Source organism: Chiloscyllium plagiosum, unplaced genomic scaffold (assembly GCF_037043375.1).
Source record: "Chiloscyllium plagiosum isolate Xiang-an unplaced genomic scaffold, Cpla_swu_hap1 HiC_scaffold_40, whole genome shotgun sequence".
Taxonomy (NCBI): Eukaryota; Metazoa; Chordata; class Chondrichthyes; order Orectolobiformes; family Hemiscylliidae; genus Chiloscyllium; species Chiloscyllium plagiosum.
This window is the reverse complement of record NW_028270178.1, coordinates 10,318,972-10,463,150: the sequence shown is the minus strand read 5'-3', so window position 1 is coordinate 10,463,150 and position 144,179 is coordinate 10,318,972. Positions and strand designations below refer to the sequence as shown.

General features: G+C 45.3%; 1 protein-coding gene across 2 annotated transcripts; it reads right to left on the bottom strand.

Moving 5' to 3' along the window:
• Nucleotides 1-28,767: 28,767 nt before the first annotated feature.
• LOC148138307 (uncharacterized) lies at nt 28,768-121,125 on the bottom strand. 2 transcript variants are annotated; one of them, XM_087981597.1, is made up of 3 exons: nt 120,911-121,125; nt 91,044-91,144; nt 28,768-29,894 (listed from the first exon to the last, which is right to left on the bottom strand). In XM_087981597.1, the coding sequence occupies exon 3, from the start codon at nt 29,878-29,880 to the stop codon at nt 28,813-28,815; it is 1,068 nt and encodes a 355-aa protein (XP_087837723.1). In that variant the 5' UTR covers nt 29,881-29,894; nt 91,044-91,144; nt 120,911-121,125; the 3' UTR covers nt 28,768-28,812. The 2 variants fall into 2 exon arrangements, with proteins under 2 accessions (XP_087837723.1, XP_087837722.1); XM_087981596.1 differs by lacking the exon at nt 91,044-91,144 and having other exon boundaries at nt 28,769-29,894.
• Between the last annotated feature and the right edge of the window lie 23,054 nt (nt 121,126-144,179).

Genomic DNA, 144,179 nt, shown 5'->3' with positions numbered 1-144,179 from the left:
CTATCCAATTTCCTCTCTCTCTCTCCCACTCTCCCATTTTCTCTCTCTCTCTCTCTTTCCCACGATCCCATTTCCTCTCTCTCTCTCTTTCTCTTTCCCACAATCGCATTTCCTCTCTATCTCTCTCTCTTTCCCATTCTCCCATTTCCTCTCTATCTCTCTCTCTTTCCCACTCTCCCATTTTCTCTCTATGTCTCTCTCTCTCTATCACACTCTCCAAATTCCTCTCTATCTCTCTCTCTTTCCCACTCTCCCATTTCCTCTCTATCTCTCTCTTTCCCACTTTTCCATTTCCTCTCTCTCTCTCTTTCCCACTCTCCCATTTCCGCTCTATCTCTATCTCTCCCTCTTTCCCACTCAAACATTTCCTCTCTCTTTATATCTCTCTCTGTTTCCCTCTCTCTCTATTTCCCACTCTCCCATTTCCTCTCTATCTCGCTCTTTCCCACTCTCCCATTTCATCTCTCTCTCGCTCTCTTTCCGACTTTCCCATTTCCTCTCTATCTCTCTCTCCCTTTCCCACTCACCCATTTCCTTTCTCTCTTTCTCTCTTTCTCACTCTCCCATTTCATCTCTCTATCTCTCTCTCTTTCCCACTCTCCCACTTCCACTCTCTCTATCTCTCTCTCTTTTGCACTCTCCCATTTTCTCTCTATCTCTCTCTCTCTTTCCACTCTTCCATTTCCTCATTCTCTCTTTCCCACTCTCCCATTTCCTCTCTATCTCTCTCTCTTTCCCACTCTCCCATTTCCTCTCTATCTCTATCTCTCTCCCTCTTTCACTCTCCCATTTCCTCTCTCTCTCTTTCCCACTCTCCCATTTCCTCTCTCTCCCTCTCCCCCACTCTCACATTTCCTCTCTCTCTCTCTCACTCTCTCTCTTTCCCACTCTCCCATTTCCTCTCTCTCTCTTTCCCACGCTCACATTTCCTCTCTCTCTCTCTCCCACTTTCCCATTTCCTCACTCTCTCTCTCTCTCCCACTCTCCCGTTCCCTCCCTATCTCTATCTCTCCCTCTTTCTTTCCCACTCAACCATTTCCTCTCTCTCTCTCTTTCCGACTTTCCCATTTCCTCTCTATCTCTCTCTCTCTTTCCCACTCTCCCATTTCCACACTCTCCCTCTCTCACTCTCTTTCCCACTCTCCCATTTCCTCTCTATCTCTCTGTCTCTCTCTTTCCCACTCTCCCATTTCTTCTCTATCTCTCTCTCTCTTTCCCACTCTTCCATTTCCTCTCTCTATCTCTCTCTCTCTCTCTTTCCCACTCTCCCATTTCCTCTCTATTCTCTATCTCTCTTTCACACTCTCCCATTTCCTCTCTCTATCTCTCTCTCTTTCCCACTCTCCCATTTCCTCTCTATTTCTCTATCTCTCTTTCGCACTCACCCATTTCCTCTCTCTCACTCTTTCCTGCTCTCCCATTTCCTCTCTATCTCTCTTTCCCACTTTCCCATTTCCTCTCTCTCTCTTTCCCACTTTCCCATTTCTGCTCTATCTCTCTATCTTGCTCTTTCCCACTCTCCCATTGCCTCTCTCTCTCTCTCTCTCTTTCCCACTTTCCCATTTCCTCTCTATCTCTCTCTTTCCCACTCTCCCATTTCCTCTCTCTCTGTTTCCCACTCTCCAATTTCCTCTCTCTCTCTCCCACTCTCCCATTTTCTCTCTCTCTCTCTCTTTCCCACGATCCCATTTCCTCTCTCTCTCTCTTTCTCTTTCCCACAATCGCATTTCCTCTCTATCTCTCTCTCTTTCCCATTCTCCCATTTCCTCTCTATCTCTCTCTCTTTCCCACTCTCCCATTTTCTCTCTATGTCTCTCTCTCTCTATCACACTCTCCAAATTCCTCTCTATCTCTCTCTCTTTCCCACTCTCCCATTTCCTCTCTATCTCTCTCTTTCCCACTTTTCCATTTCCTCTCTCTCTCTCTTTCCCACTCTCCCATTTCCGCTCTATCTCTATCTCTCCCTCTTTCCCACTCAAACATTTCCTCTCTCTTTATATCTCTCTCTGTTTCCCTCTCTCTCTATTTCCCACTCTCCCATTTCCTCTCTATCTCGCTCTTTCCCACTCTCCCATTTCATCTCTCTCTCGCTCTCTTTCCGACTTTCCCATTTCCTCTCTATCTCTCTCTCCCTTTCCCACTCACCCATTTCCTTTCTCTCTTTCTCTCTTTCTCACTCTCCCATTTCATCTCTCTATCTCTCTCTCTTTCCCACTCTCCCACTTCCACTCTCTCTATCTCTCTCTCTTTTGCACTCTCCCATTTTCTCTCTATCTCTCTCTCTCTTTCCACTCTTCCATTTCCTCATTCTCTCTTTCCCACTCTCCCATTTCCTCTCTATCTCTCTCTCTTTCCCACTCTCCCATTTCCTCTCTATCTCTATCTCTCTCCCTCTTTCACTCTCCCATTTCCTCTCTCTCTCTTTCCCACTCTCCCATTTCCTCTCTCTCCCTCTCCCCCACTCTCACATTTCCTCTCTCTCTCTCTCTCTCTTTCTCTTTCCCACTCTCCCATTTCCTCTCTCTATCTCTCTCTCTCTTTCCCACTCTCCCATTTCCTCTCTCCCTCTCTCTCCCAATCTCCCATTTTCTCTCTATCTCTCCCTCTCTTTCCCACTCTCCCATTTCCTCTCTCTCTCTTTCCCACTTTCCCATTCCCTCTCTATCTCCCACTCTCTCATTTTGTCTCTATTTCTCTCTCTCTTTCTCACTCTCCAATTTCCTCACTATCTCTCATTCCCAATCCCCATTTCCACTCTCACTTTCCCACTCTCCAATTTCCTCTCTTTCTCTCTCTCACTCACTTTCCCACTCTCCCATTTCCTCTCTACCTCTCTCTCTCTTTTTCCCAATCTCCCATTTCCTCTCTCTCATTTTCGCACTCTCCCAATTCCTCTCTATCTCTCTCTCTTTCACACTCTCCCATTTCCTCTCTATCTCTCTCTCTCTCTTTCCCACTCCCCCGTTTCCTTTCTATCTCTATCTCTCTCTCTTTCCCACTCAACCATTTCCTCTCTCTCTCTATCTCTCTCTTTCCCTCTCTCTCTATTTCCCACTTTCCCATTCCCTCTCTATCTCTCTATCTTGCTCTTTCCCACTCTCCCATTTCATCTCTCTCTCTCTCTTTCCAACTTTCCCATTTCCTCTCTATCTCTCTCTCTTTCCCACTCTCCCATTTCCTCTCTATCCCTCTCTCTTTCCCACTCTCCCATTTCCTCTCTCTATCTCTCTCTCTCTTTCCCATTCTCCCATTTCCTCTCTATTCTCTTTCTCTCTTTCACACTCTCCCATTTCCTCTCTCTATCTCTCTCTTTCCCACTCTCCCATTTCCTCTCTCTATTGCTCCTTCTCTCTTTCCCACTCTCCCATGTCCTCTCTATCTCTCTATCTCTCTTTCGCACTCACCCATTTCCTCTCTCTCTCACTCTTTCCTGCTCTCCCATTTCCTCTCTATCTCTCTTTCCCACTTTCCCATTTCTTCTCTCTCTCTTTACCACTTTCCCATTTCTGCTCTATCTCTCTATCTTGCTCTTTCCCACTCTCCCATTTCCTCTCTCTTTCTCTTATTCTCTCTCTTTCCCACTCTCCCATTTTCTCTCTATCTCTCTTTCTCTCTTACCCACTCGACCATTTCCTCTTTATCTCTCTGTCTCTCTCTTTCCCACTCTCCCATATCCTCACTCTATCTCTCTCTCTCTTTCCCACTCTCACATTTCCTCTCCGCTCTCTCGTTCCCACTCTCCCATTTCCTCTCCGTCTCTCTCTCTTTCCCACTTGCCCATTTCCTCTCTATCTCTCTCTCTTTCCCAATCTTCCATTTCCTCTCTCTAGTTCTCTCTTTCTTTCCCACTCTCCCATATCCTCTCCATCTCTCACTCTCTCTCTTTCCCACTCTCCCATTTCCTCTCTCTCTCTTTCCCACGCTCACATTTCCTCTCTCTCTCTCTCTCCCACTTTCCCATTTCCTCACTCTCTCTCTCTCTCCCACTCTCCCGTTCCCTCCCTATCTCTATCTCTCCCTCTTTCTTTCCCACTCAACCATTTCCTCTCTCTCTCTCTTTCCGACTTTCCCATTTCCTCTCTATCTCTCTCTCTCTTTCCCACTCTCCCATTTCCACACTCTCCCTCTCTCTCTCTTTCCCACTCTCCCATTTCCTCTCTATCTCTCTGTCTCTCTCTTTCCCACTCACCCATTTCTTCTCTATCTCTCTCTCTCTTTCCCACTCTTCCATTTCCTCTCTCTATCTCTCTCTCTCTTTCCCACTCTCCCATTTCCTCTCTATTCTCTATCTCTCTTTCACACTCTCCCATTTCCTCTCTCTATCTCTCTCTCTTTCCCACTCTCCCATTTCCTCTCTATTTCTCTTTCTCTCTTTCGCACTCACCCATTTCCTCTCTCTCACTCTTTCCTGCTCTCCCATTTCCTCTCTATCTCTCTTTCCCACTTTCCCATTTCCTATCTCTCTCTTTCCCACTCTCCCATATCCTCACTCTATCTCTCTCTCTCTTTCCCACTCTCACATTTCCTCTCCGCTCTCTCGTTCCCACTCTCCCATTTCCTCTCCGTCTCTCTCTCTTTCCCACTTGCCCATTTCCTCTCTATCTCTCTCTCTTTCCCAATCTTCCATTTCCTCTCTCTAGTTCTCTCTTTCTTTCCCACTCTCCCATATCCTCTCCATCTCTCACTCTCTCTCTTTCCCACTCTCCCATTTCCTCTCTCTCTCTTTCCCACGCTCACATTTCCTCTCTCTCTCTCTCTCCCACTTTCCCATTTCCTCACTCTCTCTCTCTCTCCCACTCTCCCGTTCCCTCCCTATCTCTATCTCTCCCTCTTTCTTTCCCACTCAACCATTTCCTCTCTCTCTCTCTTTCCGACTTTCCCATTTCCTCTCTATCTCTCTCTCTCTTTCCCACTCTCCCATTTCCACACTCTCCCTCTCTCTCTCTTTCCCACTCTCCCATTTCCTCTCTATCTCTCTCTCTTTCCCACTCTCCCATTTCCTCTCTATCTCTATCTCTCTCCCTCTTTCACTCTCCCATTTCCTCTCTCTCTCTTTCCCACTCTCCCATTTCCTCTCTCTCCCTCTCCCCCACTCTCACATTTCCTCTCTCTCTCTCTCTCTCTTTCTCTTTCCCACTCTCCCATTTCCTCTCTCTATCTCTCTCTCTCTTTCCCACTCTCCCATTTCCTCTCTCCCTCTCTCTCCCAATCTCCCATTTTCTCTCTATCTCTCCCTCTCTTTCCCACTCTCCCATTTCCTCTCTCTCTCTTTCCCACTTTCCCATTCCCTCTCTATCTCCCACTCTCTCATTTTGTCTCTATTTCTCTCTCTCTTTCTCACTCTCCAATTTCCTCACTATCTCTCATTCCCAATCCCCATTTCCACTCTCACTTTCCCACTCTCCAATTTCCTCTCTTTCTCTCTCTCACTCACTTTCCCACTCTCCCATTTCCTCTCTACCTCTCTCTCTCTTTTTCCCAATCTCCCATTTCCTCTCTCTCATTTTCGCACTCTCCCAATTCCTCTCTATCTCTCTCTCTTTCACACTCTCCCATTTCCTCTCTATCTCTCTCTCTCTCTTTCCCACTCCCCCGTTTCCTTTCTATCTCTATCTCTCTCTCTTTCCCACTCAACCATTTTCTCTCTCTCTCTATCTCTCTCTTTCCCTCTCTCTCTATTTCCCACTTTCCCATTCCCTCTCTATCTCTCTATCTTGCTCTTTCCCACTCTCCCATTTCATCTCTCTCTCTCTCTTTCCAACTTTCCCATTTCCTCTCTATCTCTCTCTCTTTCCCACTCTCCCATTTCCTCTCTATCCCTCTCTCTTTCCCACTCTCCCATTTCCTCTCTCTATCTCTCTCTCTCTTTCCCATTCTCCCATTTCCTCTCTATTCTCTTTCTCTCTTTCACACTCTCCCATTTCCTCTCTCTATCTCTCTCTTTCCCACTCTCCCATTTCCTCTCTCTATTGCTCCTTCTCTCTTTCCCACTCTCCCATGTCCTCTCTATCTCTCTATCTCTCTTTCGCACTCACCCATTTCCTCTCTCTCTCACTCTTTCCTGCTCTCCCATTTCCTCTCTATCTCTCTTTCCCACTTTCCCATTTCTTCTCTCTCTCTTTACCACTTTCCCATTTCTGCTCTATCTCTCTATCTTGCTCTTTCCCACTCTCCCATTTCCTCTCTCTTTCTCTTATTCTCTCTCTTTCCCACTCTCCCATTTTCTCTCTATCTCTCTTTCTCTCTTACCCACTCGACCATTTCCTCTTTATCTCTCTGTCTCTCTCTTTCCCACTCTCCCATATCCTCACTCTATCTCTCTCTCTCTTTCCCACTCTCACATTTCCTCTCCGCTCTCTCGTTCCCACTCTCCCATTTCCTCTCCGTCTCTCTCTCTTTCCCACTTGCCCATTTCCTCTCTATCTCTCTCTCTTTCCCAATCTTCCATTTCCTCTCTCTAGTTCTCTCTTTCTTTCCCACTCTCCCATATCCTCTCCATCTCTCACTCTCTCTCTTTCCCACTCTCCCATTTCCTCTCTCTCTCTTTCCCACGCTCACATTTCCTCTCTCTCTCTCTCTCCCACTTTCCCATTTCCTCACTCTCTCTCTCTCTCCCACTCTCCCGTTCCCTCCCTATCTCTATCTCTCCCTCTTTCTTTCCCACTCAACCATTTCCTCTCTCTCTCTCTTTCCGACTTTCCCATTTCCTCTCTATCTCTCTCTCTCTTTCCCACTCTCCCATTTCCACACTCTCCCTCTCTCTCTCTTTCCCACTCTCCCATTTCCTCTCTATCTCTCTGTCTCTCTCTTTCCCACTCACCCATTTCTTCTCTATCTCTCTCTCTCTTTCCCACTCTTCCATTTCCTCTCTCTATCTCTCTCTCTCTTTCCCACTCTCCCATTTCCTCTCTATTCTCTATCTCTCTTTCACACTCTCCCATTTCCTCTCTCTATCTCTCTCTCTTTCCCACTCTCCCATTTCCTCTCTATTTCTCTTTCTCTCTTTCGCACTCACCCATTTCCTCTCTCTCACTCTTTCCTGCTCTCCCATTTCCTCTCTATCTCTCTTTCCCACTTTCCCATTTCCTATCTCTCTCTTTCCCACTCTCCCATATCCTCACTCTATCTCTCTCTCTCTTTCCCACTCTCACATTTCCTCTCCGCTCTCTCGTTCCCACTCTCCCATTTCCTCTCCGTCTCTCTCTCTTTCCCACTTGCCCATTTCCTCTCTATCTCTCTCTCTTTCCCAATCTTCCATTTCCTCTCTCTAGTTCTCTCTTTCTTTCCCACTCTCCCATATCCTCTCCATCTCTCACTCTCTCTCTTTCCCACTCTCCCATTTCCTCTCTCTCTCTTTCCCACGCTCACATTTCCTCTCTCTCTCTCTCTCCCACTTTCCCATTTCCTCACTCTCTCTCTCTCTCCCACTCTCCCGTTCCCTCCCTATCTCTATCTCTCCCTCTTTCTTTCCCACTCAACCATTTCCTCTCTCTCTCTCTTTCCGACTTTCCCATTTCCTCTCTATCTCTCTCTCTCTTTCCCACTCTCCCATTTCCACACTCTCCCTCTCTCTCTCTTTCCCACTCTCCCATTTCCTCTCTATCTCTCTGTCTCTCTCTTTCCCACTCTCCCATTTCTTCTCTATCTCTCTCTCTCTTTCCCACTCTTCCATTTCCTCTCTCTATCTCTCTCTCTCTCTCTTTCCCACTCTCCCATTTCCTCTCTATTCTCTATCTCTCTTTCACACTCTCCCATTTCCTCTCTCTATCTCTCTCTCTTTCCCACTCTCCCATTTCCTCTCTATTTCTCTTTCTCTCTTTCGCACTCACCCATTTCCTCTCTCTCACTCTTTCCTGCTCTCCCATTTCCTCTCTATCTCTCTTTCCCACTTTCCCATTTCCTCTCTCTCTCTTTCCCACTTTCCCATTTCTGCTCTATCTCTCTATCTTGCTCTTTCCCACTCTCCCATTGCCTCTCTCTCTCTCTCTTTCCCACTCTCCCATTTTCTCTCTATCTCTCTCTTTCTCTCTTACCCACTCGACCATTTCCTCTTTATCTCTCTGTCTCTCTCTTTCCCACTCTCCCATTTCCTCTCTATCTCTCTCTCTCTTTCCTACTCTCCCATTTCTTCTCCTCTCTCTCATTCCCACTCTCACATTTCCTCTCCGTCTCTCTCTCTCTTTCCCACTTGCCCATTTCCTCTCTATCTCTCTCTCTTTCCCAATCTCCCATTTCCTCTCTCTAGCTCTCTCTTTCTTTCCCACTGTCCCATTTCCTCTCTCCATCTCTCTCTTTCCCACTCTCCCATTTCCTCTCCATCTCTCACTCTCTCTCTTTCCCACTCTCCCATTTCCTCTCTCTCTCTCTTTCCCACTCTCCCATTTCATCTCTCTCTCTCTCTTTCCCACTTTCCCATTTCCTCTCTATCTCTCTCTTTCCCACTCTCCCATTTCCTCTCTATCTCTCCCACTCTCCCATTTCCTCTCTTTCTCTCTCTTTCCCACAATCCCATTTCCTCTCTCTCTCTCTTTCTCTTTCCCACTATCGCATTTCCTCTCTATCTCTCTCTCTTTCCCACTCTCCCATTTACTCTCTATCTCTCACTCTCTTTTCCACCCTGCCATTTCCTCTCTATCTCTATCTCTCTCTCTCTTTCCCACTCTCCCATTTTCTCTCTATGTCTCTCTCTCTATCCCACTCTCCAAATTCCTCTCTATCTCTCTCTCTCTTTCCCACTCTCCCATTTCCTCTCTATCTCTCTCTTTCCCACTTTTCCATTTCCTCTCTCTCTCTCTCTTTCCCACTCTCCCATTTCCGCTCTATCTCTCTCTCTCTCTCTTTCCCACTCAAACATTTCCTCTCTCTCTCTATCTCTCCCTGTTTCCCTCTCTCTCTGTTTCCCACTCTCCCATTTCCTCTCTATCTCTCTATCTCGCTCTTTCCCACTCTCCCATTTCATCTCTTTCTCGCTCTCTTTCCGACTTTCTCATTTCCTCTCTATCTCTCTCTCTCTCTTTCCCACTCAGCCATTTCCTTTCTCTCTTTCTCTCTTTCTCACTCTCCCATTTCATCTCTCTATCTCTCTCTCTTTCCCACTCTCCCACTTCCTCTCTCTCTACCTCTCTCTCTTTTGCACTCTCCCATTTTCTCTCTATCTCTCTCTCTCTCTCTCTTTCCACTCTTCCATTTCCTCATTCTCTCTTTCCCACTCTCCCATTTCCTCTCTATCTCTGTCTCTTTCCCACTCTCCCATTTCCTCTCTATCTCTATCTCTCTCCCTCTTTCACTCTCCCATTTCCTCTCTCTCTCTTTCCCACTCTCACTTTTCCTCTCTCTCTCTCTCTCTTTCTCTTTCCCACTCTCCCATTTCCTCTCTATCTCTGTCTCTTTCCCACTCTCCCATTTCCTCTCTCTATCTCTCTCTCTCTCTTTCCCACTCTCCCATTTCCTCTCTCCCTCTCTTTCCCAATCTCCCATTTTCTCTCAACCTCTCTTTCCCACTCTCCCATTTCCGCTCTATCTCTCTCTCTTTCCCACTCTCCCATTTCCTCTCTATCTCTCTGTCTCTCTTTTTCCCACTCTCCCATTTCCTCTCTCCATCTCTCTCTCTCTTTCCCAATTTCCCATTTCATCTCTCTCTCTCTCTTTTTCCCACTCTCCCATTTCCTCTCTATCTCTCTCACTCTCTTTCCCACCCTTCCATTTCTTCTCTCTCTCTCTCTCTCTCTCTTTCCCACTCTCCCATTTTCTCTCTATCTCTCTCTCTCTTTCCCACTCTTCTATTTCCTCTCGACCCCTCTCTCTTTCCCACTCTCCCATTTCCACTCTCTCTCTATCTCTCTCTTTCGCACTCTCCCATTTTCTCTCTAATTCCCTCTCTCTTTCCCACTCTCCCATTTCCTCTCTATCTCTCTATCGCTCTTTCGCACTCTCCCATTTCCTCTCTCTCTCTCTCTTTCCTGCTCTCCCATTTGCTCTCTATCTCTCTATCTCTCTCTTTCCCACTTTCCCATTTCCTCTCTCTGTCTTTCCCACTCGACCATTTCCTCTTTATCTCTCTGTCTCTCTCTTTCCCACTCTCCCATTTCCTCTCTATCTCTCTATCTCTCTCTTTCCCACTTTCCCATTTCCTCTCTCTGTCTTTCCCACTCGACCATTTCCTCTTTATCTCTCTATCTCTCTCTTTCCCACTCTCCCATTTCCTCTCTATCTCTCTTTTTGCCATTCTCCCATTTCCCCTCTATCTCTCTGTCTCTCTTTCCACTCTTCCATTTCCTCACTCTCTCTTTCCCACTCTCCCATTCCCTCTCAATCTCTCTATCTCTCTTTCACACTCTCCCATTTCCTCTCTCTCTCTTTCCCACTCTCCCATTTCCTCTCTATCTCTCTATCTCTCTTTCCCACTCTCCCATTTCCTCTCTCTATCTCTCTCTCTTTCCCACTCTCCCATTTCCTCTCTATCTCTCTCTCTTTCCCACTCTCCCATTTCCTCTCTATCCCTCTCTCTTTCCCATTCTCCCATTACCTCTCTATCTCTCTCTCTCTTTCCCACACTCCCATTTCCTCTCTCTCTCTTTCCCTCTCTCCAATTTCCTCTCTCTCTCTTTCCCACTTTCCCATTTCGTCTCTATCTATCTCTATTTCCCATGATCACATTTCCTCTCTCTCTCTCTTTCCCACTCTCCCATTTCCTCTCTCTATCTCTCTCTCTTTCTCTTTCCCACTATCGCATTTCCTCTCTATCTCTCTATCTCTCTTTCCCACTCTCCCATTTTCTCTCTATGTCTCTCTCTCTATCCCACTCTCCAAATTCCTCTCTATCTCTCTCTCTTTCCCACTCTCCCATTTCCTCTCTATCTCTCTCTTTCCCACTTCCCATTTCCTCTCTCTCTCTCTTTCCCACTCACCCATTTCCGCTCTATCTCTATCTCTCTCTCGCTTTCCTACTCTCCCGTTTCCTCTCTATCTCTATCTCTCTCTCTTTCCCACTCAACCATTTCCTCTCTCTCTCTCTATCTCTCTCTGTTTCCCTCTCCATCTCGATTTCCCACTTTCCCATTTCCTCTCTATCTCTCTATCTCGCTCTTTCCCACTCTCCCATTTCATCTCTCACTCTCATTCCGACTTTCCCATTTTCTCTCTATCTCTCTCTCTCTTTCCCACTCACACATTTCCTTTCTCTCTCTCTCTTTCCCACTCTCCCATTTCCTCTCTATCTCTCTATCTCTCTTTCCCACTCTCCCATTTCATCTCTCTATCTCTCTGTGTCTTACCCCTCTCCCATTTCCTTTCTGTATCTCTATCTCTTTCCCACTCTTCCATTTCCTCTCTCTCTCTATTTCCCACTCTCCCATTTCCTCTCTACCTCTCTCACTCTCTTTCCTACCCTCCCATTTCCTCTATCTCTCTCTCTTTCCTACTTTCCCATTTCCTCTCTATCTCTCTCTTTCCCACTCTCCCGTTTCCTCTCTAACTCTCAATCTCTCTCTTTCTCACTCTCCCATTTCCCCTCTCTCTCTCTTTCCCACTCTCCCATTTCCTCTCTCTCTCCCACTCACCCATTTCATCTCTCTCTCTCTTTCCCACTTTCCCATTTCCTCTCTATCTATCTCTATTTCCCACTATCCCATTTCCTCTTTCTCTCTCTTTTCCACTTACCATTTCCTCTCTCTATCTCTCTCTCTCTTTCTCTTTCCCACTCTCCCATTTCCTCTCTATCTCTCTTTTTGCCACTCTCCCATTTCCTCTCTATCTCTCTCTTTCCACTCTTCCATTTCCTCATTCTCTCTTTCCCACTCTCCCATTTCCTCTCTATCTATCTCTCTTTCCCACTCTCCCATATCCTATCTCTCTCTCTTTCCCACTGTCCCATTTTCTCTCTATCTCTCTCTCCCTCTTTTCCACCCTCCCATTTTCTCTCTATCTCTCTCGCTCTTTCCCACTCTCCTACTTTTCTCTCTATCTCTCTCTCTCTTTCCCACTCTCCCATTTCCACTCTATCTCTCTGTCTCTCTCTTTCCCACTCTCCCATTTCCACTCTCTCTCTCTCTTTCCCACTCTCCCATTTTCTCTCTCTCTATCTCTCTCTTTCCACTCTCCAATTTCTTCTCTCTCTATCTCTCTCTCTTTTGCACTCTCCCATTTTTTCTCTATCTCTCTCTCTTTTTGCCACTCTCCCATTTCCTCTCTATCTCTCTGTCTCTCTCTTTCCACTCTTCCATTTCCTCATTCTCTCTTTCCCACTCTCCCATTTCCTCTCTATCTATCTCTCTTTCCCACTCTCCTATTTCCTCTCGGTCTCTCTCTCTTTCCCACTCTCCCATTTCCTCTCTATCTCTATCTCTCTCCCTCTTTCACTCTCGCATTTCTTCTCTCTCTCTTTCCCATTCTCCCATTTCCTCTGTCTCTCTCCCTCTCTCTTTCCCATTCTCCCATTTCCTCTCTTTTTCTCTCTCTCTTTCCCACTCTCCCATTTCCAATTTATCTCTCTCTCTTTCCCACTCCCCCATTTCCTCTTTATCTCTCTCTCTTTCCCACTTTCCCATTTCCTCTCTCGCTCTCTTTCCTATTTTCCCATTTCCTCTCTATCTCTATCTCCCTCCCATTCTTCCATTACCTCTCCATCTCTCTCTCTTTCCCACTCTCCCATTTCCTCTCTCTCTCTTTCCCACTCTCCAATTTCCTCTCTCTCTCTCTCTCCCACACTCCCATTTCTTCTCTCTCTCTCTTTCCCACTCACCCATTTCCTCTCTATCTCTCTTTCACACTCTCCCATTTCCTCTCTCTCTCTCTCTTTCCCACTCTCCCATTTCATCTCTCTATCTCTCTGTGTCTTACCCCTCTCCCATTTCCTTTCTGTATCTCTCTCGCTTTCCCACTCTTCCATTTCCTCTCTCTCTCTCTTTCCCACTCACACATTTCCTTTCTCTCTCTCTCTCTTTCCCACTCTCCCATTTCCTCTCTATCTCTCTCTCTCTCTTTCCCATTCTCCCATTTCCTCTCTCTCTCTCTCTTTCCCACTCTCCCATTTCATCTCTCTATCTCTCTGTGTCTTACCCCTCTCCCATTTCCTTTCTGTATCTCTATCTCTTTCCCACTCTTCCATTTCCTCTCTCTCTCTTTTTCCCACTCTCCCATTTCCTCTCTATCTCTGTCACTCTCTTTCCCACCCTCCCATTTCCTCTATCTCTCTCTCTTTCCCACTCTCCCGTTTCCTCTCTAACTCTCTATCTCTCTCTTTCTCACTCTCCCATTTCCTCTCTCTCTCTCTTTCCCACTCTCCCATTACGTCTCTATATCTCTCTCTTTCCCACTCTCCCATTTCCTCTCTCTCTCTCTCACTCACCCATTTCATCTCTCTCTCTCTTTCCCACTTTCCCATTTCCTCTCTATCTATCTCTATTTCCCACTATCCCGTTTCCTCTTTCTCTCTCTTTTCCACTTACCATTTCCTCTCTCTATCTCTCTCTCTCTTTCTCTTTCCCACTCTCCCATTTCCTCTCTATCTCTCTTTTTGCCACTCTCCCATTTCCTCTCTATCTCTCTGTCTCTCTCTTTCCACTCTTCCATTTCCTCATTCTCTCTTTCCCACTCTCCCATTTCCTCTCTATCTATCTCTCTTTCCCACTCTCCCATATCCTATCTCTCTCTCTTTCCCACTGTCCCATTTTCTCTCTATCTCTCTCTCCCTCTTTTCCACCCTCCCATTTTCTCTCTATCTCTCTCGCTCTTTCCCACTCTCCTACTTTTCTCTCTATCTCTCTCTCTCCCACTCTCCCATTTCCACTCTATCTCTCTGTCTCTCTCTTTCCCACTCTCCCATTTCCACTCTCTCTCTCTCTTTCCCACTCTCCCATTTTCACTCTCTCTATCTCTCTCTTTCCCACTCTCCAATTTCTTCTCTCTCTATCTCTCTCTCTTTTGCACTCTCCCATTTTTTCTCTATCTCTCTCTCTTTTTGCCACTCTCCCATTTCCTCTCTATCTCTCTGTCTCTCTCTTTCCACTCTTCCATTTCCTCATTCTCTCTTTCCCACTCTCCCATTTCCTCTCTATCTATCTCTCTTTCCCACTCTCCTATTTCCTCTCGGTCTCTCTCTCTCTCCCACTCTCCCATTTCCTCTCTATCTCTATCTCTCTCCCTCTTTCACTCTCGCATTTCTTCTCTCTCTCTTTCCCATTCTCCCATTTCCTCTGTCTCTCTCCCTCTCTCTTTCCCATTCTCCCATTTCCTCTCTTTTTCTCTCTCTCTTTCCCACTCTCCCATTTCCAATTTATCTCTCTCTCTTTCCCACTTTCCCATTTCCTCTCTCGCTCTCTTTCCTATTTTCCCATCTCCTCTCTATCTCTATCTCTCTCCCATTCTTCCATTAGCTCTCCATCTCTCTCTCTTTCCCACTCTCCCATTTCCTCTCTCTCTCTTTCCCACTCTCCAATTTCCTCTCTCTCTCTCCCACACTCCCATTTCTTCTCTCTCTCTCTTTCCCACTCACCCATTTCCTCTCTATCTCTCTATCTCTCTTTCACACTCTCCCATTTCCTCTCTCTCTGTCTCTTTCCCACTCTCCCATTTCCTCTCTCTATCTCTGTCTCTCTTTCCCACTTTCCCATTTCCGCTCTATCTCTATCTCTCTCTCGCTTTCCCACTCTCCCGTTTCCTCTCTCTCTCTATCTCTCTCTGTTTCCCTCTCCCTCTCTATTTCCCACTTTCCCATTTCCTCTCTATCTCTATCTCTCTCCCACTCTTCCATTACCTCTCTATCTCTCTCTCTTTCCCACTCTCCCATTTCCTCTCTCTCTCTTTCCCACTCTCCAATTTCCTCTCTCTCTCTCTCCCACACTCCCATTTCTTCTCTCTCTCTCTTTCCCACTTTCCCATTTCCTCTCTATCTCTCTCTCTCTTTCCCACTCTCCCATTTCCGATCACTCTCTTTCCCTCTCTACCATTTCCTCTCTCTATCTCTCTCCCACTCTCACATTTCCTCTCTATCTCTCTCTCTCTTTCTCTTTCCCACTCTCCTATTTCCTCTCTATCTCTCTCTCTATCCCACTCTCCCATTTCCTCTCTCTATCTCTCTGTATCTTTCCCTCTCTCCCATTTCCTCTCTATCTCTCTATCTCTCTTTCACACTCTCCCATTTCCTCTCTCTCTCTTGTTCCCACTCTCCCATTTCCTCTCTATCTCTCTCACTCTCTTTCCCACTCTCCCATTTCCTCTCTCTCTGTCTTTCCCACTTTCCCATTTCCTCTCTATCTCTCTCTTTCCCACTCTCCCATTTCCTCTCTAACTCTCTATCTCTCTCTTTCCCACTCTCCCATTTCTACCTCTCTCTCTCTTTCCTACTCTCCAATTTCCTCTCTCTCTCTCCCACTCTCCCATTTCCTCTCTATCTCTCTCTTTCCCACTTTCCCATTTCCTCTCTATCTATCTCTCTTTCCCACTCTCCCATTTCCTCTCTCTATCTCTCTCTCTTTCTCTTTCCCACTCTCCCATTTGCTCTCTATATCTCTCTTTCCCACTCTCCCATTTTCTCTCTTTCTCTCTCTCTTTCCCACTCTCCCATTTCCTCTCTATCTCTCTCTCTCGTTCCCAGTATCCCATTTCCTCTCTATCTCTCTCTCTTTCCCACTCTCCCATTTCCTCTCTATCTCTATCTCTCTCTCTCTTTCCCACTCTCCCTTTGCCTCTCTCTCTCTCTCTCTCTTTCCCACTCTCCCATTTCCTCTCTATCTCTCTCTCTTTCCCACTCTCCAATTTCCTCTCTGTCTCTCTCTTTCTGTTGTGGTTCTGTTCGCCGAGCTGGAAGGTTTTGTTGCAGACGTTTCATCCCCTGTCTAGGTGACATCCTCAGTGCTTGGGAGCCTCCTGCGAAGCGCTTCTGTGGTGTTTCCTCCGGTGTTTATAGTGGCCTGTCCCTGCCGCTTCCGGTTGTCAGTTTCAGCTGTCCGCTGTAGTGGCCGGTATATTGGGTCCAGGTCGATGTGCTTATTGATTGAATCTGTGGATGAGTGCCATGCCTCTAGGAATTCCCTGGCTGTTCTCTGTTTGGCTTGCCCTATAATGGTAGTGTTGTCCCAGTCGAATTCATGTTGCTTGTCGTCTGTGTGTGTGGCTACTAAGGGTAGCTGGTCGTGTTGTTTCGTGGCTAGTTGGTGTTCATGGATGCGGATCATTAGCTGTCTTCCTGTTTGTCCTATATAGTGTTTTATGCAGTCCTTGCATGGGATTTTGTACACTACATTAGTTTTGCTCATGTTGGGTATCGGGTCCTTCGTTCTGGTGAGTTGTTGTCTTAGTGTGGCTGTTGGTTTGTGTGCTGTTATAAGTCCTAGTGGTCGCAGTAGTCTGGCTGTCAGTTCTGAGATGCTCCTGATGTATGGTAGTGTGGCTAGTCCTTTGGGTTGTGGCATGTCCTCGTTCCGTGGTCTTTCTCTTAGGCACCCGAGCTACAAATCTTCACCCAAACTTTGAACACCTACGGGCAAGAGACGCCACGACAAGCCAGGAAATGGGAATCCTGCGCTAACCGACTAAGCGCCACATACGAACAACTCCGGTTCCTGCATGAATGCCGAAAGAATCGAATCCTTCCACCATGTGTCAGATACAGATCACCAGTCAACAACCCACAAGCCAGGGACACAGCCAGACAGAACAGATTCAGGATGATCCTGGTAATGATTACAAACGCTCACAATAGATTTCACAAATACAGACAAGAAATTGCGCGCCAAAAATCGTTAATTTCAAAAGCCACTAATCAGGAATGGACCCGGACCATAGAACAGGCCGTCACCATTGGTCAGAACAGGACCACACACCGCTAAAAAACGGCACTAAAAGAAAAAATGGCCAAACTAACACACAACAAAGAGGACACCACAACACACACCTGGTTAAAAACCTCTCCCACAGATAGCTCACAGACACGGAAAGAACAATACTGGCCAAGGGACTCAACTACAACCACAGGGACGCCAAGACAGCAGACTTCCTAGCAGCACTAGAATGCACACTCAGGAACAATGGACTGACAGAAGAGACACAACAAACAGTGAGACAAAGTATCGTACCCCTGATAACAAGGAAAAGACAAACACATAAGCTCAACACCAAGGAGAGGGAAGCACTGAAATCACTAAGAAACGATAAGAACATAATCATACTACCAGCAGACAAAGGCAGAATGACGGTCATCCTGGACAAAGCAGAGTACATCCAAAAAGCACAACAACTACTTGCAGATACCAACACCTACCAAAAGAGGGAGGTTGACCCCACCCCACAGCTCACCAATAGGATAAACAACACACTGAGGAACCTACAAAAAAACGGACAGATAACCAGGTCTGACCGACAGAGAATGAAACCTGAAAGCAACAACACCCCCAGATTCTATGGACTACCTAAAGTGCACAAACCAGACATCCCACTCAGACCCATAGTATCACTACCAGGGACACCATCACACAAACTGGCTAAAGAACTACAACAGAAACTGAAACATCTGATCAGCGGATCCAGACACTCTATACAATCAACACAGGAATTCTTGGACATCATCAGAAATATACACATAGACAAAGAAGAAACTATGGTCTCATTCGATGTAACGGCACTGTTCACCTCTATCGACAAAACCCTAGCCAGAGAAACAATAGCCAACCTGCTGGACATACAGAACAGACAACATGACGGTGAACCTATCAACAAAGACGGCATACTCAAACTACTGGACCTGTGCCTCACAACACACTTCACATTCAACAACCAGATATACGAACAAATCAACGGAACACCCATGGGCTCACCCATCTCGGGACTCATAGCAGAAGCGGTAATGCAAAGGTTAGAACAAACAGTCCTACCGCAAATTCAACCCAAACTCTGGGTCAGATATGTTGATGACACCTTTGTAATCATTAAAAACACAGAAATAGAGAACACACACCGGATCATCAACGCCACACTCACAGGAATCCGATTCACTAGAGAGGAAGAAAAGGACAACCATCTCCCATTCCTAGACGTGATGGTACAGAGAACACCAAACGGAGAATTCACTACAAGGGTATACAGGAAAGCCACAAACACAGACCAAGTCCGAAACTGCGAAAAGCAACCACCCCAATACACACAAACGAAGTTGCATCAAGACACTATTCAAAAGGGCCACAACACACTGCAGCACACCAGAACTGCAAAAAGAGGAAGAGGAACATCTATACAAGGTATTCGCCAAAAACGGATACCCGCGCAATTTCCCATTTCCTCTCTCTCTCTCTTTCCCACTCTCCCATTTTGTCTCTATCTCTCTCTCTTTCCCACTCTCCCATTTCCTCTCCATCTCTATCTCTCTCTCTCTTTCCCACTCTCCCATTTCCTCTCTCTCTCTCTTTCCCACTCTCCCATTTCCTCTCTCTCTCTCTCTTTCCCACTCTCCCATTTCCTCTCTATCTCTCTCTCTTTCCCACTCTCCCATTTCCTCTCTATCTCTCTCTCTTTTCCACTCTCCCATTTCCTCTCTTTCTCTCTCTCTCTTTCCCACTTTCCCATTTCCTCTCTCTCTCTTTCCCACTCTCCCATTTCCTTTCTATCACTCTCTCTTTCCCACTTTCCCATTTCCTCTCTCTCTCTCTCTTTCCCACTCTCCCATTTCCTTTCTATCACTCTCTCTTTCTCACTCTCCCATTTCCTCTTTCTCCCTCTTTCCTACTCTCCCATTTCCTCTCTCTCTCTCTCTGCCACTCTTACATTTCCTCTCTATCTCTCTCTCTTCCTTTTTCCCACTCTCCCATTTCCTCTCTATCTCTCTCTCATTCCCACTCTCCCATTTCCTCTCTCTTTCTCTCTTTACCACTCTCCCATTTCCTCTCTCTCTCTTTACCACTCTCCCATTTCCTCTCTATCTCTCTCTTTCTCTCTTTACCACTTTCCCATTTCCTCTCTCTCTCTCTCTTTCCCACTCTCCCATTTCCTCTCTATCTCTCTCTCTCTTTCTCTTTCCCACTCTCCTATTTCCTCTCTATCTCTCTCTCTCTTTCTCTTTCCCACTCTCCTATTTCCTCTTTATCTCTCTCTCTTTCCCACTCTCCCATTTCCTCTCTCTATCTCTCTGTATCTTTCCCTCTCTCCCATTTCCTTTCTCTATCTCTGTCTCTTTCCCACTCTTCCATTTCCTCTCTCTCTCTTGTTCCCACTCTCCCATTTCCTCTCTATCTCTCTCACTCTCTTTCCCACCCTCACATTTCCTCTCTCTCTCTTTCCCACTTTCCCATTTCCTCTCTATCTCTCTCTTTCCCACTCTCCCATTTCCTCTCTAACTCTCTATCTCTCTCTTTCCCACTCTCCCATTTCTACCTCTCTCTCTCTTTCCCACTCTCCCATTTCCTCTCTCTATCTCTCTCTCTTTCTCTTTCCCACTCTCCCATTTGCTCTCTATATCTCTCTTTCCCACTCTCCCATTTTCTCTCTTTCACTCTCTCTTTCCCACTCTCCCATTTCCTCTCTATCTCTCTCTCTCGTTCCCAGTATCCCATTTCCTCTCTATCTCTCTGTCTCTCTTTCCCACTCTCCCATTTCCTCTGTCTCGATCTCTTACCCACTTTCCCATTTTCTCTCTATCTCTCTGTCTCTCTTTCCACTCTTCCATTTCCGCATTCTCTCTTTCCCACTCTCCCATTTCCTCTCTATCTCTCTCTCTTTCCCACTCTCCCATTTCCTCTCTCTCTCTTTTCCACTCTCCCATTTTCTTTCAATATCTCACTCTTTCCCACTCTCCCATTTACTCTCTCTCTCTCTCTGTTTCCCACTCTCCCATTTCCTCTCTATCTCTCTGTCTCTCTTTCCAACTCTCCCATTTCCTCTCTCCATCTCTCTCTCTCTTTCCCACTCTCCCATTTCCTCTCTCTATCTCTCTCTCTCTTTTCCACTCTCCCATTTCCTCTCTCTCTCTCTCTCTCTCTTTCCACTCTCCCATTTCCTCTCTCTCTCTCTCTTTCCCACTCTCCCATTTCCTCTCTCCATCTCTCTCTCTCTTTCCCACTCTCTCATTTCCTCTCTTTCTCTCTGTCTCTCTCTTTCCCACACTCCCATTTCCTCTCTATCTCTGTCTCTCTTTCCCACTCTCCCATTTCCTCTTTCTATCTCTCTCTCTTTCCCACTCTCCCATTTCCTCTCTATCTCTCTGTCTCTCTCTTTCCCACTCTCCCATTTCCTCTCTCTCTCTCTCTTTCCCACTCTCCCATTTCCTCTCTATCTCTCTGTCTCTCGTTCCCACTCTCCCATTTCCTCTCTAGGTCTGTCTCTCTCTTTCCCACGCTCCCAATTCCTCTCTCCATCTCTCTCTCTCTATTTCCCACTCTCTCATTTTCTCTCTCTCTCTCACTTTCCCATTCTCCCATTTCCCCTCTCTCCCTCTCTTTCCCACTCTCCCATTTCCTCTCTATCTCTCTCTCTTTCCCACTCTCCCATTTCTTCTCTATCTCTCTGTTTCTCTCTTTCCCACTCTCCCATTTCCTCTCTCCATCTCTCTCTCTCTATTTCCCACTCTCCCATTTCCTCTCTATCTCTCTGTCTCTCGTTCCCACTCTCCCATTTCCTCTCTATATCTCTCTCTTTCCCACTCTCCCATTTCTTCTCTATCTCTCTGTTTCTCTCTTTCCCACTCTCCCATTTCCTCTCTCCATCTCTCTCTCTCTTTCCCATGCTCCCATTTCCTCTCTCCATCTCTCTCTCTTTCCCACTCTCCCATTTCCTCTCTCTCTCTTTCCCACTCTCCCATTTCCTCTCTATCTCTCTGTCTCTAGTTCCCACTTTCCCATTTCCTCTCTCTCTCTCTCTTTCCCACACTCCCATTTCCTCTCTATCTCTCTCCCTCTTTCCCACTTTCCCATTTCCTCTCTATCTCTCTATCTCGCTCTTTCCCACTCTCTCATTTTCTCTCTCTCTCTCACTTTCCCATTCTTCCATTTCCCCTCTCTCTCTCTCTTTCCCACTCTCCCATTTCCTCTCTATCTCTCTCTCTCTCTTTCCTGCTCTCCCATTTCCTCTCTATCTCTCTGTCTCTCGTTCCCACTCTCCCATTTCCTCTCTATATCTCTCTCTTTCCCACTCTCCCATTTCTTCTCTATCTCTCTGTTTCTCTCTTTCCCACTCTCCCATTTCCTCTCTCCATCTCTCTCTCTCTTTCCCATGCTCCCATTTCCTCTCTCCATCTCTCTCTCTTTCCCACTCTCCCATTTCCTCTCTCTCTCTTTCCCACTCTCCCATTTCCTCTCTATCTCTCTGTCTCTAGTTCCCACTTTCCCATTTCCTCTCTCTCTCTCTCTTTCCCACACTCCCATTTCCTCTCTATCTCTCTCCCTCTTTCCCACTTTCCCATTTCCTCTCTATCTCTCTATCTCGCTCTTTCCCACTCTCTCATTTTCTCTCTCTCTCTCACTTTCCCATTCTTCCATTTCCCCTCTCTCTCTCTCTTTCCCACTCTCCCATTTCCTCTCTATCTCTCTCTCTCTCTTTCCTGCTCTCCCATTTCCTCTCTATCTCTCTCTCTTTCCCACTCTCCCACTTCCTCTCTCTCTTTCTCTCTTTCCCACTCTCCCATTTCCTCTCTATCTCTCTCTCTCCCACGCTCCCATTTCCTCTCTCTCTCTCCTTCCCACTCTCCATTTTCCTCTCTATCTCTCTCTCTTTCCCACTCTCCCATTTATTCTCTCCATCTCTCTGTGTCTTTCACCCCTTCCATTTCCTTTCTCTATCTCTCTCTCTCTTTCCCACTCTCCCATTTCCTCTCTCTATCTCTCTGTGTCTTTCACCCCTTCCATTTCCTTTCTCTATCTCTCTCTCTCTTTCCCACTCTTCCATTTCCTCTCTCTCTCTTTTTCTAACTTTCCCATTTCTTCTATCTCTCTTTCCCACTCTCCCATTTCCTCTCTCTCTCTCTCTTTCCAACTTTCCCATTTCCTCTCTCTCTCTTTCCCAATCTCCCATTTCCTCTCTATCTCTCTCTCTCTTTTCCACTCTCCCATTTCCTCTCTATCTCTCTCTCTCTTTTCCACTGTCCCATTTCCTCTCTCTATCTCTCTCTCTTTCCCACTGTCCCATATGCTCTCTATCTTTCTCTCTTTCCCACTCTCCCATATCCTCTTTCTCTCTCTCTTTCCCACTCTCCCATTTCCTCTCTATCTCTCTGTATTTCCCACACTCCCATTTCCTCTCTCTCTCTTTCCCACACACCCATTTCCTCTCTGTCTCTCTCTCTTTTTCTCTTTCCCACTCTTCCATTTCCTCTCTATCTCTCTCTCTTTCCCACTCTCCCATTTCCTCTCTATCTCTCTCTCTCTTTCCCACTCTCCCTTTGCCTCTCTCTCTCTCTCTCTCTTTCGCACTCTCCCATTTCCTCTCTATCTCTCTGTATTTCCCACACTCCCATTTCCTCTCTCTCTCTTTCCCACACACCCATTTCCTCTCTATCTCTCTGTCTCTCTCTTTCCCACTCTCCCATTTCCTCTCTATCTCTCTTTCTTTCCCACTATCCCATTTCCTCTCTATCTCTCTCTTTCTGTTGTGGTTCTGTTCGCCGAGCTGGAAGTTTTTGTTGCAAACGTTTCATCCCCTGGCTAGGCGACATCATCAGTGCTTGGGAGCCTCCTGCGAAGCGCTTCTGTGGTGTTTCCTCCGGCATTTATAGTGGCCTGTCCCTGCCGCTTCCGGTTGTCAGTTTCAGCTGTCCGCTGTAGTGGCCGGTATATTGGGTCCAGGTTGATGTGTTTGTTGATGGAGTTTGTGGATGAGTGCCATGCCTCTAGGAATTCCCTGGCTGTTCTCTGTTTCGCTTGCCCTATAATAGTAGTGTTGTCCCAGTCAAATTCATGTTGCTTGTTGTCTGCGTGTGTGGCTACTAGGGATAGCTGGTCGTGTCGTTTCGTGGCTAGTTGGTGTTCATGTATGCGGATCGTTAGCTGTCTTCCTGTTTGTCCTATGTAGTGTTTTGTGCAGTCCTTGCATGGGATTTTGTACACTACGTTAGTTTTGCTCATGCTGGGTATCAGGTCCTTCGTTCTGGTGAGCTGTTGTCTGAGAGTTGCTGTTGGTTTGTGTGCTGTTATAAGTCCTAGTGGTCGCAGTAGTCTGGCTGTCAGTTCCGAGATGCTCCTGATGTATGGTAGTGTGGCTAGTCCTTTGGGTTGTGGCATGTCCTCGTTCCGTGGTCTTTCTCTTAGGCATCTGTTGATGAAGTTGCGCGGGTATCCGTTTTTGGCGAATACCTTGTACAGGTGTTCCTCTTCCTCTTTTTGCAGTTCTGGTGTGCTGCAGTGTGTTGTGGCCCTTTTCAACAGATGCCCAAGAGAAAGACACACTACCGTACATCAAGAGCATTTCTGAACTGACAGCCAGACTACTGCGACCACTAGGACTCATAACAGCACACAAACCAACAGCCACTCTCAGACAACAACTCACCAGAACGCAGGACCCGATACCCAGCATGAGCAAAACTAACGTAGTGTACAAAATCCCATGCAAGGACTGTCCAAAACACTACATAGGACAAACAGGAAGACAGCTAACGATCCGCATCCATGAACACCAACTAGCCACGAAACGACACGGCCAGCTATCCCTAGTAGCCACACACGCAGACAACAAGCAACATGAATTTGACTGGGACAACACTACTATTATAGGGCAAGCGAAACAGAGAACAGCCAGGGAATTCCTAGAGGCATGGCACTCATCCACAAACTCCATCAACAAACACATCAACCTGGACCCAATATACCGGCCACTACAGCGGACAGCTGGAACTAACAACCGGAAGCAGCAGGGACAGGCCACTATAAATGCCGGAGGAAACATCACAGAAGCGCTTCACAGGAGGCTCCCAAGCACTGAGGATGTCACCTAGACAGAGGATGAAACGTCTGCAACACAAATTCCCAGCTCGGCGAACAGAACCACAACAACGAGCACCCGAGCTACAAATCTTCACCCAAACTTTGAACACCTACGGGCAAGAGACGCCACGACAAGCCAGGAAATGGGAATCCTGCGCTAACCGACTAAGCGCCACATACGAACAACTCCGGTTCCTGCATGAATGCCGAAAGAATCGAATCCTTCCACCATGTGTCAGATACAGATCACCAGTCAACAACCCACAAGCCAGGGACACAGCCAGACAGAACAGATTCAGGATGATCCTGGTAATGATTACAAACGCTCACAATAGACTTCACAAATACAGACAAGAAATTGCGCGCCAAAAATCGTTAATTTCAAAAACCACTAATCGTGAATGGACCCGGACCATAGAACAGGCCGTCACCATTGGTCAGAACAGGACCACACACCGCAAAAAAACGGCACTAAAAGAAAAAATGGCCAAACTAACACACAACAGAGAGGACACCACAACACACACCTGGGTTAGAAACCACTCCCACAGACAGCTCACAGACACGGAAAGAACAATACTGGCCAAGGGACTCAACTACAACCACAGGGACGCCAAGACAGCAGACTTCCTAGCAGCACTAGAATGCACACTCAGGAACAATGGACTGACAGAAGAGACACAACAAACAGTGAGACAAAGTATCGTACCCCTGATAACAAGGAAAAGACAAACACATAACCTCAACCCCAAGGAGAGGGAAGCACTGAAATCACTAAGAAATGATAAGAACATAATCATACTACCAGCAGACAAAGGCAGAATGACGGTCATCCTGGACAAAGCAGAGTACATCCAAAAAGCACAACAACTACTTGCAGATACCAACACCTACCAAAAGAGGGAGTTTGACCCCACCCCACAGCTCACCAATAGGATAAACAACACACTGAGGAACCTACAAAAAAACGGACAGATCACCAGGTTTGACCTACAAAGAATGAAACCTGAAAGCAACAACACCCCCAGATTCTATGGATTACCTAAAGTACACAAACCAGACATCCCACTCAGACCCATAGTATCACTACCAGGGACACCATCACACAAACTGGCTAAAGAACTACAGCAGAAACTGAAACACCTGATCAGCGGATCCAGACACTCTATACAGTCAACACAGGAATACTTGGACATCATCAGAAATATACACATAGACAAGGAAGAAACCATGGTCTCATTCGATGTAACGGCACTGTTCACCTCTATCGACAAAACCCTAGCCAGAGAAACAATAGCTAACCTGCTGGACATACAGAACAGACAACATGACGGTGAACCTATCAACAAAGACGGCATACTCAAACTACCGGACCTGTACCTCACAACACACTTCACATTCAACAACCAGATTTACGAACAAATCAACGGAACACCCATGGGCTCACCAATCTCGGGACTCATAGCAGAAGCGGTAATGCAAAGGTTAGAACAAACAGTCCTACCGCAAATTCAACCCAAACTCTGGGTCAGATATGTTGATGACACCTTTGTAATCATTAAAAACACAGAAATAGAGAACACACACCGGATCATCAACGCCACACTCACAGGAATCCGATTCACTAGAGAGGAAGAAAAGGACAACCATCTCCCATTCCTAGACGTGATGGTACAGAGAACACCAAACGGAGAATTCACTACAAGGGTATACAGGAAAGCCACACACACAGACCAAGTCCGAAACTGCGAAAAGCAACCACCTCAACACACACAAACGAAGTTGCATCAAGACACTATTCAAAAGGGCCACAACACACTGCAGTACACCAGAACTGCAAAAAGAGGAAGAGGAACACCTGTACAAGGTATTCGCCAAAAACGGATACCCGCGCAATTTCCCATTTCCTCTCTCTCTCTCTTTCCCACTCTCCCATTTTGTCTCTATCTCTCTCTCTTTCCCACTCTCCCATTTCCTCTCCATCTCTATCTCTCTCTCTCTTTCCCACTCTCCCATTTCCTCTCTCTCTCTCTTTCCCACTCTCCCATTTCCTCTCTCTCTCTCTCTTTCCCACTCTCCCATTTCCTCTCTATCTCTCTCTCTTTCCCACTCTCCCATTTCCTCTCTATCTCTCTCTCTTTTCCACTCTCCCATTTCCTCTCTTTCTCTCTCTCTCTTTCCCACTTTCCCATTTCCTCTCTCTCTCTTTCCCACTCTCCCATTTCCTTTCTATCACTCTCTCTTTCCCACTTTCCCATTTCCTCTCTCTCTCTCTTTCCCACTCTCCCATTTCCTTTCTATCACTCTCTCTTTCTCACTCTCCCATTTCCTCTTTCTCCCTCTTTCCTACTCTCCCATTTCCTCTCTCTCTCTCTCTGCCACTCTTACATTTCCTCTCTATCTCTCTCTCTTCCTTTTTCCCACTCTCCCATTTCCTCTCTATCTCTCTCTCATTCCCACTCTCCCATTTCCTCTCTCTTTCTCTCTTTACCACTCTCCCATTTCCTCTCTCTCTCTCTTTACCACTCTCCCATTTCCTCTCTATCTCTCTCTTTCTCTCTTTACCACTTTCCCATTTCCTCTCTCTCTCTCTCTCTTTCCCACTCTCCCATTTCCTCTCTATCTCTCTCTCTCTTTCCCACTCTCGCATTTCCTCTCTCTCTCTTTCCTACTCTCCCATTTCCTCTCTCTCTCTCTCTCCCACTCTCCCATTTCCTCTCTCTCTCTCTCTTTACCACTCTCCCATTTCCTCTCTCTCTCTCTCTTTCCCACTCTCTCATTTCCACTCTCTCTCGCTCTTTGTATCTCTCTTTCCCACTCTCCCATTTCCTCTCTATCTCTCTCTCTCTCTTTCCCACTCTCCCATTTCCTCTCTCTCTCTCTTTCTCTCTTTCCCACTCTCCCATTTCCTCTCTATCTCTCTCTCTCTTTCCCACTCTCCCATTTCCTCTCTCTCTCTCTCTTTCTCTCTTTCCCACTCTCCCATTTCCTCTCTATCTCTCTCTTTCTCTCTTTCCCACTCTCCCATTTCCTCTCTATCTCTCTCTTTCTCTCTTTCCCACTCTCCCATTTCCTCTCTATCTCTCTCTTTCTCTCTTTCTCACTCTTCCATTTCCACTCTCTCTCGCTCTTTGTCTCTCTCTTTCCCACTCTCCCATTTCCTCTCTATCTCTCTCTCTCTCTTTCCCACTCTCCCATTTCCTCTCTCTCTCTCTTTCTCTCTTTCCCACTCTCCCATTTCCTCTCTATCTCTCTCTCTCTTTCCCACTCTCCCATTTCCTCTCTCTCTCTCTCTTTCTCTCTTTCCCACTCTCCCATTTCCTCTCTATCTCTCTCTTTCTCTCTTTCCCACTCTCCCATTTCCTCTCTATCTCTCTCTTTCTCTCTTTCCCACTCTCCCATTTCCTCTCTATCTCTCTCTTTCTCTCTTTCTCACTCTTCCATTTCCACTCTCTCTCGCTCTTTGTCTCTCTCTTTCCCACTCTCCCATTTCCTCTCTATCTCTCTCTTTCTCTCTTTCCCACTCTCCCATTTCCTCTCTATCTCTCTCTTTCTCTCTTTCTCACTCTTCCATTTCCACTCTCTCTCGCTCTTTGTCTCTCTCTTTCCCACCCTCCTATTTCCTCTCTATCTCTCTCTCTCTCTCTCTCTGTTTCCCACTCTCTCTCCCCCGTTTCACATTTCTGATTCTGAGCTGCCCAGCTGTGATCTGAAGGGGGGGTGCTGTTATCTATTCTGCCCATCTCTTCTCCCCGCCCTCCACCCCTTCCCCACCCAGTGGGTGGTGTTGGTGGGATGGAGTTAAAGTGTGATGGTGAGTGTGTAATCGATGGCTGATTGTGGTCTCACACACACTGAGGTCGTTCTGATAGAAAGAATCCTTTATTAACACGGGTTTTGTTACAAAGCAACAGACCACTTCCTCAGACATCACTCCCACCCACCTCTCACTGAGGTCCTGAGATCTTCAGAGATGGAGACAGGCTCCCCATCTACACACGGCCGGGACAATGGGCTTTCTGTCCTGATCCAGAGCAGCGGGAAGAGGGATTTCACCCTCCCAGCTCTGATTCAGAGGCCCTTTGGCCCATTGTATCTGTTGCTGGTTCTCGAACCTCCATCAATTCTAACCTGACTTTCCCAGTGCTAGGCCCACAGCGTTGACTCAATGTGACGAGGGCTTTGTGAGTCTCCCACCCCATCCTGAGCAGTGAGTTCCAGACTCCGTCCACACCCCCCCCTCCCCCCCACTGCCCACCTCCACCCTCAGGGGGTGGGAATTCCTCATGTCCTCCTCCCCTATTCCCCCACCCCGTGTCCACGACTCCTCTTAAACCATTAGAAATTATAATGAAAACCATGTAAAAAAATAATCTTTTTTTATCCCCACTTGATCCGTCCAGTCCTCCGCCCACCATCCCACCCCCACCCCCATCCCCCCCACACCCCCCTCCCCAGCCCTGAACAGCCATAAGGATAGGAGCTGGAGGAGACCATCCAGCCCATTGAGTCTGCTCTGCCCTTCTATCATGGCCAACTTGTTTCTCGACTCCACTCTCCAGCCTTCCCTCCCCATTACCCTCATTCCCCCTGACTCATAGAACATGGAACATCTCAGCGCAGTACAGGCCCTTCGGCCCCTCGATGTTGCGCCGACCTGTGGATCCAATCTGAAGCCCATTCTTGTCCTCATGACTATCCAATGACCAATTAAATGCCCTTAAAGTTGGTGAGTCGTGTGGTGCGTTCCAACCCCTCCATTTGAAGCTGTGTCCCCTCTTTGGGAGATTGGTCACACCCCCACCCCCAGATTCCTCCCCCTTCCCAAAATGAGACCCCAAGTCACGGTGCCCATGCCCACCCCCACCCCTTCACCCCCCCCCCCATGCCCCTGTACCCAGGAAGCTCTGCCCCCTCACAGGGCAGTGATATCGTGGTTGGTGTCTGCCCACTGGGCTGTGCCAGAGAAAGAGTGGATGTCACTGAGGAGCTCATCCCCACTGGGGGAGTGATGGCCAGATCGGTCACCCTCGCTCGGCTGTCTGCCTGACCCCTCCTCCTGCCCCTTTTCCTCGCTCTCCTCCTCCCGGACTGCCCTCTCCCTCAGGTCTAGCCCCCCGAGGCTGGAGTAGTCATCGCTATCGGAGTGATCAGTGTTCTCCTGGTCGCTGTCTCCCTCTGGCTGTACCTCACTGCTGCCTCTTCCCTGGACCACTTCACCTTCCACTCCCTCCTCCCCCCCTCCCCCATCCTCCCATTCCGCCACCTCATCATCCTCATCATTGCCCAGTAATGGGGAGGACCTCCAGGGGAGTATTCGGCAGACAGCACTGAGGAGGACCCGCCTCATTGCTCTGGGCTGTCCATCCTCTGTCCCCTCTCCCTCCTCAGCATTGACGTACCGCTCCCTGTCCAGGTGACAGGGATAGTAGGAGCCTTGACCCCCAAATTCCTGCAGCTTCCTGCAGGCACTGACCAGGAGGATGAGGAGAGTGATGAAAATCAGACACAGGATTAAGACTATCCACATCCGACTGGGAGGGTCAATCACTTTGACTGAGATCTGTCGTTCATTTTTCATCACCGGAGTCTTGCTGGAGATCACCTTCAGGGTCGTCCTGGAGATCACCTTTCGGGTCATCCTCTGGGATGTTGTGGTAGTCGTGTTTGTAGATCTCTGCCTGGTGGACAATACTGGGGTCATGACCCCCAATGTCTCTCCCTCCGCAGTCGTGACCTCTGGAGTCCCTCCCTTTTGGGTCATGACCCCTGTTGCTGTTGCCCTGGTGGCCAGGGGCTCAGTGTTATTGGCCATTTCCACCGTGCCAGAGGTTGTGACCTCTGGACGCTGTCCAGGGGTCTGTTTGATGATGGAGGCGTGGGCTGAGACGTGCATTGGGGTTACAGGGGGTCCTGAGGCCAAGAGGTGGGGAGTCAGGGTCAGCAGCAGGAGGAGGGTAGGGGGAAAACACATGGTGACCATTTACCCACCAGGACCTGAGCAGGGAGAGGGTGGAGACACAGAGAGAGAGAGAGAGAGAGAGAGAGAAAGGGTTAGGCTCCAAAATCCATCCCGCAAAACACCACTCAATTATCCCCATTCCACAAATCACACTCAATCACCCCATTACACAAAAACCCTCAATTAACCCATTCCCCAAATCAAACTCAATTACCCCATTCCCCAAATCACACTCAATCACCCCATCCCCAAATCACACTCAATTACCCCATTCCACAAATCACACTCAATCACCCCATTCCCCAAATCACACTCAATTACCCCATTCCACAAATCACACTCAATCACCCCATTCCCCAAATCAAACTCAATTACCCCATTCCCCAAATCACACTCAATCACCCCATTCCCCAAATCAAACTCAATTACCCCATTCCCCAAATCACCCTCAATTACCCCATTCCCCAAATCACCCTCAATTACCACCATTCCCCAAAACAACCTCAATTACCCCCATTCCCCAAGACACCCTCAATTACCCTATTCCCCAAATCACACTCAATTACCCCATTCCCCAAATCACACTCAATTACCCCATTCCCCAAAACACCGTCAATTAGCCTATTTCCCAAATCACACTCAATTACCCCATTCCCCAAATCACACTCAATTACTCCATTCCCCAAATCACCCTCAATTACCACCATTCCCCAAAACAACCTCAATTACCCCCATTCCCCAAGACACCCTCAATTACCCCATTCCCCAAATCACACTCAATTACTCCATTCCCCAAATCACACTCAATTACCCCATTCCCCAAATCACACTCAATTAACCCATTCCCCAAATCACACTCAATTACTCCATTCCCCAAATCACCCTCAATTACCCCATTCCTCAAATCACCCTCAATTATCCCCATTCCCCAAATCACCCTCAATTACCACCATTCCCCAAAACAACCTCAATTACCCCCATTCCCCAAGACACCCTCAATTACCCTATTCCCCAAATCACACTCAATTACCCAATTCCCCAAATCACACTCAATTACCCCATTCCCCAAAGCAACCTCAATTACCCCATTCCTCAAATCACCCTCAATTATCCCCATTCCCCAACTCACACTCAATTACCCCTATTCCCCAAATCACACTCAATTACCCCCATTCCACAAATCACCCTCAATTATTTCCATTCCCCAAATCACACTCAATTACCCCTATTCCCCAAATCACACTCAATTACCCCCATTCCACAAATCACCCTCAATTATTTCCATTCCCCAAATCACACTCAATTACCCCCATTCCCCAAATCACACTCAATTACCCCAATCCCCAATTCACCCTCAATTACCCCATTCCCCTAATCACCCTCGATTACCACCATTCCCCAAATCACACTCAATTTCCCCATTCCCCAAATCACCCTCAATTACCCCATTCCCCAGATCACACTCAATTACCCCCATTCCCCAAATCACCCTCAATTACCCCATTCCCCAAAGCACACTCAATTACCCCATTCCCCAAATCACCCTCAATTACCACATTCCCCAAATCACACTCAATTACCCCATTCCACAAATCACCCTCAATTATTTCCATTCCCCAAATCACACTCAATTACCCCCATTCCCCAAATCACACTCAATTACCCCAATCCCCAATTCACCCTCAATTACCCCATTCCCCTAATCACCCTCGATTACCACCATTCCCCAAATCACCCTCAATTATCCCATTCCCCAAATCATCCTAAATTACCCCATTCCACAAATCACACTCAATTGCCCCATTCCCCAAATCACCCTCAATTATCCCCATTCCCCAAATCATCCTAAATTACCCCCATTCCACAAATCACACTCAATTACCCCATTCCCCAAATCACACTCAATTACCCCCATTCCCCAAATCACCCTCAATTATCCCCATTCCCCAAATCATCCTAAATTACCCCCATTCCACAAATCACACTCAATTACCCCATTCCCCAAATCACCCTCAATTACCCCATTCCCCAAATCACCCTCAATTATCCTCATTCCCCAAATCACCCTCAATTACCCCATTGCCCAAATCACATTCAATTACCCCATTCCCCAAATCACCCTCAATTACCCCATTCCACAAATCACACTCAATTTCCCCCATTCCCCAAAACACCCTCAATTACCTGATTCCCCAAATCACCCTCAATTACCCGATTCCCCAATACACACTCAATTACCCTATTCCACAAATCACCATCAATTACCACCATTCCGCAAAATACCCTCAATTACCACCATTCCCCAAATCACCCTCAATTACCCCATTCCCCAAATCACACTCAATTACCCCCATTCCCAAAATCACACTCAATTATCCCCATTCCCCAAATCACACTCAATTACCCCCATTCCCCAAATCACCCTCAATTACCCCATTTCCCAAATCACCCTCAATTACCCCATTTCACAAATCACCCTCAATTACCCCATTCCCCAAATCACCCTCGATTACCCCATTCCCCAAATCACCCTCAATTACCCCATTCCCCAAATCACACTCAATTTCCCCATTCCACAAATCACCCTCAATTACCCCATTCCCCAAATCATCCTAATTTACCCCCATTCCGCAGATCACACTCAATTACCCCATTCCACAAATCACACTTAATTACCCCATTCCACAAATCACACTCAATTACCCCCATTCCACAATTCACCCTCAATTACCCCCATTCCCAAAATCACCCTCAATTACCCCATTCCCCAAATCAAACTCAATTACCCCATTCCCCAAATCACACTCAATTACCCCATTCCCCAAATCACACTCAATTAGCCCATTCCCTAAATCACACTCAATTACCCACATTCCTCAAATCACCCTCAATTATCCCATTTCCCCAAATCACACTCAATTTCCCCATTCCACAAATCACCCTCAATTACCCCATTCCACAAATCATCCTAAATTACCCCCAGTCCCCAAATCACACTCAATTACCCCATTCCCCAAATCACACTCAATTACCCCCATTCCCCAAAACACCCTCAATTACCCCATTTCCCAAATCACCCTCAATTACCCCATTCCCCAGATCACACTCAATTACCCCATTCCCCAAATCACACTCAATTGCCCCATTCCCCAAATCACACTCAATTACCCCCTTTCAACAAATCATCCTCAATTACCCCATTCCCCAAATCACCCTCAATTACCGCATTCCCCAAATAACCCTCAATTACCCCTTCTCCAAATCACACTCAATAACCCATTCCCCAAAACACTCTCAATTACCCCATTCCCCAAATCACACTCAATTACCCCATTCCCCAAATCACCCTCAATTACCCCATTCCCCAAATCACACTCAATTACCCACATTCCACAAATCACACTCAATTACCCACATTCCACAAATCACACTCAATTACCCAGTCCCCAAATCACCGTCAATTACCCCCATTCCCCAAATCACACTCAATTACCCACATTCCACAAATCACACTCAATTACCCAGTCCCCAAATCACCATCAATTACCCCCATTCTCCAAAGCACACTCAATTACCCTTTTTCCCCAAATGACCCTCAATTACCCCATTCCCTAAATCACCCTCAATTACCCCATTCCCCAAATCACACTCAATTACCCCCATTCCCCAAATCACACTCAATTACCCAGTCCCCAAATCACCGTCAATTACCCCCATTCCCCAAAGCACACTCAATTACCCCATTCCCCAAATCGCCCTCAATTACCACATTCCCCAAATCACACTCAATTACCCCATTCCCCAATTCACCCTCGATTACCCTCAGTCCCCAAAACACCCTCAATTATTCCCTTGCCCCAAATCACACACAATTAACCCATTCCCCAAATGACCCTCAATTACCCCATTCCCCAAATCACCCTGAATTATCCCCATTCCCCAAAACAACCTCAATTACCCCATTCCCCAAATCACACTCAATTACCCGATTCCCCAAATCACACTCAATTACCCCCCTGCAACAAATCATCCTCAATTACCGCTTTCCACAAATAAAACTTTATTACCCCATTCCCCAAATCACCCTCAATTACCCCCATTCCTCAAATCACCGTCAATTACCCCCATTCCCCAAAGCACACTCAATTACCCCCTTCCAAAAAAATCACCCTCAATTACCCCATTCCCCAAACACCCCCAATTACCCCATTCCCCAAATCACCCTCAATTAGCCCCATTCCTCAAATCGCCGTCAATTACCCCCATTCCCCAAAGCACACTCAATTACCCTCTTTCCCCAAATGACCCTCAATTACCCCCAGTCCCCAAATTATCCTCAATTTACCCCATTCCCCAAATCACCCTCAATTACCCCATTCCCTAAATCACACTCAATTACCCCCTTCCAAAAAAATCACCCTCAATTACCCCATTCCCCAAACACCCCCAATTACCCCATTCCCCAAATCACCCTCAATTACCCCATTCCTCAAATCGCCGTCAATTACCCCCATTCCCCAAAGCACACTTCATTACCCTCTTTCCCCAAATGACCCTCAATTACCCCCAGACCCCAAATTATTCTCAATTACCCCCATTCCCCAAATCACCCTCAATTACCCCATTCCCCAAATCACACTCAATTACCCCATTCCCCAAATCACCCTCGATTACCCTCGGTCCCCAAAACACCCTCAATTATCCCCATGCCCCAAATCACACACAATTAACCCATTCCCCAAATCTCACTCAATTACCACATTCCCCAAATCACACTCAATTGCCCCATTCCCCAAATCACACTCAATTACCCCCTTTCAACAAATCATCCTCAATTACCCCATTCCCCAAATCACCCTTGATTACCCCATTCCCCAAATCACCCTCAATTACCCCCATTCCTCAAATCACACTCAATTACCCCCATTCCCCAAATCACACTCAATTGCCCAGTCCCCAAATCACCATCAATTATCCCATTCCCCAATACACACTAAATTACCCCATTCCCCAAACCACACTCAATTACCCCATTCCCCAAATCACACTCAATTACCTCCATTCCCCAAATCACCCTTAATTACCCCATTCCCCAAATCACACTCAATTACCCCCATTCCCCAAATCACACTCAATTGCCCAGTCCCCAAATCACCCTCAATTACCACATTCCCCAAATCACACTCAATTACCCCATTCCCCAAATCACCCTCGATTACCCTCAGTCCCCAAAACACCCTTGATTACCCCATTCCCCAAATCACCCTCAATTACCCCCATTCCTCAAATCACACTCAATTACCCCCATTCCCCAAATCACACTCAATTGCCCAGTCCCCAAATCAACCATCAATTATCCCATTCCCCAATACACACTAAATTACCCCATTCCCCAAACCACACTCAATTACCCCATTCCCCAAATCACACTCAATTACCTCCATTCCCCAAATCACCCTTAATTACCCCATTCGCCAAAGCACACTCAATTACCCCATTCCCCAAATCACCCTCAATTACCACATTCCCCAAATCACACTCAATTACCCCATTCCCCAAATCACCCTCGATTACCCTCAGTCCCCAAAACACCCTCAATTATCCCCATGCCCCAAATCACACACAATTAACCCATTCCCCAAATCTCACTCAATTACCGCATTCCCCAAATCACACTCAATTACCCCCTTTCAACAAATCATCCTCAATTACCCCATTCCACAAAACACCCTCAATTACCCCATTCCCCAAATCACCCTCAATTACCCCATTCCTCAAATCACACTCAATTATTCCATTCCCCAAATCACCCTCAATTACCCCATTCCACAAAACACCCTCAATTACCCCATTCCCCAAATCACACTCAATTAACCCATTCCCCAAATCACACTCAATTACACCATTCCCCAAATCACACTCAATTACCCGCATTCCCCAAATCACACTCAATTACCCAGTCCCCAAATCATCATCAATTACCCCATTCCCCGAATCACACTCAATTGCCCAGTCCCCAAATCACCCTCAATTACCACATTCCCCAAATCACACTCAATTACCCCATTCCCCAAATCACCCTCGATTACCCTCAGTCCCCAAAACACCCTTGATTACCCCATTCCCCAAATCACCCTCAATTACCCCCATTCCTCAAATCACACTCAATTACCCCCATTCCCCAAATCACACTCAATTGCCCAGTCCCCAAATCAACCATCAATTATCCCATTCCCCAATACACACTAAATTATCCCATTCCCCAAACCACACTCAATTACCCCATTCCCCAAATCACACTCAATTACCTCCATTCCCCAAATCACCCTTAATTACCCCATTCGCCAAAGCACACTCAATTACCCCATTCCCCAAATCACCCTCAATTACCACATTCCCCAAATCACACTCAATTACCCCATTCCCCAAATCACCCTCGATTACCCTCAGTCCCCAAAACACCTTCAATTATCCCCATGCCCCAAATCACACACAATTAACCCATTCCCCAAATCTCACTCAATTACCGCATTCCCCAAATCACACTCAATTACCCCCTTTCAACAAATCATCCTCAATTACCCCATTCCACAAAACACCCTCAATTACCCCATTCCCCAAATCACCCTCAATTACCCCATTCCTCAAATCACACTCAATTATTCCATTCCCCAAATCACCCTCAATTACCCCATTCCACAAAACACCCTCAATTACCCCATTCCCCAAATCACACTCAATTAACCCATTCCCCAAATCACACTCAATTACACCATTCCCCAAATCACACTCAATTACCCGCATTCCCCAAATCACACTCAATTACCCAGTCCCCAAATCATCATCAATTACCCCATTCCCCGAATCACACTCAATTAGCCCATTCCCCAAATCACCCTCAATTACCACATTCCCCAAATCACACTCAATTACCCCATTCCCCAAATCACCCTCGATTACCCTGAGTCCCCAAAACACCCTCAATTATCCCCATGCCCCACATCACACACAATTAACCCATTCCCCAAATCTCACTCAATTACCGCTTTCACCAAATCACCCTTGATTACCCCATTCCCCAAATCACCCTCAATTACCCCCATTCCACAAAACAACCTCAATTACCCCATTCCCCAAAACACACTCAATTACCCCATTCCCCAAATCACCCTCAATTACACCATTCCCCAAATCACCCTTGATTACCCCATTCCCCAAATCACACTCAATTATCCCATACCCCAAAACACACTCAATTACCCCAATCACCAAATCATCCTCAATTACCCCATTCCCGAAATCACACTCAATTACCCCATTCCCCAAATCACACTCAATAACCCCATTCCAGAAAACACCCTCAATTGCCCCATTCCTCAAAACACCCTCAATTACCCTATTCCCCAAATCACAATTACCCCATTCCCCAAATCACCCTCAATTACCCCATTCCCCAAATCACCCTCAATTAACCCATTCCCCAAATCACCCTCAATTAACCCATTCCCCAAATCACACTCAATTACCCGATTCCCCAAATCACCCTTGATTACCCCATTCCCCAAATCACCCTCAATTACCCCATTCCTCAAATCACACTCAATTATCCCATTCCCCAATACACACTCAATTACCCCAATCACCAAATTACCCTTGATTACCCCATTCCCCAAATCACACTCAATTACCACCATTCCCCAAATCACACTCAATCACCCCATTCCTGAAATCACCCTCAATTGCCCCATTCCCCAAAACACCCTCAATTACCACATTCCCCAAATCACACTCAATTACCCCATTCCCCAAATCACCCTCGATTACCCTGAGTCCCCAAAACACCCTCAATTATCCCCATGCCCCACATCACACACAATTAACCCATTCCCCAAATCTCACTCAATTACCGCTTTCACCAAATCACCCTTGATTACCCCATTCCCCAAATCACCCTCAATTACCCCCATTCCACAAAACAACCTCAATTACCCCATTCCCCAAAACACACTCAATTACCCCATTCCCCAAATCACCCTCAATTACACCATTCCCCAAATCACCCTTGATTACCCCATTCCCCAAATCACACTCAATTATCCCATACCCCAAAACACACTCAATTACCCCAATCACCAAATCATCCTCAATTACACCATTCCCGAAATCACACTCAATTACCCCATTCCCCAAATCACACTCAATAACCCCATTCCAGAAAACACCCTCAATTGCCCCATTCCTCAAAACACCCTCAATTACCCTATTCCCCAAATCACAATTACCCCATTCCCCAAATCACCCTCAATTACCCCATTCCCCAAATCACCCTCAATTAACCCATTCCCCAAATCACCCTCAATTAACCCATTCCCCAAATCACACTCAATTACCCGATTCCCCAAATCACCCTTGATTACCCCATTCCCCAAATCACCCTCAATTACCCCATTCCTCAAATCACACTCAATTATCCCATTCCCCAATACACACTCAATTACCCCAATCACCAAATTACCCTTGATTACCCCATTCCCCAAATCACACTCAATTACCACCATTCCCCAAATCACACTCAATCACCCCATTCCTGAAATCACCCTCAATTGCCCCATTCCCCAAAACACCCTCAATTACCCTATTCCCCAAATCACATTCAATTACCCCATTCCCCAAATCACCCTCAATTACCCCATTCCCCAAACCACACTCAATTATCCCCATTCCCCAAATCACCCTCAATTACCCCATTCCCCAAATAACACTCAATTACCCGATTCCCCAAATCACCCTTGATTACCCCATTCACCAAATCACCCTCAATTTCCCCCATTCCTCAAATCACACTCAATTATCCCATTCCCCAATACACACTCAATTACCCCAATCACCAAATCACCCTGAATTACCCCATTCCCCAATACACACTCAATTACCCCATTCCACAAATCACACTCAATTATCCTCTTTCCCCAAATGACCCACAATTACCCCCATTCCCCAAATTATCCTCAATTACCATATTCCCCAAATAACTCTCAATTACCCCATTCCCCCAATGATCCTCAATTACCCCATTCCCCAAATCACCCTCAATTATCCCATTCGCCAAATCACATTCAATTACCCACTTTCAACAAATCATCCTCAATTACCCCATTCCCCAAATCAGCCTCAATTACCCCATTCCCCAAATCACCCTCGATTACCCTCAGTCCCCAAAGCATCCTCGATTATCCCCATGCCCCAAATCACACACAATTAACCCATTCCCCAAATCTCACTCAATTACGCATTCCCCAAATCACACTCAATTGCCCCATTCCCCAAATCACACTCAATTACTCCATTCCCCAAACCACCCTTGATTACCCCATTCCCCAAATCACCCTCAATTTCCCCCATTCCTCAAATCACACTCAATTATCCCATTCCCCAATACACACTCAATTACCCCAAAAACCAAATCACCCTTGATTACCCCATTCCCCAAATCACCCTCAATTATCCCATTCCCCAAATCACCCTCAATTATCCCCATTCCCCAAATCACACTCAATTACGCCATTCACCAAATCACCCTCAATTACCCCATTTTTAAAATCACACTCAAATATCCACATTCACCAAATTACCCTGAATTACCCCATTCCCCAAATCACCCTCAATTACCCCATTCCCCAAATCACACTCAATTATCCCCATTCCCCAAATCACCCTCAATTAACCCATTCCCCAAATCACACTCAATTACCCGATTCGCCAAATCATCCTTGATTACCCCATTCCCCAAATCACCATCAATTACCCCATTCCTCAAATCACACTCAATTATCCCATTCCCCAATACACACTCAATTACCCCAATCACCAAATCACCCTTGATTACCCCATTCCCCAAATCACACTCAATCACCCCCATTCCAGAAATCACCCTCAATTGCCCCAATTCCCCAAAACACCCTCAATTACCCTATTCCCCATATCACATTCAATTACCCCATTCCCCAAATCACCCCCAATTACCCCATTCCCCAAATCACACTCAATCACCCCATTCCAGAAATCAACCTCAATTGCCCCATTCCCCAAAACACCCTCAATTACCCTATTCCCCAAATCACATTCAATTACCCCATTCCCCAAATCACCCTCAATTACCCCATTACCCAAACCACATTCAATTATCCCTATTCCCCAAATCACCCTCAATTACCCCATTCCCCAATAACACACAATTACCCGATTCCCCAAATCACCCTTGATTACACCATTCACCAAATCACCCTCAATTTCCCCCATTCCTCAAATCACACTCAATTATCCCATTTCCCAATACACACTCAATTACCCCATTCACCAAATTACCCTGAATTACCCCATTCCCCAATACACACTCAATTACCCCATTCCACAAATCACACACAATTATCCTCTTTCACCAAATGAGCCACAATTACCCCCATTCCCCAAATTATCCTCAATTACCATATTCCCCAAATAACTCTCAATTATGCCATTCCCCCAATGATCCTCAATTACCCCATTCCCCAAATCACCCTCAATTATCCCATTCGCCAAATCACATTCAATTACCTCCTTTCAACAAATCATCCTCAAATACCCCATTCCCCAAATCAGCCTCAATTATCTCATTCCCCAAATCACCCTCGATTACCCTCAGTCCCCAAAGCATCCTCAATTATCCCCATGCCCCAAATCACACACAATTAACCCATTCCCCAAATCTCACTCAATTACGCATTCCCCAAATCACACTCAATTGCCCCATTCCCCAAATCACACTCAATTACCCCATTCCCCAAATCACACTCAATTACCCCATTCCCCAAACCACCCTTGATTACCCCATTCCCCAAATCACCCTCAATTTCCCCCATTCCTCAAATCACACTCAATTATCCCATTCCCCAATACACACTCAATTACCCCAATAACCAAATCACCCTTGATTACCCCATTCCCCAAATCACCCTCAATTAACCCATTCGCCAAATCACCCTCAATTATCCCCATTCCCCAAATCACACTCAATTACGCCATTCACCAAATCACCCTCAATTACCCCATTTTTAAAATCACACTCAATTATCCCCATTCACCAATACACACTCAATTACCCCAATCACCAAATCACCCTGAATTACCCCATTCCCCAATGCACACTTAATTACCCCATTCCCCAAATCACACTCAATTATCCTCTTTCCCCAAATGACCCACAATTACCCCCATTCCCCAAATTATCCTCAATTACCATATTCCCCAAATAACTCTCAATTACCCCATTCCCCCAATGATCCTCAATTACCCCATTCCCCAAATCACCATCAATTATCCCATTCGCCAAATCAAACTCAATTACCCCCTTTCAACAAATCATCCTCAATTACCCCATTCCCCAAATCAGCCTCAATTACCCCATTCCCCAAATCACCCTCGATTACCCTCAGTCCCCAAAGCATCCTCAATTATCTCCATGTCCCAAATCACACACAATTAACCCATTCCCCAAATCTCACTCAATTACGCATTCCCCAAATCACACTCAATTACCCCATTCCCCAAATCACACTCAATTACCCCATTCCCCAAACCACCCTTGATTACCCCATTCCCCAAATCACCCTCAATTTCCCCCATTCCTCAAATCACACTCAATTATCCCATTCCCCAATACACACTCAATTACCACAATAACCAAATCACCCTTGATTACCCCATTCCCCAAATCACCCTCAATTATCCCATTCCCCAAATCACCCTCAATTATCCCCATTCCCCAAATCACACTCAATTACGCCATTCACCAAATCACCCTCAATTACCCCATTTTTAAAATCACACTCAAATATCCCCATTCACCAAATCACCCTGAATTACCCCATTCCCCGAATCACCCTCAATTACCCCATTCCCCAAATCACACTCAATTATCCCCATTCCCCAAATCACCCTCAATTACCCCATTCCCCAATACACACTCAATTACCCCAATAACCAAATCACCCTCAATTATCCCATTCCCCAAATCACCCTCAATTATCCCCATTCCCCAAATCACACTCAATTACGCCATTCACCAAATCACCCTCAATTACCCCATTTTTAAAATCACACTCAAATATCCCCATTCACCAAATCACCCTGAATTACCCCATTCCCCAAATCACCCTCAATTACCCCATTCCCCAAATCACACTCAATTACCCGATTCGCCAAATCACCCTCATTTACCCCATTCCTCAAATCAAACTCCATTATCCCATTCCCCAATACACACTCAATTACCCCAATCACCAAATCACCCTTGATTACCCCATTCCCCAAATCACACTCAATCACCCCCATTCCAGAAATCACCCTCAATTGCCCCATTCCCCAAAACACCCTCAATTACCCTATTCCCCATATCACATTCAATTACCCATTCCCCAAATCACCCCCAATTACCCCATTCCCCAAATCACACTCAATTATCCCCATTCCCCAAATCACCCTCAATTACCCCATTCCCAAATAACACTCAATTACCCGATTCCCCAAATCACCCTTGATTACCCCATTCCCCAAATCACCCTCAATTTCCCCATTCCTCAAATCACACTCAATTATCCCATTCCCCAATAAACACTCAATTACCCCAATAACCAAATCACCCTTGATTACCCCATTTCCCAAATCACCCTCAATTATCCCATTCCCCAAATCACACTCAATTATCCCCATTCACCAAATCACCCTCAATTAACCCATTCCCCAAATCACACTCAATTACCCGATTCCCCAAATCACCCTTGATTACCCCATTCCCCAAATCACCCTTGATTACCCCATTCCTCAAATCACACTCAATTATCCCATTCCCCAATACACACTCAATTACCCCAATCACCAAATTACCCTTGATTACCCCATTCCCCAAATCACACACAATTACCACCATTCCCCAAATCACACTCAATCACCCCATTCCTGAAATCACCCTCAATTGCCCCATTCCCCAAAACACCCTCAATTACCCTATTCCCCAAATCACATTCAATTACCCCATTCCCCAAATCACCCTCAATTACCCCATTACCCAAACCACACTCAATTATTCCCATTGCCCAAATCACCCTCAATTACCCCATTCCCTAAATAACACTCAATTACCCGATTCCCCAAATCACCCTTGATTACCCCATTCCCCAAATCACCCTCAATTTCCCCCATTCCTCAAATCACATTCAATTATCCCATTCCCCAATACACACTCAATTACCCCAATCACCAAATCACCCTGAATTACCCCATTCCCCAATACACACTCAATTACCCCATTCCACAAATCAGACTCAATTATCCACTTTCCCCAAATGAACCACAATTACCCCCATTCCCCAAATTATCCTCAATTACCATATTCCCCAAATAACTCTCAATTACCCCATTCCCCCAATGATCCTCAATTACCCCATTCCCCAAATCAGCCTCAATTATCCCATTCGCCAAATCACATTCAATTACCTCCTTTCAACAAATCATCCTCAATTACCCCATTCCCCAAATCAGCCTCAATTACCTCATTCCCCAAATCACCCTCGATTACCCTCAGTCCCCAAAGGATCCTCAATTATCCCCATGCCCCAAATCACACACAATTAACCCATTCCCCAAATCTCACTCAATTACGCATTCCCCAAATCACACTCAATTGCCCCATTCCCCAAATCACACTCAATTACCCCATTCCCCAAATCACACTCAATTACCCCATTCCCCAAACCACCCTTGATTAGCCAATTCCCCAAATCACCCTCAATTTCCCCCATTCCTCAAATCACACTCAATTATCCCATTCCCCAATACACACTCAATTACCCCAATAACCAAATCACCCTTGATTACCCCATTCCCCAATACACACTCAATTACCCCATTCCACAAATCACACTCAATTATCCCATTCCCCAATACACACTCAATTACCCCAATAACCAAATCGCCCTTGATTACCCCATTCCCCAAATCACCCTCAATTATCCCATTCCCCAAATCATCCTCAATTATCCCCATTCCCCAAATCACACTCAATTACGCCATTCACCAAATCACCCTCAATTACCCCATTTTTAAAATCACACTCAAATATCCCCATTCACCAAATCACCCTGAATTACCCCATTCCCCAAGTCACCCTCAATTACCCCATTCCCCAAATCACACTCAATTATCCCCATTCCCCAAATCACCCTCAATTAACCCATTCCCCAAATCACACTCAATTACCCAATTCGCCAAATCACCCTTGATTACCCCATTCCCCAAATCACCCTCAATTACCCCATTCCTCAAATCACACTCAATTATCCCATTCCCCAATACACACTCAATTACCCCAATCACCTAATCACCCTTGATTACCCCATTCCCCAAATCACAATCAATCACCCCATTCCTGAAATCACCCTCAATTGCCCCATTCCCCAAAACACCCTCAATTACCCTATTCCCCATATCACATTCAATTACCCCATTCCCCAAATCACCCCAATTACCCCATTCCCCAAATCACACTCAATTATCCCCATTCCCCAAATCACCCTCAATTACCCCATTCCCCAAATAACACTCAATTACCCGATTCCCCAAATCACCCTTGATTACCCCATTCCCCAAATCACCCTCAATTTCCCCATTCCTCAAATCACACTCAATTATCCCATTCCCCAATACACACTCAATTACCCCAATAACCAAATCACCCTTGACTACCCCATTCCCCAAATCACCCTCAATTATCCCATTCCCCAAATCACACTCAATTATCCCCATTCACCAAATCACCCTCAATTACCCCATTTTTAAAATCACACTCAATTATCCCCATTCACCAATACACACTCAGTTACCCCAATCACCAAATCACCCTGAATTACCCCATTCCCCAATACACACTCAATTACCCCATTCCACAAATCACACTCAATTATCCTCTTTCCCCAAATGACCCACAATTACCCCCATTCCCCAAATTATCCTCAATTACCACATTCCCCAAATAACTCTCAATTACCCATTCTCCATTAATGATCCTCAATTACCCCATTCCCCAAATCACACTCAATTATCTCATTCGCCAAATCACACTCAATTACCCCCTTTCAACAAATCATCCTCAATTACCCCATTCCCCAAATCACCCTCAATTACCCCATTCCCCAAATAACACTCAATTACCCGATTCCCCAAATCACCCTTGATTACCCCATTCCCCAAATCACCCTCAATTTCCCCATTCCTCAAATCACACTCAATTATCCCATTCCCCAATACACACTCAATTACCCCAATAACCAAATCACCCTTGATTACCCCATTCCACAAATCACCCTCAATTATCCCATTCCCCAAATCACACTCAATTACGCCATTCACCAAATCACCCTCAATTACCCCATTTTTAAAATCACACTCAAATATCCCCATTCACCAAATCACCCTGAATTACCCCATTCCCCAAATCTCCGTCAATTACCCCATTCCCCAAATCACACTCAATTATGCCATTCCCCAAATTATCCGTAATTACCCCATTCCCCAAATCACACTCAATTATCCCCATTCCCCAAATCACCCTCAATTACCCCATTCCCCAAATTATCCGTAATTACCCCATTCCCCAAATCACACTCAATTATCCCCATTCCCCAAATCACCCTCAATTTCCCCATTCCTCAAATCACACTCAATTATCCCATTCCCCAATACACACTCAATTACCCCAATAACCAAATCACCCTTGATTACCCCATTCCCCAAATCACCCTCAATTTCCCCATTCCTCAAATCACACTCAATTATCCCATTCCTCAATACACACTCAATTACCCCAATAACCAAATCACCCTTGACTACCCCATTCCCCAAATCACCCTCAATTATCCCATTCCCCAAATCACACTCAATTATCCCCATTCACCAAATCACCCTCAATTACCCCATTTTTAAAATCACACTCAATTATCCCCATTCACCAATACACACTCAATTACCCCAATCACCAAATCACCCTGAATTACCCCATTCCCCAATACACACTCAATTACCCCATTCCACAAATCACACTCAATTATCCTCTTTCCCCAAATGACCCACAATTACCCCCATTCCCCAAATTATCCTCAATTACCATATTCCCCAAATAACTCTCAATTACCCCATTCCCCATTAATGATCCTCAATTACCCCATTCCCCAAATCACACTCAATTATCTCATTCGCCAAATCACACTCAATTACCCCCTTTCAACAAATCATCCTCAATTACCCCATTCCCCAAATCACCCTCAATTACCCCATTCCCCAAATCACCCTCGATTACCCTCAGTCCCCAAAGCATCCTCAATTATCCCCATGCCCCAAATCACACACAATTAACCCATTCCCCAAATCTCACTCAATTACGCATTCCCCAAATCACACTCAATCGCCCCATTCCCCAAATCACACTCAATTACCCCATTCCCCAAATCACACTCAATTACCCCATTCCCCAAACCACCCTTGATTACCCTATTCCCCAAATCACCCTCAATTTCCCCCATTCCTCAAATCACACTCAATTATCCCATTCCCCAATACACACTCAATTACCCCAATAACCAAATCACCCTTGATTACCCCATTCCCCAAATCACCCCCAATTATCCCATTCCCCAAATCACCCTCAATTATCCCCATTCCCCAAATCACACTCAATTACGCCATTCACCAAATCACACTCAATTACCCCATTTTTAAAATCACACTCAAATATCCCCATTCACCAAATCACCCTGAATTACCCCATTCCCCGAATCACCCTCAATTACCCCATTCCCCAAATCACACTCAATTATCCCCATTCCCCAAATCACCCTCAATTACCCCATTCCCCAAATCACACTCAATTACCCGATTCGCCAAATCACCCTTGATAACCCCATTCCCCAAATCACCCTCAATTACCCATTCCTCAAATCACACTCAATTACCCCATTCCCCAAATCACCCTGAATTATCCCATTCCCCACATCACACTCAATTATCCCCATTCACCAAATCACACTCAATGACCCCCATTCCTGAAATCACCCTCAATTGCCCCATTCCCCAAAACACCCTCAATTACCCCATTCCCCAAATCACACTCAATTATCCCCATTCCCCAAATCACCCTCAATTACCCCATTCCCCAAATAACACTCAATTACCCGATTCCCCAAATCACCCTTGATTACCCGATTCCCCAAATCACCCTCAATTTCCCCATTCCTCAAATCACACTCAATTATCCCATTCCCCAATACATACTCAATTATCCCCATTCCCCAAATCACCCTTGATTACCCCATTCCCCAAATCACCCTCAATTATCCCATTCCCCAAATCACACTCAATTATCCCCATTCACCAAATCACCCTCAATTACCCCATTTTTAAAATCACACTCAATTATCCCCATTCACCAATACACACTCAATTACCCCAATCACCAAATCACCCTGAATTACCCCATTCCCCAATACACACTCAATTACCCCATTCCACAAATCACACTCAATTATCCTCTTTCCCCAAATGACCCACAATTACCCCCATTCCACAAATTATCCTCAATTACCATATTCCCCAAATAACTCTCAATTACCCCATTCCCCATTAATGATCCTCAATTACCCCATTCCCCAAATCACCCTCAATTATCCCATTCCCCAAATCACCCTCAAATACCACCTTTCAACAAATCATCCTCAATTACCCCATTCCCCAAATCACCCTCAATTACCCCTTCCCCAAATCACCCTCGATTACCCTCAGTCCCCAAAGCATCCTCAATTATCCCCATGCCCCAAATCACACACAATTAACCCATTCCCCAAATCTCACTCAATTACGCATTCCCCAAATCACACTCAATTGCCCCATTCCCCAAATCACACTCAATTACCCCATTCCCGAAATCACACTAAATTACCCCATTCCCCAAACCACCCTTGATTACCCCATTCCCCAAATCACCCTCAATTTCCCCCATTCCTCAAATCACACTCAATTATCCCATTCCCCAATACACACTCAATTACCCCAATAACCAAATCACCCTTGATTACCCCATTCCCCAAATCACCCTCAATTATCCCATTCCCCAAGTCACCCTCAATTATCCCCATTCCCCAAATCACACTCAATTACGCCATTCACCAAATCACCCTCAATTACCCCATTTTTAAAATCACACTCAAATATCCCCATTCACCAAATCACCCTGAATTACCCCATTCCACGAATCACCCTCAATTACCCCATTCCCCAAATCACACTCAGTTATCCCCATTCCCCAAATCACCCTCAATTACCCCATTCCCCAAATCACACTCAATTACCCGATTCGCCAAATCACCCTTGAATACCCCATTCCCCAAATCACCCTCAATTACCCCATTCCTCAAATCACACTCAATTACCCCATACCCCAAATCACCCTGAATTATCCCATTCCCCAAATCACACTCAATTATCCCCATTCACCAAATCACACTCAATCACCCCCATTCCTGAAATCACCCTCAATTGCCCCATTCCCCAAAACACCCTCAATTACCCTATTCCCCATATCACATTCAATTACGCCATTCCCCAAATCACCCCCAATTACCCCATTCCCCAAATCACACTCAATTATCCCCATTCCCCAAATCACCCTCAATTACCCCATTCCCCAAATAACACTCAATTACCCGATTCCCCAAATCACCCTTGATTACCCCATTCCCCAAATCACCCTCAATTTCCCCATTCCTCAAATCACACTCAATTATCCCATTCCCCAATACACACTCAATTACCCCAATAACCAAATCACCCTTGATTACCCCATTCCCCAAATCACCCTCAATTATCCCATTCCCCAAATCACACTCGATTATCCCCATTCACCAAATCACCCTCAATTATCCCATTTTTAAAATCACACTGAATTATCCCCATTCACCAAAACACACTTAATTACCCCAATCACCAAATCACCCTGAATTACCCCATTCCCCAATACACACTCAATTACCCCATTCCGCAAATCACACTCAATTATCCTCTTTCCCCAAATGAGCCACAATTACCCCCATTCCACAAATTATCCTCAATTACCATATTCCCAAATAACTCTCAATTACCCCATTCCCCCAATGATCCTCAATTACCCCATTCCCCAAATCACCCTCAATTATCCCATTCGCCAAATCACACTCAATTACCCCCTTTCAACAAATCATCCTCAATTACCCCATTCCCCAAATCACCCTCAATTACCTCATTCCCAAAATCACCCTCGATTACCCTCAGTCCCCAAAGCATCCTCAATTATCCCCATGCCCCAAATCACACACAATTAACCCATTCCCCAAATCTCACTCAATTACCCCATTCCCCAAATCACACTCAATTACCCCATTCCCCAAACCACCCTTGATTACCCCATTCCCCAAATCACCCTCAATTTCCCCCATTCCTCAAATCACACTCAATTATCCCATTCCCCAATACACACTCAATTACCCCAATAACCAAATCACCCTTGATTACCCCATTCCCCAAATCACCCTCAATTATCCCATTCCCCAAATCACCCTCAATTATCCCCATTCCCCAAATCACACTCAATTACGCCATTCACCAAATCACCTTCAATTACCCCATTTTTAAAATCACACTGAAATATCCCCATTCACCAAATCACCCTGAATTACCCCATTCCCCAAATCACCCTCAATTACCCCATTCCCCAAATCACACTCAATTATCCCCATTCCCCAAATCAACCTCAGTTAACCCATTCCCCAAATCACACTCAATTACCCGATTCGCCAGATCACCCTTGATTACCCCATTCCCCAAATCACCCTCAATTACCCCATATCTCAAATCACACTCAATTATCCCATTCCCCAATACACACTCAATTACCCCAATCACCAAATCACCCTTGATTACCCCATTCCCCACATCACACTCAATCACCCCCATTCCTGAAATCACCCTCAATTACCCCATTCCTCAAATCACACTCAATTATCCCCATTCCCCAAATGACCCTCAATTACCCCATTCCCCAAATCACACTCAATTACCCCATTCCCCAATCACCCTCAATTACCCCCATTTCCCAAATCATCCTCAGTTCCCCAATTCCCCAAATCACAGTCAATTATCCCCATTCCCCAAATCACACTCAATTCCCCCATTCCCCAAATCACCCGCAATTACCCCATTCCCCAAATTACACTCAATTACCCTATTCCCCAAATCACCCTCAATTACCCCATTCCCCAAATCACCCTCAATTACGCCATTCCCCAAATTATCCGTAATTACCCCATTCCCCAAATCACACTCAATTATCCCCATTCCCCAAATCACCCTCAATTACCCCATTCCCCAAATAACACTCAATTACCCGATTCCCCAAATCACCCTCAATTACGCCATTCCCCAAATTATCCCCAATTACCCCATTCCCCAAATCACACTCAATTATCCCCATTCACCAAATCACCCTCAATTATCCCATTTTTAAAATCACACTGAATTATCCCCATTCACCAAAACACACTTAATTACCCCAATCACCAAATCACCCTGAATTACCCCATTCCCCAATACACACTCAATTACCCCATTCCGCAAATCACACTCAATTATCCTCTTTCCCCAAATGAGCCACAATTACCCCCATTCCACAAATTATCCTCAATTACCATATTCCCAAATAACTCTCAATTACCCCATTCCCCCAATGATCCTCAATTACCCCATTCCCCAAATCACCCTCAATTATCCCATTCGCCAAATCACACTCAATTACCCCCTTTCAACAAATCATCCTCAATTACCCCATTCCCCAAATCACCCTCAATTACCCCATTCCCAAAATCACCCTCGATTACCCTCAGTCCCCAAAGCATCCTCAATTATCCCCATGCCCCAAATCACACACAATTAACCCATTCCCCAAATCTCACTCAATTACCCCATTCCCCAAATCACACTCAATTACCCCATTCCCCAAACCACCCTTGATTACCCCATTCCCCAAATCACCCTCAATTTCCCCCATTCCTCAAATCACACTCAATTATCCCATTCCCCAATACACACTCAATTACCCCAATAACCAAATCACCCTTGATTACCCCATTCCCCAAATCACCCTCAATTATCCCATTCCCCAAATCACCCTCAATTATCCCCATTCCCCAAATCACACTCAATTACGCCATTCACCAAATCACCTTCAATTACCCCATTTTTAAAATCACACTGAAATATCCCCATTCACCAAATCACCCTGAATTACCCCATTCCCCAAATCACCCTCAATTACCCCATTCCCCAAATCACACTCAATTATCCCCATTCCCCAAATCAACCTCAGTTAACCCATTCCCCAAATCACACTCAATTACCCGATTCGCCAGATCACCCTTGATTACCCCATTCCCCAAATCACCCTCAATTACCCCATATCTCAAATCACACTCAATTATCCCATTCCCCAATACACACTCAATTACCCCAATCACCAAATCACCCTTGATTACCCCATTCCCCAAATCACACTCAATCACCCCCATTCCTGAAATCACCCTCAATTACCCCATTCCTCAAATCACACTCAATTATCCCCATTCCCCAAATCACCCTCAATTACCCCATTCCCCAAATCACACTCAATTACCCCATTCCCCAATCACCCTCAATTACCCCCATTTCCCAAATCATCCTCAGTTCCCCAATTCCCCAAATCACACTCAATTATCCCCATTCCCCAAATCACACTCAATTCCCCCATTCCCCAAATCACCCGCAATTACCCCATTCCCCAAATTACACTCAATTACCCTATTCCCCAAATCACCCTCAATTACCCCATTCCCCAAATCACCCTCAATTACGCCATTCCCCAAATTATCCGTAATTACCCCATTCCCCAAATCACACTCAATTATCCCCATTCCCCAAATCACCCTCAATTACCCCATTCCCCAAATAACACTCAATTACCCGATTCCCCAAATCACCCTCAATTACGCCATTCCCCAAATTATCCCCAATTACCCCATTCCCCAAATCACCCTCGATTACCCCATTCCCCAAATCACACTCAATTACCCCATTCCCCAAATCACCCTCAATTACCCCATTCCTCAAATCACACTCAATTATCCCATTCCCCAAATCACCCTCAATTACCCCATTCCCCAAATTATCCGTAATTACCCCATTCCCCAATCACCCTCAATTACCCCCATTTCCCAAATCATCGTCAGTTACCCAATTCCCCAAATCACACTCAATTATCCCCATTCCCCAAATCACCCTCAATTACCCCATTCCCCAAATCACACTCAATTACCCCATTCCCCAATCACCCTCAATTACCCCCATTTCCCAAATCATCCTCAGTTCCCCAATTCCCCAAATCACACTCAATTATCCCCATTCCCCAAATCACACTCAATTCCCCCATTCCCCAAATCACCCGCAATTACCCCATTCCCCAAATTACACTCAATTACCCTATTCCCCAAATCACCCTCAATTACCCCATTCCCCAAATCACCCTCAATTACGCCATTCCCCAAATTATCCGTAATTACCCCATTCCCCAAATCACACTCAATTATCCCCATTCCCCAAATCACCCTCAATTACCCCATTCCCCAAATAACACTCAATTACCCGATTCCCCAAATCACCCTCAATTACGCCATTCCCCAAATTATCCCCAATTACCCCATTCCCCAAATCACACTCAATTATCCCCATTCCCCAAATCACCCTCAATTACCCCATTCCCCAAATAACACTCAATTACCCGATTCCCCAAATCACCCTTGATTACCCCATTCCCCAAATCACCCTCAATTTCCCCATTCCTCAAATCACACTCAATTATCCCATTCCCCAATACACACTCAATTACCCCAATAACCAAATCACCCTTGATTACCCCATTCCCCAAATCACCCTCAATTATCCCATTCCCCAAATCACACTCAATTACCCCCATTCACCAAATCACCCTCAATTAGCCCATTTTTAAAATCACACTGAATTATCCCCATTCAGCAAATTACCCTGAATTACCCCATTCCCCAATACACACTCAATTACCCCATTCCCCAAATCACACTCAATTATCCTCTTTCCCCAAATGACCCACAATTACCCCCATTCCACAAATTATCCTCAATTACCATATTCCCCAAATAACTCTCAATTACCCCATTCCCCCAATGATCCTCAATTACCCCATTCCCCAAATCACCCTCAATTATCCCATTCGCCAAATCACACTCAATTACCCCCTTTCAACAAATCATCCTCAATTACCCCATTCCCCAAATCACCCTCAATTACCCCATTCCCCAAATCACCCTCGATTACCCTCAGTCCCCAAAATACCCTCAATTATCCCCATGCCCCAAATCACACACAATTAACCCATTCCCCAAATCACACTCAATTGCCCCATTCCCCAAATCACACTCAATTACCCCTTTCAACAAATCATCCTCAATTACCCCATTCCACAAAACACCCTCAATTACCCCATTCCCCAAATCACACTCAATTACCCCATTCCCCAAATCACCCTCGATTACCCCATTCCCCAAATCACACTCAATTACCCCATTCCCCAAATCACCCTCAATTACCCCATTCCTCAAATCACACTCAATTACCCCCATTCCCCAAGTCACCCTTAATTATCCCCATTCTCCAAGTCACCCTCAATTACCCCATTCCCCAAATCTCCCTCAATTACCCCCATTCCCCAAATCACACTCAATTACCCTGTCCCCAAATCACCGTCAATTACCCCGATTCCCCAAAACACACACAATTATCCCCATTCCCCAAATCACACTCATTTCCCCCATTCCCCAAATCACACTCAATTACCCCCATTCCCCAAATCACCCTCAATTACCCCATTCCCCAAATCATCCTCAATCACCCCATTCCACAAATCACACTCATGTACCCCATTCCCCAAATCACTCTCAATTACCCCCATTCCCCAAGACACCCTCAATTACCCCATTCCCCAAATCACACTCAATTATCCCCATTCCCCAAATAACCCACAATTACCCCATTCCCCAAATGACCCACAATTACCCCCTTTCCACAAATCAGCCTCAATTACCCCATTCCCCAATTCGCCCTCAATTACCCCATTCCCCAAATCACCCTCAATTACCCCCATTCCCCAAATCTACCATAATTAACCCCATTCCGCAAAACACAATCAATTACCCTCATTCCCCAAATCACCCTCAATTACCCCATTCCCCATATCACTCTCAATTACCCCATTCCCCAAATCACCACTCAATTACCCCATTCCCCAAATCACACTCAATTACCTCAATCCACAAATGACCCACAATTACTCCCATTCACCAAATCACCATCAATTAACCCCATTCTCCAAATCACCCTCAATTACCCCATTCCCCATATCACTCTCAATTACCACATTCCCCAAATCACCCTCAATTATCCCATTCACCAAATCACACTCAATTACCCCCTTTCAACAAAGCATCCTCAATTACCCCATTCCCCAAATCACCCTCAATTACCCCATTCCCCAAATCACCCTCAATATCCCATTCCCCAAATCACCCTCAATTACCCCATTCCCCAAATCATCCTCAATTACCCCCATTCCCCAAGACACCCTCAATTACCCCATTCCCCAATTCACCCTCAATTACCCCATTCCTCAAATCACACTCAAATACCCCATTTCCCCAAATCACCCTCAATTACCCCCATTCCCTAAATCTCCCACAATTACCCCCATTCAGCAAAACACAATCAATTACCCTCATTCCCCAAGACACCCTCAATTACCACCATTCCCCAACTCACTCTCAATTACTCCCTTTCCACAAATCATCCTCAATTACCCCATTCCCCGAATCACACTCAATTACCCCATTCCCCAAATCACCCTCAATTACCCCATTCCTCAAATCACCCTCAATTACCCCATTCCCCAAATCACACACAATTACCCCATTCCCCAAATCACCCTCAATTACCCCCATTCCCCAAATCACCCTCAATTACCCCATTCCCCAAATCACACTCAATTACCCCATTCCCCAAATCACACTCAATTATCCCCATTCCCCAAATCACACTCAATTCCCCCATTCCCCAAATCACCCTCAATTATCCCATTCCCCAAATCACACTCAATTACCCCCATTCACCAAATCACACTCAATTAGCCCATTTTTAAAATCACACTCAATTATCCCCATTCACCAAATTACCCTGAATTACCCCATTCCCCAATACACCCTCAATTACCCCATTCCCCAAACCACACTCAATTATCCTCTTTCCCCAAATGACCCACAATTACCCCCATTCCACAAATTATCCTCAATTACCATATTCCCCAAATAACTCTCAATTACCCCATTCCCCCAATGATCCTCAATTACCCCATTCCCAAAATCACACTCAATTATCCCATTCGCCAAATCATACTCAATTACCCCCTTTCAACAAATCATCCTCAATTACCCCATTCCCCAAATCACCCTCAATTACCCCATTCCCCAAATCACCCTCGATTACCCTCAGTCCCCAAAACACCCTCAATTATCCCCATGCCCCAAATCACACACAATTAACCCATTCCCCAAATCACACTCAATTGCCCCATTCCCCAAATCACACTCAATTACCCCTTTCAACAAATCATCCTCAATTACCCCATTCCACAAAACACCCTCAATTACCCCATTCCCCAAATCTCCCTCAATTACCCCCATTCCCCAAATCACACTCAATTACCCTGTCCCCAAATCACCGTCAATTACCCCGATTCCCCAAAACACACACAATTATCCCCATTCCCCAAATCACACTCATTTCCCCCATTCCCCAAATCACACTCAATTACCCCCATTCCCCAAATCACCCTCAATTACCCCATTCCCCAAATCATCCTCAATCACCCCATTCCACAAATCACACTCATGTACCCCATTCCCCAAATCACTCTCAATTACCCCCATTCCCCAAGACACCCTCAATTACCCCATTCCCCAAATCACACTCAATTATCCCCATTCCCCAAATAACCCACAATTACCCCATTCCCCAAATGACCCACAATTACCCCCTTTCCACAAATCAGCCTCAATTACCCCATTCCCCAATTCGCCCTCAATTACCCCATTCCCCAAATCACCCTCAATTACCCCCATTCCCCAAATCTACCATAATTAACCCCATTCCGCAAAACACAATCAATTACCCTCATTCCCCAAATCACCCTCAATTACCCCATTCCCCATATCACTCTCAATTACCCCATTCCCCAAATCACCACTCAATTACCCCATTCCCCAAATCACACTCAATTACCTCAATCCACAAATGACCCACAATTACTCCCATTCACCAAATCACCATCAATTAACCCCATTCTCCAAATCACCCTCAATTACCCCATTCCCCATATCACTCTCAATTACCACATTCCCCAAATCACCCTCAATTATCCCATTCACCAAATCACACTCAATTACCCCCTTTCAACAAAGCATCCTCAATTACCCCATTCCCCAAATCACCCTCAATTACCCCATTCCCCAAATCACCCTCAATATCCCATTCCCCAAATCACCCTCAATTACCCCATTCCCCAAATCATCCTCAATTACCCCCATTCCCCAAGACACCCTCAATTACCCCATTCCCCAATTCACCCTCAATTACCCCATTCCTCAAATCACACTCAAATACCCCATTTCCCCAAATCACCCTCAATTACCCCCATTCCCTAAATCTCCCACAATTACCCCCATTCCGCAAAACACAATCAATTACCCTCATTCCCCAAGACACCCTCAATTACCACCATTCCCCAACTCACTCTCAATTACTCCCTTTCCACAAATCATCCTCAATTACCCCATTCCCCGAATCACACTCAATTACCCCATTCCCCAAATCACCCTCAATTACCCCATTCCTCAAATCACCCTCAATTACCCCATTCCCCAAATCACACACAATTACCCCATTCCCCAAATCACCCTCAATTACCCCCATTCCCCAAATCACCCTCAATTACCCCATTCCCCAAATCACACTCAATTACCCCATTCCCCAAATCACACTCAATTATCCCCATTCCCCAAATCACACTCAATTCCCCCATTCCCCAAATCACCCTCAATTATCCCATTCCCCAAATCACACTCAATTACCCCCATTCACCAAATCACACTCAATTAGCCCATTTTTAAAATCACACTCAATTATCCCCATTCACCAAATTACCCTGAATTACCCCATTCCCCAATACACCCTCAATTACCCCATTCCCCAAACCACACTCAATTATCCTCTTTCCCCAAATGACCCACAATTACCCCCATTCCACAAATTATCCTCAATTACCATATTCCCCAAATAACTCTCAATTACCCCATTCCCCCAATGATCCTCAATTACCCCATTCCCAAAATCACACTCAATTATCCCATTCGCCAAATCATACTCAATTACCCCCTTTCAACAAATCATCCTCAATTACCCCATTCCCCAAATCACCCTCAATTACCCCATTCCCCAAATCACCCTCGATTACCCTCAGTCCCCAAAACACCCTCAATTATCCCCATGCCCCAAATCACACACAATTAACCCATTCCCCAAATCACACTCAATTGCCCCATTCCCCAAATCACACTCAATTACCCCTTTCAACAAATCATCCTCAATTACCCCATTCCACAAAACACCCTCAATTACCCCATTCCCCAAATCACACTCAATTACCCCATTCCCCAAATCACCCTCGATTACCCCATTCCCCAAATCACACTCAATTACCCCATTCCCCAAATCACCCTCAATTACCCCATTCCTCAAATCACACTCAATTATCCCATTCCCCAAATCACCCTCAATTACCCCATTCCCCAAATTATCCGTAATTACCCCATTCCCCAATCACCCTCAATTACCCCCATTTCCCAAATCATCGTCAGTTACCCAATTCCCCAAATCACACTCAATTATCCCCATTCCCCAAATCACCCTCAATTACCCCATTCCCCAAATCACACTCAATTACCCCATTCCCCAATCACCCTCAATTACCCCCATTTCCCAAATCATCCTCAGTTCCCCAATTCCCCAAATCACACTCAATTATCCCCATTCCCCAAATCACACTCAATTCCCCCATTCCCCAAATCACCCGCAATTACCCCATTCCCCAAATTACACTCAATTACCCTATTCCCCAAATCACCCTCAATTACCCCATTCCCCAAATCACCCTCAATTACGCCATTCCCCAAATTATCCGTAATTACCCCATTCCCCAAATCACACTCAATTATCCCCATTCCCCAAATCACCCTCAATTACCCCATTCCCCAAATAACACTCAATTACCCGATTCCCCAAATCACCCTCAATTACGCCATTCCCCAAATTATCCCCAATTACCCCATTCCCCAAATCACACTCAATTATCCCCATTCCCCAAATCACCCTCAATTACCCCATTCCCCAAATAACACTCAATTACCCGATTCCCCAAATCACCCTTGATTACCCCATTCCCCAAATCACCCTCAATTTCCCCATTCCTCAAATCACACTCAATTATCCCATTCCCCAATACACACTCAATTACCCCAATAACCAAATCACCCTTGATTACCCCATTCCCCAAATCACCCTCAATTATCCCATTCCCCAAATCACACTCAATTACCCCCATTCACCAAATCACCCTCAATTAGCCCATTTTTAAAATCACACTGAATTATCCCCATTCAGCAAATTACCCTGAATTACCCCATTCCCCAATACACACTCAATTACCCCATTCCCCAAATCACACTCAATTATCCTCTTTCCCCAAATGACCCACAATTACCCCCATTCCACAAATTATCCTCAATTACCATATTCCCCAAATAACTCTCAATTACCCCATTCCCCCAATGATCCTCAATTACCCCATTCCCCAAATCACCCTCAATTATCCCATTCGCCAAATCACACTCAATTACCCCCTTTCAACAAATCATCCTCAATTACCCCATTCCCCAAATCACCCTCAATTACCCCATTCCCCAAATCACCCTCGATTACCCTCAGTCCCCAAAACACCCTCAATTATCCCCATGCCCCAAATCACACTCAATTACCCCATTCCCCAAATCACCCTCGATTACCCCATTCCCCAAATCACACTCAATTACCCCATTCCCCAAATCACCCTCAATTACCCCATTCCTCAAATCACACTCAATTACCCCCATTCCCCAAATCACACTCAATTACCCCATTCCCCAAATCACCCTCAATTACCCCATTCCTCAAATCACACTCAATTATCCCCATTCCCCAAATCACACTCAATTATCCCCATTCCCCAAATCACACTCAATTCCCCCATTCCCCAAATCACACTCAATTACCCCATTCCCCAAATCACACTCAATTATCCCCATTCCCCAAATCACACTCAATTCCCCCATTCCCCAAATCACACTCAATTACCCCCATTCCCCAAATCACCCTCAATTACCCCATTCCCCAAATCACCCTCAATTATCCCCATTCTCCAAGTCACCCTCAATTACCCCATTCCCCAAATCACACTCAATTATCCCCCTTCCCCAAATCACCCACAATTACCCCATTCCCCAAATCAAACTCAATTTTTCCCTTTCCACAAATCACACTCAATTACCCCATTCCCCAATCACCCTCAATTACCCCCATTTCCCAAATCATCCTCAGTTACCCAATTCCCTAAATCACCCTCAATTACCCCATTCCCCGAATCACACTCAATTACCCCATTCCCCAAATCATACTCAATTACCCCATTCCCCAAATCATACTCAATTACCCCATTCCCCAAATCACTCTCAATTACCCCCTTTCCACAAATCATCCTCAAATACCCCATTCCCCAAGTCTCCCTCAATTACCCCCATTCCCCAAATCACCCTCAATTACCCCATTCCCCAAATTATCTGTAATTACCCCATTCCCCAAATCACACTCAATTACCCCCATTCCCCAAATCACCCTCAATTATCCCCATTCTCCAAGTCACCCTCAATTACCCCATTCCCCAAATCTCCCTCAATTACCCTATTCCCCAAATCACTCTCAATTACCCCGTTTCCACAAATCATCCTCAATTACCCCCATTCCCCAAATCACCTTCAATTACCCCAATCGCCAAATCACCCTCAATTACCCCATTCCCCAAATCACCCTCAATTACCCCATTCCTTAAATCACACTCAATTACCCCCATTCCCCAAATCACCCTCAATTATCCCCATTCTCCAAGTCACCCTCAATTACCCCATTCCCCAAATCTCCCTCAATTACCCTATTCCCCAAATCACTCTCAATTACCCCGTTTCCACAAATCATCCTCAATTACCCCCATTCCCCAAATCACCTTCAATTACCCCAATCGCCAAATCACCCTCAATTACCCCATTCCCCAAATCACCCTCAATTACCCCATTCCTTAAATCACACTCAATTATCCCCATTCCCCAAATCACCCTCAACTACCCCCATTCTCCAAATCAATCTTAAATCCCCTCCACTCCCCCAATCATCCTCAAGACAGTAGTACAGGTCAATCAGCTGAGCTTGAGAGATTTTCGGGGAGGTGAGGGATATGGTGAAAGAGCGGGAAACTGGACGTGAGGATATCGGATCAGCCACGAATGCCACAGCGGGCTTGAGGGGCTGAATGGCCTCCACCTGTGACTATTTCTGAAGGCATTATGGTCTGTTAATGCAGGAGTTAAGAAGGAATATGGGACCCAGGCATGATATAGATTGTGTGAGCTGGGAGGTGATGTTGGAGTTGGACAAACCTTTGGTGAGACCTCAGCTGGAGGACAGTGTGCAGTTCTGGGCCCCACATGGTAGGAAGGGTGGGGTGTACTGAAGGGGGGGGGGGGGATGTAGAGGGAGCTCCCCCCCAGGATGGAGCGTTTCAGTGATGGAGAGAGACAGGAGAAACTCAGGGGGTTTCCTTTGGGGCAGAGAAGGTTGGGGTGTGGGGGGGTTACCTGATAGAGGTGTGTAGGATTCTGAGGTACATGGATGGGGGGGGGGGGGGGGGGGGGAGAAGAAGGAATTTACCCTCAGTCAAAGGGTCAGAAAAAAGGGGTGGTCACTTTAAAGTGACAGGCAGGAGGGGATTCGCGGAAAGGGTTTTTACACCTAGAGGGCAACAGGGCAGTAGAATTTCATGCTGTGAAGGGGAATTCAGGGGCAAAACCTTACCTTTAAAAATGGATTTGGATGAGCTCCTCAAGTGTCAACATTCAAGGCCATGAGCTCAACGTGGGCCTGGGGCAAAAAACCTTACCCTAAATCTCAAGCACACTCATATCCTGAACTCCAAAAACCCCTCACCCTACAGGAACAGTGCCAGAAAACTGGAGGAGACCAAATGTGGTTCCCTTGTTCAAGGAGGGGAGTAGAGACAACCCTGGGAATTATAGACCAGTGAGCATTACTTCAGTTGTGGGTAAGGTGGATTTATAATCATCTAGAGAGGAATAAGTTGTTTAGGGATAGTCAGCACGGTTTTGTGAAGGGTAGGTCGTGCCTCACAAACCTTATTGAGTTCTTTGAGAAGGTGACCAAACAGGTAGGTGAGGGTAAAGTGGTTGATGTGGTGTAGAGTGGGATTGATTTCCGGGCCACGAGGTCATGTTGCAGCTGTTCAAAACTCTGGTGCGGCCGCACTTGGAGTAATGCATGCAGTTCTGGTCATCAAATTACAGGAGGGATGTGGAAGCTTTGGAAAGGGTTCAGAGGAGATTTACCAGGATGTTGCCTGGTCTGGAGGGAAGGTCTTACAAGGAAAGGCTGAGGGACTTGAGGCTACAATCGTTAGAGAGAAGAAGGTTGAGAGGTGATTTAATCGAGACGTATAAGATAATCCGAGGGTTAGATAGGGTGGACAGGGAGAGCCCTTTCCCTCAGATGGTCATGGCTAGCACGAGGGGACATAGCTTTAAATTGAGGGGTGATAGATATTGGAGAGATGCCAGAGGTAATTTCCTTACTCAGAGAGTAGTAGGGGAGAGGAATGCCCTGCCTGCAACAGTAGTAGACTTGCCAGCTTAAGGGCATTTAAATGGTCATTGGATAAACATATGGATGAGAATAGAATAGTGTAGGTTAGATGGGATTCAGACTGGTTCCAGCCAACATCGAGGGCCGAAGGGCCTGTACTGCGCTGGAATGTATCATGTTCTACACCCCAAATATGCCCTCATCCTGACATATCTATAACCAGAAAACCACTCACCACAAATACATGCTAATTCTGAAATACACTGTCCCTAAAAACCTCTCACCCTACATTCTAAATATACCCTCATCCTGACATATTCTGTACCCTAAAAACCCCTCACCTTGAAATCAGCAACAATAACACGCTACACCATCTAAATATACCCATATACAGAATTATACCAATACACCCCAAAATACACCCAAATACTGAAATACCCTAATACACACCAAAATACACCCATGTACTGAAATACCCCAAAACACACAAAAAACACCCATATACTGAAATACACCAATACACCCCAAAATACACCCATATACTGAAATACCGCAATACACCCAAAAAACACCCATATACTGAAATACACCAATACGCCACAACATACACCCATATACTGAAATACCGCAATACACCCCAAAATACACTCATATACTGAAATACCGCAATACACCCCAACATACACCCATATACTGAAATACCCCAATACACCCCAAAATACACTCATATACTGAAATACCGCAATACACCCCAACATACACCCATATACTGAACTACCCCAATACACCCCAAAATACACCCAAATACTGAAATACCCCAATACACCCCAAAATACACCCATATACTGAAATACCCCAATACACACCAAAATACACCCAAATACTGAAATACCCCAATACACACCAAAATACACCCAAATACTGAAATACCCCAATACACACCAAAATACACCCAAATACTGAAATACCCCAATACACACCAAAATACACCCAAATACTGAAATACCCAAATACACCCCAAAATACACCCATATACTGAAATACCCCAAAACACCCAAAAAACACCCATATACTGAAATACACCAATACGCCACAACATACACCCATATACTGAAATACCGCAATACACCCCAAAATACACTCATATACTGAAATACCGCAATACACCCCAACATACACCCATATACTGAAATACCCCAATACACCCCAAAATACACTCATATACTGAAATACCGCAATACACCCCAACATACACCCATATACTGAACTACCCCAATACACCCCAAAATACACCCAAATACTGAAATACCCCAATACACCCCAAAATACACCCATATACTGAAATACCCCAATACACCCCAAAATACACTCATATACTGAAATACCCCAATACACACCAAAATACACCCAAATACTGAAATACCCCAATACACACCAAAATACACCCAAATACTGAAATACCCCAATACACCCCAAAATACACCCATATACTGAAATACCCCAATACACACCAAAATACACCCAAATACTGAAATACCCCAATACACCCCAAAATACACTCATATAATGAAATACCCCAATACACCCCAAAATACAACCATATATTGAAATACCCCAATACACCCCAAAATACACCCATATAATGAAATACCCCAATAAGCCCCAAAATACACCCATGTACAGAAATACCCCAATACACCCCAAAATACACCCAGATACTGAAATACACCAATACACCCCAAAATACACCCATATAATGAAATACGCCAATAAGCCCCAAAATACACTCATATACTGAAATACCCCAATACAACCCAAAATACACTCATATACTGAAATACCCCAATACACACCAAAATACACCCATATACTGAAATACCCCAATACAACCCAAAATACACTCATATACTGAAATACCCCAATACACCCCAAAATACACCCATATACTGAAATACCCCAATACACCCCAAAATACACCCAGATACTGAAATACCCCAATACAACCCAAAATACACTCATATACTGAAATACCCCAATACACCCCAAAATACACCCATATACTGAACTACCCCAATACACCCCAAAATACACCCATATACTGAAATACCCCAATACACCCCAAAATACACCCATATACTGAAATACCGCAATACACCCCAAAATACACTCATATAATGAAATACCCCAATACACCCCAAAATACACCCATATACTGAAATACCCCAATACACACCAAAATACACCCAAATACTGAAATACCCCAATACACCCCAAAATACACCCATATACTGAAATACCCCAATACACACCAAAATACACCCAAATACTGAAATACCCCAATACACCCCAAAATACACTCATATAATGAAATACCCCAATACACCCCAAAATACACTCATATAATGAAATACCCCAATACACCCCAAAATACAACCATATATTGAAATACCCCAATACACACCAAAATACACCCATATACTGAAATACCCCAATACACCCCAAAATACACTCATATAATGAAATACCCCAATACACCCCAAAATACAACCATATATTGAAATACCCCAATACACCCCAAAATACACCCATATAATGAAATACCCCAATAAGCCCCAAAATACACCCATGTACAGAAATACCCCAATACACCCCAAAATACACCCATATACTGAAATACACCAATACACCCCAAAATACACCCATATAATGAAATACGCCAATAAGCCCCAAAATACACTCATATACTGAAATACCCCAATACACCCCAAAATATACCCAGATACTGAAATACACCAATACACCCCAAAATACACCCATATAATGAAATACGCCAATAAGCCCCAAAATACACTCATATACTGAAATACCCCAATACACCCCAAAATACACCCATATTACAGAAATACCCCAATACACACCAAAATACACCCATATAATGAAATACCCCAATAAGCCCCAAAATACACCCATGTACAGAAATACCCCAATACACCCCAAAATACACCCATATACTGAAATACACCAATACACCCCAAAATACACCCATATAATGAAATACGCCAATAAGCCCCAAAATACACTCATATACTGAAATACCCCAATACACCCCAAAATATACCCAGATACTGAAATACACCAATACACCCCAAAATACACCCATATAATGAAATACGCCAATAAGCCCCAAAATACACTCATATACTGAAATACCCCAATACAACCCAAAATACACTCATATACTGAAATACCCCAATACACCCCAAAATACACTCATATACTGAAATACCCCAATACACCCCAAAATACACCCATATACTGAAATACCCCAATACACACCAAAATACACCCATATTACAGAAATACCCCAATACACCCCAAAATACACTCATGTACTGAAATACCCCAAAACAACCCAAAATACACTCATTCACTGTAATACCCCAATACGTCAGAAACTACACTCATATACTGAAATAGCCCCAAACACATCAAAATACACTCGCATACTGAAATACCCCAAAACACCCCAAAATGCACTCACATACAGAAATACCACAAAAGAACCCAAAGTACACCAACGTATTGAAATGCCACAAAACACCCCAAAATATACCCATATACTGAAAAACCCCAATACAACTCAAAATACTCTCATATACTGAAATACAACAATACACCCCAAAATACACTCACATACTGAAACACCACAAAACACCACAAAATACACCCATATATTGAAATATCGCAATACACCCCAAAGTAAACCCATATACTAAAATACCACAAGACAACTCAAAATATGCCCATATACTCAAATACACAAATACACCCCAAAATACACCCATAAACTGAAATAACCAAACACACCCATATACTGAAATACCCCAATACACCACAAAATACACCCATATACTGAAATGCCCCAATACACCCAAAATTCACTCACATACTGAACTACCCCAATACAAGCAAAATACACCCAAATAATGAAATACCCCAAAATACACTCATTTACTGAAATACCCCAAAACACCCCAAAATACACTCATTTACTGAAATACCCCAAAACACCCCAAAATACACTCATATACTGAAATACCCCAAAACACACCAAAATACATTCATATACTGAAATACCCCAAAACACCCCAAAATACATTCATATACTGAAATACCCCAAAACACCCCAAAATACACTCATATACTGAAATACCACAAAACACCCCAAAATACACTCACATACTGAAATACCACAAAACAACCCAAAATACACTCACATATAGAAATATCGCAATATACCACAAAATACAACCATATACTAAACTACCCCAATACACCCCAAAATACGCCCATATACTGACCAAACTACACTCATATACAGAAATACCCTAAAACACCCTAAAATACACCCATATCCTGAAATACCCCAATACAACCAAAATACATTCATAAACTGAACTACCCCAACACACACCAAAATACACCCATATACTGAAATACACCTATACACCTCAAAATACACACATATACTGAAATACCTCAATACAACCCAAAATACACACATATACTGAAATACCCCTCCCTATAAACTCCAAAACATAACCATATACTGAAATACCCCAATACAACCCAAAATACACCCATATACTGAAATACCCTAATGCACCACAAAATACACCCATATACTGAACTACCCCAATAACCCCAAAATACACCCATATACTGACATACCCCATACGCCCCAAATACTGAAATGCCACAATACACACCAAAATACACTCATATTCTGAAATACCCCAATGCAGCCCAAAATGAACACATATATTGAAATACCCCAATACACACCAAAATAACACCCATATACTGAAATACTCCTATACACCTCAAAATACACACATATACTGAAATACTCCTATACACCTCAAAATACACACATATACTGAAATACCCCAATACAACCCAAAATACACCCATATTCTGAAATACCCCAATACACACGAAAATACAGCCAAAAATTGAAATACCGCAATACACCCCAAAGTACACCCATATACTGAAATACCCCAATACACCCCAAAATACACCCATATACTGAAATACACAAATACGCCACAACATACACCCATATACTGAAATACCACAATACACCCCAAAATACACCCATATACTGAAATACCCCAATACACCCAAAATAAACTCATGTACTGAAATATCCCAATACACCATCCAAATACACTCATATAGTGAAATACCCCAATACACACCAAAATACACCCATATTCTGAAATACCCCAATACACCCTAAAATACACCCATATATTGAAATACCCCAATACACCCCAAAATACACCCATATACTGAAATACCCCAATACACCCCAAAATACACCCATATACTGAAATACCGCAATACACCCCAAAATACACCCATATATTGAAATATCGCAATACACTCCAAAGTAAACCCTTATACTGAAATACAACAATAGAACCCAAAATACGCCCATATACTCAAATACACAAATACACCCCAAAATATACCCATATATTGAAATACACCAATACAACCAAAATACACCCATTTTCTGAAATACCCCAATACACCCTAAAATACACCCATATACTGAAATACCCCAATACACACCAAAATACACTCATATACTGAAATACCCCAATACACACCAAAATACACCCGTATTCTGAAATACCCCAATACACCCTAAAATACACCCATATATTGAAATACCGCAATACAACCCAAAATACACCCATACACTGAAATACCCCAATACACCCCAAACTACACCCATATACTGAAATACCCCAATACACCCCAAACTACACCCATATACTGAAATACCCCAATACACCCCAAAATACACCCATATACTGAAATACCACAATACACCCCAAAATACACCCATATACTGAAATACCCCAATACACACCAAAATACACCCGTATTCTGAAATACCCCAATACACCCTAAAATACACCCATATATTGAAATACCGCAATACAACCCAAAATACACCCATATACTGAAATACCCCAATACACCCCAAACTACACCCATACACTGAAATACCCCAATACACCCCAAAATACACACATATACTGAAATACCCCAATACACCCCAAACTACACCCATATACTGAAATACCCCAATACACCATCCTAATACACTCATGTACTGAAATACCACAAAACACCCCAAAATACACACATGTACTGAAATACCACAAAACACCCCAAACTATACCCATATACTCAAATACCCCAATACAACCCAAAATACATTCATATACTGAACTACCCCAATAACCCCAAAATACACTCATGTACTGAACTATCACAATACACCCCAAAATACACCCATATACTAAAATACCCCAATACACCATCCTAATACACTCATATACTGAAATACACCAATACAACCCAAAATATACCCATATACTGAAATACCCCAATACACACCAAAATACACCCGTATTCTGAAATACCCCAATACACCCTAAAATACACCCATATATTGAAATACCGCAATACAACCCAAAATACACCCATACACTGAAATACCCCAATACACCCCAAACTACACCCATATACTGAAATACCCCAATACACCCCAAACTACACCCATATACTGAAATACCCCAATACACCCCAAAATACACCCATATACTGAAATACCACAATACACCCCAAAATACACCCATATACTGAAATACCCCAATACACACCAAAATACACCCGTATTCTGAAATACCCCAATACACCCTAAAATACACCCATATATTGAAATACCGCAATACAACCCAAAATACACCCATATACTGAAATACCCCAATACACCCCAAACTACACCCATACACTGAAATACCCCAATACACCCCAAAATACACACATATACTGAAATACCCCAATACACCCCAAACTACACCCATATACTGAAATACCCCAATACACCATCCTAATACACTCATGTACTGAAATACCACAAAACACCCCAAAATACACACATGTACTGAAATACCACAAAACACCCCAAACTATACCCATATACTCAAATACCCCAATACAACCCAAAATACATTCATATACTGAACTACCCCAATAACCCCAAAATACACTCATGTACTGAACTATCACAATACACCCCAAAATACACCCATATACTAAAATACCCCAATACACCATCCTAATACACTCATATACTGAAATACACCAATACAACCCAAAATATACCCATATACTGAAATACCCCAATACGCCACAAACTACACTCATATACTGAAATACCACAAAACACCCCAAAATACACACACGTACTGAAATACCACAAAACACCCCAAAATATACCCACATACTCAAATACCCCAATACAACCCAAAATACACTCACATACTGAAATACCACAAAACACCCCATAATACGCCCATATATTCAAATACACAAATACACCCCAAAATACACCCATATACTGAAATACACCAATACTAATTTTAAACTAATTTGGCAGGGGGGTGGGATCCGGACTTGTAGTCCAGCAAGTAGGCTAGCTGTTTGTCAGGATGTCCAAGTGTGTGGGGAGGCTGTGAAGAAGGTAGCACTGACAGGGAATACTTGCGGACACAGAGGTGGGTTCAAGTGCGTATACTTCAATGCAAGGAGTATCAGAAATAAGGTCGGTGTACTTAAGGCGTTGATAGGTACCTGGGACTACGATATTGTGGCCATCACGGAAACGTGGATAGAAGAGGGACAGGAATGGTTGTTGGAGGTTCCTGGTTACAGATGTTTCAGTAGGATTAGGGAGGGTGGTAAAAAAGGAGGGGGAGTGGCGTTGCTAATTAGAAATGGTATAACAGCTGCAGAAAGGCAGTTCAAGGGGGATCTGCTTTTGGAGGTAGTATGGGCTGAAGTCAGAAATAGGAAAGGTGCATTCACCTTGTTGGGTGTTTACTATAGGCCCCCCAATAGCAGCAGAGATGTGGAGAAACAGATTGGGAAACAGATTTTGGAAAAGGTGCAGAAGCCACAGGGTAGTAGTCATGGGTGATTTCAACTTCCCAAATATTGATTGGAAGCTCTTTAGATCAAGTAGATTGGATGGGGCGGTGTTTGTGCAGTGTGTCCAGGAAGCTTTTCTAACACAGTATGTAGATTGTCCGACCAGAGGGGAGGCCATATTGGATTTGGTACTCGGTAATGAACCGGGACAAGTGATGGGCTTGTTAGTGGGTGAACATTTTGGTGATGGTGACCACAATTCTGTGACTTTCACCTTGGTTATGGAGAGAGATAGGTGCGTGCAACAGGGTAGGTTTTACAATTGGGGGAAGGGTAGTTACGATGCTGTAAGACAGGATCTGAGGAGCATAAGTTGGGAGCATAGGCTGTCGGGGAAGGATGTCGTGGAAATGTGGAACTTTTTCAAGGAACAGATACGATGTGTCCTTGATATGTATGTACCTGTCAGGCAGGAAAGAAATGGTCGTGTGAGGGAACCTTGGTTGACGAGGGAGGTTGAATGTCTTGTAAAGAGGAAGAAGGAGGCTTACATAAGGTTGAGGAAACAGGGTTCAGACAGAGCAGTGGAGGGATACAGGATAGCCAGAAGGGATCTGAAGAAAGGGATTAGGAGAGCCAAGAGAGGGCATGAAAAATCTTTGGCGGATAGGATCAAGGATAACCCCAAGGCATTTTATGCGTATGTGAGAAACATGAGAATGACGAGAACGAGGGTAGGTCCAATCAAGGACAGTAGTGGGAGACTGTGTATTGAGTCGGAAGAGATAGGAGAGGTCTTGAATGAGTACTTTTCTTCAGTAGTTACGAATGAGAGGAACCGTATTGTTGAAGAGGAGAGTGTGAAATGGACTGGTAAGCTAGAAGACATACCTGTTAGGAAGGAAGATGTGTTGGACATTTTGAACAACTTGAGGATAGACAAGTCCCCCGGGCCTGATGGGATATATCCTAGGATTATGTGGGAAGCAAGAGAGGAAATTGCAGTACCGTTGGCAATGATCTTTTCATCTTCAATGTCAACGGGGGTGGTACCAGGGGACTGGAGAGTGGCGAATGTTGTGCCCCTGTTCAAAAAAGGGAATAGGGATAACCCCGGGAATTACAGGCCAGTTAGTCTTACTTCGGTGGTAGGCAAAGTAATGGAAAGGGTACTGAGAGATAGGATTTATGAGTATCTGGAAAGACACTGCTTGATTAGGGACAGCCAGCACGGATTTGTGAAGGGTAGGTCTTGCCTTACAAGTCTTATTGAATTCTTTGAGGAGGTGACCAAGCATGTGGATGAGGGTAGAGCAGTGGATGTAGTGTACATGGATTTTAGTAAGGCATTTGATAAGGTTCCCCATGGTAGGCTTATGCGGAAAGTCAGGAGGCATGGGATAGAGGGAAATTTGGCCAGTTGGATAGAAAACTGGCTAACAGGTCGAAGTCAGAGAGTGGTGGTAGATGGTAAATATTTAGCCTGGAGCCCAGTTACAAGTGGAGATCCGCTGGGATCAGTTCTGGGTCCTCTGCTGTTCGTAATTTTTATTAATGACTTGGATGAGGGAGTCGAAGAGTGGGTCAGTAAATTTGCAGATGATACGAAGATTGGTGGAGTTGTGGATAGTGAGGAGGGCTCTTGTCGGCTGCAAAGGGACTTGGATATGATGCAGAGCTGGGCTGAGGAGTGGCATATGGAGTTCAGCCCTGTCAAGTGTGAGGTTGTCCATTTTGGAAAGACAAATAAGAATGCGGAATACAGGGTTAACGGTCGGGTTCTTAGTAAGGTGGAGGAGCAGAGGGATCTTGGGGTCTATGTTCATAGATCTTTGAAAGTTGCCACTCAGGTGGATAGAGTTTGTAAGAAGGCCTATGGTGTATTAGCGTTCATTAGCAGAGGGATTGAATTCAAGAGTCGTGAAGTGATGTTGCAACTGTACAGGACCTTGGTTAGGCCACATTTGGAGTACTGTGTGCAGTTCTGGTCGCCTCACTTTAGGAAAGATGTGGAAGCTTTGGAGAGGGTGCAGAGAAGATTTACCAGGATGTTGCCTGGAATGGAGAATAGGTTGTATGAGGATAGGTTGAGAGTGCTAGGCCTTTTCTCATTGGAACGGCGAAGGATGAGGGGTGACTTGATAGAGGTTTATAAGATGATCAGAGGAATAGATAGAGTAGACAATCAGAAACTTTTTCCCCGGGTACAACAGAGTGTTACAAGGGGACATAAATTTAAGGTGAAGGGTGGAAGGTATAGGGGGGATGTCAGGAGTAGGTTCTTTACCCAGAGAGTGGAAGGGCATGGAATGTGCTGCCTGTGGGAGTGGCAGAGTCAGAATCATTGGCGACCTTTAAGCGGCAATTGGAGCGGTACATGGATGGGTGCTTAAGCTAGGACAAATGTTCGGCACAACATCGTGGACCGAAGGGCCTGTTCTGTGCTGTATTGTTCTATGTTCTATGTAATACAACCAAAATACACCCATATTCTTAAATACCCCAATACACCCATATACTGAAATACCGCAACACACCATCCAAATACACTCATATAGTGAAATACCCCAATACACCCCAAAATACACCCATATACTGAAATACTGCAACACACCATCCAAATACATTCATATACTGAAATGCCACAATACACACCAAAATACACCCATATTCTGAAATGCCCCAATACACCCCAAAATACACCCATATACTGAAATACCGCAACACAGGCAAAAATGCACTCAATTACTGAAATATCCCAAAACACCCCAAAATACACTCACATACTGAAATACACCAATAAGCCACAAACTACACTCACACACTAAAATAAGACAAAACACCCCAAAATACACCCATATATTGAAATATCGCAACACACACCAAAGTAAACCCATATACTGAAATACCACAATACAACCCAAAATACACCCATATACTGAAATACCACAATACAACCCAAAATACGCCCATATACTCAAATACACAAATACACCCAAAAATACAACCACATACTGAAATTCCACAAAACACAACAAAATACACACAGATACTGATATACCCCAATAACCCCAAAATACACCCATATACTGAACTACCCCAATAACCCCAAAATACACCCATATACTGAAATACCCCAATACACCCAAAATACACTCATGTACTGAAATACCCCAATACACCCCAAAATACACACATATACTGAAATACCCCAATACACCATCCAAATACACTCATATACTGAAATACCCCAATACACACCAAAATACACTCATATACTGAAATACCCCAATACAACCAAAATACACTCATATACTGAAATACCCCAATAAACCCGAAAATAAACAAATATGCTGAAATACCATAAAACATACCAAAATACACTCATATACTAAAATACCACAATACACCCCAAAATACACCTATATACTCAAATTCCCCAAAGCACCACAAAATACACCCATATACTGAAATACCCCAATACAACCCAACATATACCATATGGTGAAATACCCCAATACATCCAAAATTCACCCATACACTGAACTACCCCACTGCACACCAAAATACACCCATATACTGACATACCCAATACACCCAAAAATGCACTCATTTACTGAAATATCCCAAAACACCCTAAAATACACTCATATACTGAAATACCCCAACATACCCAAAAATAATCCCATATAATGAAATACCCCAATACTCAACAAAACACACCATTATACTGAAATACACCAATCCACCCCAAAATACACACACATACTAAAATACCACAAAACACACTCATATACTGAAATACCACAAAACACCCCAAAATACACTCACATACTGAAATACCCCAAAACACCCCAAAATACACTCACTTACTGAAATACCACAAAACACACCAAAATACACCCACGTACTGAAATACTACAATAGACCCCAAAATACACCCATATCCTGAAATACCCCAATACAACCAAAATACCCTCATATAGTGAACTACCCCAATACACCCCAAAATATACACGAATTCTGAAATACCCCAATACACCCCAACATACACCCATATTCTGAAATACCCCAATTCACCCCAAAATACGCACATAAACTGAAATACCCCAATACGCTCCAAATACTGAAAAGCCACAAGACACACAAAAATACACTCATATACTAAAATACCCCAATACAGCGCAAATACTGAAATGCCACAATACGCATCAAAATACACTCATATACTGAAATACCCCAATACAACCAAAATACACTCATGTACTGAAATACCCCAATAAACCCGAAAATAAACAAATATTCTGAAATACCATAAAACACACCAAAATACACTCATATACTAAAATACCACAATACACCCCAAAATACACCTATATACTCAAATGCCCCAAAGCACCACAAAATACACCCATATACTGAAATGCCCTAAAACAACCCAACATATACCATATGGTGAAATACCCCAATACATCCAAAATTCACCCATACACTGAACTACCCCACTGCACACCAAAATACACCCATATACTGAAATACCCAATACACCCAAAAATGCACTCATTTACTGAAATATCCCAAAACACCCTAAAATACACTCATATACTGAAATACCCCAACATACCCAAAAATACTCCCATATAATGAAATACCCCAATACTCAACAAAACACACCATTATACTGAAATACACCAATACACCCCAAAATACACACACATACTAAAATACCACAAAACACCCCAAAATACACTCACTTACTGAAATACCACAAAACACACCAAAATACACCCACGTACTGAAATACTACAATAGACCCCAAAATACACCCATATCCTGAAATACCCCAATACAACCAAAATACCCTCATATAGTGAACTACCCCAATACACCCCAAAATAAACACGTATTCTGAAATACCCCAATACACCCCAACATACACACATATACTGAAATACCCCAATACACCATCCAAATACACTCATATACTGAAATGCCACAATACGCATCAAAATACGCTCATATACTGAAATACCCCAATACAACCAAAATACACTCATATACTGAAATACCCCAATACACACCAAAATACACTCATATACTGAAATACCCCAATACAACCAAAATACACTCATATACTGAAATACCCCAATACACACCAAAATACACTCATATACTGAAATACCCCAATACAACCAAAATACACTCATATACTGAAATACCCCAATAAACCCGAAAATAAACAAATATGCTGAAATACCATAAAACACACTAAAATACACTCATATACTAAAATACCACAATACACCCCAAAATACACCTATATACTCAAATGCCCCAAAGCACCACAAAATACACCCATATACTGAAATACCCCAATACAAACCAACATATACCATATGGTGAAATACCCCAATACATCCAAAATTCACCCATACACTGAACTACCCCACTGCACACCAAAATACACCCATATACTGAAATACCCAATATACCCAAAAATGCACTCATTTACTGAAATATCCCAAAACACCCTAAAATACACTCATATACTGAAATACCCCAACATACCCAAAAATACTCCCATATAATGAAATACCCCAATACTCAACAAAACACACCATTATACTGAAATACCCCAAAACACCCCAAAATACACACACATACTAAAATACCACAAAACACCCCAAAATACACACATATACTGAAATACCCCAATACACCATCCAAATACACTCATGTACTGAAATACCGCAATACACTCCAAAATACACCCATATCCTGAAATACCCCAATACAACCAAAATACCCTCATATAGTGAACTACCCCAATACACCCCAAAATATACACGTATTCTGAAATACCCCAATACACCCCAAAATACGCACATATACTGAAATACCCCAATACGCTCCAAATACTGAAAAGCCACAAGACACACAAAAATACACTCATATACTAAAATACCCCAATACAGCGCAAATACTGAAATGCCACAATACGCATCAAAATACACTCATATACTGAAATACACCAATACAACCAAAATACATCCATATACTAAAATACCCCAACATACCCGAAAATACACCCATATAATGAAATACCCCAATACACAACAAAACACACCATTATACTGAAATACACCAATGCACCCCAAAATACACCCCTATACTGAAATACCCCAACACAGGCAAAAATGCACTCAATTACTGAAATACCACAAAACCCCCCAAAATACACTCACATACTAAAATATCACAAAACACCCCAAAATACACTCACATGCTGAAATACCCCAAAACACACTCACATACTGAAATATCACAAAACACCCCAAAATACACCCACGTACTGAAACACCACAAAACACCCCAAAATACACATATATATTGAAATACCGCAACACATCTCAAAATAAAACCATATATTGAAATACCCCAATACACCACAAAATGTGCCCATATACTCAAATACCCCAATAAACCCAAAATACACTCATTTACTGAAATACCCCAAAACACCCCAAAATACACTCATATATTGAAATACCGCAATACACCACAAAATACACCCATATACTGAAATACCCCAATAACCCCAAAATACACCCATATACTGAAATACCCCAATACACTCAAAATACACCCATGTACTGAAATACCCCAATTCACCCCAAAATACACTCACATACTAAAATACCCTAAAAAAACCCAAAATACACACATATTCTGAAATTCCCCAATACACCCCAAAATACACATATATACTGAAATACCCCAATATATCCCAAATACTGAAATGCCACAATACACACCAAAATACACTCATATACTGAAATACCCCAACACACCCCAAATACTGAAATGCCACAATACACATCAAAATACACTCATATACTGAAATACCCCAATACAGCCCAAAATACACCCATATATTGAAATACCCCAATACACCCCAAAATAAAACCATATACTGAAATACTCCTATACACCTCAAAATACACCCATATACTGAAATACCCCAATACAACCCAAAGTACACACATATACTGAAATACCCCTATAAACTCCAAAATATAACCATATACTGAAATGCCCCAAAAAACCCAAATATATGCACATATATTAAAATACCCCAATGCACCCCAAAATACGCCCATATACTGAAATACCCCAATACACCCAAAATACCCCCATGTACTGAAATAACACAATACACCCCAAACTACACTCATATACTGAAATACCCCAATACACCCCAAAATGCACACATATACTGAAATACCCCAATAAAACCAAAATATACCCATATACTGAACTACCACAATACACCCCAAAATACGCCCATATACTGAAATACCCCAATACACCATCCAAATACACTCCTATACTGAAATACCCCAATAAACCCAAAATACACTCATTTACTGAAATACCCCAATAAACCCAAAATACACTCATATATTGAAATACCGCAATACACCACAAAATATAGTGAAATACACCAATACACCCCAAAATACACTCATATAATGAAATACCACAATACACCCCAAAATATACCCATATACTGAAATACCCCAATACACCATCCAAATACACTCATATACTGAAATCCCCTAATACACCACAAAATACGCACATATACTGAAATACCCCAATACACCCCAAACTACATTCATATACTGAAATACTACAATACACCCCAAACTACATTCATATACTGAAATACCCCAATACACCCCAAAATACACCCATATACTGAAATACCCCAATACACCCCAAAATACACCCATATACTGAAATAACCCAATAAAACCAAAATATACCCATATACTGAACTACCACAACACACCCCAAAATACGCCGATATACTGATATACCCCAATATACCCCAAAATACACCCATATAATGAAATACCCCAATTCACCACAAAATGCACCATTAGACTGAAATACCCAATGCACCCCAAAATACACCCATACACTCAAATGCCCCAAAACAACCCAACATATACCATATGGTGAAATACCCCAATACATCCAAAATTCACCCATATACTGAACTACCCCAATGCACACCAAAATACACCCATATACTGAAATACCCCAATACATCCAAAAATGCACTCATTTACAGAAATATCCCAAAACACTCCAAAATACACTCATATACTGAAATACCCCAACATACCCGAAAATACACCCATATACTGAAATACCCCAACATACCCGAAAATACACCCATATAATGAAATACCCCAATACACAACAAAACACACCATTATGCTGAAATACACCAGTGCACCCCAAAATACACCCGTATACAGAAACACCCCAATACACCGAAAATACACTCATGTACTGAAATACCCCAACACAGGCAAAAATGCACTCAATTACTGAAATACCCCAATACAGCCAAAATACACACACATACTAAAATACCACAAAACAACCCAAAATACACTCACATACTGAAATACCACAAAACACCCCAAAATACACCCATATATTGAAATACAGCAATACACCCCAAAATACACTCACATACTGAAATACCACAAAACACCCCAAAATACACCCATATATTGAAATACAGCAATACACCCCAAAATACACTCATTTACTGAAATACCCCAAAACACCCAAAATACACCCATATATTGAAATACCGCAATACACCCCAAAATACACCCATATACTGAAATACCCCAAAACACCCCAAAATACACTCATATATTGAAATACCGCAATACACCACAAAATACAACATACTGAATTACACCAATGCACACCAAAATACACCCATATACTGAAATACCCCAATATATCCAAAAATGCACTCATTTACAGAAATATCCCAAAACACTCCAAAATACACTCATATACTGAAATACCCCAACATACCCGAAAATACTCCCATATAATGAAATACCCCAATACTCAACAAAACACACCATTATGCTGAAATACACCAATACACCCCAAAATACACCCGTATACAGAAACACCCCAATACACCGAAAATACACCCATATACTGAAATACCCCAATACACCCCAAAATACACCCATATACTGAAACACCCCAACACCGGCAAAAATGCACTCAATTACTGAAATACCCCAAAACACCCCAAAATACACTCATATACTAAAATACCACAAAACACCCCAAAATACACTCATATACTAAAATAGCCCAAAACACCCCAAAATACACCCATATACTGAAATACCCCAATACACCCCAAAATACACTCATATACTGAAATACCCCAAAACACCCAAAATACACTCATATATTGAAATACCACAAAACACCCCAAAATATACTCACATACTGAAATATCACAAAACACCCAAAAATACACCCATATATTAAAATACCGCAATACACCCCAAAATACGCCCATATACGCAAATACCCCAATAACCCCAAAATACACTCATTTACTGAAATACCCCAAAACACACCAAAATACACTCATATATTGAAATACCGCAATACACCACAAAATACAACATACTGAAATACACGAATACACCCCAAAATACACCCATATACTGAAATGCCCAAAACAGCCCAAAATACACCCATGTCCTGAAATACCCCAATACACCAATATACCTAAATGCCCCAATACAACCAAAATACACTCATATTCTGAAATACCCCAATACACTGCAAAATACACACATATTCTGAGATACCACAATACACACCAAAATACACTCATATATTGAAATACCCCCAAGACACCCCAGAACACACCCATATACTGAAATACCCCCAAGACACCCCAGAACACACCCATATACTGAAATACCCCAATACACCCCAAAATACACCCATATACTGAAATACCCCAATACACCCCAAAATACACTCATATACTGAAATACCCCAATACACCCCAAAATACACTCATATACTAAAATACCCCAATACATCCCAAAATACACCCATATACTGAAATACCCCAATACACCCCAAAATACACACATATACTGAAATACCCCAATACACCCCAAAATACACACATATACTGAAATACCCCAATACACCCCAAAATACACTCATATACTGAAATACCCCAATACACCCCAAAATACACTCATATACTAAAATACCCCAATACATCCCAAAATACACCCATATACTGAAATACCCCAATACATCCCAAAATACACCCATATACTGAAATACCCCAATACACCCAAAATACACCCATATACTGAAGCAGTCTCAGTGACTGGGGGCTGTATTGTATTCTGACAGATCAGATCCCAAGGTGGGGATTAATCTAGGGACTGGGGGACCCATTCATCTAGGTATTGGGATGAGGGTGTTACTGTTTCAGGATATGGGCCGGGTGCTGGCAGGTGGGACTAGATTGGGTTGGGATATCTGGTCGGCATGGACAGGTTGGACCGAAGGGTCTGTTTCTGTGCTGTACATCTCTATGACTCTAATTCTCTCCCTCAGGAAACCATCGAGTTGGAGTTTAAGCACATTCTTCAAGGTTGGGTTTGACAGTCGAGATGGGATTAAGGGCCATGAGGTGGCAGGTGGGTGAATGTTCACATCATTGTTTAAGCCCCCAGCAAACTGTTGACTGTTCTTCCTGTGCAACAGGATCACTACGGGGTGGTGGGGGGGAGCTGAATGGCCTTCTCCCATTACTGCTCAATACACCCTCTGTCCCTGTGTTATAGTCGGGCTGAATGGCCTCCCCATGTTCCTGTGTTACAGCAGGGGGCTGAATGGACTCCCCATGTTCCTGTGTTATAGCAGGGGGCTGAATGGCCTCCCCATGTTCCTGTGTTATAGCAGGGGGCTGAATGGCCTCCCCATGTTCCTGTGTTACAGCAGGGGGCTGAATGGCCTCCCCATGTTCCTGTGTTACAGCAGGGGGCTGAATGGCCTCCCCATGTTCCTGTGTTACAGCAGGGGGCTGAATGGCCTCCCCATGTTCCTGTGTTACAGCAGGGGGCTGAATGGCCTCCCCATGTTCCTGTGTTACAGCAGGGGGCTGAATGGCCTCCCCATGTTCCTGTGTTACAGCAGGGGGCTGAATGGCCTCCCCATGTTCCTGTGTTACAGCAGGGGGCTGAATGGCCTCCCCATGTTCCTGTGTTACAGCAGGGGGCTGAATGGCCTCCCCATGTTCCTGTGTTACAGCAGGGGGCTGAATGGCCTCCCCATGTTCCTGTGTTACAGCAGGGGGCTGAATGGCCTCCCCATGTTCCTGTGTTACAGCAGGGGGCTGAATTGCCTCCCCCGTTCCTTGCTGGGAATGAGTTATTTTCTCTCGGTGAGTGAGTGGATGGTTGAGGGGCTGACTGACCCATCGTGGACAGACTGAGACGACAATAATCTGATCAGATTGCAGTCTGTTTGCACCTTCATCAACATCGCAACTGAGACTATCTCTCCCCCCCCCCCCCCCCCCCTCACTGGGTCAGAACATTCAGCCCATCCACGTCTCTGCTCCACAATCTGATGGGATCATGGCTGATCTCATTGTCCCCTGCCTTTTTCCACGACTCTTCGTTCTCAGTTAACCCAATCCCTCTCTGGTCTTTCTGTAGAATCCTCACTCCTTGCTCTCCCCAGCTGCGTTTGTCTCATCTGCAAACTTCCCACATCCACATCGGGGCGTCTAAGGGTCTTTTAAATAAACACACAAATGCGCAAGAAATGGGGTGGATAAGGACCAAGGGCAAGCAGAAGGAATTAGTTTAATTTGGCATCACGTTTGGGACAGCATCTTGGGCCGAAGGGCTGCTTCCTGTGCTGACCAGTTCTATGTTCCCACATTCCCACTCAGTTCTGAGGAAGCGTCACCAGACCCAGAACATTAACTTTGATTCCTTTCCACAGGAAAGGCCAGGCCTGCTGAGTTTTTTCAGCAACTTCTGGTCATTGTTTCTATCTTTTCGTCATTAGACAACCCTCTCTCTGTGCTAAAGTACTGCTCCCAACACCATGGGCTCTTATCTTCATAAGAAACTGAATCCGCGATTCTTTATCCAAAAACCCATACTCATTCCTTCCACCACTTCCCCTTCATCTATCCTCTTTGTTCCCTCTTCATGAGCCCCTCCCGACTCTACTTAATGATGTTATGAATTCCTGAATTTTCCATTAGTCTATCCTTTTTTATGCAGATGATACAAAGATCGGTGGAGTTATGGATCGTGTAGAGGGTTGTCAAGAGATACAGTGGCATAGAGATCAGTTACAGATATGGACGGAGAAATGGCAGATTGAGTTTAGGTTAGATTACTTACAGTGTGGAAACAGGCCCTTCGGCCCAACAATCCCACACTGACCCTCTGAAGAGTAGCCCACCCAGACCCATTTCCCTCTGACTACGGGCAATTTAGCATGGCCAATACACCCTGACCTGCACACCTTTGGACCATGGGAGGAAACTGGAGCACCCGGAGAAAACCAACGCAGACATGGGGAGAATGTGCAAACACCACACAGAGAGCATGGTTGCTCAGTGGTTAGCACTGCTGCCTCACAGCGTCAGAGACCCGGGTTCAATTCCCACCTCAGGCGACTCTCTGTGTGGAGTTTGCACATTCTCCCAGTGTCTGCGTGGGTTTCCTCCGGGTGCTCCGGTTTCCTCTCACAGTCCAAAAATGTGCAGGTCAGGTGAATTGACCATGCTAAATTGGCTGTAGTGTTAGGTGAAGGGGTAAATGTAGGGGAATGGGTCTGGGTGGGTTGCTCTTCAGAGGGTCGATGTGTCCACACTGTAGGGAATCTAATCTAACCCCCACAGACAGTTACCCGAGGCTGGAATTGAACCTGGGACCCCGGTGCTGTGAGGCTGCAGTGCTAACCGCTGAGCCACCATGCTGCCCCGGAGTTTAATCTGGGTCAGTGTGAGGTGCTGCACTTTGAGAGATCAAACGTTGAGAAAAAGTGTACAGTTAATGACAGAACCGTGAACAGCACTAATGTACAGAGGGGTCTCGGGGTTCAACTCCATAACTCCCTGAAAGTGGCCATGCAGCTAGGTGGGGTGGTTAAGATGACAATGGTGGGTCTGCCTTTATTGGTCAGAGCATTGAGTACAAGAGTCAAGCTGTCATGTTGCAGCTTTGTATGACTTTGGTTCGGCCGCACATAGAGGGCTGTGTTCAGTTCTAGTCACCACATTACAGGAAGGATGTGGAGGCTTTAGAGAGAGAGGGTGCAGAAGAGGTTTACCAGGTTACTGCCTGGATTAGAGGGTATGTGCTATCAGGAGAGGCTAGACAAACTCAGTTCTGAGGAAGGGTCAGTAGACCCGAAACAGTTACAGCACCAGGGACACGGGTTCAATTCCCACCTCAGGCGACTGTCTGTGTGGGGCGTGTACACTCTCCCCGTGTCTGTGTGGAGCGTGTACACTCTCCCCGTGTCTGTGTGGAGCGTGTACACTCTCCCCGTGTCTGTGTGGAGTGTGTACCCTCTCCCCGTGTCTGTGTGGAGTGTGTACCCTCTCCCCGTGTCTGTGTGGAGTGTGTACCCTCTCCCCGTGTCTGTGTGGAGCGTGTACACTCTCCCCGTGTCTGTGTGGAGCGTGTACACTCTCCCCGTGTCTGTGTGGAGTGTGTACCCTCTCCCCGTGTCTGTGTGGGGTGTGTACACTCTCCCCGTGTCTGTGTGGAGTGTGTACCCTCTCCCCGTGTCTGTGTGGAGTGTGTACACTCTCCCCGTGTCTGTGTGGAGTGTGTACACTCTCCCCGTGTCTGTGTGGAGTGTGTACCCTCTCCCCGTGTCTGTGTGGAGTGTGTACACTCTCCCCGTGTCTGTGTGGAGTGTGTACACTCTCCCCGTGTCTGTGTGGGGTGTGTACACTCTCCCCGTGTCTGTGTGGAGTGTGTACACTCTCCCCGTGTCTGTGTGGGGTGTGTACACTCTCCCCGTGTCTGTGTGGAGTGTGTACACTCTCCCCGTGTCTGTGTGGGGTGTGTACACTCTCCCCGTGTCTGTGTGGAGTGTGTACACTCTCCCCGTGTCTGTGTGGAGCGTGTACACTCTCCCCGTGTCTGTGTGGAGTGTGTACCCTCTCCCCGTGTCTGTGTGGAGCGTGTACACTCTCCCCGTGTCTGTGTGGGGTGTGTACACTCTCCCCGTGTCTGTGTGGGGTGTGTACACTCTCCCCGTGTCTGTGTGGGGTTTGTACACTCTCCCCGTGTCTGTGTGGAGTGTGTACACTCTCCCCGTGTCTGTGTGGAGTGTGTACACTCTCCCCGTGTCTGTGTGGAGCGTGTACACTCTCCCCGTGTCTGTGTGGGGTGTGTGCCCTCTCCCCGTGTCTGTGTGGGGTGTGTACACTCTCCCCGTGTCTGTGTGGGGTTTTTACACTCTCCCCGTGTCTGTGTGGAGCGTGTACCCTCTCCCCGTGTCTGTGTGGAGTGTGTACCCTCTCCCCGTGTCTGTGTGGAGTGTGTACCCTCTCCCCGTGTCTGTGTGGAGCGTGTACCCTCTCCCCGTGTCTGTTTGGAGTGTGTACACTCTCTCCGTGTCTGAGTGGAGTGTGTACCCTCTCCCCGTGTCGGTGTGGAGTGTGTACACTCTCCCCGTGTCTGTGTGGAGTGTGTACCCTCTCCCCGTGTCTGTGTGGAGTTTGTACACTCTCCCCGTGTCTGTGTGGAGTGTGTACCCTCTCCCCGTGTCTGTGTGGAGTGTGTACCCTCTCCCCGTGTCTGTGTGGAGTTTGTACACTCTCCCCGTGTCTGTGTGGAGCGTGTACACTCTCCCCGTGTCTGTGTGGAGTGTGTACCCTCTCCCCGTGTCTGTGTGGAGTTTGTACACTCTCCCCGTGTCTGTGTGGAGCGTGTACCCTCTCCCCGTGTCTGTGTGGAGTGTGTACCCTCTCCCCATGTCTGTGTGGAGTGTGTACCCTCTCCCCGTGTCTGTGTGGAGTTTGTACACTCTCCCCGTGTCTGAGTGGAGCGTGTACCCTCTCCCCGTGTCTGTGTGGAGTGTGTACACTCTCCCCGTGTCTGTGTGGAGTGTGTACCCTCTCCCTGTGTCTGTGTGGAGTTTGTACACTCTCCCCGTGTCTGTGTGGAGCGTGTACACTCTCCCCGTGTCTGTGTGGAGTGTGTACACTCTCCCCGTGTCTGTGTGGAGTGTGTACCCTCTCCCCGTGTCTGTGTGGAGTGTGTACCCTCTCCCCGTGTCTGTGTGGAGCGTGTACCCTCTCCCCGTGTCTGTGTGGAGTGTGTACCCTCTCCCCGTGTCTGTGTGGAGTGTGTACCCTCTCCCCGTGTCTGTGTGGAGTGTGTACCCTCTCCCCGTGTCTGTGTGGAGTGTGTACACTCTCCCCGTGTCTGTGTGGAGCGTGTACACTCTCCCCGTGTCTGTGTGGAGCGTGTACCCTCTCCCCGTGTCTGTGTGGAGTGTGTACCCTCTCCCCGTGTCTGTGTGGAGTGTGTACACTCTCCCCGTGTCTGTGTGGAGTGTGTACACTCTCCCCGTGTCTGTGTGGAGTGTGTACACTCTCCCCGTGTCTGTGTGGGTTTGCTCCCGTCCCCTCCCACACTCCAAAGACCTGCAGGTCAGGGTGGGATTGGCCGTAATGTTAGGGGTATGCGTCAGGGGTAAATATAGGGGAATGGGTCTGGGTGGGTTGCTCTTCGGAGGGTCAGTGTGGACTGGTTGGGCCGAAGGGCCTGTTTCCACACTGTAGGGAATCGAATCATTTACTCTGATTTCTCTCCACAGACGCTGCCTGATCTGCTGAGGTTTTGCAGTAATTTCAATGTATGTTTCTGGACAAACTGGGGTTATATTTGTTCGAGTCGTGCAGGCTGAGGAGAGTCTTGATAGAAGTTTATAAAGTTATGAGATAGGGTTGACCCCAGAGTTAAAATGTCTAATACTAGGGGGCGTGCATTTAAGGTAAGGAGGGAGGGAATGTTCCAAGGAGATGTGAGGAGCAGGTCTTTTACACAGAGCATGGTAGGAATGTTGAACACCCTCCCAGATGGAGGCTGGTACCGTGGGGGTGTTTAAGGGTCTTTGAGTTAACCACATGGATCTGCAAGAAATGGACCAAGGTCAAACTGAAGGGATTAGTTTGGGACAGCATCGTGGGCCGAAGGGCCGCTTCCTGCACTGACCAGGTCTATGTTCTCTGCTCTAATACATTACAACTTGTTCCCAGTAACAGCTTAACTTTACCTCTTAACACTTTACACAAACTCTGCTGCTAATTCTGAGACCAAGGAGATGGGGGGGGGGAGACAGTTTGTGAAACATACGTGGGAAACAGAGAGGGGGGTGAGGGGGGCGTGAGAGAGGGGGGTGGTGAGAGGGGGGTGAGAGAGGGGGGGTGAGAGAGAGAGTGGGGAGAGAGAGGGGGGGAGAGAGAGAGGGGGGTGAGGGAGGGGGGAGGGAGAGAGAGGGGGGAGAGAGAGAGAGGGAGGGAGAGAGAGAGGGGGAGGGATAGAGAGAGAGGAGGGGGAGAGAGAGAGGGGGAGAGAGAGAGGGAGAGAGAGAGAGGGAGGGAGAGAGAGGGGAGGGATAGAGAGAGGAGGGGAAAGGGAGGGGGAGGGAGAGAGAGTGGGGGAGAGAGAGAAACTGAGGGGGAGGGGGGGAGAGAGACAGAGGGGGGAGGGGGGAGAGGGGGTGAGAGAGAGAGAGAGCAAGGGGAGGAGGGAGAGAGGGGAGAGAGTGAGAGTGGGGGAGAGAGAGGGAGAGGGGGAGAGAGACAGAGAGGGAGAGAGAGTAAGTGGGAGGGAGAGAGGGGGGAGGGGGGAGAGAGAGAGGGGATAGAGGAGGAAGAGAGAGGGGCAGAGAGAGAGGGGGAGAAAGAGAGGGAGGGGGATTAAAAACACACGATAGACAGAGAGATGAGGACAGAAACAGAGAAAGACCAAAATACACTGAGGAAGACGAACAAACAGAACGACTGAGTCAGAGAGAGAGAGAGAGAGAAGGAGGGGAGGAGAGAGAGAAGGAGGGAGGAGAGAGAGAGAAGGAGGGAGGAGAGAGAGAAGGAGGGAGGAGAGAGAGAGAAGGAGGGAGGAGAGAGAGAGAGAGAGAAGGAGGGAGGAGAGAGAGAGAAGGAGGGAGGAGAGAGAGAGAGAGAGAAGGAGGGAGGAGAGAGAGAGAAGGAGGGAGGAGAGAGAGAGAAGGAGGGAGGAGAGAGAGAGAAGGAGGGAGGAGAGAGAGAAGGAGGGAGGAGAGAGAGAGAAGGAGGGAGGAGAGAGAGAGAAGGAGGGAGGAGAGAGAGAGAAGGAGGAGGGAGAGAGAGAGAGAGAGAAGGAGGGAGGAGAGAGAGAGAAGGAGAGAGGAGAGAGGGGAGGGAGGGAGGAGAGAGGGGGAGGGGGAAGAGAGAGGAGGGGAGAGAGAGAGACAAGAAGGGAGGAGAGAGAGAGAGAAGAGGGGAGAGAGGGGGAGGGAGAGAGAGGGAAGGAGGGAGGAGAGACAGAGAGGGAGAGAGAGAGTGAAATGAGAAGAGGCAGCAATTGAGAGAAGGAATGAAGGGGAAAGAGAGGAGGAATAAGAGAAGGAGAGAAACACATAGAAATAGAGAGAGAGGGAGAGAGAGGAGGGGGTGGGGGGTGCTCTGTTCACAGGGTGAAGGGACCAGCAGGTTTCAGGAACAGTGAGTAAGAATTCAGTGAGCGTAATAGAAACAGGAAGTTCTGCGGGAAACTATTTTAACATTCGAAGGCTATTTTGAGCAGCTTTATCAAAACCCAGAACTGATAGGACAGACTGTGCCCCGATGTAGCACAGAGCACTCAGCCCTGATAAACACCAAGCTACAGTGACAGTGTTCCAGCGAGTCACAGATAAAGGACCTTCAGCCCATTCAGTCTGTGCTGGTCAAAAACAGCCAGCTCACGTTTGTGACCCTCGCCCTGTCTGCCTTGGCATCACAAGCTCCCCCTTTGATCCTTCCTCACCCTCCCAGGCAGTGAGTTCAAGATTCCCCACCCCCCCTGTCCGTGTCCCTCAGGATCTCCCCCCCCCTCTATCAGGTTCCCCCCCACCCCCCCTGTCATGTCCCTCAGGATCTCACTCCCCTCTATTCGGTTGCCCCTCTCTGCTCCAAGGGAACTCCCCCCCCTCCCCCCACTCCCCGAGCTTATCCTGTCTCTGTCTGTCGCTGAAATGCTCCATCTAAGGGCTTTACGCTGGGAGTCTCCCTCTTTCCCCCCTCCAGTACAATCCATCCTTGCTCCAATGTGGATTGTGAACTGCTGTGTAGCTAGGGCCTAACCGATGGTTTACACAGCTCCAGTATCACGTCATTGATGTTACATTCAGCATCAATGCCACAGTGTTAAAGTGTCTCGGATATAGAACATAGAACACAGCACAGGAACAGGCCATTCGGCCCACAATGTTGTGCTGATCATGACTCCAAGTTCAGCTAACCCCTTCTCCGTGCCCTTGGTCCATTCCCCTCCTTGCCTGAGAATCCATGTGCTTATATAAAAGGCTCTAAAATGCCCCTATTGTATCTGCCTCCACCCCCTGGCAGTGTGTTCCAGACCCTTCCCCCCTCCTGTGTAATAAACCTGCCCCTCACATCTCCTTTTAAACTTCCCCCTCTCACCCTAAATACACACCCACGTTGTACTCGACACTTTAACTCTGGGAGATAGATCTGACCGTCAGCCCTATCTATACATCTCATAGTTTAATAGACTTCTATCAAGACTCCAGTCAACCTCTGCTACTCCAGAGAAAACAGCCTGAGTTTTTCCAGCCTCTCCTTACAGCTCATACCCTCTAATTCTGATAAACTTGTTCTGTACCCTCTCTGAAGCCTCCACGTCCTTCCTGTTATGTGGTGACCAGAACTGAACGCAGTACTCTATGTGTGGCTTAACCAAATCTTTTAACGCTGCAACATGACATCCTGACTCTTGTTCTCAATCTCTCTCTCTCTCTCTCTCTCTCTCTCTGACTCTGTCATTCTGTTTGTTCGTCTTCCTCAGTGTATTTTGGTCTTTCTCTGTTTCTGTCCTCATCTCCTGTCTATCGTGTGTTGTTAACCGTCCTCTCTCTCTCTCTGTCTCTATCTCTGTTTCCCTCATATTTTTCACACACTGTCTCCTCCCCATTCCCTTGGTCTCTCCTCAGCCTGCACGACTCGAACAAATATAACCCCAGTTTGTCCAGAAACATACATTGAAATTACTGCAAAACCTCAGCAGATCAGGCAGCATCTGTGGAGAGAAATCAGAGTAAATGATTCGATTCCCTACAGTGTGGAAACAGGCCCTTCAGCCCAACCAGTCCACACTGAGCCTCCGAAGAGCAACCACCCAGCCCCATTCCCTTATATTTACCCCTGACGCATACCCCTAACATTACGGCCAATTCACCCTGACCTGCAGGTCTTTGGATTGTGGGAGGAGACCGGAGCAAAACCACTCAGACACAGGGAGAGTGTACACACTCCACACAGACACGGGAGAGTGTACACACTCCACACAGACACGGGGAGAGTGTACACACTCCACACAGACACGGGGAGAGTGTACACGCTCCACTCAGACACAGGGAGAGTGTACACACTCCACACAGACACGGGGAGAGTGTACACACTCCACACAGACACGGGGAGAGTGTACACGCTCCACTCAGACACAGGGAGAGTGTACACACTCCACACAGACACGGGGAGAGTGTACAAACTCCACACAGACACGGGGAGAGTGTACACACTCCACACAGACACGGGGAGAGTGTACACACTCCACACAGACACGGGGAGAGTGTACAAACTCCACACAGACACGGGGAGAGTGTACACACTGCACACAGACACGGGGAGAGGGTACACACTCCACACAGACACGGGGAGAGTGTACACACTCCACACAGACACGGGGAGAGTGTACACACTCCACACAGACACGGGGAGAGTGTACACACTCCACACAGACACGGGGAGAGTGTACACACTCCACACAGACACGGGGAGAGTGTACACACTCCACACCGACACGGGGAGAGTGTACGCACTCCACACAGACACGGGGAGAGTGTACACACTCCACACAGACACGGGGAGAGTGTACACACTCCACACAGACACGGGGAGAGTGTACACACTCCACACAGACACGGGGAGAGTGTACACGCTCCACACAGACACGGGGAGAGGGGACACACTCCACACAGACACGGGGAGAGTGTACACACTCCACACAGACACGGGGAGAGTGTACACACTCCACACAGACACGGGGAGAGTGTACACACTCCACACAGACAGTCGCCTGAGGTGGGAATTGAACCCGTGTCCCTGGTGCTGTAACTGTTTCGGGTCTACTGACCCTTCCTCAGAACTGAGTTTGTCTAGCCTCTCCTGATAGCACATACCCTCTAATCCAGGCAGTAACCTGGTAAACCTCTTCTGCACCCTCTCTCTCTAAAGCCTCCACATCCTTCCTGTAATGTGGTGACTAGAACTGAACACAGCCCTCTATGTGCGGCCTAACCAAAGTCATACAAAGCTGCAACATGACAGCTTGACTCTTGTACTCCATGCTCTGACCAATAAAGGCATACCCACCATTGTCTTCTTAACCACCCCACCTAGCTGCATGGCCACTTTCAGGGAGTTATGGAGTTGAACCCCGAGACCCCTCTGTACATCAGTGCTGTTCAGAGTTCTGCCATAAACTGTACACTTTTTCTCAACGTTTGATCTCTCAAAGTGCAGCACCTCACACTGACCCAGATTAAACTCTATCTGCCATTTCTCCGTCCATATCTGCAACTGATCTCTATTCCACTGTATCCTTTGACAACCCTCTACACAATCCACAACTCCACCGATCTTTGTATCATCTGCAAACGTCCTAAGTCACCCATGTACATTTTCAACCAAGTCATGTATATATATATATACGGACCCCTGAGGAACACCATGCACCACGGACCTTCAGCCTGAGAAACACCCTTTGACACCGTCCTCTCCCTTCCTTGGGTAAGCCAATTCTGAATCCCCGTGGATCCCGTGCACCTTAATCTTCCGGATGACCTACCATGAGGGACATTGTTGAAAGCCTTATTAAAATCCATGTCGATAATGTCCACTGGTCTACCTTCATTGATCACCTTCGATATCTCCTCCATAAATTCAATCCAGTTAGTAAGACATGACCTGCCCTGACTGGCCCTAACTAAATCATGATTTTCTAAATTCATGTAAATCCTGTCTGTTAGAATTCTCTCCGAAAACTTCCCTATCTCCGATGTGAAACTCAGGGACTATAGTTTCCTAGATTATCCCCACTTCCCTTCCTGAACAGAGGAACGTTGGCTGCTTGCCAGTCCTCGGGGACCTCTCCAGTGGCTGGTGAGGATACAAAGATTGGGGTCAAGGTCCCAGCAATCTCTCTCTTGCCTCTCTCGGTAACCTGGGGTAGAAACCATCAGACCCTGGGGACTTATCCACCTTAATGCTCCTCAAGAAACCCAAAACCAGTTCTCTCTTGATCTAAAATGCCCTAGCTCCAGCCAAATCTCCCTATCCTCCATCTCCTTCTCCTGAGTGAGTACCGACAGTCATTTAGGGTCTCACCCTCATCCTCTGCCTCCAAGTTCCCTCCTTTATCTGAGTGTGGTCCTACCTTCTCCCTAGTTATGCTTTTGTTTTTAAAGCCTTGGGATTCACTTTATCCCTCGTTGCCAAGGTCATTTCATGGCATATTCTTGCTCTGTTCACTGCCTTCTTCAGTTCCTTCCAGCTTTCCTTATATTCCTCACAGGCCTGTCTGAGTTTAGCTTCCTAAACCTTACATATGCCTCTTTTTTTCCTTTTTACTAAATTCACAACCTCCCTCATTATCCAAGGGTCGCCATCCTTGTCCTTCCTCCTTAATGGAACATGCTGATCCTGAACTCTCCCCAGCAGGGCTTTGACAACTCCCATGTGTCAAAAGTGGCCTTGCCTGATAACAGCTCCTCCCAATTAACACTCCCTAGCTCCTGCCTAATTCTAATGTAATTTGCCGTTCCCCGATTTAGTGCCTTCCCGCAACGTCCTGACTTACCCTTATTCATTGCTATCTTCAATATTGAGGAGTTGTGATGACTGCTTCCAAAATGCCCTCCCACTGAAAAGGTCCCTCACCTGGCCAGGCTTATTCGCCAATCCAAGGCCCAGTGTGGCCCTTCCTCTGGTTGGACTACCTACATACTGTTCCAAGAATCCCCTCTGAGATGCACCTAACAGATTCCGCCCCATCTCAGCCTCTTGCTCCAAGGGAGTCCCAGTCAATGTTGGAGAAGTTAAAGAAGGGCTTATGCCCGAAACGTCGATTCTCCTGTTCCCTTGGATGCTGCCTGACCTGCTGCGCTTTTCCAGCAACACATTTTCAGTTACCCCCAGTGACAGCCTACATTGCTGTCCCTCAATGTCCCTGTGGCTGTTGGGGGTCTGACAGTGTAATGCTATCAGAGTGATTGCACCCATCGTGTTTTTGAGGCCTACCCATATTGTCTCAGTGGCTGAGGCCTCTCTGAGTGTAGGTGTCACCTTCTCCCTGAGTATTGATGTTAGTATATAACCAGTGTTGCAGTGTCCCAGATATATTTGCAACTGTCATCGAATCATAAAGCCTCTACGCTGTAGAAACAGACTATTTGGCCCAACACACCCACACTGAGAAGTCTCCCACCAAGATCTATCCCCTTCCCCCTTTACATTTACCCCTGTCTAATGCACTTAACCCACACATCCCTGAACACTATGGGGTAATTTAGCACAGCCGATTCACCCTAACCTGTCCATGTGTGAGGGAACGCACACAGACACAGGGAGAACATGAAAACTCCACACAGAGAGTCACCCGAGGGTGGGATCGAACCAGAGTCTCTGGTGCTGTGAGGCTGCAGTGCTAACCAATGAGCCACCGTGCCACCCAGCTATACTTGGCTGTCCTCAGTGTTAGAGGCAATATTAAGGTGCTGGTTTGGAAGGTACTGTTTGAGGATCTTTGGTCATTTCTGCAGTGCATCTTGTAGCTGGTACCCCCTGCTGTTACTGAGCGTTGGTGGGGGGGGGGGGATGGTACCCCCTGCTGTTACTGAGCGTTGGTGTGGGAGGGGGATGGTACCCCCTGCTGTTACTGAGCGTTGGTGTGGGAGGGGGATGGTACCCCCTGCTGTTACTGAGCGTCGGTGGGAGGGAGGATGGTACCCCCTGCTGTTACTGAGTGTTGGTGGGGGGGGAGGGAGGGGATGGTACACACTGCTGTTACTGAGCGTCGGTGGGAGGGAGGATGGTACACACTGCTGTTACTGAGCGTCGGTGGGAGGGAGGATGGTACCCCCTGCTGTTACTGAGCGTTGGTGGGAGGGAGGATGGTACCCCCTGCTGTTACTGAGCGTTGGTGGGGGGGGGAGGGGGGAATGGTACCCCCTGCTGTTACTGAGTGTCGGTGGGGGGGGAGGGAGGGGATGGTACACACTGCTGTTACTGAGCGTCGGTGGGAGGGAGGATGGTACCCCCTGCTGTTACTGAGCGTTGGTGGGGGGGAGGGGGGAATGGTACCCCCTGCTGTTACTGAGCGTCGGTGGGGGGGAGGGGGGATGGTACCCCCTGCTGTTACTGAGCATCGGTGGGGGGGAGGGGGGATGGTACCCCCTGCTGTTACTGAGTGTCGGTGGGGGGGGGGAGGGGGGATGGTACCTCCTGCTGTTACTGAGCGTCGGTGGGGGGGGGAGGGGGGATGGTACCCCCTGCTGTTACTGAGTGTCGGTGGGGGGGGAGGGGGGATGGTACCCCCTGCTGTTACTGAGCATCGGTGAGGGGGGGAGGGGGGGTGGTACACACTGCTGTTACTGAGCGTCGGTGAGGGGGGGGGGATGGTACACACTGCTGTTACTGAGTGTCGGTGGGGGGAGGGAGGGGATGGTACACACTGCTGTTACTGAGTGTCGGTGGGGGGAGGGAGGGGATGGTACACACTGCTGTTACTGAGTGTCGGTGGGGGGAGGGAGGGGATGGTACACACTGCTGTTACTGAGCGTCGGTGGGAGGGGGGGTGGTACACACTGCTGTTACTGAGCGTCGGTGAGGGGGGGGGGGATGGTACACACTGCTGTTACTGAGTGTCGGTGAGGGGGGGAGGGGGGATGGTACCCCCTGCTGTTACTGAGCGTCGGTGGGGGGGAGGGGGGATGGTACCCCCTGCTGTTACTGAGCGTCGGTGGGGGGGAGGGGGGATGGTACACACTGCTGTTACTGAGCGTCGGTGAGGGGGAGGGGGGATGGTACCCCCTGCTGTTACTGAGCGTCAGTGGGGGGGAGGGGATGGTACACACTGCTGTTACTGAGTGTCGGTGGTGGGGGAGGGAGGGGATGGTACACACTGCTGTTACTGAGTGTCGGTGGGGGGGGAGGGGATGGTACACACTGCTGTTACTGAGCGTCGGTGGGGGGAGGGAGGGGATGGTACACACTGCTGTTACTGAGCGTCGGTGGGGGGAGGGAGGGGATGGTACACACTGCTGTTACTGAGTGTCGGTGGGGGGAGGGAGGGGATGGTACACACTGCTGTTACTGAGTGTCGGTGGGGGGAGGGAGGGGATGGTACACACTGCTGTTACTGAGTGTCGGTGGGGGGAGGGAGGGGATGGTACACACTGCTGTTACTGAGGGTCGGTGGGGGGAGGGAGGGGATGGTACACACTGCTGTTACTGAGTGTCGGTGGGGGGAGGGAGGGGATGGTACACACTGCTGTTACTGAGTGTCGGTGGGGGGAGGGAGGGGATGGTACACACTGCTGTTACTGAGTGTCGGTGGGGGGAGGGAGGGGATGGTACACACTGCTGTTACTGAGTGTCGGTGGGGGGAGGGAGGGGATGGTACACACTGCTGTTACTGAGTGTCGGTGGGGGGAGGGAGGGGATGGTACACACTGCTGTTACTGAGCGTCGGTGGGGGGGAGGGAGGGGATGGTACACACTGCTGTTACTGAGCGTCGGTGGGGGGAGGGAGGGGATGGTACACACTGCTGTTACTGAGCGTCGGTGGGGGGGAGGGAGGGGATGGTACACACTGCTGTTACTGAGCGTCGGTGGGGGGGAGGGAGGGGATGGTACACACTGCTGTTACTGAGCGTCGGTGGGAGGGAGGGGATGGTACACACTGCTGTTACTGAGCGTCGGTGGGGGGGGGAGGGGATGGTACACACTGCTGTTACTGAGCGTCGGTGGGAGGGAGGGGATGGTACACACTGCTGTTACTGAGCGTCGGTGGGAGGGAGGGGATGGTACACACTGCTGTTACTGAGCGTCGGTGGGGGAGGGAGGGGATGGTACACACTGCTGTTACTGAGCGTCGGTGGGAGGGAGGGGATGGTACACACTGCTGTTACTGAGCGTCGGTGGGAGGGGGGATGGTACACACTGCTGTTACTGAGTGTCGGTGGGGGGGAGGGGGGATGGTACCCCTTGCTGTTACTGAGTGTCGGTGGGGGGGAGGGGGGATGGTACCCCTTGCTGTTACTGAGCGTCGGTGAGGGGGGGAGGGGGGGTGGTACCCCTTGCTGTTACTGAGCGTCGGTGAGGGGGGGAGGGGGGTGGTACCCCTTGCTGTTACTGAGCGTCAGTGAGGGGGGGAGGGGGGATGGTACACACTGCTGTTACTGAGCGTCGGTGAGGGGGGGGATGGTACACACTGCTGTTACTGAGCGTCGGTGAGGGGGGGGATGGTACACACTGCTGTTACTGAGCGTCGGTGGGGGGAGGGGATGGTACACACTGCTGTTACTGAGCGTCGGTGAGGGGGGGGATGGTACACACTGCTGTTACTGAGCATCGGTGGGGGGGATGGTACCCCCTGCTGTTACTGAGCGTCGGTGAGGGGGGGGATGGTACCCCCTGCTGTTACTGATCATCGGTGAGGGGGGGGAGTGAGGGGATGTTTGTGGGTGTAGGTGTTTGTGGATTGGAAAGGAGCAAATATAAAATGGGAGCGAGAGAGAGAAAACAGGGAACATCCGAGCTGTTAGTCTACCATCAGGAGTTGGGAAAATGCTGCAGTCTGTTCTAAACGATAGGATGGACATGGACAGACATGGATTTGTGAACGGGAAGGTTGTGTTTGACAAACAAAGTCAGTCAGGGCGAGCCAATGGGAATAGTTCACCCAGATTTGAAAGACCCTTGGGTGACAAGGGGTGAGGAACAGCTAGTCAAGAGGAAGAAGGAAGCTTACTTAAGGTTGAGGAGGCGAGGATCAGACAGGGCTCGAGAGGGTTACAGGGCAGTCAGGAAGGAACTGAAGAATGGGCTTCGGAGAGCGAGAAGGAGGCATGAAAAAGCGTTAGCGGGTAGGATTAAAGAAATCTTCAACACATTCTACACTTCTGTGAGGAACAAGAGCATGGCCAGAGTGAGGATAGGGCCGATCAGGGATAGGCAGGGACGTTGCACCTGGAATCGGAGAAACTTGGGGAAGTCCTTAATCAATCCTTTGCTTCAGTATTCACTGCTGAGAGGGACCTTGTCGTTTGTGAGGACAGCGTGAAACAGATTGATATGCTCAAACAGGTTGGCATTAGGAAGGAGGATGTGCTGAAAATTGTGAAAAACATGAGGATAGATAAATCCCCAGGGCCAGACGGGATAAACCCGAGGTTACTACAGGAAGTGAGGGAATAGATTGCTGCACCTTTGGTGATGACCTTTGCATCCTCACTGTCCGCTGGGGGAGTGCCAGATGATTGGAAGGTGGCAAATATTATTCCCTTGAAAGGGAATAAGGATAATCCTATGAATTACAGATCAGTCAGTCTTACGTCAGTGGTAGACAAAGTATTGGAGAGGATTCTGAGAGACAGGATTTATGATTACTTGGAAATCCAAGTAGATTGATTAGACATATCCAGCACGGCTTTGTGAAGGGCAGGTCATGCCTCACAAACCTTGTTAAATTCTTTTAGGATCTGACAAAGCACATTGATGAAGGTAGAGCAGTGGATGTGGTGTACATGGATTTTAGCAAGGTGTTTAAATAGGTTCCCCATGGTAGGCTCATTCAGAAAGTAAGGAGGCATGGGATACAGGGAAATCTGGCTGTCTGGATACAGAATTGGCTGGCCCATAGCAGACAGAGGGTGGTGGTAGGTGTGGAGTATTCAGCCTGGAGCTCAGTGACCAGTGATGTTCCACAGGGACCTCTGCTCTTTGTGATTGTTAGAACTGACTTGGATGAGGAAGTGGAAGGGTGGGTTAGTAAGTTTGCCGATGACACGAAGGTTGTTGGAGTTGTGGATAGTGTGGAGGGGCTGCTGTAGGTTGCAATGGGACATTGACAGGATGCAGAGCTGGGCTGAGACGTTGCAGACGGAGTTCAACCTGGAAAAGTGTGAAGTCATTCACTTTGGAAGGTGGGATTTGAATACAGAATACAGGCAGAATTCCTGGCAGTGTGGAGGAACAGAGGGGTGTTGGTCCCTCAAAGTTGCCCCTCAGGATGACGGGGTTGTTTAGAAAGCGTGTGGTGTGTTGGCTTTCATTAGCAGGGGATTGAGTTTCGGAGCCATGGGGTTATGCTGCAGCTCTATAGAGCCCTGGTTAGACCACACTTGGAATATTGTGTTCAGTTCCGGTTGCCTCATTGTAGGAAGGATGTGGAAGCTTTAGAGATGGTGCAGAGGAGATTTCCCAGGATGCTGCCTGGACTGGAGGGTATGTCTTATAATGAAAGGTTGAGGGAGCTAGGACTTTTCTCATTGGAGTGATGAAGAATGAGAGGTGATAGAGGTGTACAAGATGCTGAGAGACATAGAGTGGATAGCCAGAGACTTTTATCCCAGGGTGGAAATGGCTATCATGAGGGGACATAATGTTGAGGTGATTGGTACAAGGTTTAAGGGAGATGTTGAAGGTTGGTTCTTTACACAGAGAGTGGTGGGTGTGTGGAATGTACTGGCATGGATTAATGATTGGCTAACAGACAGACAGACAGACAGACAGAGGGAAAGCAGAGATTCAGAATAAATGGATTCCTCTTCCACTGAGGATACCACAAGGATCAGTACTCGGGCCCCAGCTGACATCTCAATTGTTTGGAAATGGGGACCAATGCGATATTGCCAATTTGTGGATAGTATGAAGCAAGGGAGGTAATGGGCTCGTGGTATTGTTGCTCGACTGCTTACCTCGCGACTCAGGGACCCAGGTTCCCATCCTGCTTTAGCAGATGCTGGAATTTGTATCTAATAACAACCTGGAATCACTCGTCTAAAGATGGTCATGAAGCCATTGTCAGAGATACCTGCCTGATCCATTCGAGGGCTGTAATGTTTAACTTTAGTTTTCCGAGTTATATTGTGAAGGAATGTGTTCCAGAACTTTTAGCGGTTTTGTTTATTTCTCAAGTTTACAGGTGAACTCCGGGTTAACTTGCTTTCTTATGGCTGAGCTGTTAAACCATTTTAAACTGATTTCGAGTCATCAACTCTTACTCCCTGCCTCATTGTCCATTTATTCCACTTGCTGATCAAACAGCGGAGAGCAGGAGCAACATCAGGAAGTCAGGCAGCCCCTGCAATCCTGGGCCCACAGCACATAGAGTCACAGAGCCAAAGGCCCTTCGGCCCACTGCGTCTCTGTGACAATACTATCCCACATAGAGTCATAGAGCCAAAGACCCTTCGGCCCACTGTGTCTCTGTGACAATACTATCCCACACAGAGTCATAGAGTCAGGCAGCCCCTGCAATCCTGGGCCCACAGCACATAGAGTCACAGAGCCAAAGGCCCTTCGGCCCACTGCGTCTCTGTGACAATACTATCCCACATAGAGTCATAGAGCCAAAGACCCTTCGGCCCACTGTGTCTCTGTGACAATACTATCCCACATAGAGTCACAGAGCCAAAGGCCCTTCGGCCCACTGCGTCTCTGTGACAATACTGTCCCACATAGAGTCACAGAGCCAAAGGCCCTTCGGCCCACTGTGTCTCTGTGACAATACTGTCCCACATAGTGTCACAGAGCCAAAGGCCCTTCGGCCCACTGTGTCTATGTGACAATACTATCCCACAGGGAGTCACAGAGCCAAAGGCCCTTCAGCCCACTGTGTCTCTGTGACAATACTGTCCCACAGAGAGTCACAGAGCCAAAGGCCCTTCGGCCCACTGTGTCTATGTGACAATACTATCCCACAGAGAGTCACAGAGCCAAAGGTCCTTCGGCCCACTGTGTCAATGTGACAATACTCTCCCACACAGAGTCATAGAGTCATGCAGCTTTGAAACAGGCCCTTTGGCCCACTGCGTCTATGCGACAATACTATCCCACATAGAGTCATAGAGTCAGGCAGCTTCATAACAGGCCCTTCAGCCCACTGTGTCTATGTGACAATACTATCCCACACAGAGTCATAGAGTGACAGAGCCAAAGGCCCTTCGGCCCACTGCGTCTAAGCAGACCAACAAACAGCAAACTGCACCAATCCCACCTCACCCATAGCCAGCTGTGGCCTGATGTTGTAAGTGCTCATCCAGATGCTACCTAAACTTTGGGAGTGTACCTGTCTCCCCCACTCCTCCTCTCAGGCAGCACTCTCCACGTTTCTACCACCCTCTGGCGGAAACATTCTTTCTCCGATCCTCACTAAACCACTTCCTTCTCGTTTTAAACCAACGCTACCTGCTCTTAGACATGTCTGTCACGAAGGGGAAGAGATTCTCACAATCTGCTCTATGCCTCTCATCAGTTTGTATCTGTCAGTTAGACAACCCCTTCTGCTCCAGGGAACACAGAGCCAGCCGATCCAGTCTCAGCTCATAGCAGAGACTTTCAATTCCAGGCAACACCCTGGGGCATCTCTCTCTGCTTCCCACCCCACCCTGTATAATCCCATCCTTCCAATAGTGGAGGGACCAGGACTGCACACAACCCTCCCAACTGTGGCCTCGCTGATGTTTGAAACAGTTGGGAACAAGACTTGTCTGTTCCTCCATTCCACTCCTGTCTAATGAAGGCAAGCATCTCATTAACCACCCCCCCACCCCCCACCCACCCCGCAAATTCCCCTCCGAGCCCCTCACCGTCCTGACTTGGAAACCCATCGCCGTTCCTTCCTGGGTCAGAATCCTGGAATTCCCTCCCTCAGGTCTACCCTACAGCACAGGGACTGCAGCGGTTCAAGAAGACAGCTCACCCCCACACTCTCAAGGGGGGCAACTAGGGATGGGGCGATGAATCCTGGGCACAGCCGGGAAATCCATATGAAACGGGCTGTTTCTAATTATTAAGCAAGTAGGGAATCATAGAGTTCGCTCCCTGACAAGCTATACTCATAACTCAGATGTAAGGATAGAAAGTCGCCAAATTTGCAGATGACACAAAAGTAGGTGGGACAGTACATGGCAACGACGAGACAAGAAATCTCCAAATAGACCTGGAGAGCTTTGGTGAATGCGTCACCGTTTGGCAGAGGGAGTTCAAACTCAGGGAAGTGTGAGGTTATCTGTTTTGGTGGGAGAGATTGAAAAGCCTTCGATTATTGAAATGGACAGAAATTTCACAGTGTTTCACTGCAGAGGGATTTGGGCATTAGCCAGTTTTGAGATTTGGGTGTCATTACACATGAACGACACGAATCTGTCCTGTCGGTGAGAGGGGAGGGAAGGTGGAATTCTGGCATTTATTGCTAAAGGATGAGAGTGTAAGAGACATATTACTGCAACTGTACAAGGCATTACTGAGCCTGCACCTGGAGAATTGTAGATAGTTTTGGTCCCTTTACTTGAGGTGGGATTGGAAATTGTTCAGAGGAGGTGCGTTTGAATAATTCCAGAAATGAAAGATTTATTTTATAAAGAGGGATGGAGCAGTTTAGGCCAAAAATCACATTCTCTCTCAGCACTGACCCTCCGACAGTGCCCACCCCCTCCGCACTGACCCTCCGACAGTGCGACACTCCCTCAGCACTGACCCTCCGACAGTGCCCACTCCCTCAGCACTGACCCTCCGACAGTGCGGCGCTCCCGCAGCACTGACCCTCCGACAGTGCCCACTCCCTCCGCACTGACCCTCCGACAGGGCCCACTCCCTCAGCACTGACCCTCCGACAGTGCCCACTCCCTCCGCACTGACCCTCCGACAGTGCCCACTCCCTCAGCAATGACCCTCCAACAGTGCCCACTCCCTCAGCAAAGACCCTCTGACAGTGCGGCAATCCCTCAGCACTGACCCTCCGACAGTGCCCACTCCCTCAGCACTGACCCTCCGACAACGCCCACTCCCTGAGCACTGATCCTCCAACAGTGCCCACTCCCTCAGCACTGACCCTCCGATAGTGCGGCACTCCCTCAGCACTGACCCTCCGACAGTGCCCACTCCCTCAGCACTGACCCTCCGATAGTGCGGCACTCCCTCAGCACTGACCCTCCGACAGGGCCCACTCCCTCAGCACTGACCCTCCGACAGTGCGGCACTTCCTCAGCACTGACCCTCCGACAGTGCCCACTCCCTCAGCACTGACCCTCTGACAGTACCCACTCCCTCAGCACTGACCCTCCGACAGTGCGGCACTCCCTCTGCACTGACCCTCCGACAGTGCCCCCTCCCTCAGCACTGACCCTCCGACAGTGCCCCCTCCCTCAGCACTGACCCTCCGACAGTGCGGCACTCCCTCAACACTGACACTCCGACAGTGCCCACTCCCTCAGCACTGACCCTCTGACAGTGCCCACTCCCTCAGCACTGACCCTCTGACAGTACCCACTCCCTCAGCACTGACCCTCTGACAGTACCCACTCCCTCAGCACTGACCCTCCGACAGTGCGGCACTCCCTCAGCACTGACCCTCCGACAGTGCCCCCTCCCTCAGCACTGACCCTCCGACAGTGCCCCCTCCCTCAGCACTGACCCTCCGACAGTGCGGCACTCCCTCAACACTGACACTCCGACAGTGCCCACTCCCTCAGCACTGACCCTCTGACAGTGCCCACTCCCTCAGCACTGACCCTCCGACAGTGCCCACTCCCTCAGCACTGACCCTCCGACAGTGCGGCGCTCCCTGAGCACTGACCCTCTGACAGTGCCCACTCCCTCAGCACTGACCCTCCGACAGTGCGGCGCTCCCTGAGCACTGACCCTCTGACAGTGCCCACTCCCTCAGCACTGACCCACCGACAGTGCCCACTCCCTCAGCACCGACCCTCCGACAGTGTAGCACTCCCTCAGCACTGACCCTCCGACAGTGCGGCACTCCCTCAGCACTGACCCTCCGACAGTGCCCACTCCCTCAGCACTGACCCTCCGACAGTGCCCACTCCCTCAGCACTGACCCTCTGACAGTGCCCACTCCCTCAGCACTGACCCTCCGACAGTGCCCACTCCCTCAGCACTGACCCTCCGACAGTGCCCACTCCCTCAGCACTGACCCTCCGACAGTGCCCACTCCCTCAGCACTGACCCTCTGACAGTGCCCACTCCCTCAGCACTGACCCTCCGACAGTGCGGGACTCCCTCAGCACTGACCCTCCGACAGTGCCCCCTCCCTCAGCACTGACCCTCCGACAGTGCCCACTCCCTCAGCACTGACCCTCCGACAGTGCGGCACTCCCTCAGCACTGACCCTCCGACAGTGCCCACTCCCTCAGCACTGACCCTCTGACAGTGCCCACTCCCTCAGCACTGACCCTCTGACAGTGCACACTCCCTCAGCACTGACCCTCCGACAGTGCACACTCCCTCAGCACTGACCCTCTGACAGTGTCCACTCCCTCAGCACTGACCCTCCGACAGTGCCCACTCCCTCAGCACTGACCCTCTGACAGTACCCACTCCCTCAGCACTGACCCTCCGACAGTGCCCACTCCCTCAGCACTGACCATCCGATAGTGCGGCACTCCCTCAGCACTGACCCTCCGACAGTGCCCACTCCCTCAGTACTGACCCTCCGACAGTGCCCACTCCCTCAGCACTGACCATCCGATAGTGCGGCACTCCCTCAGCACTGACCCTCCGACAGTGCCCACTCCCTCAGTACTGACCTTCCGACAGTGCCCACTCCCTCAGCACTGACCATCCGATAGTGCGGCACTCCCTCAGCACTGACCCTCCGACAGTGCCCACTCCCTCAGCACTGACCCTCCGACAGTGCCCCCTCCCTCAGCACTGACCCTCCGACAGTGCGGCACTCCCTCAGCACTGACCCTCCGACAGTGCCACCTCCCTCAGCACTGACCCTCCGACAGTGTGGCACTCCCTCAGCACTGACCCTCCGACAGGTGAGTTTGAGAATATCCACACCCCCCTCCCACCCCTCTCCGGGTCAGAAATATTTCCTCACATTCCCCTGTAACCCTTCTGCCTCTTTCCTTTCCGTCTCTGCCCCCTGGTCATTGATCCCCCCATCAAGGGGATACGACTCTTCCTGGTCACTCGATGTATGCCCCTCAGAACATTCGACTGAGCAGCCCAAACATGGCCCATGTAGACACCAACAACAGAAGTGGGATGAGAGAGAAAGGGATTTCAGGCTGCAATTCTGGGAGCTCGGGTGGAAGATTAGAGCTAGTATCTCTGGTTTGTTGCCCGTTGTGTTCCACAGGGATCGGTGCTGCGGCCACTGTTGTTTGTAATATACATAAATGATCTGGAAGAGGGCAATGTTGGTATGATCAGCGAGTTTGCAGATGACACGCAGATTGGTGGAGTAGCAGAAAGCATAGGGGACTGTCAGAGAATACAGGAGGATATAGATAGACTGGGGGGTTGGGCGGAGAAGTGGCAGATGGAGTTCAATCCAGACAAATGTGAGGTGATGCATTGAGGCAAGTCTAATTCTAGAGCGAATTATACAGTGAACGGAAGAGCCTTGGGAAAAGTTGATGAGCAGAGAGATCTGGGAGTGCAGGTCCATTGTACACTGAAGGTTGCTGCACAGGTGGATAGAGTGGTCAAGAAGGCATATGGTATGCTTGCCTTCATTGGACGGGGTATTGAGTATAAGAGGTGTGGGGTCATGTTAAAATTGTACAGGACGTTGGTTCGGCCACATTTAGAATACTGAGTACAGTTCTGGTCGCCACATTACCAAAAGGATGTGGATGCTTTGGAGAGGGTGTAGAGAAGGTTTATGGGGATGTTGCCTGGTATGGAAAGTGCTAGCTATGAAGAGAGGTTGAGTAGGTTAGGATTGTTTTCACTAGAAAAAAGGAGATTGAGGGAGGACCTGATTGAGGTTTACAAAATCATGAAGGGTATAGACAGGGTGGATAGAGACAAGCTTTTCCCCAGGGTGAGGGATTCAGTAACGAGAGGTTATGCTTTCAAGCTGAGAGGTGGAAAGTTTAAGGGGGATACACACGGCAAGTACTTCACACACAGAGGGTGGTGGGCATTTGGAACATGTTGCCAGCAGAGGTGGTAGAGACAGGTACGGGAGATTTATTTAAGATGCGTCTGGACAGATGTAGGAGTCGGTGGGGAGCAGAGGGACACAGATGCTTAAGAATTGACCGACAGGTTTAGACAGTACATTTGGATGGGCTCAGGCTTGGAGGGGCCGAAGGGCCTGTTCCTGGGCTGTACATTTTCTTTGTTCTTCATACTTTGTCCTAACTGGGAATATGTTGCTGGAAAAGTGCAGCAGGTCAGGCAGTATCCAAGGAGCAGGAGAATTGACGTTTCGGGCATGATTCTCCTGTTCCCTGGATGCTGCCTGACCTGCTGCGCTTTTCCAGCAACACATTTCCAGCTCTGACCTCCAGCATCTGCAGACCTCACCTTCTCCTCTAACTATAGTTCAAGTACTTTAGATGGGTCAGTTTTTGTCCAATGTGTGCAGGAGTGTTCCCTGACGCAGTGTGTAGACAGGCCAATAAGGGCCGGGCCACATTAGATTTGGTACTGGGGAATGAGCCCGGCCAGGACTTGGAGGGAGGTGAGCACTTTGGTGATAGATTCCGTTATATTTACTTTAGTGATGGAAAGGGATAGCTATATACTGGAGGGCAAGAGTTATAGCTGGGGGAAAGACAATTACAATGCGATTAGGCAAGATTTAGGATGCAAAGGATTAGATTAGATTCCCTATAGTGTGGAAACAGGCCCTTCGGCCCAACAAGTCCACACCGACCTTCTGAAGAGTAACCCACCCAGACCTATTTCCCTCTGACTAATGCATCTAGCACTACGGGCAATTTAGCATGGCCAATTCACCTGACCTGCACATCTTTGGACTGTGGGAGGAAACCCACGCAGACACGGGGAGAATGTGCAAACTCCACACAGTGGTCCCGTGGCTGGTATCGAACCTGGGAGCCTGGTGCTGTGAGGCTGCAGTGCTAACTAGGATGGGGAAGGGAACTGCAGGGGATGGGCACAATTGAAATGTGGAGCTTATTCAAGGAACAGCGACTGTGTCCCTTTGATAAGTATGTACCTGTCAGGCAGGGAGGGAGTGGTCAAGTGAGGGAACCGTGGTTTAGTAAAGAAGTTGAATCTCTTGTCAAGAGGCGGAAGGATGAGACGTTAGGATGAGACGTGAAGGCTCACTAAGAGAGGTTGCGAGTTGCACGTTAGCCAGGAAAGAGCTAAAGAGAGAGCTAAGAAGAGTCAGGAGGGGACAGGAGAATTCATTGGCGGATAGGATCAAGGAAAACCCTAAAGCTTTCTATCAGTGTGTCAGGGATAAAAGAATGACTGGAGTAAAATTATAGTCAATCAAGGATAGTAGTGGGAAGTTGTTTGTAGAATCAGAGGAGATAGGGGAAGTGCTAAATGAATACTCTTCGTCAGTATTCACATGAGGAAGAGACAATGTTGTTGAGGAGAATACTGAGATACAGGCTACTAGACTAGACAGGATTGAGGTTCACAACGAGGAGGTGTTAGCAATTCTGGAAAGTGTAAAAATAGATAAGTCCCCTGGGCCGGGGATGGGATTTATCCTGGGGTTGATTCCTGAAGAAGGGCTTATGCCTGAAACGTCGATTCTCCTGTTCCCTGGATGCTGCCTGACCTGCTGCGCTTTCCCAGCAACACATTTTCAGCTTCATCCTGGGGTCCTCTGGGAAGCCAGGGAGGAGATTTCAGAGCCTTCGGCTTTGATCTTTATGTCACCATTGTCTACAGGAATAGTGCCAGAAGACTGGAGGATAGCAAATGTGGTTCCCCTGTTCAAGGAGGGGAGTAGGGACAACCCTGGTAATTACAGACCAGTGAGCATTACTTCAGTTGTTGGTAAAGTGTTGGAAAAGGACATAAGAGATCGGATTTATAATCATCTGGAAAGGAATTGTCAACATGGTTTTGTGAAGGGTAGGTCGTGCCTCACAAACCTTATTGAGGTCTTTGAGAAGGTGACCAAACAGGTGGGTGAGGGTAAAGCGGTTGATGTGGTGAATATGGATTTCAGTAAGGTGTTCGATAAGGTTCCCCACAGTAGGCTATTGGAGAAAATACAGAGGCATGGGATTGAGGGTGATTTAGCGGTTTGGATCAGAAATTGGCTAGCTGACAGAAGACAGAGGGTGGTGGTTGATGGGAAACTGGAGTCCAGTTACCAGTGGTGTACCGCAAGGGTCGGTGTTGGGTCCACTGCTGTTCGTCATTTTTATAAATGACCTGGACGAGGGCGTAGAAGGGCGGGTTAGTAAATTTGCAGACGACACTAAGGTCGGTGGAGTTGTGGATAGTGACGAAGGATGTTGTAGGTTACAGAGAGACATAGATTAGCTGCAGAGCTGGGCTGAGAGGTGGCAAATGGAGTTTAATGGGGACAAGTGTGAGGTGATTCACTTTGGTCGGAGTAACAGGAATACAGAGTACTGGGCTAATGGTAAGATTCTTGGTAGTGTAGATGAGCAGAGAGATCTCGGTGTCCAGGTACACAGATCCCTGAAAGTTGCCCCCCAGGTTGACAGGGTTGTTAAGAAGGCACACAGTGTGTTAGCTGTTATTAATAGAGGGATCGAGTTCCGGAACCATGAGGTTATGCTGCAGCTGTACAAAACTCTGGTGTGGCCGCACTTGGAGTATTGTGTACAGTTCTGGTCACCGTATTATAGGGAGGATGTGGGAGCTTTGGAAAGGGTTCAGAGGAGATTTTCCAGGATGTTGCCTGGTCTGGAGGGAAGGTCTTACGAGGAAAGGCTGAGGGACTTGAGGCTGTTCTCGTTAGAGAGAAGAAGGTTGAGAGGTGACTTAATAGAGATATATAAGATAATCAGAGGGTTAGATAGGGTGGGCAGGGAGAGCCTTTTTCCAAGGATGGGGTCGGTGAGCACGAGGAGGCATAGCTTTAAACTGAGGGGTGATAGATATAGGACTGATGTCAGAGGGGGTTTCCTTACTCCGAGAGTAGTTGGGGGGTGGAACGCCGTGACTGTAACTGTAGTACACTCACCAACGTAAAAGGGCATTGACATGGTCATTGGGTAAACATATGGATGAGAATGGGATAGTGTGGGTTAGATGGGCATCAGATCGGCTTCACAGGTCAGCCCAAATCAAGGGGCCGAAGGGCCTGTACCTAGATTAGATTACTTACAGTGTGGAAACAGGCCCTTTGGCCCAACAAGTCCACACCGACCCGCCAAAGTGCAACCCACCCAGACCCATACCCCTACATTTACCCCTTACCTAACACTACGGGCAATTTAGCACGGCCAATTTACCTGACCTGCACATCTTTGGACTGTGGGAGGAAACCCACGGAGACACTGGGAGAACGTGCAAACTCCACACAGTCAGTCGCCTGAGGCGGGAATTGAACCCGGGTCTCTGGCACTGTGAGGCAGCAGTGCTAACCACTGTGCCACCGTGCCGCCCACAAATGTTACATTTATTCAACTAATAAAGGCATCTTCAGGGAGCGCTGGCCATTGACACCAATGTCCCTCTGATATTCTCGGCTCCCCAGGGTCTTACTCTCCATCTTGTCTGTCCTGCTCAAGTCCATCACCTCACCTTTATCCGGATGGAATTCCTTTTGCCACTGATTCCCCCCCCCCCCCCCCCCCCCATCCGATCAGTTTGTCTGTCTCCCCCCTGTAATCTGAGGCTATCTTAGATAAATCTCCTCCAACCATCAGCCTCTGCTCCCTATCCCTCAGCCAATTCGGGATCCAATTTGCCAAATTTCCTTTGGGTACATGTCGCTATCTGTCTCCTGTGTGGGACCTTATTGATAGCTAAGCTGAAGTTCAAAGAGACGATATCAAACATAGAACATTATAGGGCAGGACAGGCCCTTCGGCCCTCAATATCGTGCTGATCTGTGGAACCAATCTGAAACCCATCTATCCAACACTGTTCCATTCTGGTCCATCACCTGATTGGGATTGTATTATACACCTCCTAATAGTCAGTGAGAAATTGAGAAACAGATCTGTAAGGAGGTCTCAGCTATCTGTAAGAATAATAGGGTGGCTATGGGAGGGGATTTTAACTTTCCAAACATAGACTGGGACCACCATAGTGTTAACGGTTTAGATGGAGAGGAATTTGTCATGCATGTACAAGACAATTTTCTGATTCAGTACCTATAGAGAAGGTGCAAAACTTGACCGACTCTTGGGAAATAAGGCAGGGCAGGAGGCTGTAGGGTGACGTTATAGAGGTTTACAAAATTATGAGGGTCACGGATAGAGTAAATTGACAAAGTCTTTTCCCTGGGGTGGGGGAGTCCAGAACTAGAGGGCATAGGTTTAGGGTAAGAGGGGAAAGATATAAAAGAGACCTAAGGGGCAACTTTTTCACGCAGAGGGTGGTATGTGTATGGACTGAGCTGCCAGAGGATGTGGTGGAGGCTGGTACAATTGCAGGATTAAAGAGGCATTTGGATGGGTATATGAATAGGAAGGGTTTGGAGGGATATGGGCCAGGTGCTGGCAGGTGGGATTAGATTGGGATGGGATATCTGGTCTGCATGGACGGGTTGGACCGAAGGGTCTGTTTCCTTGCTGTACATCTCTATGACTCTGTGACTCTGTGACTCTATGACTGAGGTGTCAGTGGGGGAGCACTTTGGGGCCAGCGACCATAATTCTATTAGATTTAAAATAGTGATGGAAAAGGATAGACCAGATCTAAAAGTTGAAGTTCTAAATTGGAGAAAGGCCAATTTTGACGGTATTAGGCAAGAGCTTTCGAAAGCTGATTGGGGGCAGACGTTCGCAGGTAAAGGGACGGCTGAAAAATGGGAAGCCTTCAGATATGAGAGAACGAGAATCCAGAGAAAGTATATTCCTGTCAGGGTGAAAGGGAAGGCTGGTAGGTATAGGGAATGCTGGATGACTAAAGAAATTGAGAGTTTGGTTAAGAAAAAGATGGAAGCATATGTCAGGTATAGACAGGATAGATCGAGTGAATCCTTAGAAGAGTATAAAGGAAGTTGGAGTATACTTAACAGGGAAATCAGGAGGTCAAAACGGGGACATGAGATAGCTTTGGCAAATAGAATTAAGGAGAATCCAAAGTGTTTTTACAAATACATTAAGGACAAAATGGTAACTAGGGAGAGAATAGGGCCCCTCAAAGATCAGCAAGGCAGCCTATGTGTGGAGCCACAGAAAATGGGGGAGATACTAAATGAATATCTTGCATCAGTATTTACTGTGGAAAAGGATATAGAAGATATAGACTGTAGGGAAATAGATGGTGACATCTTGCAAAATGTCCATATTACAGAGGAGGAAGTGCTGGATGTCTTGAAACAGTTAAAAGTGGATAAATCCCCAGGACCTGATCAGGTGTACCCGAGAACTCTGTGGGAAGCTAGAGAAGTGATTGCTGGGCCTCTTGCTGAGATATTTGTATCATCAATAGTCACAGGTGAGGTACCGGAAGACTGGAGGTTGGCAAACGTGGTGCCACTGTTGAAGAAGGGCGGTAAAGACAAGCCAGGGAACTATAGACCGGTGAGCCTCACCTCGGTGGTGGGCAAGTTGTTGGAGGGAATCCTGAGGGACAGGATGTACATGTATTTGGAAAGGCAAGGACTGATTCAAGGATAGTGAACGTGGCTTTGGGCTTGGGAAATCATGTCTCACAAACTTGATTGAGTTTTTTGAAGAAGTAACAAAGAAGATTGATGAGGGCAGAGCAGTAGATGTGATCTATATGGACTTCAGTAAGGCGTTCGACAAAGTTCCCCATGGGAGACTGATTAGCAAGGTTAGATCTCATGGAATACAAGGAGAAGTAGCCATTTGGATACAGAACTGGCTCAAAGGGAGAAGACAGAGGGTGGTGGTGGAGGGTTGTTTTTCAGACTGGAGGCCTGTGACCAGTGGAGTGCCACAAGGATCAGTGCTGGGTCCTCTACTTTTTCTCATTTACATAAATGATTTGGATGTGAGCATAAGAGGTACAGTTAGTAAGTTTGCAGATGACACCAAAATTGGAGGTGTAGTGGACAGCGAAGAGGGTTACCTCAAATTTCAACAGGATCTGGACCAGATGGACCAATGGGATGAGAAGTGGCAGATGGAGTTTAATTCAGATAAAAATGAGGTGCTGCATTTTGGGAAGGCAAATCTTAGCAGGACTTACACACTTAATGGTAAGGTCCTAGGGAGTGTTGCTGAACAAAGAGACCTTGGAGTGCAGGTTCATAGCTCCTTGAAAGTGGAGTCGCAGGTAGATAGGATAGTGAAGGCAGCGTTTGGTATGCTTTCCTGTATTGGTCAGAGTATTGAGTACAGGAGTTGGGAGGTCATGTTGCGGCTGTACAGGACATTGGTTAGGCCACTGTTGGAATATTGCGTGCAATTCTGGTCTCCTTCCTATCGGAAAGATGTTGTGAAACTTGAAAGCGTTCAGAAAAGATTTACAAGGATGTTGCCAGGGTTGGAGGATCTGAACTACAGAGAGAGGCTGAACAGGCTGGGGTCGTTTACCCTGTACCGTCGGAGGTTTAGGGTGAGAGGGGAAAGATATAAAAGGGACCTAAAGGGCAACTTTTTCACGCAGAGGGTGGTACGTGTGTGGAATGAGCTGCCAGAGGAAGTGGTGGAGGCTGGTACAATTGCAGGATTTAAGAGGCATTTGGATGGGTATATGAATAGGAAGGTTTGGAGGGATATGGGCCAGATGCTGGCAGGTGGGGACTAGATTGGGTTGGGATATCTGGGACAGCATGGACGGGTTGGAACGAAGGGTCTGTTTCCATGCTGTACATCTCTATGACTCTAAATGACTTTATTTGCCTGTCCAATGACCATTTAAATACCCTTAAACTTGGTGAATCTACTACAGTTACAGTCAGGGCGTTCCACCCCCCGACTACTCTCTGAGTAAGGAAACCCCCCCTGACATCTGTCCTATATCTATCTCCCCTCAGTTTAAAGCTATGCCCCCCCTCGTGCTCACCGTCACTATTCCTGGAAAAAGGCTCTCCCTGTCCACCCTATCTAACCCTCGGATTATCTTATATATCTCTATTAAGTCACTTTTTAGCCTTTTTCTCTCTAACGCAAACAGCCTCAAGTCCCTCAGCCTTTCCTCGTAAGACCCTCCCTCCAGTCCAGGCAACATCCTGGAAAATCTCTGAACCCGTTTGAAATCTTCCCCATCGTCCCTATAATGTGGTGACCAGAACTGTACACAATACTCCAAGTGCGGCCGCACCAGAGTTTTGTACAGCTGTAGCATAACCTCATGGTTCCGGAACTCGATCCCTCTATTAATTAAACCTCAAACACTGTGTGCCTTCTTAACAACCCTGTCAACCTGGGGGGCAACTTTCAGGGATCTGTGTACCTGGACACCGAGATCTCTCTGCCCATCTACACTACCAAGAATCTTACCATTAGCCCAATACTCTATATTCCTGTTACTCCGACCAAAGTGAATCACCTCACACTTGTCCCCATTAAACTCCATTTGCCACCTCTCAGCCCAGCTCTGCAGCTTATCCATGTCCCTCTGTAACCTACAACATCCTTCGTCACTATCCACAACTTTACCTACCTTAGTGTCATCTGCAAATTTACTAACCCATCTTTCTCTGCCCTCACCCAAGTAATTTACATACATGACAAACAGTAGTGGATGCAGAACAGGTCCTTGCTGTCACCCATGAGTCACTGAACTCCAGGATGAATATTTCCCACCGACCACCACCCTCTGTCTTCTGTCAGCTAGCCAATTTCTGATCCAAACCGCTAAATCACCCTCAATCCCATGCCTCTGTATTTTCTCCAATAGCCTACTGTGGGGAACCTTATCGAACACCTTACTGAAATCCATATTCACCACATCAACTGCTTTACCCTCACCCACCTGTTTGGTCACCTTCTCAAAGACCTCAATAAGGTTTGTGAGGCACGACCTACCCTTCACAAAACCATGTTGACAATTCCTTTCCAGATGATTATAAATCCGATCTCTTATGTCCTTTTCCAACACTTTACCAACAACTGAAGTAATGCTCACTGGTCTGTAATTACCAGGGTTGTCCCTACTCCCCTCCTTGAACAGGGGAACCACATTTGCTATCCTCCAGTCTTCTGGCACTATTCCTGTAGACAATGGTGACATAAAGATCAAAGCCGAAGGCTCTGAAATCTCCTCCCTGGCTTCCCAGAGGACCCCAGGATGAAGCTGAAAATGTGTTGCTGGGAAAGCGCAGCAGGTCAGGCAGCATCCAGGGAACAGGAGAATCGACGTTTCAGGCATAAGCCCTTCTTCAGGAATCAACCCCAGGATAAATCCCATCCCCGGCCCAGGGGACTTATCTATTTTTACACTTTCCAGAATTGCTAACACCTCCTCGTTGTGAACCTCAATCCTGTCTAGTCTAGTAGCCTGTATCTCAGTATTCTCCTCAACAACATTGTCTCTTCCTCATGTGAATACTGACGAAGAGTATTCATTTAGCACTTCCCCTATCTCCTCTGATTCTACAAACAACTTCCCACTACTATCCTTGATTGACTATAATTTTACTCCAGTCATTCTTTTATCCCTGACACACTGATAGAAAGCTTTAGGGTTTTCCTTGATCCTATCCGCCAATGAATTCTCCTGTCCCCTCCTGGCTCTTCTTAGCTCTCTCTTTAGCTCTTTCCTGGCTAACTTGTCACCCTCAAGTGCCCTAACTGAGCCTTCACATCTCATCCTAACATAAACCTTCTTCTTCCTCTTGACAAGAGATTTGAATTCTTTACTAAACCACGACTCCCTTGCTGTACAGCTTCCTCCCTGCCTGACAGGTACACCCTTATCAAAGGGACGCAGTCGCTGTTCCTTGAATAAGCTCCACATTTCAATTGTGCCCATCCCCTGCAGTTTCCTTCCCCATCCTATGCATCCGAAATCTTGCCTAATCACATTGTAATTGCCTTTTCCCCAGCTATAACTCTTGCCCTGCGGTATATACCTATCCCTTTCCATCGCTAAAGTAAACATAACCGAATTGTGGTCACTATCACCAAAGTGCTCACTTACCTTCAAGTCTAACATCTGGCCAGGCTCATTGCCCAGAACCAAATCTAATGTGGCCTCACCCTTTGTTGGCCTGTCTACATACTGTGTCAGGAAACCCTCCTGCACACACTGGACAAGAACTGACCCATCTCCAGTATAGTATTTCCAGTCCAATATGTGGAAAGTTAAAGTCCCCCATAACAACTACCCTGTTACTCTCAGGATTATCTTGCTATCCTTTCCTCTCCATCTCTGGAACTGTTCAGAGGCCTATAGAAAACTCCCAACAGGATGACCTCTCCTTTCCTGTTTCTAGCCTCAGCCCATACTACCTCAGTAGACGAGTCCTCAATCGTCCTTATCCAACAGATCGCCCTCTCAGCCTTTGCCTCTCCAGGGAGAACAGTCCCCGAGCTTTTCAATCGATCCCCATTGCTGAGCTTTCTCAACCCTGGGACCATTTGTTGTGAATCGCTTCAGCTCCCTCTCCAATGCATTCACATCCTTCCTATAATATGATGCCCATAACTGTTTAACAAGTGTTAATTGTCCCTTGAGAGGTGGGGTGAGCTGCCTTCTTGGCCCACCGCAGCCCCTGTGCTGTAGGGTAGACCCACAGTGTCCCTGAGGGAGGGAATTCCAAGATTCTGACCCAGAAAGGAACGGAGATAGATTTCCAAGTGAGGGGTTGGGAGGGGAACTTACAGGGGGGGGGCGTTGTTCCTAAGTACCTGCTGCCCCTTGTCCTTCTGGGTGGAAGGGGCCGTGGGGTTTGGAAGGTGCTGCCTGAGGGTCTTCGGTGATCCTGCAGGGCATCTTGTAGCTGGTACAACACTGCTGCTACCTGAGCGTCAGTGGGAGGGGATGTTTGTGGGTGGGGTCAATCCCGGGGGGGGGCTGTTTTACCCCGGGATGGTACACACTGCTGTTACTGAGTGTCGGGGGGGGGGGAGGGAGTGAGGGGATGTTTGTGGGTGTGGGGTCAATCCGGGGGAGCTGTTTTACCCCGGGATGGTACACACTGCTGTTACTGAGTGTCGGGGGGGGGGGAGGGAGTGAGGGGAATGTTTGTGGGTGTGGTCCAATCCGGGGGGAGCTGTTTTACCCCGGGATGGTACACACTGCTGTTACTGAGCATCGGTGGGGGGGGGGGGAGTGAGGGGATGTTTGTGGGTGTGGGGTCAATCCGGGGGGTGGGCTGTTTTATCCCGGGATGGTACACACTGCTGTTACTGAGTGTCGGGGGGGGGAGGGAGTGAGGGGATGTTTGTGGGTGTGGTCCCAATCCGGGGGGAGCTGTTTTACCCCGGGATGGTACACACTGCTGTTACTGAGCATCGGTGGGGGGGGGGGGAGTGAGGGATGTTTGTGGGTGTGGGGTCAATCCGGGGGGTGGGCTGTTTTATCCCGGGATGGTACACACTGCTGTTACTGAGTGTCGGTGGGGGGGGGGGGAGGGAGGGGATGTTTGTGGGTGTGGGTCCCAATCCGGGGGGCTGTTTTATCCTGGGATGGTACACACTGCTGTTACTGAGTGTCGGTGGGGGGGGAGTGAGGGGATGTTTGTGGGTGTTGAGCGTCTCGAGTGTTGTTGGAGCTGCCCCCATCGAGGGGTAAGTGGGAGTATTCCCTCACCCTCCTGCCTTGTGCCTTGTCGATGGTGGGACAGGCTTTGGGGGGAGACAGGAGGGGAGTTACTCGCTGCAGGATTCCCAGCCTCTGACCCTGCTCCTGGAGACACTGGGATGATGGGGTGGGTCCTGGTGAGTTTCTGGTCAATGGTAACCCCCAGGATGTTGGTAGTGGGGGAATTCAGTGACAGTTACACTATTGAATGTTAAGGAGTGGTGGTTAAATTGTCTGTTATTGGAGATGGTCATAGCCTGGCATTTGTGTGAGGCAAATGTTACTTGCCTGGATATTGTGCAGATCGTGTTGCATTTAAACACGGATTTCTTCAGTGTCTGAGGAGTCTTGAATGGTGCTGAACATTGTACGATTATCAGTGAACATCCCCACTTCTGACCTTATGATGGTCTGGAGTTTGGAACAATGAATAGAGACCTCGTTCATGTTGAAATTATGCTGAAGGTGACTGATAGAGTTGACGTGAAAAGGATATTTCCTAACGTGGGTAAACGAGAATAAAAGTTTCATAGCTTCAGGTTAAGGGGTCGCAGATTTAAAACAGAGGTGTGGAGAAATTGCTTCCCTCACAGGGTCGTGAATGTGAGGAGTACACTCTCCCAAGCTGTGGTGGATTCTGGGACGTGGGGTAAATTTAAGGAGGGAATAGACAAGGGTTTGAACAAGAAAGTGAGATGAGGTCAGTCACCATCACATCAAATGGTGGAATCAGCTCAAGGGGGCTGAATGGCCTCCTCCTGTTCCTTGTTCTCATCAATATCTCCCTGAACACCCAAATGCAGCACGTCTGCTCTGTTACAAAGAACATCATTTAACAAAACTGATCTCCTTTTCAGACCTCAGTGCTGGCCCAGCCTATTGTTAATGTGCAGTTTAACACAACCAGTGACCACATCCTCTACAATAAATTCAAACATTCTGCTGCCTGTTACCACTCAGCTTGCACCTTCTTTCTCCAGCGCCTGTTCTCAAACCGTGCTCTCCTAAAACAACAACAAGAACAAAAGAGAAATACAGCACAGGAAAAGGCCGTTCGGCCCTCCAAGCCTGTGTCGATCGTCACGCCCTAACTAAACTAAAAAAACAAACCTTCTGCCCTTATTCAGTCGCTATCTCTCTCTATTCGTGTAACCGTCCAAGTGCCTCTTAAACATCGCCAACGTGCCTCTTCCAGGCTCCCACCACTCTCTGTGTGAAAAACTTCCCTCAAACGTCTCCCTTAAACATGCCCCCTCTCACCTTGAACCTGTGCCCCCCCCCCCTCCTTGTAACTGAAGCCTCAACCCTGGGGAAAAGCCTCTGACTATCCACCTTCTCTCTGCCTCTCGCTATTGGGTAGCCCTCTATCAGGTCTCCTGTCAGCTGCTGTCTTTGCAGTGAAATCAATCCCGGTCTGTTTAACCCTTCCCTGTAGCCGATACCCTCGAGAGCAGGGAACATCCCGGTCTGTTTAACCCTTCCCTGTAGCCGATACCCTCGAGAGCAGGGAACATCCCGGTCTGTTTAACCCTTCCCTGTAGCCGATACCCTCCAGAGCAGGGAACATCCCGGTCTGTTTAACCCTTCCCTGTAGCCAATACCCTCGAGGCCAGGGAACCTCCCGGTCTGTTTAACCCTTCCCTGTAGCCGATACCCTCGAGACCAGGGAACATCCCGGTCTGTTTAACCCTTCCCTGTAGCCGATACCCTCAAGGCCAGGGAACCTCCCGGTCTGTTTAACCCTTCCCTGTAGCCAATACCCTCCAGAGCAGGGAACATCCCGGTCTGTTTAACCCTTCCCCCTAGCCGATACCCTCGAGGCCAGGGAACCTCCCGGTCTATTTAACCCTTCCCTGTAGCCGATACCCTCGAGAGCAGGGAACATCCCGGTCTGTTTAACCCTTCCCTGTAGCCGATACCCTCAAGGCCAGGGAACCTCCCGGTCTGTTTAACCCTTCCCTGTAGCCAATACCCTCCAGAGCAGGGAACATCCCGGTCTGTTTAACCCTTCCCTGTAGCCGATACCCTCGAGAGCAGGGAACATCCCGGTCTGTTTAACCCTTCCCTGTAGCCGATACCCTCAAGGCCAGGGAACATCCCGGTCTGTTTAACCCTTCCCTGTAGCCGATACCCTCGAGGCCAGGGAACATCCTGGTCTACATAGAACATAGAACATAGAAGAATACAGCGCAGTACAGGCCCTTGGGCCCTCGATGTTGCGCCGATCCAAGCCCACCTAAACTACACTAACCCACTATCCTCCATATACCTATCCAATGCCCTCTTAAATGCCCATAAAGAGGGAGAGTCCACCACTGTTACTGGCAGGGCATTCCATGAACTAACGACTCGCTGAGTGAAGAACCTACCCCTAACTTCAGTCCTATATCTACCCCCCCTTAATTTAAAGCTATGCCCCCTTGTAATACCCGACTCAATACGCGGGAAAAGGTTCATACTGTCGACCCTATCTAACCCCCTAATCATCTTGTACACCTCAATCAAGTCACCCCTAAACCTTCTTTTCTCTAGTGAAAACAGCCCCAAGTGTCTCAGTCTTTCCTCATACGATCTTTCTACCATACCAGGCAACATCCTGGTAAACCTCCTCTGCACCCGTTCCAATGCCTCCACATCCTTCCTATAGTATGGCGACCAAAACTGCACACAATATTCCAGATGCGGCCGTACCAGAGTCTTATACAACTGCATCATGACCTCAGGACTCCGGAACTCAATTCCTCTACCAATAAAAGCCAGTACGCCATATGCCTTCCTCACCGCACTATTTACCTGGGTGGCAACTTTCAGAGATCTGTGTACATGGACACCAAGATCCCTCTGCTCATCCACACTACCAAGTATCCGACCATTAGCCCAGTACCCCATCTTTTTGTTATTCTTCCCAAAGTGAATCACCTCGCACTTAGCTACATTGAATTCCATCTGCCACCTTTCTGCCCAGCTCTGCAGCTTCTCTATATCCTGCTGTAACCTGCCACATGCTTCCTCACTGTCAACAACTCCTCCGACTTTCGTGTCATCCGCAAACTTGCTCACCCAACCTTCTAACCCCTCTTCCAGGTCATTTATAAAAATGACAAACAGCAACGGTCCCAAAACAGATCCTTGCGGAACACCGCTAGTGACGGCACTCCATGAAGAAACTTTGCCATCAACTACTACCCTCTGTCTTCTTCCATCCAGCCAATTCCTAATCCAAACCTCCAACTCACCCTCAATGCCATATCTCCGTATTTTCTGCAGTAGCCTACCATGGGGAACCTTATCAAACGCCTTACTAAAATCCATATATACCACATCTACCGCTTTCCCCTCATCAACCTCCTTCGTCACCTTTTCAAAGAATTCAATAAGGTTTGTGAGGCACGACTTGCCCTTCACAAAACCATGCTGACTATCCTTGATCACATTATTCCTATCTAGATGTGCATAAATCCTATCCCTTACAATTCTCTCTAAGACTTTGCCCACAACAGAAGTGAGACTCACCGGCCTATAGTTACTAGGGCTATCCCTACTCCCCTTTTTGAACAAGGGAACCACATTTGCTATCCTCCAGTCTTCTGGGACTACTCCTGTAGACAAAGAGGACATAAAAATCAAGGCCAATGGCTCTGCAATCTCCTCCCTTGCTTCCCAGAGAATCCTAGGATAAATGCCATCAGGCCCAGGGGACTTATCTATTTTCACCTTTTCCAGGATTTCCAACACCTCTTCTCTACATACCTCAAAGCCATCCATTCTACTTATTTGTGCCTCAGTATTCTCATCGACAACAATGCCCTGTTCCTGAGTGAATACTGAAGAAAAGTATTCATTCAGTGTCTCCCCAATCTCTTCCGCCTCCACACGCAACTTCCCCCTACTATCCTTGTTTAACCCTTCCCTGTAGCCGATACCCTCGAGGCCAGGGAACATCCCGGTCTGTTTAACCCTTCCCTGTAGCCGATACCCTCAAGGCCAGGGAACCTCCCGGTCTGTTTAACCCTTCCCTGTAGCCGATACCCTCGAGGCCAGGGAACCTCCCGGTCTGTTTAACCCTTCCCTGTAGCCGATACCCTCAAGGCCAGGGAACATCCCGGTCTGTTTAACCCTTCCCTGTAGCCGATACCCTCGAGAGCAGGGTAGGAACCCTGGCTGATTTCCCCCCTCTCTCTCTCTAACCCAGGGATCACTGGGCAGTGATCAGGAGCAGGAACCCTGGCTGATTTCCCCTCTCTCTCTCTCTCTCTCTCTAACCCAGGGATCACTGGGCAGTGATCAGGAGCAGGAACCCTGGCTGATTTCCCCCCTCTCTCTCTCTAACCCAGGGATCACTGGGCAGTGATCAGGAGCAGGAACCCTGGCTGATTTCCCCACCTCTCTCTCTTCCTCTCTCTCTCTAACCCAGGGATCACTGGGCAGTGATCAGGAGCAGGAACCCTGGCTGATTTCCCCTCTCTCTCTCTAACCCAGGGATCACTGGACAGTGATCAGGAGCAGGAACCCTGGCTGATTTCCCCTCTCTCTCTCTCTCTAACCCAGGGATCACTGGACAGTGATCAGGAGCAGGATCCCTGGCTGACTTCCCATGTTAACCCCAGACAGGATGGAAACTGATGGGGATCTATAATGATTGAAATCTGAGGGATCAGTAGAGTTTTGACAAGGCTGGGCATGTGGAGAGTTAAGTGGCCCATCGGAATGATGTGGGGGGAGGCAAAAAGAGTTTGAGAGGTGACGAGAAAGAGGCTGTAGTCAGAGACAAATCTGTAAAGGAGAATGAGAGAGAGAGAGAGAGAGAGAGAGAGAGAGCAGATGAGATTGTCAGGGAGAGAGGGAGAGAGGGGATGGAGAGGGAGAGAGGAGGAGAGGCAGATGAAAGAGAGTGGCCTGGAATTGGAGAATGGGAGATATCGAGATGTTGTTGGTGAGAGTGGGAGAGGGTGAGGAAGTGAGGGAGAGGGATAGTGAGAGTAGGAATGAGCTGTAAAGATTGACAGTTGGAGGTGGGCTGACATCACGGTGGACTGGCTCTGAGAGGTGTCCATTTCTCTGGGTGAACACACACACACAGCCCCCCCCCCCCCCCCCCCCCCACCACACACACACACACACACACACACACACACACAGCCCCACACACACACACACACACAGACCCCCCCCCCCACACACACACACAAACACACACAGCCCCCCCCCACACACACACACACAGCCCCACACACACACACAGCCCCCCCCCCACACACACACACAGCCCCACACACACACACACAGCCCCCCCCACACACACACACACACAGCCCCACACACACACACAGCCCCACACACACACACACACACAGCTCCCCCCCCACACACACACACACAGACCCCCCCCCACACACACACACACACACACAGCCCCACACACACACACAGCCCCCCCCACACACACACACACACACAGCCACACACACACACACACACACGCACACACGCACACACACACACAGCCCCCCCCACACACAGAGCCACACACACACACACACACGCACACACACACACAGCCCCCCCCCACACACACAGCCCCACACACACACACACACAGCCCCACACACACCACACACACACACACAGCCCCACACACACACACACACACACAGCCCCCCACACACACACACACACACACACACACACAGACCCACACACACACACACACACACACACACACACACACAGCCCCACACACACACACACGCTGTTAAACCAGTCACTTACAGATTCAGGGGATAATCCTCAGGGTCCCAGTGAGTTGCTCCTCTCTGATGTTGCCCCCTGCTTTGTGGCAGAACTGTGTGTGAAAACACAAAGTCTACGTGAGCATTCACTTCGAGTTTCAGTTCATCAAAGAGCGAGTGATACGTTCGGATTTCCTGCCACAGTCCTCCCTCGCGCTCTCGCGCTCTCGCTCTCTCGCTCTCTGTGTCTGTCTCTCTGTATAAAGCCCTCCCCTCCACTTCTGTGTCTCACACAATAAACAGCCGAGGCTGGGTGGGTAACATCCGGTTACACTCGGTCATGTGGACAAGGGCGTCATTGGGTGCATCTCCACGGGACGGTACGTGTGCACATGTGTAGGTTCATGTGTACATGTGCACATGTGCCAGTCTGTACCTGTGTACATGTGCCAGTCTGTTCCTGTGTACATGGGGTCAGTCTGTACATGTGTACATGTGTCAGTCTGTACCGGTGTACATGGGGTCAGTCTGTACAAGTGTACATGTGTCAGTCTGTACCGGTGTACATGGGGTCAGTCTGTACATGCGTACATGGGGCCAGTTTGTACATATGTACATGTACAGGTCTGTACATGTGTACATGGGGTCCATCTGTACCTGTTTACATGGGGTCAGTCTGTACATGTGTACATGTGCCAGTCTGTACCGGTGTACATGGGGTCAGTCTGTACATGTGTACGTGGGGTCAGTCTGTACATGCGTACATGGCGCCAGTTTGTACATGTGTACATGTACAGGTCTGTACATGTGTACATGGGGTCAGTCTGTACATGTGTACATGTGCCAGTCTGTACCTGTGTACATGGGGTCAGTCTGTACATGTGTACATGTGCCAGTCTGTACATGTGTACATGGGGTCAGTCTGTACATGTGTACATGTGCCAGACTGTACCTGTGTACATGGGGTCAGTATGTACATGTGTACATGTGCCAGACTGTACCTGCGTACATAGGGGGTCAGTCTGTACATGCGTACATGTGCCAGTCTGTACCTGTGTACATGGAGTCAGTCTGTACATGTGTACATGGGGGTCAGTCTGTACATGTGTACATGTGCCAGACTGTACCTGCGTACATAGGGGGTCAGTCTGTACATGCGTACATGTGCCAGTCTGTACCTGTGTACATGGAGTCAGTCTGTACATGTGTACATGGGGGTCAGTCTGTACATGTGTACATGTGTCAGTCTGTACCGGTGTACATGGGGTCAGTCTGTACATGTGTACATGTGTCAGTCTGTACCGGTGTACTTGGGGTCAGTCTGTACATGTGTACATGGGGTCAGTCTGTACATGCGTACATGGGGTCCGTCTGCACATGTGTACATGTGCCAGTCTGTACATGTGTACATGGGGTCAGTCCGTACATGTGTACATGTGCCAGTCTGTACCTGTGTACATGGGGTCAGTCTGTACATGTGTACATGGGGTCAGTCTGTACATGTGTACATGTGCCAGACTGTACCTGTGTACATGGGGTCAGTCTGTACATGCGTACATGTGCCAGTCTGTACCTGTGTACATGGAGTCAGTCTGTACATGTGTACATGTGCCAGTCTGTACCTGTGTACATGGAGTCAGTCTGTACATGTGTACATGTGCCAGTCTGTACCTGTGTACATTGGGTCAGTCTGTTCATGTGTACATGGGGTCAGTCTGCACATGTGTACATGTGCCAGTCTGTACCGGTGTACATGGGGTCAGTCTGTACATGTGTACATGGGGTCAGTCTGTACATGCGTACATGGGGCCAGTTTGTACATGTGTACATGTGGTCAGTCTGTACATGCGTACATGGGGTCTGTCTGCACATGTGTACATGTGCCAGTCTGTACATGTGTACATGGAGTCAGTCTGTACATGTATACATGTGCCAATCTGTACCTGTGTACATGGGGGGTCAGTTTGTACATGTGTACACGTGCCAGTCTGTACCTGTGTACATGGGGTCAGTCTGTACATGTGTACAGGTGCCAGTCTGTACATGTGTACATGGGGTCAGTCTCTACATGTGTACATGGGGTCAGTCTCTACATGTGTACATGTGCCAGTCTGTACCTGTGTACATTGGGTCAGTCTGTTCATGTGTACATGGGGTCAGTCTGCACATGTGTACATGTGCCAGTCTGTACCGGTGTACATGGGGTCAGTCTGTACATGTGTACATGGGGTCAGTCTGTACATGCGTACATGGGGCCAGTTTGTACATGTGTACATGTGGTCAGTCTGTACATGCGTACATGGGGTCTGTCTGCACATGTGTACATGTGCCAATCTGTACCTGTGTACATGGGGGGTCAGTTTGTACATGTGTGCACGTGCCAGTCTGTACCTGTGTACATGGGGTCAGTCTGTACATGTGTACAGGTGCCAGTCTGTACATGTGTACATGGGGTCAGTCTCTACATGTGTACATGGGGTCAGTCTCTACATGTGTACATGTGCCAGTCTGTACATGTGTACATGTGTCAGTCTATACCTGTGTATATGTGGTCAGTCTGTACATGTGTACATGTACCAGTCTGTACCTGTGTACATGGGGTCAGTTTGTACATGTGTACATGTGCCAATCTGTACCTGTGTACATGGGGTCAGTCTGTACATGTGTACATGTGCCAATCTGTGCCTGTGTACATGTGGTCAGTCTGTACATGTGTACATGTGCCAGTCTGTACATGTGTACATGAGGTCAGTCTGTACATGTGTACATGTGCCAGTCTGTACCTGTGTACGTGGAGTCAGTCTGTACATGTGTACATGGGGTCAGTCTGTACATGTGTACATGTGCCAATCTGTACCTGTGTACATGGGGGGGTCAGTCTGTACATGTACACACGTGCCAGTCTGTACATGTGTACATGGGGTCAGTCTGTACATGTGTACATGTGCCAGACTGTACCTGTGTACATGGGGTCAGTCTCTACATGTGTACATGTGCTAGTCTGTACATGTGTACATGTGCCAGTCTATACCTGTGTATATGTGGTCACTCTGTACATGTGTACATGTACCAGTCTGTACCTGTGTACATGGGGTCAGTCTGTACATGTGTACATGTGCCAATCTGTACCTGTGTACATGGGGGGGTCAGTCTGTACATGTGTACACATGCCAGTCTGCACATGTGTACATGGGGTCAGTCTGTACATACGTACATGGGGCCAGTTTGTACATGCGTACATGGGGTCAGTCTGTACCTGTGTACATGGGGTCAGTCTGCACATGTGTACATGTGCCAGTCTGTACCTGTGTACATGGAGTCAGTCTGTACATGTGTACATGGGGTCAGTCTGTACATGCGTACCTGTGCCAGTCTGTACCTGTGTACATGTGGTCAGTCTGTACATGCGTATGTAGGGTAAGTCTGTACATGTGTACATGGAGTAAGTCTGTACATGTGTACATGGTGTTAGCCTGTACATGCGTATGTAGGGTAAGTGTTCAAAGTTTGTGAGAAGATTTGTACCTCGGGTGCTCGTTGCTGTGGTTCTGTTCGCCGAGCTGGAAGTTTTTGTTGCAAACCTTTTGTCCCCTGTCTAGGTGACATCCTCAGTGCTTGGGAGCCTCCTGTGAAGCGCTTCTGTGGTGTTTCCTCCGGAATGTATAGTGGCCTGTCCCTGCCGCTTCCGGTTGTCAGTTTCAGCTGTCCGCTGTAGTGGCCGGTATATTGGGTCCAGGTCGATGTGTTTGTTGATGGAGTTTGTGGATGAGTGCCATGCTTCTAGGAATTCCCTGGCTGTTCTTTGTTTGGCTTGCCCTATAATGGTAGTGTTGTCCCAGTCGAATTCATGTTGCTTGTCGTCTGTGTGTGTGGCTACTAGGGATAGCTGGTCGTGTCGTTTCGTGGCTAGTTGATGTTCATAGATGCGGATCGTTAGCTGTCTTCCTGTTTGTCCTATGTAGTGTTTTGGACAGTCCTTGCATGGGATTTTGTACACTACATTTGTTTTGCTCATGCTGGGTATCGGGTCCTTCGTTCTGGTGAGTTGTTGTCAGAGAGTGGCTGTTGGTTTGTGTGCTGTTATGAGTCCTAGGAGTCGCAGTAGTCTGGCTGTCAGTTCGGAAATGCTCCTGATGTATGGTAGTGTGGCTAGTCCTTTGGGTTGTGGCATGTCCTCGTTCTGTTGTCTTTCTCTTAGGCATCTGTTCAAAAGGGCCACAACACACTGCAGCACACCAGAACTGCAAAAAGAGGAAGAGGAACACCTGTACAAGGTATTCGCCAAAAACGGATACCCGCGCAATTTCATCAACAGATGCAACAAAAACTTCCAGCTCGGCGAACAGAACCACAACAGCAGGGTAAGTGTGTTCATGTATGCATGGAGATGGTTTGTACTTGTGTGCATGGTGTCAGTCTATACATATATCCATGATGTTAGTCTGTATATATGCACATGGGGTTAGTACATGCAGTTTGTGTTAATGTGTACATGCAGACTTGGTTAATGTGTACATGCAGGTTTGTGTTAATGTGTACATACAGATTTGTGTTTATGTGTACATACAGGATTGTATTACTGTATACATACAGGTTTGTGTTAATATGTACATACAGGTTTGTGTTAATGAGTTCATACAGGTTTGTGTTAATGTATACATGCAGGATTCTGTTAAAGAGGACAGACAGTGTTGTTTTACTGTGTACATACAGGATTGTGTTAATGTGTACATACACAATTATGTTAATGAGACAATACTGGATTTTGATAATGTGTACATACAGTATTGTGTTAATGCGTACATACAGGATTGTGTTAATGTGTATATGCAGGTTTGTGTTAATATATACATACAGGATTGTGTTAATGTGTACATACAGGATTTCATTAAAGCGTGCATACACTATTGTGTTAATGTGTACATACAGGTTTGTGTTGATGCATACATACAGGTTTTTGATAATGTATATATAAAGGATTGTGTTAATGTGTACAAACTGAATTCTGTTAATGTGTTCATACAGGATAGTTTTGATGTATACTTACAGGTTTGTGTTAACGTGCACATACATGTCTGTGATAATGTGTACATACAGGTTTGTGTTAATGTATACATACAGGATTGTGTTAATGTATACATACATGCTTGTTAATGTGTACATACAGGATTATATTAATGTGTATATACAGGATTATGTTAATGTGTACGTGCAGACTTATGTTAATATGTACATACAGGACTGTGGTAATGTGTACAGACAGCATTGTGTTAATGTGTACATACAGGATTGTGTTAATGTGCACATATAGGATTGTGTTGATGTGTTTTTGCAGGTTAGTGTTAATGTGTGCATACAGGATTGTGTTAGTGTGTACATATAGGATTGTGTTAATGTGTTTATTCAGGCTAGTGTTAATGTATACATACAGGATTGGGTTAATGTGTACATGCAGGATTGTGTTAGTGTGTACATAGAGGATTGTATTAATGTATTCATGCATGTTTGTGTTAATGTGTACATACAGGATTGTGTTACTGTGTACATACAGGGTTGTGTTAATGTGTACATTCAGGTTTGTGTTAATGTATACATACAGGATTCTGTTAAAGAGGACATACAGTATTATGTTACTGTGAACATAGTGGATTGTGTTAATGTGTACATACAGGATTGTGTTGATGTGTACATACAGGTTTGTGTAAATGTGTACATACAGGATTGTGTTAGTGTGTACATACAGGGTTGTGTTAATGTATACATACAGGATTCTGTTAAAGAGGACATACAGTATTGTGTTACTGTGAACATAGTGGATTGTGTTAATGTGTACATACAGGATTGTGTTGATGTGTACATGCAGGCTTGTGTTAATGTGTACATACAGGATTCTATTAAAATGGACATACAGTATTGTGTTAATGTATAAATACAGGTTTGTGTTAATGTTACATACAGGATTATGTTAAAGTGGACATAAAGTATTGTGTTACTCTGTACATAGAGGATTGTGTTAATGTGTATGTACAGGATTGTGTTGATGTGTACATACAGGATTGCGTTAATGCATACATACAATATTGTGTCAATGTGTATACACAGGTTTGTGTTAATGTATTCATACAGGATTGTGTTAATATGTACATGCAGGTTTGTGTTGATGTGTACATACAGGATTCTTTTAAAGAGGACATACAGTATTGTGTTACTGTGGACATAGTGGATTGTGTTAATTTATACTTACAGGATTGTGTTAATGTGTACATACAGGTTTATGTTAATGCGTTCATGCAGGATTGTGTTAATGTATAAATACAGGATTCTATTAAAATGGACATACAGTATTGTGTTAATGTGTACATACAGGATTGTGTTAATGTGTACATACAGGATTGCGTTAATGCGTACAAACAGTATTGTGTTACTGTGAACATAGTGGATTGTGTTAATGTGTATATACATGATTGTGTTAATTTATACTTACAGGATTGTGTTAATGTGTACATACAGGTTTTTGTTAATGTAAATATAAAGGATTGTGTTAATGTGTACAAACTGAATTCTGTTAATGTGTTCATACAGGATAGTTTTGATGTATACTTACAGGTTTGTGTTAATGTGCACATACATGTCTGTGATAATGTGTACATACAGGTTTGTGTTAATGTATACATACAGGATTGTGTTAATGTATACATACATGCTTGTTAATGTGTACATACAGAATTATATTAATGTGTATATACAGGATTATGTTAATGTGTACGTGCAGACTTATGTTAATATGTACATACAGGACTGTGGTAATGTGTACAGACAGCATTGTGTTAATGTGTACATACAGGATTGTGTTGATGTGATTTTGCAGGTTAGTGTTAATGTGTGCATACAGGATTGTGTTAATGCATACATATAGGATTATGTTAATGTGTTTATGCAGGTTAGTGTTAATGTGTACATACAGGATTGTGTTAGTGTGTACATATAGCATTGTGTTAATGTGTTTATGCAGGCTAGTGTTAATGTATACATACAGGTTTGGGTTAATGTGTACATGCAGGATTGTGTTAGTGTGTACATAGAGGATTGTATTAATGTATTCATGCATGTTTGTGTTAATGTGTACATACAGGTTTGTGTTAATGTAGACATACAGGATTATGTTAATGTGTACATGCAGGTTTGATTTAATTTAGTCACAGAGATTTGTGTTAATATATATGTACAGGATTGTATTAATGTGTACATACAGGTTTGTGTTAGTGTACACATACAGGATTGCGTTAATATGTACATACAGGTTTGTGTTAATGTGTTCATACAGGATTGTGTTACTGTGTACATACAGGTTTGCGTAAATGTGTACATACAGGATTGTGTTGGTGTGTACATACAGGGTTGTGTTAATGTGTACATTCAGGTTTGTGTTAATGTATACATACAGGATTCTGCTAAAGAGGACATACAGTATTGTGTTACTGTGAACATAGTGGATTGTGTTAATGTGTACATACAGGATTGTGTTGATGTGTACATTCAGGTTTGTGTTAATGTATACATACAGGATTCTGCTAAAGAGGACATACAGTATTGTGTTACTGTGAACATAGTGGATTGTGTTAATGTGTACATACAGGATTGTGTTGATGTGTACATACAGGCTTGTGTTAATGTATACATACAGGATTCTATTAAAATGGACATACAGTATTGTGTTAATGTATAAATACAGGATTGTATTAATGTACGCATACAGGTTTGTGTTAATGTTACATACAGGATTATGTTAAAGTGGACATAATGTATTGTGTTACTCTGTACATAGAGGATTGTGTTAATGTATACGTACAGGATTGTGTTGATGTGTACGTACAGGATTGCGTTAATGCGTACATACAATATTGTGTCATTGTGTACATGCAGGTTTGTGTTAATGGATATATACAGGTGTGTGTTAATGTATACATACAGGATTGTGTTAAAGAGTACATACTGAATTCTGTTAATGTGTGCAGTGTGGTGTTAATGTATACTTACAGGTTTGTGTTAATGTGTTCATGCAGGATTGTATGAATTTATACATACAGGATTGCGTTAATGCGTACATACAGTATTGTGTTAATGTGTATATGCAGGTTTGTGTTAATGCATATAGACAGGTTTGTGTTAATATATACATACAGGATTGTGTTAATGTGAACATACAGGATTGCATTAAAGCGTACATACAGTATTGTGTTAATGTGTACATATAGGTTTGTGTTGATGCGTACATACAGGTTTGTGTTCATGTATATATAAAGAATTGTGTTAATGTGTACAAACTGAATTTACGTTAATGAGTTTATGCAGATTAGTGTTAATGTGTACATACAGAATTGCGATAATGTGTACATACAGGATTGTGTTAGTGTGTACATATAGGATTGTGTTAATGTATACATACAGGATTGTGTTAGTGTGTACATATAGGATTGTGTTAATGTGTTTATGCAAGCTAGTGTTAATGTATACATACAGGATTGGGTAAATGCGTACATACAGGATTGTGATAGTGTGTTTATACAGAATTGTGGTAATGTGTTTGTACAAGATTGTGTTAGTGTGTACATACAAGATTGTGTTAATGTGTTTGTACAGGATTGTGTTAGTGTGTACATACAGTATTATGTTAATGCGTTTGTCCAGGATTGCGTTAGTTTGTACATACAGGATTGTGTTAGTGTGTACATACAGTATTATGTTAATGTGTTTGTCCAGGATTGCATTAGTTTGTACATACAGGATTGTGTTAATGTGTACATACAGGACTGTGTGAGTGTGTACATACAGGATTGTGTTAGTGTGTACTTCCAGTAGTGTGTTAATGTGTATATGCAGTACTGTGTGTTAGTGTGTATATATAGGATTGAGTTAATGTGGTTGTGCAGGTTAGTGTTTTAGTGTTAATATGTACATACAGGATTGTGTTCGTGTGCTTATACAGGATTGTGTTAGTGTGTACAAACATGTTAGTTTTAGTGTGTGCAAACAGGTTAGATTTAATGTGTAGATACATGATTGTGTTAATGTGATTATGCAGGGTAGTGTTAGTGTGTACATACAGGATTGTGTAAATGTGTACATACAGGATTGTGCTAATGAGCTTATACAGGATTGTGTTAGTGTGTGCATACAGGATTGTGTTAACGTGTTTGTACAGGATTTTGTTAGTGTGAACATACAGGATTGTGTTAATGTGATTATGCAGGGTAGTGTTAGTGTGTACATACAGGATTGTGTAAATGTGTACATACAGGATTGTGTTAATGTGCTTATACAGGATTGTGTTAGTGTCCACATACAGGATTGTGTTAATGTGTTTGTACAGGATTTTGTTAGTGTATACATACAGGATTGTGTTAATGTGCACATACAGGATTGTGTTAATGTGCACATACAGGATTGTGTTTTCTGTACATACAGGATTGTGTTAGTGTGTGCATAATGTATTGTGTTAATGTGTTTGTACAGGATTGTGTTAGTGAGTACATACTGGATTGTATTAGTGTGTACATACATGATTGTGTTAGTGTGTACATAGAGGATTGTGTTAGTGTGTACATACAGTATTGTGTTAATGTGTTTATACACGATTGTGTTAGTGTGTACATACATGATTGTGTTAGTGTGTACATACAGTATTGTGTTAATTTGTTTGTACAGGATTGTGTTAGTGTGTACATACAGGCCGTTGTGAGTGTTTACATACAGTATTGTGTTAATGTGTTTATACAGGATTGTGTTAGTGTGTATATAGAGGATTGTGTTAATGTGTACATACAGGATTCTGTTAGTGTGTACATATAGGATTGTGTTAATGTGTGCATACAGGATTGGGTAAATGCGTACGTATAGGATTGTTATAGTGTGTGCATACATGTTAGTGTTAGTGTGTACATATAGGTTAGTGTTAATGTGTAGATACATGATTGTGTTAATGTGCTTATGAAGGGTAGTGTTAGTGTGTACATACAGGTTAGTGTTAATTTGTACATACAGGATTGTGTTAATGTGTACATACAGGATTGAGTTAGAGTGTACATACAGTATTGTGTTAATGTGTTTGTACAGGATTGTGTTAATGTCTACATAGAGGATTGTGTTAGCATGTACATACAGGATTGTGTTAATGTGTACATACAGGATTGTGTTAGTGTGTACAGACAGGATTGTGTTTGTGTGTACATAAAGGATTGTGTTAATGTATTTATACATGCAGCATTGTGTTAATGTGTTTGTACTGGATTGTGTTAGTGCGTACATATAGGATTGTGTTAATGTGTGTGTACTGGAATTCGTTAGTGCGTACATACAGGATTGTGTTAGTGTTTACATACAGTATTGTGTTAAGTGTTTGTCCAGGATAGTGTTCGTGTGTTTGTGCAGGATTGTGTTAGTGTGTACGTACAGGATTGTGTTAGTGTGTTCATACAGGATTGTGTTAATGTGTTTATACAGGACTGTGTTAGTTTGTACATACAGTAATGTGTTAATGTGTTTGTACAGTATTGTGTTCAGGTGTTTGTACGGGATTGTTTTAGTGTGTACATACAGGATTGTGTTAATGTGTACATACAGGTTATTGTAAATGTGTACATACAGTATTGTGTTAATGTGTTTATACAGGACTGTGTTAGTTTGTACATACAGTAATGTGTTAATGTGTTTGTACAGTATTGTGTTCAGGTGTTTGTACAGGATTGTGTTAGTGGGTACATACAGGATTGTGTTAGTGTGTACATACAGTATTGTGTTTATGAGTTTGTACAGGATTGTGTTAATGTGTACATATAGGTTACTGTAAATGTGAACATACAGGATTGTATTAATGTGTGCATACAGGATTGTGTTAGTGTGTACATACAGGATTGTGTTAATTTGTTTATACAGGATTGTGTTAATGTGTACATACTGGATTGTGTTAATGTGTTTATACAGGATTGTGTTAGTGTGTACATACTGTATTGTGTTAGTGTGTTTATACAGTATTGTGTTAGTGAGTTTATATAGGTTAGTGTTAATGTGTCTTTGCAGGGTAGTGTTAGTGTGTACATATAGGATTGTGTTAGTTTGTACATACAGGATTGTGTTAATGTGTACATACAGGACTGTGTGAGTGTGTACATACAGGATTGTGTTAGTGTGTACTTCCAGTAGTGTGTTAATGTGTATATGCAGTACTGTGTGTTAGTGTGTATATATAGGATTGAGTTAATGTGGTTGTGCAGGTTAGTGTTTTAGTGTTAATATGTACATACAGGATTGTGTTCGTGTGCTTATACAGGATTGTGTTAGTGTGTACAAACTTGTTAGTTTTAGTGTGTGCAAACAGGTTAGATTTAATGTGTAGATACATGATTGTGTTAATGTGATTATGCAGGGTAGTGTTAGTGTGTACATACAGGATTGTGTAAATGTGTACATACAGGATTGTGCTAATGAGCTTATACAGGATTGTGTTAGTGTGTGCATACAGGATTGTGTTAACGTGTTTGTACAGGATTTTGTTAGTGTGAACATACAGGATTGTGTTAATGTGATTATGCAGGGTAGTGTTAGTGTGTACATACAGGATTGTGTAAATGTGTACATACAGGATTGTGTTAATGTGCTTATACAGGATTGTGTTAGTGTCCACATAAAGGATTGTGTTAATGTGTTTGTACAGGATTTTGTTAGTGTATACATACAGGATTGTGTTAATGTGCACATACAGGATTGTGTTAATGTGCACATACAGGATTGTGTTTTCTGTACATACAGGATTGTGTTAGTGTGTGCATAATGTATTGTGTTAATGTGTTTGTACAGGATTGTGTTAGTGAGTACATACTGGATTGTATTAGTGTGTACATACATGATTGTGTTAGTGTGTACATAGAGGATTGTGTTAGTGTGTACATACAGTATTGTGTTAATGTGTTTATACACGATTGTGTTAGTGTGTACATACATGATTGTGTTAGTGTGTACATACAGTATTGTGTTAATTTGTTTGTACAGGATTGTGTTAGTGTGTACATACAGGCCGTTGTGAGTGTTTACATACAGTATTGTGTTAATGTGTTTATACAGGATTGTGTTAGTGTGTACATAGAGGATTGTGTTAATGTGTACATACAGGATTCTGTTAGTGTGTACATATAGGATTGTGTTAATGTGTGCATACAGGATTGGGTAAATGCGTACGTATAGGATTGTTATAGTGTGTGCATACATGTTAGTGTTAGTGTGTACATACAGGTTAGTGTTAATTTGTACATACAGGATTGTGTTAATGTGTACATACAGGATTGAGTTAGTGTGTACATACAGTATTGTGTTAATGTGTTTGTACAGGATTGTGTTAATGTCTACATAGAGGATTGTGTTAGCATGTACATACAGGATTGTGTTAATGTGTACATACAGGATTGTGTTAGTGTGTACAGACAGGATTGTGTTTGTGTGTACATAAAGGATTGTGTTAATGTATTTATACATGCAGCATTGTGTTAATGTGTTTGTACTGGATTGTGTTAGTGCGTACATATAGGATTGTGTTAATGTGTGTGTACTGGAATTCGTTAGTGCGTACATACAGGATTGTGTTAGTGTTTACATACAGTATTGTGTTAAGTGTTTGTCCAGGATAGTGTTAGTGTGTTTGTGCAGGATTGTGTTAGTGTGTACATACAGGATTGTGTTAGTGTGTTCATACAGGATTGTGTTAATGTGTTTATACAGGACTGTGTTAGTTTGTACATACAGTAATGTGTTAATGTGTTTGTACAGTATTGTGTTCAGGTGTTTGTACGGGATTGTTTTAGTGTGTACATACAGGATTGTGTTAATGTGTACATACAGGTTATTGTAAATGTGTACATACAGTATTGTGTTAATGTGTTTGTACAGGATTGTGTTAGTGTGTACATACAGGATTGTGTTAGTGTGTACATACAGGATTGTGTTAATGTGTATATACAGTATTGTGTTAATGTGTTTGTACAGGATTGTGTTAGTGGGTACATACAGGATTGTGTTAGTGTGTACATACAGTATTGTGTTAATGTGTTTATACACGATTGTGTTAGTGTGTACATACATGATTGTGTTAGTGTGTACATACAGTATTGTGTTAATTTGTTTGTACAGGATTGTGTTAGTGTGTACATACAGGCCGTTGTGAGTGTTTACATACAGTATTGTGTTAATGTGTTTATACAGGATTGTGTTAGTGTGTACATAGAGGATTGTGTTAATGTGTACATACAGGATTCTGTTAGTGTGTACATATAGGATTGTGTTAATGTGTGCATACAGGATTGGGTAAATGCGTACGTATAGGATTGTTATAGTGTGTGCATACATGTTAGTGTTAGTGTGTACATACAGGTTAGTGTTAATTTGTACATACAGGATTGTGTTAATGTGTACATACAGGATTGAGTTAGTGTGTACATACAGTATTGTGTTAATGTGTTTGTACAGGATTGTGTTAATGTCTACATAGAGGATTGTGTTAGCATGTACATACAGGATTGTGTTAATGTGTACATACAGGATTGTGTTAGTGTGTACAGACAGGATTGTGTTTGTGTGTACATAAAGGATTGTGTTAATGTATTTATACATGCAGCATTGTGTTAATGTGTTTGTACTGGATTGTGTTAGTGCGTACATATAGGATTGTGTTAATGTGTGTGTACTGGAATTCGTTAGTGCGTACATACAGGATTGTGTTAGTGTTTACATACAGTATTGTGTTAAGTGTTTGTCCAGGATAGTGTTAGTGTGTTTGTGCAGGATTGTGTTAGTGTGTACGTACAGGATTGTGTTAGTGTGTTCATACAGGATTGTGTTAATGTGTTTATACAGGACTGTGTTAGTTTGTACATACAGTAATGTGTTAATGTGTTTGTACAGTATTGTGTTCAGGTGTTTGTACGGGATTGATTTAGTGTGTACATACAGTATTGTGTTAATGTGTTTGTACAGGATTGTGTTAGTGTGTACATACAGGATTGTGTTAGTGTGTACATACAGGATTGTGTTAATGTGTATATACAGTATTGTGTTAATGTGTTTGTACAGGATTGTGTTAGTGGGTACATACAGGATTGTGTTAGTGTGTACATACAGTATTGTGTTTATGAGTTTGTACAGGATTGTGTTAATGTGTACATACAGGATTGTGTTAGTGTGTACATACAGGATTTTGTTAATTTGTTTATACAGGATTGTGTTAATGTGTACATACTGTATTGTGTTAGTGTGTTTATACAGTATTGTGTTAGTGAGTTTATATAGGTTAGTGTTAATGTGTCTTTGCAGGGTAGTGTTAGTGTGTACATATAGGATTGTGTTAGTGTGTACATACAGGATTGTGTACAGACAGTATTGCATTAATGTGTTTATACAGGATTGTGTTAGTGTATACATGCAGGATTGTGTTAGTGTGTACATACAGTATTGTGTTAATGTGTTTGTACAGGATTGTGTTAGTGTATACATACATTATTGTGTTAATGTGTTTGTACAGGATTGTGTTAGCGTGTACATTCAGGATTGTGTTAATGTGTTTATACAGTATTGTGTTAGTGAGTTTATACAGGTTAGTGTTAATGTGTCTACGCAGGTTAGTATTAATGTGTACATACAGGATTGTGTTAACGTGTACATACTGGATTGTGGTAATGTGTACATACACAATTGTTTTGTGAGTCCAAACAAGTTAGTGTGTATGTGTCTATGCAGGGTAGTGTTAATGTGTACATTCGTGCTTGTGTTAATGTGTACATACAGGATTGTGGTAATGTGTACATACACGATAGTGTTAGTGTGTACATATAGGTTACTGTAAATGTGTACATACAGGATTGTGTTAATGTGTTTGTGCAGGATTGTGTTAGTGCTTTGTGCAGGATTGTGTTAGTGTGTTTGTACAGGATTGTGCATGTGTGTACATACAGGATTGTGTTAGTGTGTACATACTGTATTGTGTTAGTGTGTTTATACAGTATTGTGCTAGTGAGTTTATACAGGTTAGTGTTAATGTGTCTTTCCGGGGTAGTGTTAGTGTGTACATACAGGATTGTGTTAGTGTGTACATACATGATCATGTTATTGTGTACGTACAGGATTTTGTTAATGTGTTTATACAGGATTGTGTTAGTGTTTACATACTGTATTGTGTTAGTGTGTTTATACAGTATTGTGTTAGTGAGTTTATACAGGTTAGTGTTAATGTGTCTTTGCAGGGTAGTGTTAGTGTGTACATATAGGATTGTGTTAGTGTGTACGTACAGGATTGGGTTCGTGTGGACATACAGTTTTGTGTTAGTGTGGACATACAGTTTTGTTTTAATGTGTTTGTACAGGATTGTGTTAGTGTGTACTTACAGGTTAGTGTTAATGTGAACATACAGGATTGTGATCGTGTGTTTATACAGGATTGTGTCAGTGTGTTTACACAGGATTGTGATAAAGTGTACATACAGGATTGTGTTAATGTGTACAGATTGCATTGTGTAAATGTGTTTATGCAGGTTAGTGTTATTGTGTACATACCGGATTGTGTTAATGTGTTTATGCAGGTTAGTGTTAATGTGTACATACAGGATTGTGTTAATGTGTACATACAGGATGGTGTTATTGCGTACATACAGGATTGTGTTATTGTGTACATACAGGTCTGTATGAGTGTGTACATAGAGGATTGTGTTAATGTGTTTATACATGATATTGTTAGTGTGGACATACAGTTTTGTGTTAATGTGTTTGTACAGGATTGTGTTAATGTCTTTGTACAGGATTGTGTTAGTGTGTACATACAGGATTGCATAAATGTGTTTGTCCAGGATTGTGTTAGTGTGTTTGTACAGGATTGTGTTAGTGTGTTTGTACAGGATTCTTTTAGTGTGTACATACAGCATTGTGTTAATGTGTTTACACAGGATTGTGTTAATGTGTACATACAGGATTGCGTTAGTGTGTACATACAGTATTGTGTTAATGTATACAAATATTTTTATGTTAATGTGTACATACAGGATTGTATTAATGTGTACATACAGGATTGTGTTAATGTGCACAGATCGGGTTGTGTAAATGTGTTTATGCAGGTTAGTGTTATTGTGTACATACAGGATTGTGTTATTGTGAACATACAGGTCTGTGTGAGTGTGTACAGACAGGATTGTGTTAATGTGTTTATACACGATATTGTTAGTGTGGACATACAGTTTTGTGTTAATGTGTTTGTACAGGATTGTGTGAGTGTGTACATACAGTATTGCGTTAATGTGTTTGTACAGGATTGTGGTAATGTGTACATACAGGATTGTGTTAGTGTGTACATACAGTATTGTGTTAATGTGTTTGTCCAGGATTGTGTTAGTGTGTACATACTGTATTGTGTTAGTGTGTTTATACAGTATTGTGTTAGTGAGTTTATACAGGTTAGTGTTAATGTGTCTTTCCGGGGTAGTGTTAGTGTGTACATACAGGATTGTGTTAGTGTGTACATACATGATCATGTTATTGTGTACGTACAGGATTTTGTTAATGTGTTTATACAGGATTGTGTTAGTGTTTACATACTGTATTGTGTTAGTGTGTTTATACAGTATTGTGTTAGTGAGTTTATACAGGTTAGTGTTAATGTGTCTTTGCAGGGTAGTGTTAGTGTGTACATATAGGATTGTGTTAGTGTGTACATACAGGATTGTGTTAGTGCGTATATAGAGGATTGTGTTAGTGTGTACGTACAGGATTGTGTTATTGTGAACACACAGGTCTGTGTGAGTGTGTACAGACAGGATTGTGTTAATGTGTTTATACACCATATTGTTAGTGTGGACATACAGTTTTGTGTTAATGTGTTTGTACAGGATTGTGTTAGTGTGTACTTACAGGTTAGTGTTAATGTGAACATACAGGATTGTGATCGTGTGTTTATACAGGATTGTGTCAGTGTGTTTACACAGGATTGTGATAAAGTGTACATACCGGATTGTGTTAATGTGTTTATGCAGGTTAGTGTTAATGTGTACATACAGGATTGTGTTAATGTGTACATACAGGATGGTGTTAATGCGTACATACAGGATTGTGTTATTGTATACATACAGGTCTGTATGAGTGTGTACATAGAGGATTGTGTTAATGTGTTTATACACAATATTGTTAGTGTGGACATACAGTTTTGTGTTAATGTGTTTGTACAGGATTGTGTTAATGTGTTTGTACAGGATTGTGTTAGTGTGTACATACAGGATTGCATAAATGTGTTTGTCCAGGATTGTGTTAGTGTGTTTGTACAGGATTGTGTTAGTGTGTTTGTACACGATTCTTTTAGTGTGTACATACAGCATTGTGTTAATGTGTTTACACAGGATTGTGTTAATGTGTACATACAGGATTGCGTTAGTGTGTACATACAGTATTGTGTTAATGTGTACAAATATTTTTGTGTTAATGTGTACATACAGGATTGTGTTAGTGCGTTCATACAGGATTGTGTTAATGTGTTTATACAGGACTGTGTTAGTTTGTACATACAGTATTGTGTTAATGTGTTTGTACAGTATTGTTTTAAGGTGTTTGTACAGGATTGTTTTAGTGTGTACATACAGGATTGTGTTAATGTGTACATACAGGTTATTGTAAATGTGTACATACAGGATTATGTTAATGTGTATGTACCGGATTGTATTAGTGTGTACATACAGTATTGTGTTAATGTGTTTGTACAGGATTGTGTTAGTGTGTACATACAGGATTGTGTTAATGTGTATATACAGTATTGTGTTTATGAGTTTGTACAGGATTGTGTTAATGTGTACATATAGGTGACTGTAAATGTGAACATACAGGATTGTATTTATGTGTACATACAGGATTGTGTTAGTGTGTACATACAGGATTGTGTTAATTTGTTTATACAGGATTGTGTTAATGTGTACATACTGGATTGTGTTAATGTGTTTATACAGGATTGTGTTAGTGTGGACATACAGTTTTGTGTTAGTGTGGACATACAGGATTGTGTTAATTTGTTTATGCAGGATTGTGTTAATGTGTACATACAGGATTGCATTAATGTGTTTGTCCAGGGTTGTGTTAGTGTGTTTGTACGGGATTGTGTTAGTGTGTTTGTACAGGATTGTTTTAGTGTGTACATACAGCATTGTGTTAATGTGTTCACACAGGATTGTGTTAATGTGTACATACAGGATTGTGGTAGTGTGTACATACAGGTTAGTGTTAATGCGTTTGTACAGGATTGTGTTAGTGCGTACATACAGGTTTGTGTTACCATGTACATACAGTATTGGGTTAATGTGTTTGTCCCAGATTGTAGTAATGTATTTGTACAGGATTATTTTAGTGTGTACATACCGGATTGTGTTAGTGTATTTGTACAGGATTGTTTTAGTGTGTACATACAGGTTTGTGTTAATGTGTACACACAGGATTGTGTTAGTGTGTACATACAGGATTGTCTTAATGTGTACATACAGGTTACTGTAAATGTGAACATACAGGATTGTGTTAATGTGTACATACAGGATTGTGTTAGTGTGTACAGACAGGATTGTGTTTGTGTGTACATGAAGGATTGTGTTAATGTATTTATACAGGATTGTGTTAGTGCATACATGCAGCATTGTGTTAATGTGTTTGTACTGGATTGTGTTAGTGCGTACATATAGGATTGTGTTAGTGTATACATACAGTATTGTGTTAAGTGTTTGTCCAGGATAGTGTTAGTGTGTTTGTGCCGGATTGTGTTAGTGTGTACGTACAGGATTGTGTTAGTGTGTTCATACAGGATTGTGTTAATGTGTTTATACAGGACTGTGTTAGTTTGTACATACAGTATTGTGTTAAGGTGTTTGTACAGGATTGTTTTAGTGTGTACATACAGGATGGTATTAGTGTGTACATACAGTATTGCATTTTTAAGAGTTTGTACAGGATTGTGTTGATGTGTACATATAGGTTACTGTAAATGTGAACATACAGGATTGTATTAATGTGTACATACAGGATTGTGTTAATGTGTACATACAGGATTGTGTTAGTGTGTTTATACAGGATTGTGTTAGTGTGTACATACTGTATTGTGTTAGTGTGTTTATACAGTATTGTGTTAGTGAGTTTATACAGGTTATTGTTAATGTGTCTTTGCAGGGTAGTGTTAGTGTGTACATACAGGATTGTGTTAGTGTGTACGTACAGGATTGTGTTAGTGCGTACATGCAGGATTGTGTTAGTGTGTACGTACAGTTTTGTGTTAGTGTGGACATACAGTTTTGTGTTAATGTGTTTGTACAGGATTGTGTTAGTGTGTACTCACAGGTTAGTGTTAATGTGAACATACAGGATTGTGATCGTGTGTTTATACAGGATTGTGTCAGTGTGTTTACACAGGATTGTGATAAAGCGTACATACAGGATTGTGTTAATGTGTACAGATTGGATTGTGTAAATGTGTTTATGCAGGTTAGTGTTATTGTGTACATACCGGATTGTGTTAATGTGTTTATGCAGGTTAGTGTTAATGTGTGCATACAGGATTGTGTTAATGTGTACATACAGGATGGTGTTATTGTGTACATACAGGTCTGTATGAGTGTGTACATAGAGGGTTGTGTTAATGTGTTTATACACGATATTGTTAGTGTGGACATACAGTTTTGTGTTAATGTGTTTGTACAGGATTGTGTTAATATGTTTGTACAGGATTGTGTTAGTGTGTACATACAGGATTGCATAAATGTGTTTGTCCAGGATTGTGTTAGTGTGTTTGTACAGGATTGTGTTAGTGTGTTTGTACAGGATTCTTTTAGTGTGTACATACAGCATTGTGTTAATGTGTTTACACAGGATTGTGTTAATGTGTACATACAGGATTGCGTTAGTGTGTACATACAGTATTGTGTTAATGTGTACAAATAGTTTTGTGTTAATGTGTACATACAGGATTGTATTAATGTGTACATACAGGATTGTATTAGAGCGTACATACAGGATTGTGTTAATGTGCACAGATCGGGTTGTGTAAATGTGTTTATGCAGGTTAGTGTTATTGTGTACATACAGGATTGTGTTATTGTGAACATACAGGTCTGTGTGAGTGTGTACAGACAGGATTGTGTTAATGTGTTTATACACGATATTGTTAGTGTGGACATACAGTTTTGTGTTAATGTGTTTGTACAGGATTGTGTTAGTGTGTACATACAGTATTGTGTTAATGTGTTTGTACAGGATTGTGTTAGTGTGTACATACAGGATTGCGTTAATGTGTTTATACAGGATTGTGTTAGTGTGTACATACAGTATTGTGTTAGTGAGTTTATACAGGTTAGTGTTAATGTGTCTTTGCAGGGTAGTGTTAGTGTGTACATATAGGATTGTGTTAGTGTATACATACAAGATTGTGTTAATGTGTTTATACAGAATTGTGGTAATGTGTACATACAGGATTGTGTTAGTGTGTTCATTTAGGATTGTGTTTGTATGTACATACAGTATTGTGTTAATGTGTTTGTCCAGGATTGTGTTAGTGTGTACATACAGGATTGTGTTAATGTGTTTGAACAGGATTGTGTTAGTGTGCTCATACAGGATTGTGTTAGTGTGTACATACAGGATTGTGTTCATGTGTCCATGCAGGATTGTGTTAATGTGTCCATGCAGGATTGTGTTAGTGTGTACATACAGGATTGTGTTAGTGTGTACATACAGGATTGTGTTCATGTGTTTGTACAGGATTGTGTTAATGTGTACATACAGGATTGTGTTAGTGTGTACATACAGGATTGTTTTAATGTGTTTGTACAGGATTGTGTTAGTGTGTTTGTACAGGATTGTTTTAGTGTGTACATTCAGGATTGTGTTTGTGTGTACATACAGTATTGTGTTAATGTGTTTGTACAGGATTGTGTTAGTGTGTACATACAGGATTGTGTTGGTGTGTACATACAGGATTGTTTTAATGTGTTTGTACAGGATTGTGTTAGTGTGTACATACAGGATTGTGTTAGTGTGTACATACAGGATTGTGTTAGTGCGTACATACAGGATTGTGTTAGTGTGTACGTACAGGATTGTGTTATTGTGAACATACAGGTCTGTGTGAGTGTGTACAGACAGGATTGTGTTAATGTGTTTATACACCATATTGTTAGTGTGGACATACAGTTTTGTGTTAATGTGTTTGTACAGGATTGTGTTAGTGTGTACTTACAGGTTATTGTTAATGTGAACATACAGGATTGTGATCGTGTGTTTATACAGGATTGTGTCAGTGTGTTTACACAGGATTGTGATAAAGTGTACATACCGGATTGTGTTAATGTGTTTATGCAGGTTAGTGTTAATGTGTCCATACAGGATTGTGTTAATGTGTACATACAGGATGGTGTTAATGCGTACATACAGGATTGTGTTATTGTGTACATACAGGTCTGTATGAGTGTGTACATACAGGATTGTGTTAATTTGTTTATACAGGATTGTGTTAATGTGTACATACTGGATTGTGTTAATGTGTTTATACAGGATTGTGTTAGTGTGTACATACTGTATTGTGTTAGTGTGTTTATACAGTATTGTGTTAGTGAGTTTATACAGGTTAGTGTTAATGTGTCTTTGCAGGGTAGTGTTAGTGTGTACATACAGGATTGTGTTAGTGTGTACATACATGATTGTGTTATTGTGTACATACAGGATTTTGTTAATGTGTTTATACAGGATTGTGTTAGTGTGTACATACTGTATTGTGTTAGTGTGTTTATTCAGTATTGTGTTAGTGAGTTTATACAGGTTAGTGTTAATGTGTCTTTGCAGGGTAGTGTTAGTGTGTATATAAAGGATTGTGTTAGTGTGTACATACAGGATTGTGTTAGTGCGTACATAAAGGATTGTGTTAGTGTGTACATACAGGATTGTGTTAGTGCGTACATACAGGATTGTGTTAGTGCGTACGTACAGGATTGTGTTAGTGTTTACATGCAGGATTGTGTTAGTGTGGACATACAGTTTTGTGTTAGTGTGGACATACAGGATTGTGTTAATTTGTTTATGCAGGATTGTGTTAATGTGTACATACAGGATTGCATTAATGTGTTTGTCCAGGGTTGTGTTAGTGTGTTTGTACGGGATTGTGTTAGTGTGTTTGTACAGGATTGTTTTAGTGTGTACATACAGCATTGTGTTAATGTGTTCACACAGGATTGTGTTAATGTGTACATACAGGATTGTGTTAGTGTGTACATACAGGTTAGTGTTAATGCGTTTGTACAGGATTGTGTTAGTGCGTACATAAAGGTTTGTGTTACCATGTACATACAGTATTGGGTTAATGTGTTTGTCCAAGATTGTATTAATGTATTTGTACAGGATTATTTTAGTGTGTACATACCGGATTGTGTTAGTGTATTTGTACAGGATTGTTTTAGTGTGTACATACAGGTTTGTGTTAATGTGTACACACAGGATTGTGTTAGTGTGTACATACAGGATTGTCTTAATGTGTACATACAGGTTACTGTAAATGTGAACATACAGGATTGTGTTAATGTGTACATACAGGATTGTGTTAGTGTGTACAGACAGGATTGTGTTTGTGTGTACATAAAGGATTGTGTTAATGTATTTATACAGGATTGTGTTAGTGCATACATGCAGCATTGTGTTAATGTGTTTGTACTGGATTGTGTTAGTGCGTACATATAGGATTGTGTTAGTGTATACATACAGTATTGTGTTAAGTGTTTGTCCAGGATAGTGTTAGTGTGTTTGTGCCGGATTGTGTTAGTGTGTACGTACAGGATTGTGTTAGTGTGTTCATACAGGATTGTGTTAATGTGTTTATACAGGACTGTGTTAGTTTGTACATACAGTATTGTGTTAAGGTGTTTGTACAGGATTGTTTTAGTGTGTACATACAGGATGGTATTAGTGTGTACATACAGTATTGCATTTTTAAGAGTTTGTACAGGATTGTGTTAATGTGTACATATAGGTTACTGTAAATGTGAACATACAGGATTGTATTAATGTGTACATACAGGATTGTGTTAATGTGTACATACAGGATTGTGTTAGTGTGTTTATACAGGATTGTGTTAGTGTGTACATACTGTATTGTGTTAGTGAGTTTATACAGGTTATTGTTAATGTGTCTTTGCAGGGTAGTGTTAGTGTGTACATACAGGATTGTGTTAGTGTGTACGTACAGGATTGTGTTAGTGCGTACATGCAGGATTGTGTTA

Excerpts from the sequence above, each read along its gene's own strand:
- LOC148138307 (XM_087981597.1), bottom strand. The coding sequence starts at position 29,880 with ATGGTCACCATGTGTTTTCCCCCTACCCTCCTCCTGCTGCTGACCCTG.